Genomic DNA, 144179 nt, shown 5'->3' with positions numbered 1-144179 from the left:
CGTGCCCGTATGCCTTGAACGTCGTCGCGATTCGTTCTCGTCAGTCTCATTCGCTGGGCGGTCCATGCTGGGGTCAGAGGGTGAGGCTTGTGGGCATAATGCTGTGCCACCACCAGGGCCCGTGCCAAACAGGATTGATCTTCGTTCTTGATCCGTACGATGCACTTTTTGCGTGTTAAAAAAGCTTCGAGTCCAATCACGTTTTTCAGCCGGGGAGCACCACTGCCCGATCCGAGCCTGTCGGGATCTGCGACGTGTACTAAAGTCACATCCATGGTGTCATCGATGTTCAGGTCTTTGTTGGACTGTTGGACTTTTTCCACGGCCTGTAAAATATTTACCCTATGGAGATCTTCAAAACGTCGAAAGGGAATCTGTATGGGAGTGTTCAAAGCGGGATGATCGATACCTAGACCAATACGATCTCCCTTCTGACCTGACATCTGTTCATAAAAGTCATCGATCACCCTGTCAAATAAAGCTGGCAGTTCCATGGAAATGTCGATCGATGTAAGTGTCAAAGAGTCCCACTTGCTGGGTGCCGGGGTCATGCTGTGCAAAGGTGTCAAAATGCCAAACGTCGTAGATCTGAAGCACCCGGTAGTCATACTTCTTCACGGCTTCCTGGAGTTCTACGGTGGCGTACGTCCCCACCCATGACCTCTCTTCGTCCGTGTGCTCGCAGGGGGAGTCTGACCGGGTATCGGCACACGTACGGCACAAAGGACAGAGCAGTTTGCCACCCGATCTGTAAGGCAGTAGCGGATGGTAGAGTCGTTTCGGGGGTAGGACACGGCATTGGATCAGACCTTTCAGTTCAAACAACGTGTCCACAGGGGGTTGATGGAAAAAGGGTCGGGTGTCCCGTGGGAAACGCTCCGGTCTTACAAATGTAGGGATAAAGGGAACAAATATCGATGTACTTGATGGTTTCACCTTATTGGGCTTCGTAGCATAATCGCGTGGCATTGGTGCGTCCTCCATAGAAGGCGTCGCGAGGGTTGAGGGTTGTTCCTCTTCCCCCTCCTCCCCCTCCCCCTCCTCCTCCTCCTCCTCCTCCTCCTCGTTTTCTTCACGGAGAGGCGTCATGTAACAGCGATGGTCTGGAGTCATGGGTTCTCGGCACACCAAGCAGGGATGTTCTTCGTCGAAGCACTCGTGGTGAACCATGAGGGTCTCCAAGACGCGGACCAGCTGAAAACAGTTCGGGCACCTGTGAATCGATTGACAGGCGCTGGGTTTTCCCTCTGACGGTGACTGGAGATGTCGGGTGTAACATGTTGGATTGGGGAACCAACCTTGACATGTCAAGCAAGGGATCCCGTGCTCTTCCTGGGGTCCGCAATAACTAGAGTAGAAGCAGCGGTAACAGCGGTATTCCTTGGTGCAGGGATGTTTTTCGGGATGGTCGTAACGTTTGTCGCAGCGTTCGCAGTAATGGACAGAGCCATAAAAAGCGGACATGGAAGTGATGACATCGTAGTGCTGATCATGATGGTATAGATGCAGCACCCTGTAGAGTGAATGTAGACTTTCAGTTGATAATGCAGGAGGGTCAAGGCCCGTCCCACGCGTGCGAGGTCGTCCAGCCCCCGACAGGGACCTTCATGCAGGCCAAGGCGTCGAAACAAGGCCCGTGCCCGTATGCCTTGAACGTCGTCGCGATTCGTTCTCGTCAGTCTCATTCGCTGGGCGGTCCATGCTGGGGTCAGAGGGTGAGGCTTGTGGGCATAATGCTGTGCCACCACCAGGGCCCGTGCCAAACAGGATTGATCTTCGTTCTTGATCCGTACGATGCACTTTTTGCGTGTTAAAAAAGCTTCGAGTCCAATCACGTTTTTCAGCCGGGGAGCACCACTGCCCGATCCGAGCCTGTCGGGATCTGCGACGTGTACTAAAGTCACATCCATGGTGTCATCGATGTTCAGGTCTTTGTTGGACTGTTGGACTTTTTCCACGGCCTGTAAAATATTTACCCCATGGAGATCTTCAAAACGTCGAAAGGGAATCCGTATGGGAGTGTTCAAAGCGGGATGATCGATACCTAGACCAGTACGATCTCCCTTCTGACCTGACATCTGTTCATAAAAGTCATCGATCACCCTGTCAAATAAAGCTGGCAGTTCCATGGAAATGTCGATCGATGTAAGTGTCAAAGAGTCCCACTTGCTGGGTGCCGGGGTCATGCTGTGCAAAGGTGTCAAAATGCCAAACGTCGTAGATCTGAAGCACCCGGTAGTCATACTTCTTCACGGCTTCCTGGAGTTCTACGGTGGCGTACGTCCCCACCCATGACCTCTCGTCGTCCGTGTGCTCGCAGGGGGAGTCTGACCGGGTATCGGCACACGTACGGCACAAAGGACAGAGCAGTTTGCCACCCGATCTGTAAGGCAGTAGCGGATGGTAGAGTCGTTTCGGGGGTAGGACACGGCATTGGATCAGACCTTTCAGTTCAAACAACGTGTCCACAGGGGGTTGATGGAGAAGGGTCACCTTCTTGGGCTTCGTAGCATAATCGCGTGGCATTGGTGCGTCCTCCATAGAAGGCGTCGCGAGGGTTGAGTGGCCCAGGGACGTGACTACAGTGCAGGGTCCCTGCAAGAAAGCACGTAGAGCGGAGTCCTCCCGTTGCATTTTCGTAAACTCGTGCTCCCACAGGGTGACGATCCGTTTCACCTCAGGGTGTTGACTCAAGAGACTCAAGCGGTAGTGGGTGTCGGTGTAACGGGCTCCCAACGACGAGCCCAGGACGGGATGCGGTTCTCCACGTCGGGTCTTGTGACAGGTCTTGCACCCATGCCAGAAACAGCCCAGGAATTCGTAGATGGTGCCTGTCGCTGGATCGTACCCATCCATGCTGTACCGATGTTGGCCCTCTCCACAGATGAACTCTTTTTCACCGCCATTCCTGGCGTGCTGGAGATGCAGATGGGGGTCCCTTTCCATCAGATAGTGGAGCCAGTGCATACAGGCCTGGGAATAGTTTCTCTTGGGTTGATAGCCTTGAGGTGGAAGAATGGCGATGGTATTGGGTTTCAGGTCGTGTTTTCGGAAGGATTTCATGGTGAACGCAGCAGCTGTCATCGCTTCCACAAAGGGATCCATGCCCACCGAGTGGATGGCGTTCTGTCGGAAGTCGGCGCATCCCCGTCTCAAAATGTCCACATCGCTCTGGCAGTAAGATAAAAGTTCTTCTTGTAAGTCGAACAAGGCTCCTTCTTGCACTTTTTGGGTATGCCACTGGAGGAAGGCTGTGCGTTCCGCGGGAGACATGCCATCGGGATCGTACGTGACGGCTGGTGGATAGGGACCTCTGTAGGTCTGATTGACTCTCGTATTGAAAAAGTGTGGAAAGTACCCTTTCTTCATTTCTTTCAACCCAAAGCCCTTGGGAAAGGCTTTCAGGGGGTAAGGGATGAAATTTAAGCTGTCTTCGAAACACAACCGTCCCAGGGTCATCTGCAAAATTTGTTGGCCATGTCGAATCTTGGTGGGGAGTGTCACCAGGAGGGGGGACAGACCCTTCAGGATTAAGTGTAAATCATAGGATCGTGCATTGTGGGCCATCACATAAATGCGATCCTCCTTCGGGACTGTATGGCAGGAGGTGTTCTTGTTCTTTGGCTTCTTTGTTTTCTCCACTTCCATGACCTCTTCCACCTCCTCCACCTCTTCCAGGTGGGCCCTCGAAACACGATCTCACGTGTTTTGGAATGTGTTCCCCCGTGTCTTGCATGCATTCAAAATCGTAGAAGGCGTATTGGACGTCGTCTTGTACGTGATGTTGTTCCTCTTCCCCCTCCTCCCCCTCCCCCTCCTCCTCCCCCTCCTCCTCCTCCTCCTCCTCCTCCTCCTCGTTTTCTTCACGGAGAGGCGTCATGTAACAGCGATGGTCTGGAGTCATGGGTTCTCGGCACACCAAGCAGGGATGTTCTTCGTCGAAGCACTCGTGGTGAACCATGAGGGTCTCCAAGACGCGGACCAGCTGAAAACAGTTCGGGCACCTGTGAATCGATTGACAGGCGCTGGGTTTTCCCTCTGACGGTGACTGGAGATGTCGGGTGTAACATGTTGGATTGGGGAACCAACCTTGACATGTCAAGCAAGGGATCCCGTGCTCTTCCTGGGGTTCGCAATAACTAGAGTAGAAGCAGCGGTAACAGCGGTATTCCTTGGTGCAGGGATGTTTTTCGGGATGGTCGTAACGTTTGTCGCAGCGTTCGCAGTAATGGACAGAGCCATAAAAAGCGGACATGGAAGTGATGACATCGTAGTGCTGATCATGATGGTATAGATGCAGCACCCTGGCGTTGGGTGGAGCCTCATCACACTTGTACAACAGTCTCTGACCCACCTCTTGAATGTAGACTTTCAGTTGATAATGCAGGAGGGTCAAGGCCCGTCCCACGCGTGCGAGGTCGTCCAGCCCCCGACAGGGACCTTCATGCAGGCCAAGGCGTCGAAACAAGGCCCGTGCCCGTATGCCTTGAACGTCGTCGCGATTCGTTCTCGTCAGTCTCATTCGCTGGGCGGTCCATGCTGGGGTCAGAGGGTGAGGCTTGTGGGCATAATGCTGTGCCACCACCAGGGCCCGTGCCAAACAGGATTGATCTTCGTTCTTGATCCGTACGATGCACTTTTTGCGTGTTAAAAAAGCTTCGAGTCCAATCACGTTTTTCAGCCGGGGAGCACCACTGCCCGATCCGAGCCTGTCGGGATCTGCGACGTGTACTAAAGTCACATCCATGGTGTCATCGATGTTCAGGTCTTTGTTGGACTGTTGGACTTTTTCCACGGCCTGTAAAATATTTACCCCATGGAGATCTTCAAAACGTCGAAAGGGAATCCGTATGGGAGTGTTCAAAGCGGGATGATCGATACCTAGACCAATACGATCTCCCTTCTGACCTGACATCTGTTCATAAAAGTCATCGATCACCCTGTCAAATAAAGCTGGCAGTTCCATGGAAATGTCGATCGATGTAAGTGTCAAAGAGTCCCACTTGCTGGGTGCCGGGGTCATGCTGTGCAAAGGTGTCAAAATGCCAAACGTCGTAGATCTGAAGCACCCGGTAGTCATACTTCTTCACGGCTTCCTGGAGTTCTACGGTGGCGTACGTCCCCACCCATGACCTCTCTTCGTCCGTGTGCTCGCAGGGGGAGTCTGACCGGGTATCGGCACACGTACGGCACAAAGGACAGAGCAGTTTGCCACCCGATCTGTAAGGCAGTAGCGGATGGTAGAGTCGTTTCGGGGGTAGGACACGGCATTGGATCAGACCTTTCAGTTCAAACAACGTGTCCACAGGGGCTTGATGGAAAAAGGGTCGGGTGTCCCGTGGGAAACGCTCCGGTCTTACAAATGTAGGGATAAAGGGAACAAATATCGATGTACTTGATGGTTTCACCTTCTTGGGCTTCGTAGCATAATCGCGTGGCATTGGTGCGTCCTCCATAGAAGGCGTCGCGAGGGTTGAGCGGCCCAGGGACGTGACTACAGTGCAGGGTCCCTGCAAGAAAGCACGTAGAGCGGAGTCCTCCCGTTGCATTTTCGTAAACTCGTGCTCCCACAGGGTGACGATCCGTTTCACCTCAGGGTGTTGACTCAAGAGACTCAAGCGGTAGTGGGTGTCGGTGTAACGGGCTCCCAACGACGAGCCCAGGACGGGATGCGGTTCTCCACGTCGGGTCTTGTGACAGGTCTTGCACCCATGCCAGAAACAGCCCAGGAATTCGTAGATGGTGCCTGTCGCTGGATCGTACCCATCCATGCTGTACCGATGTTGGCCCTCTCCACAGGTGAACTCTTTTTCACCGCCATTCCTGGCGTGCTGGAGATGCAGATGGGGGTCCCTTTCCATCAGATAGTGGAGCCAGTGCATACAGGCCTGGGAATAGTTTCTCTTGGGTTGATAGCCTTGAGGTGGAAGAATGGCGATGGTATTGGGTTTCAGGTCGTGTTTTCGGAAGGATTTCATGGTGAACGCAGCAGCTGTCATCGCTTCCACAAAGGGATCCATGCCCACCGAGTGGATGGCGTTCTGTCGGAAGTCGGCGCATCCCCGTCTCAAAATGTCCACATCGCTCTGGCACTAAGCTAAAAGTTCTTCTTGTAAGTCGAACAAGGCTCCTTCTTGCACTTTTTGGGTATGCCACTGGAGGAAGGCTGTGCGTTCCGCGGGAGACATGCCATCGGGATCGTACGTGACGGCTGGTGGATAGGGACCTCTGTAGGTCTGATTGACTCTCGTATTGAAAAAGTGTGGAAAGTACCCTTTCTTCATTTCTTTCAACCCAAAGCCCTTGGGAAAGGCTTTCAGGGGGTAAGGGATGAAATTTAAGCTGTCTTCGAAACACAACCGTCCCAGGGTCATCTGCAAAATTTGTTGGCCATGTCGAATCTTGGTGGGGAGTGTCACCAGGAGGGGGGACAGACCCTTCAGGATTAAGTGTAAATCATAGGATCGTGCATTGTGGGCCATCACATAAATGCGATCCTCCTTCGGGACTGTATGGCAGGAGGTGTTCTTGTTCTTTGGCTTCTTTGTTTTCTCCACTTCCATGACCTCTTCCACCTCCTCCACCTCTTCCAGGTGGGCCCTCGAAACACGATCTCACGTGTTTTGGAATGTGTTCCCCCGTGTCTTGCATGCATTCAAAATCGTAGAAGGCGTATTGGACGTCGTCTTGTACATGATGTTGTTCCTCTTCCCCCTCCTCCCCCTCCTCCTCCTCCTCCTCCTCCTCCCCTCGTAACATGTTGGATTGGGGAACCAACCTTGACATGTCAAGCAAGGGATCCCGTGCTCTTCCTGGGGTCCGCAATAACTAGAGTAGAAGCAGCGGTAACAGCGGTATTCCTTGGTGCAGGGATGTTTTTCGGGATGGTCGTAACGTTTGTCGCAGCGTTCGCAGTAATGGACAGAGCCATAAAAAGCGGACATGGAAGTGATGACATCGTAGTGCTGATCATGATGGTATAGATGCAGCACCCTGGCGTTGGGTGGAGCCTCATCACACTTGTACAACAGTCTCTGACCCACCTCTTGAATGTAGACTTTCAGTTGATAATGCAGGAGGGTCAAGGCCCGTCCCACGCGTGCGAGGTCGTCCAGCCCCCGACAGGGACCTTCATGCAGGCCAAGGCGTCGAAACAAGGCCCGTGCCCGTATGCCTTGAACGTCGTCGCGATTCGTTCTCGTCAGTCTCATTCGCTGGGCGGTCCATGCTGGGGTCAGAGGGTGAGGCTTGTGGGCATAATGCTGTGCCACCACCAGGGCCCGTGCCAAACAGGATTGATCTTCGTTCTTGATCCGTACGATGCACTTTTTGCGTGTTAAAAAAGCTTCGAGTCCAATCACGTTTTTCAGCCGGGGAGCACCACTGCCCGATCCGAGCCTGTCGGGATCTGCGACGTGTACTAAAGTCACATCCATGGTGTCATCGATGTTCAGGTCTTTGTTGGACTGTTGGACTTTTTCCACGGCCTGTAAAATATTTACCCCATGGAGATCTTCAAAACGTCGAAAGGGAATCCGTATGGGAGTGTTCAAAGCGGGATGATCGATACCTAGACCAATACGATCTCCCTTCTGACCTGACATCTGTTCATAAAAGTCATCGATCACCCTGTCAAATAAAGCTGGCAGTTCCATGGAAATGTCGATCGATGTAAGTGTCAAAGAGTCCCACTTGCTGGGTGCCGGGGTCATGCTGTGCAAAGGTGTCAAAATGCCAAACGTCGTAGATCTGAAGCACCCGGTAGTCATACTTCTTCACGGCTTCCTGGAGTTCTACGGTGGCGTACGTCCCCACCCATGACCTCTCTTCGTCCGTGTGCTCGCAGGGGGAGTCTGACCGGGTATCGGCACACGTACGGCACAAAGGACAGAGCAGTTTGCCACCCGATCTGTAAGGCAGTAGCGGATGGTAGAGTCGTTTCGGGGGTAGGACACGGCATTGGATCAGACCTTTCAGTTCAAACAACGTGTCCACAGGGGGTTGATGGAGAAGGGTCGGGTGTCCCGTGGGAAACGCTCCGGTCTTACAAATGTAGGGATAAAGGGAACAAATATCGATGTACTTGATGGTTTCACCTTCTTGGGCTTCGTAGCATAATCGCGTGGCATTGGTGCGTCCTCCATAGAAGGCGTCGCGAGGGTTGAGCGGCCCAGGGACGTGACTACAGTGCAGGGTCCCTGCAAGAAAGCACGTAGAGCGGAGTCCTCCCGTTGCATTTTCGTAAACTCGTGCTCCCACAGGGTGACGATCCGTTTCACCTCAGGGTGTTGACTCAAGAGACTCAAGCGGTAGTGGGTGTCGGTGTAACGGGCTCCCAACGACGAGCCCAGGACGGGATGCGGTTCTCCACGTCGGGTCTTGTGACAGGTCTTGCACCCATGCCAGAAACAGCCCAGGAATTCGTAGATGGTGCCTGTCGCTGGATCGTACCCATCCATGCTGTACCGATGTTGGCCCTCTCCACAGGTGAACTCTTTTTCACCGCCATTCCTGGCGTGCTGGAGATGCAGATGGGGGTCCCTTTCCATCAGATAGTGGAGCCAGTGCATACAGGCCTGGGAATAGTTTCTCTTGGGTTGATAGCCTTGAGGTGGAAGAATGGCGATGGTATTGGGTTTCAGGTCGTGTTTTCGGAAGGATTTCATGGTGAACGCAGCAGCTGTCATCGCTTCCACAAAGGGATCCATGCCCACCGAGTGGATGGCGTTCTGTCGGAAGTCGGCGCATCCCCGTCTCAAAATGTCCACATCGCTCTGGCAGTAAGCTAAAAGTTCTTCTTGTAAGTCGAACAAGGCTCCTTCTTGCACTTTTTGGGTATGCCACTGGAGGAAGGCTGTGCGTTCCGCGGGAGACATGCCATCGGGATCGTACGTGACGGCTGGTGGATAGGGACCTCTGTAGGTCTGATTGACTCTCGTATTGAAAAAGTGTGGAAAGTACCCTTTCTTCATTTCTTTCAACCCAAAGCCCTTGGGAAAGGCTTTCAGGGGGTAAGGGATGAAATTTAAGCTGTCTTCGAAACACAACCGTCCCAGGGTCATCTGCAAAATTTGTTGGCCATGTCGAATCTTGGTGGGGAGTGTCACCAGGAGGGGGGACAGACCCTTCAGGATTAAGTGTAAATCATAGGATCGTGCATTGTGGGCCATCACATAAATGCGATCCTCCTTCGGGACTGTATGGCAGGAGGTGTTCTTGTTCTTTGGCTTCTTTGTTTTCTCCACTTCCATGACCTCTTCCACCTCCTCCACCTCTTCCAGGTGGGCCCTCGAAACACGATCTCACGTGTTTTGGAATGTGTTCCCCCGTGTCTTGCATGCATTCAAAATCGTAGAAGGCGTATTGGACGTCGTCTTGTACGTGATGTTGTTCCTCTTCCCCCTCCTCCCCCTCCCCCTCCTCCTCCTCCTCCTCCTCCTCCTCCTCGTTTTCTTCACGGAGAGGCGTCATGTAACAGCGATGGTCTGGAGTCATGGGTTCTCGGCACACCAAGCAGGGATGTTCTTCGTCGAAGCACTCGTGGTGAACCATGAGGGTCTCCAAGACGCGGACCAGCTGAAAACAGTTCGGGCACCTGTGAATCGATTGACAGGCGCTGGGTTTTCCCTCTGACGGTGACTGGAGATGTCGGGTGTAACATGTTGGATTGGGGAACCAACCTTGACATGTCAAGCAAGGGATCCCGTGCTCTTCCTGGGGTCCGCAATAACTAGAGTAGAAGCAGCGGTAACAGCGGTATTCCTTGGTGCAGGGATGTTTTTCGGGATGGTCGTAACGTTTGTCGCAGCGTTCGCAGTAATGGACAGAGCCATAAAAAGCGGACATGGAAGTGATGACATCGTAGTGCTGATCATGATGGTATAGATGCAGCACCCTGGCGTTGGGTGGAGCCTCATCACACTTGTACAACAGTCTCTGACCCACCTCTTGAATGTAGACTTTCAGTTGATAATGCAGGAGGGTCAAGGCCCGTCCCACGCATGCGAGGTCGTCCAGCCCCCGACAGGGACCTTCATGCAGGCCAAGGCGTCGAAACAAGGCCCGTGCCCGTATGCCTTGAACGTCGTCGCGATTCGTTCTCGTCAGTCTCATTCGCTGGGCGGTCCATGCTGGGGTCAGAGGGTGAGGCTTGTGGGCATAATGCTGTGCCACCACCAGGGCCCGTGCCAAACAGGATTGATCTTCGTTCTTGATCCGTACGATGCACTTTTTGCGTGTTAAAAAAGCTTCGAGTCCAATCACGTTTTTCAGCCGGGGAGCACCACTGCCCGATCCGAGCCTGTCGGGATCTGCGACGTGTACTAAAGTCACATCCATGGTGTCATCGATGTTCAGGTCTTTGTTGGACTGTTGGACTTTTTCCACGGCCTGTAAAATATTTACCCCATGGAGATCTTCAAAACGTCGAAAGGGAATCCGTATGGGAGTGTTCAAAGCGGGATGATCGATACCTAGACCAATACGATCTCCCTTCTGACCTGACATCTGTTCATAAAAGTCATCGATCACCCTGTCAAATAAAGCTGGCAGTTCCATGGAAATGTCGATCGATGTAAGTGTCAAAGAGTCCCACTTGCTGGGTGCCGGGGTCATGCTGTGCAAAGGTGTCAAAATGCCAAACGTCGTAGATCTGAAGCACCCGGTAGTCATACTTCTTCACGGCTTCCTGGAGTTCTACTGTGGCGTACGTCCCCACCCATGACCTCTCTTTGTCCGTGTGCTCGCAGGGGGAGTCTGACCGGGTATCGGCACACGTACGGCACAAAGGACAGAGCAGTTTGCCACCCGATCTGTAAGGCAGTAGCGGATGGTAGAGTCGTTTCGGGGGTAGGACACGGCATTGGATCAGACCTTTCAGTTCAAACAACGTGTCCACAGGGGGTTGATGGAGAAGGGTCGGGTGTCCCGTGGGAAACGCTCCGGTCTTACAAATGTAGGGATAAAGGGAACAAATATCGATGTACTTGATGGTTTCACCTTCTTGGGCTTCGTAGCATAATCGCGTGGCATTGGTGCGTCCTCCATAGAAGGCGTCGCGAGGGTTGAGCGGCCCAGGGACGTGACTACAGTGCAGGGTCCCTGCAAGAAAGCACGTAGAGCGGAGTCCTCCCGTTGCATTTTCGTAAACTCGTGCTCCCACAGGGTGACGATCCGTTTCACCTCAGGGTGTTGACTCAAGAGACTCAAGCGGTAGTGGGTGTCGGTGTAACGGGCTCCCAACGACGAGCCCAGGACGGGATGCGGGTCTCCACGTCGGGTCTTGTGACAGGTCTTGCACCCATGCCAGAAACAGCCCAGGAATTCGTAGATGGTGCCTGTCGCTGGATCGTACCCATCCATGCTGTACCGATGTTGGCCCTCTCCACAGGTGAACTCTTTTTCACCGCCATTCCTGGCGTGCTGGAGATGCAGATGGGGGTCCCTTTCCATCAGATAGTGGAGCCAGTGCATACAGGCCTGGGAATAGTTTCTCTTGGGTTGATAGCCTTGAGGTGGAAGAATGGCGATGGTATTGGGTTTCAGGTCGTGTTTTCGGAAGGATTTCATGGTGAACGCAGCAGCTGTCATCGCTTCCACAAAGGGATCCATGCCCACCGAGTGGATGGCGTTCTGTCGGAAGTCGGCGCATCCCCGTCTCAAAATGTCCACATCGCTCTGGCAGTAAGCTAAAAGTTCTTCTTGTAAGTCGAACAAGGCTCCTTCTTGCACTTTTTGGGTATGCCACTGGAGGAAGGCTGTGCGTTCCGCGGGAGACATGCCATCGGGATCGTACGTGACGGCTGGTGGATAGGGACCTCTGTAGGTCTGATTGACTCTCGTATTGAAAAAGTGTGGAAAGTACCCTTTCTTCATTTCTTTCAACCCAAAGCCCTTGGGAAAGGCTTTCAGGGGGTAAGGGATGAAATTTAAGCTGTCTTCGAAACACAACCGTCCCAGGGTCATCTGCAAAATTTGTTGGCCATGTCGAATCTTGGTGGGGAGTGTCACCAGGAGGGGGGACAGACCCTTCAGGATTAAGTGTAAATCATAGGATCGTGCATTGTGGGCCATCACATAAATGCGATCCTCCTTCGGGACTGTATGGCAGGAGGTGTTCTTGTTCTTTGGCTTCTTTGTTTTCTCCACTTCCATGACCTCTTCCACCTCCTCCACCTCTTCCAGGTGGGCCCTCGAAACACGATCTCACGTGTTTTGGAATGTGTTCCCCCGTGTCTTGCATGCATTCAAAATCGTAGAAGGCGTATTGGACGTCGTCTTGTACGTGATGTTGTTCCTCTTCCCCCTCCTCCCCCTCCCCCTCCTCCTCCTCCTCCTCCTCCTCCTCCTCGTTTTCTTCACGGAGAGGCGTCATGTAACAGCGATGGTCTGGAGTCATGGGTTCTCGGCACACCAAGCAGGGATGTTCTTCGTCGAAGCACTCGTGGTGAACCATGAGGGTCTCCAAGACGCGGACCAGCTGAAAACAGTTCGGGCACCTGTGAATCGATTGACAGGCGCTGGGTTTTCCCTCTGACGGTGACTGGAGATGTCGGGTGTAACATGTTGGATTGGGGAACCAACCTTGACATGTCAAGCAAGGGATCCCGTGCTCTTCCTGTCGTCCGCAATAACTAGAGTAGAAGCAGCGGTAACAGCGGTATTCCTTGGTGCAGGGATGTTTTTCGGGATGGTCGTAACGTTTGTCGCAGCGTTCGCAGTAATGGACAGAGCCATAAAAAGCGGACATGGAAGTGATGACATCGTAGTGCTGATCATGATGGTATAGATGCAGCACCCTGGCGTGGGGTGGAGCCTCATCACACTTGTACAACAGTCTCTGACCCACCTCTTGACTGTAGACTTTCAGTTGATAATGCAGGAGGGTCAAGGCCCGTCCCACGCGTGCGAGGTCGTCCAGCCCCCGACAGGGACCTTCATGCAGGCCAAGGCGTCGAAACAAGGCCCGTGCCCGTATGCCTTGAACGTCGTCGCGATTCGTTCTCGTCAGTCTCATTCGCTGGGCGGTCCATGCTGGGGTCAGAGGGTGAGGCTTGTGGGCATAATGCTGTGCCACCACCAGGGCCCGTGCCAAACAGGATTGATCTTCGTTCTTGATCCGTACGATGCACTTTTTGCGTGTTAAAAAAGCTTCGAGTCCAATCACGTTTTTCAGCCGGGGAGCACCACTGCCCGATCCGAGCCTGTCGGGATCTGCGACGTGTACTTAAGTCACATCCATGGTGTCATCGATGTTCAGGTCTTTGTTGGACTGTTGGACTTTTTCCACGGCCTGTAAAATATTTACCCCATGGAGATCTTCAAAACGTCGAAAGGGAATCCGTATGGGAGTGTTCAAAGCGGGATGATCGATACCTAGACCAATACGATCTCCCTTCTGACCTGACATCTGTTCATAAAAGTCATCGATCACCCTGTCAAATAAAGCTGGCAGTTCCATGGGGACGCGTTCCGGTGGTACGGTGTCCAAGTAGTCTGGGTTGAAAGTCAAACGATAGGTATGATTAGCAGTTCTTAACCGTCTGGAGCGGGTGGTATCTTTCCTCTCCAAACGATAAGGCGTACTTTGGTTGCTCGTCATGATAGCGATGTGTGTCTGATGAACGCCTGTACTCTAAGAGGGTCTGAACGTCTGATGGATGGACAACCCTTCCCCAAAACAGGATCGAAATCGGACCAATCCGAAGCCTGGATTGTCGACCAATCAGAAGACAGCATCGACCAATCAGAAGACAGCACCCGACCCGAGTTGTGCTTTCTCTCCCATGGTAAAATCCATTTCCTATGGAAAAGAAACACAAGGGTCGGGTCGTTTTGGAAAACCAACTGTTCTTCCCCCATAAAACAAGAGTGGATTCGAGTGGCCCAGTGTCACTTGTAAAATTGATGTGATAAAATCAAGAATGGCTGAAACAAAGAAGAGTGGTACGACGACGCGTGGCGAAGATGTGGGGATGGATAGTACAGATACTCGTGGATGTTGGAGTAAGAGTCATGCCGAGGAGGCGGTGTCACTGCTCAGTCAAACGCCATCGCACTATTATCTACGCTTTGAAAGAAGGCTCGCTTCGTTTGAGACGTGGCCCACGCAAATGTATCAGACTGCTGAAGAGATGGCTCATGCGGGCTTTGTCTACACTCAGGGTGCCGATGGTGTGTGCTGTTTCCAATGTGGTGTGCGGCTGAGACAATGGGCACCCCACGACAATCCTTGGGCGGCACATCACAAGTGGTCCCCAGACTGCGATTACCTCAAGCTAACCGGGCTGGTGAAACACCAGCACCAACTACAACTACACTATCTCTGCGAAGAGAAACAGAGGTACACGAATGACGTAGCATAGCCGGCTGCCTAGGAGGACGTTTCCCGTGTCCTGCGTTCCCGTTCAAGTTCCAGTTCAAGTTCCTGTTAATACGGCCCTTTTCAGGGCCACCCATCTCACCCAAAAGACAACTTTCCACCTTTGCTTTACCAACCCAAACAACAATCCAAAACAAAGAACCCACATGACATTCCGATTGACATTCCGATTGGCATGGGAGTGACACACACGTACATCACGTAGGCATTCCCACGTTCATGTCTACCTATGAATGTTCACCTTCCTTTAGCATTCAGACGACCGTCTACCTCAAAAAAATACCAAGGCTACCCAAGTAGAAAAAAACCCGGATCGAAATCGGACCAATCCGAAGCCTGGGTTATCGACCAATCAGAAGCCGCGCTCGGGCCATGGCGGGCTCTGATTGGCCGAACCGGGGTTGTGCTTTCTCTCCCATGGTAAAATCCATTTCCTATGGAAAAGAAACACAGGGGTCGGTCCGCTTTGGAAAACCGAGGTGCTGGCCAGGCACCGGAACGAACCAATCGGGGCTGCGGCCTGGGGAACCAACCAAGAAGCAGGGTGTCAGTACCTCTCCTATAAAACAAAAGTGGATTCGAATGGATCAGTGTCACTTGTAAAATTGATTCGAAAAATCAAGAATGTCTGAAAGCTGGGATCTGGAGCTAGCCTCAGTGGTGCAGCCTTTGCCACTGTGCAAAGGGTGTCGCTCGGAGTTGGAGAAGAAAGAAGCAGTACCGCCATTGCCATTGCCTCCACCATGGCAATGCGGTACATGCCAAGGGGGCCTGCCTGTGTACGCCCTTGGCACAAGGGCACGGGATGGAACATTTCAATGTGTGTACTGTAAGACCATCCTCAAGGACACCTACGTGCGGCGGTTAACGCACACCGGTAGGTGTCCTGTCAGGAGACAGATGAATGTCCACCCGTGCCTTTGCACCATGGCGTGTACATGCATGTAAACATCAAAACGGCCCTTTTCAGGGCCACCCATCTCTCCCGAAAGACAACTTTCCTCCTTTGCTTTGACGACCCTCCAAAACCACACCATGAACCCGTCTCCACCTTTCCTCCTTCCCTCCCTCCCTCCCTTCACCACCACCACCACCACCACCACCACCCTCCCTCCCTCCTTTCACCACCGCCACCCCGTCTATGTTTAGAACAACAACAACAACAAACGATGTTTGACGCGCTTCTTTCCATGTCGATCCCGTTCACCTTTTACGGGCGCTTCTCCGGGTTTCCCCCCTCCCCTCCTTCTCCCCGGAAACGGAGGCAACGCCCTCTTGGAGGCGTGCGCCACCGGACACGGAAGTGACGCCCTCTTGGAGGCGCACGCCACCGGAAACGGAAGCGCCGCCATCTTGGAGGCACGCGCAGGTACCCATCCTGCACTGCGCAGGTCACGTGACCGGAAAGGGATGTGCCGCCATCTTGGTTCTATAATCCTGAGGTGGTTCCAGAATCCTGAGGTGGTTCCAGAATCCTGAGGTGGTTCTGCACAGATGTACCTTACTACTATCGTTCAATTACACTGACTGAACTTCCTGGTGGGCAGTTATTCCTGAGAAATATGTCTCGGGTCACAGTGCTCCCCTAAGTCCCCTACTTCTGTCACTGATAAACTAAGTTATGGTTCTACATGTTTGTTCTCATTTTGCCGGCAGGCTAGAAGTGTGGGATTTAAAACTAATGGTCCGGTGAGGGATTATCTCCATCTGGTGATTCTATATGACTTATAAACCTTTGATGACGTCACTTCATTGTTCAGACAGTCTCTTCTTTGCGGAGGTAAACTCCGCTATCGTTCCCACAAGTCTTACCGGCAGAACGGTCTATAGGTCAGATCACAATCTCCTTCTCGGTTCGCCCTCCCTAATTTCCCGTCTCCCAGGGCTTACATTTCCCGTCAAGACCTCCAAGTCGGTTTTGATCCTCAACAACAAAACCTGCCTGCAAAGAGAGGACAACATGTCGTGCGTACCCTTTTGCACTCGGGGTGGTGGGGCAGCTTCTGGGGTTACAGGCCGGCAAAGCCACATTTCGAAAATAGATAGCCCAAATTGATGTGGCTCTCGCGGCAATGGTAATGGTTGCGTGATTGTATAATGTGGCTCTCGGGGCTATGCTGTCAAAACATGCTTTGTGATTCTAACAGGTTACCGTATATAACAAAACAAGTCTTGTTTTCTCATTTTTTATTCAACAAGGATAACATATTCATCAAAAGTTTACATTGATGAATATGAATAGCATATGAATATCATAATGGATTTAATGTCATTACTGCAGATGAAGGAGGTCGCCCACGTGGTCAGCATATTCCATCTCACTCAGGTGTTGGTTCAGGAGCTGGATCTTGAGGGACTCAATACGTGCAGCGTTTGTCTTGTACTTCTTCTTCGTGAAGGTTCGGACCACTGGTGTGCCACCCTTCCAGGGGATTGTTGGTACGGTGGCCTTGGTTTTCGAAATGGTTCCAAATCTCTGGCATGACGGCCCCTCCTTGAACCCAACTGGTTGTCACGTAGTCCATGAAGGCAGTCACTTTAGGGCCAGCAGGAGAGTCAGCAATGGCATCAAGCCACACATCATCCACATTGTCACGAGGTAATAGAGGGAGGGCAGCAGTTCTTCTTACCAGCTTCTTCACCTCCTCATCTTCCTTATAGTCCATCACCAGACCTTCTTTCTGCACCACGCTTTGTAATTTAAATGTGGGACACTCATTTAAAGGTATCTCTAAAGAACACCACGCTTAGTAATTTCAATGTGGGACACTCATATAAAGGTATCGGTAATCGGATTAATTAATTACCTGCTAGAATAAGTGAAATGCACTCAGCTGAAAATGTGGCTCTACCGGCAATTTCCATTTCTGAAATGTGTCTCTCCCGGCTAGACACCGTCTCGTTGGTTACATCGTTCGTTTGGACGTTTTCCAAGCTGATGTGATTTGGGCAGTTGCTGATATGGTCAGAGGTGGCTGATTTACTGTCTGATTTGATGGTTGAAGTCTTGTGGTCTTTGATTCTTGTGTTGACGGGACGGTATGTTTCACCTACATAGGATTTTCACAGTTACAGGGTCACTTGCATAAACTAGACCTTAAGGTTCTTGGAGTTTGGGTACGTTTCTGCCGTTGGCTCTAAGTAGGGTATTGAGTGAGATGTATCTGGTGAAGTAATAAAAGTAAACCATAGTTTGTTAGATTTCGCGCGCGCGCGCGCGTGTGTGTGTGTGTGTGTGTGTGTGTGTGTGTGTGTGTGTGTGTGTGTGTGTGTGTGTGTGTGTGTAAGTGTGTGTGTGTGTGTGTGTGTAAGTGTGTGTGTGTGTGTAAGTGTGACAGAGAGAGAGGATTAACGTTTCTATTGGTTTATGATTTGCACAGAATAATTATACACATAATTCAGAGTGCAAGACCCTGCGATATTTTTTTATGCTTTACTTTAAATTGTACAAAGGAAGGTCTATTCTTTATAATAATGATAACATGACAGATCTATTTATATTGTCACATTATTTGTATTACTGGACGCAGATGATGCAGTGCTGTTGGGCACAAAAACTTATGATCTAAAACATATGTTAGACTCATTTCATAATTATTGTATACACCGGAGGCTTAAAGGAAATACTACCAAAACTAACATATTAATATTTGGTGGATCAAAAACTGATTACAAACATAATTTCAAAATTGGTCATGATGTCTTGGATAAAGTTGATTTTTATAACTACCTTGTTTTCAAAAACAATTCAAAATTCACTTTAACAAAAAACAACAACTAATAGAACAAGCAACGAAAGCTATGTTGTATGTTTTATGCCAAGGACGGAAGTTAAATTTGTCACTTAAATGTCAACTGCGGCTTTTTGACACCATGGTTGTACCCGTTCTTCTCTACGGATGCGAAGTATGGGGATTTGAAAACATCTCAGCTCTAGAAAGAAGTCTCCATCTCCATCCATCAAATTTCGTCAAAATGAGAATGATAAATTTTGGGGCAAAATTACTTTCCGGGAAATCATCTAAATTATCCCTTCTTGTATACCATTTGTTATTTAATGACGACCCATTTGGAAAATGCAAACATAAATGGATTACATATATCAAACGAACTTTTGATGAACTTGACTTAGCTACATTTGGTTTTCACAAAGTTTCAAAACTCCCACATACCTAAAACATCTAGTCCATGAAAAAATAAAGTACATTAATTTACCAGTGCAAGGGATAAGTCTTCAAAAGGCACAATGTATAGTATCATAAAAAAATATATAGCCTAAATTTTGAATATTATTTAGACGTACTGCAGGAAAACTCTTGGCGAGTCTTACTGAAGTTTAGAACAAGCGCATTAATCTTCTTTTAAACATGTTTTCAATTACCAATCGCCTCTTCAATAATATTCGATCAGTGGAATACAAAACAAATAATACATGATAATGATCTATGTGGATTTTATTTACGTATGACACGTGACAGCAGATACAGCTTCAATCAATACATCCTTCAACTTGTAGGGAGATAACTAAGATTTATTTAATTTCTGGAAGTCCACGAATTTAATCTCATCGTCTATATCAAGACGAACAATGAATCTCCTCTTCCCATTGCCCGACTGAATGACGTAAGCAGATCCATCCATACCCAGGAACGTCACACGGGCATCTGTCCAGGTGTCAGGTGAATAATTGTCAATGTTCGTGATGCACGTTTGGATTTGTCGTCTTAATACTTGTTCAGCTTCGCTATTCTCCCATCCTTCATGTCCAACAACCCTTACTATCAGTTTTCCAAGGGACCTTTTGTTGATCTCTTCCACTGTGACCTGGAATGTAATTACACAACAACGCGTGCTTATTACATCGTACAATTATTCGTGTTAAGTTGTGCCAGCAAGGCCGAGTGAGTGAGTGAGTGAGTTGGGTTTAACGCCGCTTTTAACAGTATTCCAGTTATATTGCGGCGTGTCAGCTTAATGTGGGAGGAAAGCCCGAAGTGATTCAGGTACGAGACGTTTACCACTTTGGTGAAACCCACGAGCACGGGTATGGTGCTGACAAACCTAATTGGGGCGAACCTGGATTCGAACCCACAATCATTGGTTTCTGGCGTGACCAAGGGACGCAACACTGCACAGCGAATCGCGGCGCCTTAGACGACTGGGCCCCCTGTGCCCCCCAGCAAGGCCGAGAGGCACAAGGGGTGCATTATTGTAATTGAGCTCTGGCACGTCTATAATAAAATTACAGATGGTAAAACAGAATAGACCGTATTCGACGTAATAAGCGCTCTGCTCTAATAAGCGCCCACTGCAATATTTGCTAATATATTGGTTAGTGAACAATCCCAATCCGATGGATCTTGACACGGCGTTTACATTTACATTTACATTATGTTAGCATTTAACATGTCAAGAGTACTTACATACACTTCAGCAGAATCTTCAGTAAAACCCTTCCTGTCGCTTATCTGCATGAAAACAAACATGACTTTCAAACATATTGCGCCACTGAGTGAACCAACGTGCACACCAGAGACTTATATAAACAGGAAACTGTATACCTGCTGTATTTAAAAACATGACCAAGTTACTGTTACATGTTTCTATGTGAACTCAATCCATGAACTAGCGTTGAGCATTGTGATAATAGAAATAATTTTACTGATACACTGACAGCTGGCACATCGCTTGAGGATTGCGCACCCAAAACGAGACGAAGTTCTAGTTGAGTTCACACAAGCAGGTTCAATGGCTACCTTCAAATTAACTATCCAGGTTTCCTCTCTTCAATGTGAAATAGACCTGTGAAGATCCGGGGTAGGATAGATCTTCAGCCACCCATGCTTGCCGTAAAAGGTGACTATGCTTGTTGTAAGAGGCGACTAACGGGATCGGGTGGTCAGACTCGCTGACTTGGTTGATGCCTGTCATCGATCCAATTTGCTTGGATCGATGCACATGATGTCAATCACCGGATTGTCTGGTCCAGACTCGATTATTTACAGACCGCCGTCATATAGCTAGAATATTGCTGAGTGCGGCGTTAAACAAAAAAACTCCAAACAAATCAATGTGAAATAATATTACATTTCAAATGTCAGACTAACCTTGCCGAACTCACCCCATGGTAGCCAACTGGTTATGTATCCAATCTATGAAAATACAAGTAACACCTTACATAGGGCAGAGGCAGAGGTAATGTGGATTGTAGTGAGGTGAAACGAAACAGTTGCAGTTGACACTGCACTAAATCCAAGAAACATGCACACGTTTACCGATACCAAATGACAAAAATGTTAATCTGAATACACAGACAGCCCTCAACCATGTGACTATATCACAGAACACTGGTAATAAATTTACAGCCAACGGCACGGTTTGATAGAAAGACGAAATTCTTTAAATGAAACGTTGTTCAGACTCACTTGATTTCCCATGTTCGACGAGTCAGGCGTGTTTCAATCCTTGAGCCTTGTCTGAGCATTGACTAATATGCTTCCTTTATTTAACCAACCAACCAACCAACGTGGATATCTAGACGTTGAGTGACACATTATTCTTCCAATCGAAATACGGCTACTTTCTGTATGCCTGTTTAAACTGCTTTGCAGTAGATCCGCTCCCAAACAGCTGCAGCCATGGGTACAGTAAGTAATGTCTTTCATTGATGTGACAATTTACTACCTGTGCGTGGTTACTTTGCTTCAGTAGACGCTTAGGTTTATTATTAGTAAATTGATTTCATATTTTACAGTTTCCAGAAATAAAATAACAAAAAAAGACAACTCTTGCTGAATCAAATCGACCTTACACTTTGACTGTTATCTGTTCTGCAAAAAGACACAACCAATGGCTTACGTCGAGCCCATAATGTCGTCTCTTGTTTAAACATATTCTATTGACAAAAGACCGACGTTAAAAGACCATACTTCTTGTTATCCTGTGTGGCGCTCGGCATTAAGGAGATAAAACACGGTCTGGTCGGCTCGGAGTCAGTATACTATGTCTGAGAGGGCTATTCATGTTAAACTGCGGCATGGTATCTCAGTGTGCTAGCACTATAAAACTATAAATCGGCATCAGTCCGGACTAGTACAAGCAGCCACACACACACACACACACACACGCACACGCACGCACGCACGCACGCACGCACACGCACGCACGCACGCACGCACAGAGAGAGAGAGAGAGAGAGAGAGAGAGAGAGAGAGAGAGAGACAGAGAGAGGTGTAGGTGAAACATCCCGTCCCGTCAACACAAGTGCAGCTCACCTATTGACAAAACACAATAGGACTGGACAAAAGTGATCCACTTACGAGACCCTATCCTTATTGGAATATCAAGACATTGGCATCAGTGACATTGACACATCTGGCTTGGTGACATTAATATCAAAGAAGTGCAAATATGAACAATGTGTAGTGCAACTACTTGATACCTACAGCAGTGACAATTTACCTATCCCGTAAATGTAAAATGACTAAATAAATACATTATCTGCTGAAAAATGGTACAAAACACATTAGTAGAAACTGAAACAAGGTTGTTGTATGAAATGGGTATTGACAGTATAAATGTTTTTTGGAAGCGTTTTGTTGCTGTAAGACACTTTTAACTGACTTAGAAACCCGTCTCTGTTTATATTTCAGGGTTCATCAAAGAATTTCCATGGAGAGGTGAGAATAGTATTTCATGTCTTAACTTCCGTGGGATAAGGCATATAATCATACTAAATTCATACCACAGCTTTACAATTATTTTCATAACGGACCCTTTTGCAGAAAAATAATCAAACGTCATCTGTCGTTACATATTTGCACAGTGTTGCACTACTTTGTGAAAGCGTCATTGTCAGCGATAATTGTGCTTCATTGTGTCTATTTGTGCTTCAGGTGATTCATTGTGGAGAGTATGTTGGTCACTCGGATGTGGCTAACTTTATCAGGACGCACAAGATCCAAGACGGCGATAGAAAGTTACTTCAAAGATGCTACCGACTTTTTGAATCGAAGCCTGATTTCGTTTGGCAAAATTGCGCCATCGAAGTTATGTGCTCGTCATTTAGTGTCAAATTCGTGTCTGGAGATGAAACCAATCGATACATAATACGTTTAGAAGACGGGTGTCATCACCCGGCGACTATGCATGAAGGATTTTGCACCAAATTTTACAAAACGTATGACTGGTTACGTGACCATGCGAGGGGAATTGTAGATAGCATTGCAGGAGCTATCAAGGATAGCCCCGAAAAATTACTCTCACTTGGCTATAAGGTATTTGGAAAGTGAACGTGTTTTACGGTTGGGATGATACGCTCACCTTTCAGGCAGACCTGGTGTCATCATTATTTGATCTTGATTGTTAGATATATGATCATGATATAGTTTTAAAACAATGGGCTCAGCTTCCAGTAGAAATATATTATGATGATGGAATGGGTTTCTTCATGGGAGGTGGAAACTTAACAAAGGAAGCCAACCGATGATTGGTGCAGATAGTTGATTAGCAATAGACAATGGAAGCCAACACTTTACAGTAATTAGCGCTGATAGTTATGGACAACTGGAAGCCAGGACTAAACTATCACTGATTGTTTCTGTTATATATATCCGAAACGTTGTCTTGCTCATAATAAAGACGTTGGCATCCATCAATTCTCTTCCTTGTGTGTATCACTTCTAAATGCCTTTCAAAGACTTGTTCTCAATATCTTCAAAATATAATTTGTCTTGTCTACATTGTACATGTATATTTGTTTCGTATTGTATTGGCATAATAATTAAATTTTAGTACCCAATGTTATAATATAATTAGTATTTTAGAACAATATAACTCGGTACAAAACAAATGTTATTTAGTACCAAGAAAGTTATAGCTTATCATTTCGAAGGAATGTTTGCCATTGCCATTGCGGTTACGTTATTTAAGAATTGACCTTCACTTTGTGTGAGTTCATTGGAGTGTGCACCTTCATAGAGTGAGGGCCAAACTGTATGAACGTCGGAGCTTGACACAAAGGTAAATTCAGACGGTCAATGTCAGCCTAGACACGGGTCGACTCGATACTACGATAGTTTAGATGTGCATTTCTTCGTTTGTTCATTAGGATAGGCCGCAGCGAGGATATTCGTGAGCAATCATGCAGTCACGCTCTCTGACATTTCTCAATGTATACTGAAACGCTGAGAACGCTTATGTATGTTTTCGTGCTAGGGAATTCCCATGGGTTTTCCCAGGAATGTGGAAGTAGTCCCTCAGTGTTAACGTCATTTCAAGAACACGGTCTCGTGAAAAACGTATGAACGTCAAATTGTGTCATACACTTATGAATGTCAATTTTGCGGTCATGTGACCGACCTCTCCTCCAATGGAAAAGCCGTATATCGTGTAAACTTCAAATTAAAAAAATATATCTCAATAACTGTGTGGTAAGTAATGCGACTCTTCTGGCTCCAATGCACGTGATCAGTGTGTGGAATAACCTTTAAAACATTAGCATGTAGAAAGTTCATTTATCACTACGAAAGGGTTTACCGGTAGTTGATTATGAAAGATCAGCGACAGATGAAAGCTATGAATATATGTCAGGGATATGTCCTCGATGTGTGTGTTATTACTGATGCTCTGCTTGGTCTTTTTCATAGGAATATGTGTTAAATGTACTTTTAACAGCCATGATAAGATATATATTTATATAGTGTTTCCTGTTGATATTTATCATAATTCAAGTTACAAGTAAAACAATTGGACATGGCGTAATTATGTTGATAATTCATGAGAATCCTCGTTGGTCATATATAAAATTCATTTCTTTTTCATGTCAAGTTTATGTCCCGTGTATAGTACCCTTATTTCACAAAGGACACAGAATTGACATAAATTAAAGTATAATTATGAAACTAGAGAGAATGTCATTTTGGTTGAGCCGATTTTTTACACTCATGACTACTGATTATCTTCCTGGATAATTTATTTGCATTCCCGAAAAGCGTCTTCAAAACCCTGTTACTGCACTAAATGTCCCAGTTATTCCGACGATTCGAGTATATTAATCAAAAGACAATTACCCGGATTGTTAGTGTTTTGATATGGGAAATTTCAGTCTTTCCCTGATTAAAGAATTTAAATGACATGAATTTATGTCACAAATCGCGATCCATTAAATCCGTATCAAGTGGTATAACAATTGCCAATGTGACATAAACCATTTCACTCACAAATTCAGTCGTGTGCTTACATCAGGTAGAAAGCATTAATATTGTTATTTCCTGGGATAGAGAAACAGCAGTAGAAGGATGATGAGAACATAATGGGAGACATTCAGAAAAATACAGAGTACAGAGACATTTTGTCATAAGGACAAATGCACACTCATGACTTTTCCTGGAGAATCTATTTTACATTCCCGAGTAGCGTACAGAACAGTGCACCATCACGTGGGATTTTGTCATAAGGACAAATGCACACTCATGATTTTTCCTGGAGAATCTGTATTGCATTTCCGAGTAACGTCTATAATGTCACATGGGATAAATAGGACAGTCGTGTGCTTACATCAGTTAGAAAGTTGAGGAAAGATCATGAAAGCATATTGGGACACATTCCAAACAATACGCTGAGCACAGAGACATTTTGTTCTTTAGGCCAATACGCTCATGGCTTTTCCTGGAGAATCTATTTTACATTCCCGAGTAGCGTACAGAACATTACACCATCACGTGGGATTTTGTCATAAGGACAAATGCACACTCATGGATTTTCCTGGAAAATCTATATTGCATTTACGAGTAGCGTCGATAATGTCACGAGAAATAATAGAAACCCAACCTTATCACCGACTACACTACACTGTCAAAAGGTTCTATGTTACGTGCAAAACGTGATCAGAAGCATTATCACTCATGGAAAATACCAAACCTGCATAAATTGACAACTATCGATTACATCAACTGAACTGATTATTTGGACAACATGTTGAGGTGAGGTGAAATGGGGTTTAACGTCGCGTCCAAGATTATTGCACTTATATAGCAACGTGCATGTACGTGTGTGTGTTTGTGTGGCTGCTTGAACTAGTCCGGACTGATGCCGATTTATAGTGCTAGCTCACTGAGATACCATGCCGCAGTTTAACATGAATACCCAACTCAGACACAGTATACTGACTCCGAGCCGACCAGTCCTTGTTTTAGCCCTTTAATGCCGAGCGCCAGACAGGGTAACAACAAGTTCCATTTTTTAACGTCTTTTGGTATGACACGACCCGGGGATCGAACCCCGGACCTTCCGCTCTCCGGGCGGACGCTCTACCACTAGACCACGGAGGAGGTCGGACACCATGTTGATATGTAGAAACAGTTAAACAAATTATCAAGAAAAAGAGCCACTTACAATACTTCCTTATATGACATGAATTTGACAAAATAATATGTCATCTTATGGACATATGGAGAAATATATACACCTGTACAGCTACTTTGGTTGGGGATTTGCAGGGGTAGAGTTTTCAGAGCCGCATATAGCCGTTGAAAGAAATTAAGAGCATGGTTAAAACAAGGTAAAAAAACACATGTGATGAATCAAACTTTAGCAAATAATGAATGTCATTACATGTACAAAGTATTAGCCACAAAGATCATTTTCAATATGACTGCTGTAGTGGCCATATTGAAAATCAGATTGGAACCTCTTCAACAAGTTCATGGGGCATCACTGCTTGCAAAACTAAGGAAAAGTTTCTGAGGAGATGATGCTTCAGTACACGGGAACGCTTGTTCCGTGTGCAAAGGTCACATCAACGTCAAATGTGTAATCTTTGAAAACAAATATGGGTTGTGCCCAACTCCTAATTACACATATACCAAGTTTAATGTTTAAACAGAATTGCCGGCACTGTAGCTCATTTGGAAATGAACAGAGAAATGCTATTTGTTGCTTAAAAGTGGTATTACGCAAATGTGTTATTAAAATGCCGATGGATACGCACACCTGACGATGATGAAATATTGCGCCCATGGGCGAGAAAAAGGCGAAACAAAAACATGAGTTTTGTGTAAAGGATAATATTCTCGCCCATGGGCCAAGCCTTTTTCTCGCCCATGGGCGCAATATTTCAATATGGCTATAAAATCGTTGAAGTAAGTTAAAATGAGTTAAATTTTGTGTATGATACGTGAAGGAATGCATTAAAATATATTTGCGAAACAAACACATAAGTTTTGTGTAATGGAAAATATTCTCGCCCGTGGGCCAAACCTTTTTCTCGCCCATGGGCGAACTATTTCAATATCGCTATAAAATCGTTGAATTAAGTTAAAATGAGTTAAATTTTGTGTATGATACTTGATGGAATACAAGTTAAGTATTTGCGAAACAAAAACATGAGTTTTGAGTAAAGAAAAATATTCTCGCCCATGGGCCAAGCCTTTTTCTCGCCCATGGGCGAACTATTTCAATATCGCTATAAGGCCCATGGGCGAGATTGTGTAAATATTGAGTTTTTAAACTTTTTTTTTCATTTTATCTTCCTTAGTATGTTACCATGAAAACAGCATGCTTATTTTTGTAAATACATTTGACCGAGACTGGGAAAAGAGGGTAGAGTTTCTGGACTTTTGGGTTTCCAGAATTAAAATGGGACGTGTTTAAGGCTTTTTAACACTGATATCTCTTTACAAATGAAAAGTCTTTGAAATTTAATTATATTAGGCCTTTTAGAATATGTAGGTGGGATATACAAAATTCTTTCTTTAGTAAAATATGGACATTTAAAATATAGTGAAATTCATCTCCAATATCATCATTAAAACTTCTAACAGATATATAGAATCTCTGCACAGCAGACGTAATTTCAATTTAAAATGTCTTTTTAGTTTCATCAAAATCATGAAATGTTCTATGCTGGGGATGGATTTTCTTGCCCATCGCTTGATTGCCTAGTTTGTGTTATGTTTTGTTTGTTTGTTTGTTGTTTAACGCAGCACTCAGCATTTTTCCAGCTATGGCAGATACGATTTTTTTAATGAAATCACGCACTGAAGTCAGTATGGTGTGTTGTTCGAATCCAGTTGTCTTGTCGAATATTGGTTACGCGTGACCTGACACTCTGAGGATGGTCTCTGACTGCATTCGTCTGTTGCCCATGTTGCCATAAACACCAAATGGTGTTTCTGTGGACGTTAAATTGTCTTGCAACATCACGTTGACTCGATCCTGCTTCAAGCATACCAATGGCTCGCAGACGCTCATTTTCGGACAGGAGTGTCATATTATTGTTGAGTATATATAATGCATGAAGAAGTCAGCATTAATAAAGTATTGATAATGTTAGAAGCTGTCTTCGCACAGCCTTTTGGTGGTGATTATGGTCGCAAAATGCAGTCTTTACAATGTAATCGAAAATGTTTTGCTGATATGATAATTCAAGAGTGGGTATAAATGTTTAAAATTTGAAAAAACAACCTTTTCAAGGTTAACTTTTAGGAGTGAATAATTGTTCTTCAACATCACATTTAATGTATCCAAAATCTGTTTCTACTATAGTTATGAAAAACATGACCCAACCTGAAACAAAATAGGAGACAGGAGACTCTTCAAGTTATATGTCAATATGCTTACGAATCTCAGGTTATCGTGATCCGTTCATATAGTTTTAACACGTATTGATTACATTTTATCCTGGAAAATTTGTCAAAACCCGAGGAGCACGTGATATAAAAACCCTATCAGTGACTGCACGCAATTAGCGAACAGAACGTCACACCATCTCGTGAGATTTTGTCATTAGGACAAATGCACACTCATGGCCTATCCTGGAGAATCTATATTGCATACACGAGTAGCGTCTATAATGTCACGAGGGATAAAAGAAACCCAACCTTATCACCGACTGCACTTCATTGTCCAAAGATTCTTATGTTACCTGTAACACGTGATCACCAGCATTCTCACTCATGGAAAATACCAACCCTGCATAAACTGACAACTATCGATTACATCGACTGAACTGAATATTTGGACACCATGTTGACATGTAGAGACAGTTAAATAAAATATCAAGAAAAAGAGCCACTTACAATACTTCCTTATATCAAATGAATTGGACAAAATGATATGTCATCATATGGACATATGGAGAAATAGACATCAGTTAAGCTACCTTGGTTGGGGATTTGCAGGGGATGAGTTTACAGAGCCGCATATGCCTGTTGAAAACAATTAAGAGCATGATTAAAACAAGGTAAAAGAAAAACTTGTGATGATTCAAACTAAGCAAATAATAAATGTCATTACATATACAAGGTATTGGCCACAAAGATCATTTTCAATATAACTGCTGTAGTGGCCATATTGAAAATCAGATTGGAACCTCTTCAACAAGTTCATGGGTCATCATTGCTTGTAAAACTAAGGAAAAGATTCCGAGGAGATAATGCTTCAGTGCACGTGAACGCTTGTTCCGTGTGCAAAGGTAACATCAACGTCAAATGTATAATCTTTGAAAACAAATATGGGTTGCGCCCAACTACTAATTATACATATACCAAGTTTAATGTTTAAATAGAATTGCCGAGTAATGGTCTCGGCACTGTAGCTCATTTGGGAATGTCAACACTAAAAATGCCCATGAAGACAGGCACTTGACAAAAACAAATTTTGAGCTCAACTACCAATTCAAATACATCGAATTTCAATACATTATGAACAGAACATTATGCGTATGGTCATACATACGAATTTCAGTATGATCGGAACCTCTGGAACAAACTGGTGGGAAGAGGCTTGTGAAGTTTCAGCTTCATTGTTTGAGCGGTTTCTGGCGGGAAGATGTTGACAACGGACGACTCACGACGCTCGGCGGACAAATAGGTCTGGTTTTCTGTCAGGTGAGTTAAAACTCACGATCCCATGAGATCGCAGTGAAATGAAAAAGAGTAATTTCTTTACTCAGCAAACAAACATATCACATGAAATTAGTGGGTCCTTGTTTAGAAAATATTTTTGGGTGCAATTTGCAATCAGCTTATCAGCGGGATAACGAAAGAGCAAATTATGGACAAAAAATCATTTCAACAAAATGTATATGGCCAACAGATCCGTAAAGCGAATACAAAATATGTTGCCTTACTACTTATTTAGTGTTTGTGGATGTGTAAGTTTCCCCACAGAGCTCATTAATGAGAATTGTTGTAAAGAGTTTGGACATATAGTAAATTTTTAAGTACTTGCTCAGACTAATACTGCACAACATTTCGAATAAGTACCTTCATAAAACTATTCTACCTACGGGTCCATTACAGGTAATGATTTGGTTGGTTGGTTGGTTGGTTGGTTGGTTGGTTTGTTGTTTAACGCCGCACTCAGCAATATTCCAGCTATATGGCGGCGGTCTGTAAATAATCGACAATCCAGTGATTAATATCTTGAGCATCGATCCACGTAATTGGGATCGATGACATGCATCAACCAAGTCAGCGAACCCGACCACCCGGTCCCGTCAGTCGCCTTTTACGACAAGCAGGGTCGCCTTTTTACGACAAGCATGGGTTGCTGAAGACCTATTCAACCCCGGGATCTTCACTGGTCTACAGGTAATGAATAAAGACAGTTTAAGCATTATATTAACATCTTGAAGTGGTATTACTCAAATGTGTTATTAAAATGCCGATAAATACGCAGACGTGACGATGATGTAGAAATGATTTATGTCACCTAACACACAAGTAACATTTTCTCGGGAATGGTTGCTACCGTGTAAATATAGTGCACTTTGATTAGAGGATAAATATGGTAGGTCAGTGTGATCCTACTACACATCGTACCCCATCACCTGATGCCACGTTGTTCAGTCAGCATGATGTGACACAGTCCACCTTGTGGGGATGACACAGAGATTTATTACCCACTTGGTGAAGATACAGGTGATAAGATATTAAATGCGTACGCCACGCGTGTGTCGTACAAGGTTGACCTTGTTTTATTCCTTTGATTGGATAACCGTGACCTCTGTCACACCGGGACTACTTTTTCATTCAAAAAAAAATCGCGAGACGTCATTCATTTTGCAGCAAGGCGGAACTGAAGCAATCTCATGAGAGCGAGAGATATTTACAAACACTTTATTAAACCAAACAAGATAGTCACACGCATCAAATTCAGTTTGCATTCTATATAAGTTATGCATAAAGCTCTACAGACATTATATAATCGAGCTATATCCATTTACAAAGTACGCCTACCGATCAATAGATCGAGGGTCCCCATGAGCGTGTCGCACCCGACCACTTTAGCAACTTTCAATTTGATTTAACGTAAAAGGATAATTGTGATTTCAATTTCAAATATCCATGATAACTCCCTGGTAACTCCCAGTGCAGTTAATGGTAGCTGAACAGACTTAATACAAATCCTACTGGCAGGGATAATTCTCGTATTGGGCCCCTAAATTTGAGGCCCATATTTTCAAATACAGTGGAGCATTTTAACATTCTGCTGTGTGGGCGTTCCTCCGGAATACTTGAAATTTTCACATAAAGGATCCATGTAAAAGAATTCCTCGAGTGAGCCCTGCTACTGGGATCGTGTAAAGAATAATTCATTGTTTACACACCATTAACCCAAACTATAGTCAAGGTGTGAGTTTGAATAACTTTGCGAGTTGTATTTGAAGTAGAGTAGAAGATATTGACCTTTTAACAATATCAAGATAGATGTCAGAAACTAACTAAATTGATATGTTGATATAATTTATCTTATTGTAACCTATTGAGAATTTACAATCATAAGCAAATCAGAACGTTGTATCAGTTGTGTATTTGATGTAAATTGTAATGGTCTCAAATACATTCCAGTAAAATATTAGACCTCTTGATCTACTAGTACTGCTGTGATTGTGAACAGTAGTTATTTTAATTGTCAATGTTGACAGATTAGATTGCATGAAGTGTAATATTTGAATCATGTCATCAATGAACAAAAACCCAACAAATTAATGGCCAGTAAATGTTCAATCTACATGTGATATTATGTTATGTACAGAAACAGACAACCTTTAACAGTCTGTATTCAAATATTGCACATTCATAAATTGAGATTGAGATTACTAAAAAAACAGATTAATTTTTATGAATGTTGTGTAATTCCCATGGGTATTTCAATCATAACTCATTTATTCCCTTTGTTTAATTCTGAAATCCATCTGGTTTTATGTACACAAACATGTTTTGATAGTTTTAAAACAAAATTATTTCTTTTGTGCAAGCAAATGCCGTGTAATGTATTATTGATTATTAATCATATTTATTCATAGATTAGATGATTGTTGTGCCCACTGTGTCAGTGTGCAATAATTATATTGTTATAATGTGATATTTTGCTATTGTTAACTTTCTTTAGAACCTTAGTTTATTTGAATCAAGTCAAGAAGTGTGATAATTTTGATAATTTTGATAATTCAATCAAGACGAGAAATATTAAAAAGTATAAATACATAGAAGAAATGTGTTTGTCAAATAACGGTGATAGCATGAAGTTATCTCATCTTGTTATCTGACAAAGTTATTATTTTTGTTAGTGCCACAGCCACAAGTCACAATATCAACTTTAGAAAACCACAAGATGAGATAAACATTTCATTTGACAAAAGAAATACGAGACTTATTCATATAATGTTTTCTTTGTGATCTTCATGACCTTGCTCAGAAAACCATAGTGTCAATGCGGCAGACTGACTTAACGTGGTCACCCATCCAACTACTCTCCGAGTCCGACGTTGCTTAACTTCACAGGACCACGTACCACCACCAGTGTCTCGGCACAAACATTTCTTCTGTACATGTAATGGACTCTGCATAATTAATAAATCCTACTGACTCTATGACGAAACTCGGGGATTTCAGCCCACCAGCAGGGATATCAGCCCAGATCAAGTAAATAGAAAACATCAACGCCAGGGGAAAACGGTCTCGATTATCCGCCCAAACAGCTTCCATTGAGCGAAGAGGTGAAAACTATTTCTCATTTAACTTTGTTATATTGTCATGTGTTTGTGACGGGTACCACCGGTGGGGCGGGATACGCTCACCTTTTCGCAAACACCTGGTATCACACCTTGTATCGTACAATCGACTCTTTTGGCAGAGAGTTCTTATGAATATGGAAAGGATTTTGTCGCTTTTGTTCAAAGTATAATAAAGGTGCTGTTGGAGAAGGCACGTGTGCTGGTTCGCCCCGATTATGTTGCTAAGTTTGCCAGCAATCTACCTGGGCTTTCCTCTCACATAAAGCTGACATGCCGTGATATAACTAGAATACTGTTCAAAGCGGCGTCAGACAAAGATCCCTCATTCACTCTAGAAGACCCACACCCGACGGAAGACATAACACCGATTTCATTATCTACAGTGGATACTTGTAGGAATGAATGCTGTTTTACGCAACGGTTGGTATCATCGTTGTGACCTGCTGCTCATCAAACAACATATGTTTTCAGCATCACTTTATTTCCCATTATTCGATCACACAACAACACAATTCCAACATTTTCTTCGTGTCTAGGCCATTTGGGAATAAGAGCTCATCCTATTCAGTGATTATGATAATATGCTCCATCCTTACACTCTATGGGGTGGTCGGGTAGCCTAGTGGTTAAAGCGTTCGCTCGTCACGCCGAAGACCAGGGTTCGATTCCCGACATGGGTACAATGTGTGAAGCCCATTTCTGGTGTTCCCCGCCGTGATTTTGGTGGAATATTGCTAAAAGCGGCGAAAAACCATACTCACTCACTCTATGGGGCGGTGGGGTAGTCTAGTGGTTAAAGCGTTCACTCGTGATGCTGAAGACCCGGGTTCGATTCACTACATGGGTACAATGTGTGAAGTCCATTTTTCTGGTGTCCCCAGCCGTGACATTGCTAAAAGCGGCTAAAAATCATACTCACTCAACGCCAGGGAATACCACAGCCAGTCTCGATTATCGCCGAAACAGAAAGCAACCAGTTTAATAAGGTTCCGCGGATACACAAGATTTAAGCTTACACAAAATGCCCTGGTACCATACCTTATCGAAAGCTTTGCTTATGTCGTAAAATACAGGGGGCACGGGTGGCCCAGTAGTCTAAGGCGCCGCGATTCGCTGTGCAGAGTTGCGTCCCTTGGGCACGCCAGAAACCTATGATGGTGGGTTCGAATCCCGGTTCGCCCCGATTATGTTTCTAGGTTTGTCAGCACCATACCCGTGCTCGTGGGTTTCACCGAAGTGGTAAACGTCTGAGACCTGCATCACTTCGGGCTTTCCTCCCACATTAAGCTGACACGCCGCGATATAACTGGAATACTGTTAAAAGCGGCGTTAAACCAAACTCACTCACTCACTCACTCGTAAAATACAGCTCTAACTTCTTTACCATTTTCTATGTAATCTCAAAGATGCGTTAACTGAAAAGTAGTAAATCACCAGGCATAAATCCCGATTGCAAATTACTCAGAATATTGTACTTTTGTTAAGCAACTTGTAAGAGCAACTGGTCTGTAATATTTGACTTTTTTCTGAATAGGTATGACTCATTCCTTGTGAATGGAAAAACAGAGGTATTTAAGGGCAAATTGTAAAGTGGATCAGATATGGAAAGTGCTATGAAGTTATATAACAGATAGTCAATAGAGCTGTCAATAGTAACATAGTGTATGTGAAGAGGAGCATTTATGGATGTCAACTTCTTTATTATAAGGAACACAACGTTTCGGAGAATATACTTACTCCTTCATCAGGTGAATGAATGTTATGACTTACTTACTTATATTGGAGATTTAACGTGCGCTTTCCGACTGCAAGCGTATGTCGCACACGGGCCCGGCCAGGCCATTTAATGTGTTTCCAAAAAGGGGAAAAGTGAGTTTGTGCAACCCAGGAGGGGGCTTTAGGGGTTACTTATATAGTAATTTTGAAATTTTGAGATTTGGAAAGAATTCCAAGAGTGGGTGGGGGACGAACTAAGGGAGCTGTGTGTGTTGGGTGGTTATCTAATAAGGTAGTTTTGGTTTTAATATTTTATTTGGGGTTTAAATGCGAATAATTAGTCCTGTTTTTATTAGGTATATGCCTAAGGCTTTGAATTTTTCTAATTTATTTTGTGGATTTAGGATTGATTCTAGTGTAAGTCCGGTTTTAAGATTTAGGGTGGTCTGTAGTGTTGTTCGATGTGTTTGGTAGTGTGTGCAGTGAATGAGTACGTGTTCTGGTGTTTCTTGTTGTTTGCAATGTGGGCAGTTTCCTGTTGTGTGTAGATTAGCTATTTTACGGTGATTATTTAGTTTGGTGTGGCCTGTTTGTAGTTTGGTAATTATTCTGTCGATTTTTTTGGATGGGTGTAGTATTTTGGGTTTATTTAGGTTTTTTTTGAGTACTTTCCTGATTTGGCTATTTGAGTTTTGGTATATATTTTGCCATTTTTTGTTAATTTTTTGTTTAGTGACACTTTTGATTTCTGATTTTGAGCTGGGTAAGTTTAGGCTTATTTCTGGGAGTTTAAGGGATAATTTTGCTGCTTTATCTGCCTTTTCATTTCCAAAGATTCCTACATGGGCGGGGATCCAAATGAACTCTATTTGTTTACCTACCTTAGTTAAGTTGTTTGAGCTATTGAGTATTTGATTTATTAGTTTGGGGCGGTTTTTAGTGTTTTTATTTTTGAGGGCTTGTAGTCCACTGAGGGAGTCGGTTAGGATGAGGATTTTTTGGTGTTTTTTAGATTGCTGATTGTGTAGTGCTGAGGCCATGCCCATTAGTTCGGCCGTGAATATGGATTGGTTGTTTGGGAGACGGTAAGATTGTGTGTCTTTGGTTGGTTGTGCGATGTGGACTCCGAAACCTGTGTGTTTTGAGATCGGATCTGAGGATCCGTCTGTGTATATGTGACACCAATTTGGCCAATTTTCATTTATGTATGCTAGTATGGTGGTTTTAGCGATGTTAGGATCGGTCTGTTTATTTAGTGTATCGGCTAGTGTTGTGTCTATTTTTGGTATTTTAAGTTTTGGAGTGAAGATATTGGATGATTTATTGTTTTGTTTAAGATTATTTATTTTGTGTTCGTTTAGGTAATTGGTTATTCTTTGGGAAATTGGAGTAAGTAGTGGATGTTTCCGGGCTAGGGCTTGGTTTCTAGGGCTAATATTTTGTTTTATTAAGTTTTCGATTAGTGGGTTTGATTGGGACGCGGCCCAGAAGTTTAGGGTAAGTTGTTCCCTACGTAGTTTAAGTGGCATTTCTCCTGTTAAGGCCTGGAGTGAGGTGGAAGAGGTGCCATGTTGAGTTCGTGTGATTAGTTTTAGGGCCTGATACTGGATTGAGTCTAGTTTTTTAATGAGAGAGTTGTTTAAGGTGTCGTAAATGGCACTGCCATAGTCTAGTTTGGACCTAATTAGTGATATATAGAGTGAGAGGAGGGTGTTTTTAGAGGCCCCCCAGTTGGAGCCGGTTAGGCATCTTAACGTGTTTAGGTCTTTGCTGCATCTGGTTACAAGGTTTTTAATGTGAGCATCCCAGGTGAGATGTTCATCGAAGATTAATCCTAAGAATTTGGTTTGTTTTTGGAATTTGATTGGTTTGTTGTTTAGTTGGAGGTTTAGGGTGGCGGGTTGCATATTTTTGTGTTTAAATACTATTCCTGTGTTTTTTTCTGAGTTTAGGGAGAAGCCCTATTTGTCAGCCCATTTTTGTATTTTATTTAGAGAATGTTATGAGGCAGAGAGCATATATATGTACCTGTAAGAACAACAAACGTAATAAGATAACAATAGGTGGAAACTAACATCAGGTGAATGAATGTTATGAGGAAGAGAACATATATATGTGCCTGTAAGAACAACAAACGTAATAAGATAACAATAGGTGGAAACTAACATCAGGTGAATGAATGTTATGAGGAAGAGAACATATATATGTGCCTGTAAGAACAACAAACGTAATAAGATAACAATAGGTGGAAACTAACAGGGGAGGTCAACAGATACTTGCCGCTGATTAGCAAAAGACAGTAGAAGCCAACACTTGACAGTAATTAACGCTGATGGTTATGGACAACTGGAATAAATTATCATTGGTAATGGGAAATGGACAATGGGCAAACGGGAGGCCGGGGGTAATATAATCTTATTCTTGCAACCGTAATACTGTGTTGAAAACAGCAGAGGTGACGTGAAGTGAAATGGGGTTTAACATCGCGTCCAAGGTCATTGCACCTATATAGCGACGTGCATGCACGTGTATGTGTGTGTGTGGCTGCTTGTACTAGTCCGAAATGATGCCGATTTATAGTGCTAGCTCACTGAGATACCATGCCGCAGTTTAACATGGATACCCCACTCGGACACAGTATACTGACTCCGAGCCGACCAGTCCTTGTTTTAGTCCCTTAATGCTGAGCGCCAGACAGGGAAACAACAAGTACAATTTTTTAACGTCTTTTGGCATGACGCGGCCGGGGATCAAACCCCGGACCTTCCGCTCTCCGGGCGGACGCTCTACCTCTGGACCACGGAGGCGGTTTGAAAATAGCAGGAGATTGAAACTACAGATAGCACCTGTAAACAGGTACACACGCTAGAGGTGTGATGATTTTACACAAATGTGTATGAAAAGAGCAAACTGTGTCAAATAATAATATCCTCTCATTTCTAGTATTATGAAATCCAAATCCAAATATATTCTCGAAAAGAAGGACCAGGAGAAGTATTATCTCTATATATTTAATGTGGGTATACAATGTTGTATAGACACATCTTATTCTTCTCATGAGTATGATCGCTCGACACGCCGAAAACCCGGTTTCGATTCCCGACATGGGTACAATGTGTGAAGCCCATTTATAGTGTCCCCCGCCGTGATATTGCTGGAATATTGCTAAAAACGGCGTAAAACCAAACTCACTCACTCACTCACTCACTCATGAATATGACATAACCCTGAGTTTTATGAGTGAGTGAGTATGGTTGTACCCATGTCCGGAATCGAACCCGGGTATTCGGTCGGCGTGACGAGCGAACGCTTTAACCACTAGGCTACCCGACCGCCCCTGAGTTTTAAGACAGAAACCTAACTTTTAGAGAGATCTGACACTTGTTACAGTAAAATATCCTATATATATATAGTGTTCATTTCATGCACATCTACTGTATGTACAATATTAAATACGTGTCAGGCAGAGATAACACACTTACCGTATTCGACGTAATAAGCGCCCTGCTCTAATAAGCGCCCACGGCGATATTTGCTAATTTATTGGCTAGTGAACAATCTCAGTTAGCACCCCTTCCAACTGTACACAAGACTTATTTATTCGTGTATAATACGAACTCGCATGTTATATGCATCCTTAATTATGGGCAATTAAATCCTGGAAAAATATTTCTGTCGTATATAAACATTTCAGGTTGTCAGCATAAACCACGAAATTTACGATCTTTCAACGCAAAATAATATTCTAATAAGAGCCCCCTATTTCTAATTTTGAGAGCGCACTGGGCGCTTATTACGTCGAATGCGGTAAGCATCAATCTGGAGCACAGGAAGTTACTGCCTTCGGTTAATCTGCTATTCACGGACAGTTCATATTTTTAGCAGATATATATTTCAGTATTGACATAATAATTTCTTATGTATTCTGCAGTTGCTCTGATACACTCTAGGACTTACCTGTTACTTTGTTCATACCGCGCCTCAGGGTTTATTTGTTATCATATTCCCTAGACGGTTGTCTTGTCCTGGTCGAAGCACGTGACGGTAGACGTTTTATATATAAAAAAAATCGAATGGATCGCTAGCGCAACATGCTTGGTAAAGAGAAAACTCACCATCCTGTTCATGTGATTCTGCAGTTGCTCTGATACACTCTAGGACTTACCTGTTACTTTGTTCATACCGCGCCTCAGGGTTTATTTGTTATCATATTCCCTAGACTGTTGTCTTGTCCTGGTCGAAGCACGTGACGGTAGACGTTTTATATTAAAAAAAAATCGAATGGATCGCTAGCGCAACATGCTTGGTAAAGAGAAAACTCATCATCCTGTTCATTTGGAAGGTTGCTTTGAAACTATTGGTTGGTTTGTTGTTTAACGCCGCACTCTGCAATGTTCCAGCTTTATGACGGCGGTCTGTAAATAATCGAGTCGGGACAAGACAATCCAGATATTGACATCATGAGCATCGATCCACACAATTGGGATACAGCGACATGCAACAAGTCACCGAGCCTGACCACCCGATCCCGTTAGTCGCCTCTTACGACAAGCATGGGTTGATGAAGACCTATTCTACCCCGGATCTTCTCGGGTTTCGATCCACCGACCGTCGCTCTATCCGCTTGACCGAGAAGGCAGTCGTATGTACAGCGTGTTGTGCGATGTGATGAGCAGCAACAGTTAGAATCGCGGGACATCTTGAGCACAGAATATTGTGGCATGGGCGCGACTAGGTTGATTTTAAGTGTAAGCAAAACCACTAGGAGGGTGTTGGAGCATGCATACCCAAACATTTTAGAAAATTAGATGCTCTTAACCGCTATTTCCAGCATTTGGGGACCGTTCATGTTAGATTTTATTTGTAACAAATATTGGTAATGTTTTAACATATTTATTTATTATTAATAATGTATATATAAAAATCATTAACTACAAAAATTCTAAAGTGGGTAAAGATTCCTATTTTCAAGTTAGACAATAAATATCACATTGGGCAGTGTAGAGTTTGAATTTATAATTTACTGCATAGATGGTAATTGTTTTAGATGTAAGCAACTGCTTTTCTGCTACAATGGTAGTTTCGCCACTTGGTGGTGTGCAAAAACAACAAGAATCCTTTGAAATATTTATTTACAAACGTCTTGAATAGACATGTGTACATGCTGAGTGAGTTGAAGTACTTTCTCCAGGGCAGGCTATGATAAATGAAGACATGACTTTAAAGGGCCATGAAATCACAGCGTGTTTATGTACAATTGTAACAAACTTGATTCTTAGTATGATGGAGGCCCACACCAAGCTCAATTACAGTGAGAAAATAAGTCAAGCTTTTAGCAATATTCCAGCTATATGATGGTTGTCTGTATATAATCCAGTCTGAACCAGACAATACAGTGATTGATATCATGAGCATCGATCTATGTTATTGGGATACAATGACATGCATCAACCAAGTCAGCAACCCTGACTGTCTAAGCTCATGGGTTGGTGAAGACCAATTCTCGCCAAAATCTTCACGGGGCAACAAAAAAGTCTTTTCCAAAAGAAATTCATTTTCTAGTGAGCATTTATCAACATGAAGTTTCATAAAAACCCAGAGGCATCATAAAAGAGTCTTGATTGGCTTAAAATCTCTATCATAGATATGATAAAAGGCTTCTGACTGGTTGATCAGGTACTTCCATTGGGCAATCAGATGTTTGGCAAAGGTAGCTAGCATGGATGATAAGGATTTTCAAGGATTTATCCACCCCTTAAGCTTTTTAAAACAAATACATAATGCTTGCACATGCCATGATTAAGGTTATCAAATACAGAGGCATCACTTTGGATTTGTCCAATAAATATTGCAATGTAAAATAATGCACAAATACTTGAAACTATTTACACTAAATTGTAATCATTGCACAAAATATGACATTCATAATATACATATTCACCATGCATAAAATCATGTTTAACAACACAAAGTATTGGCCATTGTTTTGACAGTATCTATCACAAAAAAGAATATACACAAGACCACTAGATTAGACATCATCATCAAACTGAACATCCTTGCTTCATCAACAGATGCTCAACATCCTGAAACTCTGGACAATGGTTAACATTTCAGTGGAAGTTCGTGTTGGAGCATCAAGGTGAGCTACAGAACCTATGTTCCATTGCCCTTGCTCCCAGTGTCCACAGGGTAATGACAAGATGGTGAGCTCCCAGTGTCCACAGGGTAATGACAAGATGGTGAGCTCCCAGTGTCCACAGGGTAATGACAAGATGGTGAGCTCCCAGTGTCCACAGGGTAATGACGAGACGGTGAGCTCCCAGTGTCCACAGGGTAATGACAAGATGGTGAGCTCCCAGTGTCCACAGGGTAATGACAAGATGGTGAGCTCCCAGTGTCCACAGGGTAATACAAGATGGTGAGCTCCCAGTGTCCACAGGGTAAAGACAAGATGGTGAGCTCCCAGTGTCCAGTGTCCACAGGGTAATGACAAGATGGTGAGCTCCCAGTGTCCACAGGGTAATGACAAGATGGTGAGCTCCCAGTGTCCACAGGGTCATAACAAGGTGGTGACGAGGTGACAAAGTGATCGCAATTTGATGGTGACGTAATCCTCGTGTCTTGTATTGGCACAAAATAATAACAACCAAATGCCACCATGTTTAGTGTGCATGACAAGATGGACTCCATAAAATTCTACAAACTCAACCTGTTATACAATATAAATTAACAACACATCTTGAAGAGTTACTTCCCCTTGGATCAGGATCAGATTGTGTACTGGCAATCCTTCTCCTTGTTAGCATGTGATATATTTTGAAGAGCTACGAGAGATTGAGTAAGTTGGGTTTAACATATGCAGGTTTTCGATATTTACCAATTCAGCGAAAACAACAAGCACGGGTTTGGTGCTGACAAACCTGGAAACATCACCTGGGTGAATCTGGGATTCGAACCCTCGATCATAGATTTCTAACAAGCCCAAGGGATGCAACTCTGCACAGTGAAATGCAGCACCTTAGAGGACTGAGCCACCGGTGCCCCAAAAAGTCTCAAGGAAAGTTACATTTACATTGAGCTGTAACATGGGATGATGAAAGACTTACTGTGTGTACAGTAATCTTCAAATAAAGGCCTAAAAGGACTATCATCCCTCCAAGTCTCAATGGTGAGATCTGATTGGTCCATGTGAACTTGATAAAATACTATGTATCCCACCTTGGAGGGAAATAGGTTTCTAAGCAGGAGAATAAATCCCTTATACCCCACCAAGAACAAGTCAGGCTGCATGTGGATTTCCGTAAAGCAGAATAAATCCCTTATACCCTGCTTCGAAGCAAAAAGACGCACGCTTTTCCCGAATCCATGGAAGGCACGTGACAGCACAAGCTAACCTCAGCTATTTCAAACAGATGTATTCTATCAATTTTGAATTTGTGATAATTCTTTTACAATACCATACTAAAACATGTTGGCAAGATAAATTCGCTGTAGCAACATCACTCGAGGTACATGGGGTTTATTGTGTCCAGCATCAAAACCCCATGTACCCCGAGTGATCCCGCTACAACTAATATTGTCCTTGTGTCACAATGCAACACTCTATGCTGGCAAACATTATAAACACACCAAAATGTTTCAACATGCAACAGTTTTGTGGAAATGTCATAATGGGCCATTATTTTTCACTTTTAAGCATTTAATGTAGACTATGTGGAGATGAAAGGAAGTGGAGAGGATGTTTTCAAAGAAACACTATCAGATCACATCCTACATGTTTTGATTATTTCATTTGAAGAGAGCTCCAGCGCTTTGTCAATGATAATCTCAAATTGTTCGTGAGTGAGTGAGTATAGTTTTACACCACTTTTAGCAATATTCAAGCAATATCACGGCAGGGGATACCAGAAATGGGCTTTACAGATTTTACCAATGTCAGGAATCGAACCCGGGTCTTCGGTGTAACGAGCGAGCGCTTTAACCACTAGGCTACCCTACCACCCCCACAAATTGTCAGTAAATCTGCTGACTTGACATGATCACAATGTAGTGTTTTTCTGCCAATATCTGCGTGTTTCGAATACACATATTTAAAATACTTTATCCATGAGAATATGATGAAACTCTTCTGGATAATAAATTCTCTGCTTAATATTTGCCAAGGATACAGACAAAGTACCATTATGATCTTTTCATGAATTGGTTAACAAACCTGAATGACCTTAAATGAGAAAAAATTAACAATTGCCAAAAAATAAAGCTGAATCCATGTCACAATTATACATTGTCCCAGGAACATGAAGTCAATTTATTTATATCTGTTTGGAGGGCTTAAAAATATTCCCATACACACTGATAGGTCCTGAAACTGCCTTAGAGTGGACTTGAAACCCACATCCATATCCTGGAACGTATTCTTTTTAAAATCTCACTCCACACCTATGTGTGTGTATACACAAAAATAGTATCATCTGCTGACAATGGTGACTACTAGTGCTAAAAATGAAAAACTTGTTTTTCACTTTGTTAAATACTCAGCAAACACTGAGCAATATACAACACTACAAATCAGAAGTGCAAAAATGCCATCATGTCCAACTGTTCAGTGTGGATGCCATGGAAAAATGGTTGTCAACTGCAGATGATGCTTTGCCATAATAAATTAATCATCAGATTTTCATACCTACCCGCTTCACGACCAAACAACCCAATCCTCCTTACATCATTTATTGTCAGTATATAACAACAAACAGGCCTCCCAGCAACCTTTGCTAAAATATAATGAGTGAGTGAGTGAGTTGGGTTTAACGCCACTTTTAACAGTATTCCAGTTATATCGCGGCGTGTCAGCTTAATGTGGGAGGAAAGCCCGAAGTGATGCAGGTCTCAGACATTTACCACTTCGGTGAAACCCACGAGCACCGGTATGGTGCTGACAAACCTAGAAACATAATCGGGGCGAACCGGGATTCGAACCCACAATCATAGGTAATCAAGGGGCGCAACACTGTACAGCGAATCGTGGCGCCTTAGACGACTGGGCCACCTGGGCCCCCTGCTAAAATATAGAGACAAAAAAAGAAAAATATTGGGGAAACATAGGGATATTTTGAAAAATATAGGGGTCTTATAGAAATTTTCCCTGACTTACAATTAAAGGTTCAGCTGTATAATGGAAATCTGTACAGCCCAGATACAGGTTTGTTAATTGCGAATGTACGTACTCTATCTCTCTATATTTCAGTGCAGAGAAATGACAGGAATACATCATTAGCATTTGTTTTTATTCCTTCAAAATAGTGAGTGAGAGAGTGAGTTTGGTTTTAACGCCGCTTTTAACAGTATTCCAGTTATATCACGGCGTGTCAGCTTAATGTGGGAGGAAAGCCCGAAGTGATGCAGGTCTCAGACATTTACCACTTCGGTGAAACCCACGAGCACCGGTATGGTGCTGACAAACCTAGAAACATAATCGGGGCGAACCGGGATTCGAACCCACAATCATAGGTAATCAAGGGGCGCAACACTGTACAGCGAATCGTGGCGCCTTAGACGACTGGGCCACCTGCTAAAATATAGAGACAAAAAAAGAAAAATATTGGGGAAACATAGGGATATTTTGAAAAATATAGGGGTCTTATAGAAATTTTCCCTGACTTACAATTAAAGGTTCAGCTGTATAATGGAAATCTGTACAGCCCAGATACAGGTTTGTTAATTGCGAATGTACGTACTCTATCTCTCTATATTTCAGTGCAGAGAAATGACAGGAATACATCATTAGCATTTGTTTTTATTCCTTCAAAATAGTGAGTGAGAGAGTGAGTTTGGTTTTAACGCCGCTTTTAACAGTATTCCAGTTATATCACGGCGTGTCAGCTTAATGTGGGAGGAAAGCCCGAAGTGATGCAGGTCTCAGACGTTTACCACTTCGGTGAAACCCACGAGCACGGGTATGGTGCTGACAAACCTAGAAACATAATCGGGGCCAACCGGGATTCGAACCCACAATCATAGGGGCGGTGGGGTAGCCTAGCGGTTAAAGTGTTTGCTCGTCACGCCAAAGACCCGGGTTCGATGTGTACATGTGTGCAATGTGTGAAGCCCATTTCTGGTGTCCCCTGCCGTGATATTGCTGGAACATTGCTTAAAGCGGTGTAAAACCATTCTCACTCACTCCTTCAAAAATAAACTCTAAAGCATTGATTTCACAGAAGTCAGTAGTGGCATAAAAATGTAGGAATTATAGGGATAAAACACAATTCTAGGGAAATACAGGGGAAGTTTAAAAATATAGGAATTTATAAGGATAAAACGTAAGTTGTAAGGATGTAGGGGAAGTTTAAAAATATAGGAATTTATTGGAATTATAGGAATGCTGGGATGCCTGCTACAAATGAAGAAATGCAGTGTGTTCCCATCTGTTTACTTGTTTACTTGCTGTTTACTTGCTGTTTACTTGTTTACTTGCTGTTTACTTGTTTACTTGCCATGTTACCACTCATCCATTCTTCCAGTGAATCACACCCATTGACACTTAATATACACAAATGCCTTGAACAGCTGCTTACAAAATATATACAAAGGCAAAAATGCCTCCCGCCTCATATTTTTTATGAGAATCTAATATTTTATTTATTGCGTCCTTTGCAAAACATTACATTCTGTGTCTGATGGGATAAATGTCAAGATATAGACTGAAAATGGGCACCTGGTAATTGAGTGCATGGATCGTCACGCTGCATATATTCCAGCTATATGACGGCAGTCTGTAAATAATCTAGTCTGAACCAGACAATCCAGTGATTAATATCATGAGCATCGATCCACGAAATTGGGATTGATGACATACATCAACCAAGTCAGCGAGCCCTCATCTTGCATGCTAGCTCAGACACTAGATACACATATTGCTAGAATTAAGCAGACACATCCAGAAACACAATATAGCCAAATCTAAATAGATAAAACTTTGCTGAGTAACCATCAAGTTGTCCTTGGACTTATCAACAAAAGAGAAAATCGTGAACGCTGAGACAAGGGCGGATGAGTAGGTAAGTAAACAGCGGTCAGGTCATGGACCAGGAGATGGCGTGGTCACGTGATGAGTCTATTTGTCCTCTCCGAACGGATCTCCCAGGTTCTACAATGTTTCACTTGTAATGTTTAGTGGTGCACTTCATGACCAATCAGATTGGTTTCCACCTTCCGCCCAGTGATGTAGATCAAGTCTGACATCTGGTGGTGATGGCCACGGAGCTGCACGACATTCAGATGCCGCCAGCTGTACAGCTGGGGGCTGTATTTAAATGTTGTCAGCTGTACGGCTGAGGGCATTATTTAGAAGTAAGCTCTACAGCAGAGGCTGTATTTAAAAGTCAGCTGTACAGCTGAGGGCTATATTTAAATGTTGTCAGCTGTACAGCTGAGGGCTGTATTAAGAAGCTGTCAGATCTACAGCTGGGGGCTGTATCTAGAAGTCAGCAGCTCTACATCTGAGGGCTGTATTTAAATGTTGTCAGCTGTACGGCTGAGGGCTGTATTTAAATGTTGTCAGCTGTACGGCTGAGGGCTGTATTTAAATGCTGTCAGCTGTACGGCTGAGGGCTGTATTTAAATGCTGTCAGCTGTACGGCTGAGGGCTGTATTTAAATGTTGTCAACTGTATGGCTGAGGGCTGTATTTAAATGTTGTCAGCTGTGCGGCTGAGGGCTGTATTTAAGTGCTGTCAGTTGCACAGCTGAGGGCTGTATTTAGGACATGTCAGCTGTACGGCTGAGGGCTGTATTTAAGACATGTCACCTGTACGGCTGAGGGCTGTATTAAGACATGTCAGCTGTATGGCTGATGGCTGTATTTAAGACATGTCAGCTGTACAACTGGTGGGTTGTATTTAGAAGTCAGCTGTATGGCTGTTGGCTGTATTTAAGTGCTGTCAGCTCTACAGACTGGGGCTGTAGTTAGATGCTGTCATCTCTACAGCTTGGGGCTGTATTCAGATGCTGTCAGATCTACAGCTGAGGGCTGTATTTAGATGCTGTCAGCTCTACAGCTGAGGACTGTATTTAGGTGCTGTCAGCTCTACAGCTGAGGGCTGTATTTAGGTGCTGTCAGCTCTACAGCTGAGGACTGTATTTAGGTGCTGTCAGCTCTACAGCTGAGGACTGTATTTAGGTGCTGTCAGCTCTACAGCTGAGGGCTGTATTTAGGTGCTGTCAGCTCTACAGCTGAGGACTGTATTTAGGTGCTGTCAGCTCTACAGCGTAGGGCTGTATTTAGGTGCTGTCAGCTCTACAGCTGAGGGCTGTATTTAGGTGCTGTCAGCTCTACAGCTGAGGGCTGTATTTAGGTGCTGTCAGCTCAATGGACGTGTAGTACAATACAAAGGCAGCCGATGTCTGCAACGAAAATAAAATATGATTGACAAAGATATTCCAGCAAAATCACAGCACATCAAGAACACCTCTTACTCATGTCCGGGAATTAAACCTGGATCTTCAGGATGCTGTAAATGGATAACGTAACTAGATAATCTGTATACCGTGGTTGACTCAAATCATTTACCGCCATTTATTTCGGTACCACTATTACCACCATTACATCCACTGGAAGAACAATCCAGTATTGCACTGGCATGTGTGTTTGTTGTTTAACACCGTACTCAGCAATATTCCAGCTATATGACGGTGGTCAGCAAATACTCAAGTCTGGACCAAACAATCCAGTGATTGATATTGTGAGACACGATCCATGCTGTCTGGTACGATGACACACCATCAACCTGATATAAAGTCATCCTTAACATATGGATATCCTATGTCACAGTCACCTACAATACAACTAAATCAGAACAGCTAAGGCTAAAAAAAAATAATAGTCTTGGTTCTCAGGCACTGCCCACATCATCATAAAGTTCATTGCACGTTTTGTTTTTGTTTCCATTTTCCATTTTTTTTGTGCATTGTGTTCAAGTATTAGGATTTTTTATTTTTTTTAAAAATTGGAAATAAAAACAAAACGTGCGGCAGACTCTATGATGATCGGGTGGTGCCTGAGAACCAAGACTATTATTTTTTTTAGCCTTATACATAATCCAGTCTGGGCCTAGCGGACTAATAGTTCAACATCAAAATATTTTCTCCGATATGATCATGATGATATGTCTCTGAATGATTGCCCGAAGACACGTCCATAAAAGATTGTGTCAGGTGAACCCCGAATGAAATTCGAGCGCTTAATCTAAATGAACGACGCGAGGGTTCTTGAACTGTCAGATCTTAGATTTCTAAAATTATTCAGCTTGAGTCTTTATCTCCCTGAGTCGAAATTTCAATCTTAGCAAAAGAAAATCACCCTTATTAATATAAATATACCCTTGATAATACAACCTTTTGGGTGTTGATGCCCCGCCATCAGAAACAACAGCTGTCTGTTTTGCATTCGTCTTCATGATACAGAAATCTGATGTGCTTGTCTGAATGTTTTGCTCAAGTGTACCGAGAAATTAGAAGCTTTAGAAGATGCTGAGTGACTGTTCTTCATGGGTCTCAGTTTCAGTGAAAGACCTGATTTGAATGAGACCAATTGTTTGCATACAAGCAACAACTCACACACAGGTGACATACTCGTTAATCCGACATAATCATATGTAACCAACCATGTCAGATTAACGGACTGTAACTTATTTTAGCAAGTGTATTGTCTTGTATCGATACAGAAAAAAAACGTATCGTGTATCATATCATCACATATAAACTCACGATCATTTCACAAATGTCAGTGTGAAAATGAAAATCTAATCTTCACCATACTCGCTACATTTTTACTAGTAAACTAGCCGAGTTTGAAATTAAGAGTGAATGTTAAGGGGTGGTTGTCATAAACCTTTAATGTTAAAAGTCCAAACTAGTGGGTCCCTTGATTCAAAGACCTCAGGACCCCTCTAAATTTAAAAACACTGCATCGCTAAAATGTTACCTTGACATTGGAACTTGACATTTCGTACACCTCGTGGTCATCGTATTTGTACCATTTCTTGGTGCAGGGGTTCCGACAGTACGCTGTGTCTGGAAAGGGAATAAGTGAGTGAGTGAGTTGTGTTTTATGCCTTCACAATATCGATCACTAGATTGTCTGGTCCACTCAATTAATACAGGCCCCCATCATAAAACACATGCAGCTGGGATAAGGTTAAACAACATCTCATGTTGGCCAGTCTCCTGTCATCATCAAAGGTGAGGTGAGGTGAAATGGGGTTTAACGTCGCGTCCAAGATTATTGCACTTATATAGCGACGTGCATGTACGTGATTTATAGTGCTAGCTCACTGAGATACCATGCCGCAGTTTAACATGGATACCCCACTCAGACACAGTATACTGACTCCGAGCCGACCAGTCCTTGTTTTAGCCCCTTAATGCTGAGCGCCAGACAGGGTAACAACAAGTACCATCTTTTAACATCTTTTGGTATGACGCGGCCGGGGATCGAACCCCGGACCTTCCGCTCTCCGGACGGACGCGGCATCACCAAAGGATGAATAGGTAGTCATACAATTAAATAATAGATGAAATATCTTCAGGTGTTTTTTTTGTTATTGAATGGTCTACAGATCAATCAACTGTTAAAAAACAGGAAAGTTGAAAAAATACTATTTCTCAACTAATTGAGCTCTTATTTTTATTGCAAACTGAAAACCCTATTTAGCAATAAAATACTGTAAATCTTGAAATTAATTCTTCTCCAAATTAATACGACTGCTGACCCCTAACCAAAAATGCGACTCCCCAAACCCATCCCCAGTGGAATGATACATATCCTTACCTCAATCAAATCAAACAACAAATACACTTATTAGTGCTGAGCATGCTGAGTAGAGCACTTCCATAAAGACAATAAACAGTTTTTTAACAAAAAGAACACACAGTTTACATGTTTACTCTGTTGACTGGCAATTTGATTAATTGGTTACAGGAGGTGAGATAGCTAATCTGTACCCAACTCACAACTAACCCTTGAGATCGTGAAGGTGTTTGATCAGAAAGGGATCCAAGGGGTAAAGTTGTGTGTTAACTACACTAACCCTACCACAGCTAACCCTTGGGATCGTGAAGGCGTTTGATCAGAAAGGGATCCAAGGGGTAAAGTTGTGTGTTAACTACACTAACCCTACCACAGCTAACCCTTGGGATCGTGAAGGCGTTTGATCAGAAAGGGATCCAAGGGGTAAAGTTGTGTGTTAACTACACTAACCCTACCACAGCTAACCCTTGGGATCGTGAAGGCGTTTGATCAGAAAGGGATCCAAGGGGTAAAGTTGTGTGTTAACTACACTAACCCTACCACAGCTAACCCTTGGGATCGTGAAGGTGTTTGATCAGAAAGGGATCCAAGGGGTAAAGTTGTGTGTTAACTACACTAACCCTACCACAGCTAACCCTTGGGATCGTGAAGGTGTTTGATCAGAAAGGGATCCAAGGGGTAAAGTTGTGTGTTAACTACACAAACCCTACCACAGCTAACCCAAAGGATCAAACAGGCACACAAAATCAGTCAAGCAGCCAAAGCCAATTGTCACTAAAAGCTACACTCGTTAAACTGCACTTTTGCCAGCAATATAACTGAGAGTTCCATATAGAATTGTGGCACATGAGAACACCAGGACAACAGTGCTCCCTCACAAAAACACTTTGTGAAGCATACAGAAATATGGATCACAATGTCTGGAAATATTTATTCATTTTTCCTAGTCCTTCAAACAACTTACAGTGGCCTCCTTCCATGGTTCCATAGTGATTCTGAAACACGAAAATAACACAGGTACAGAAGCTCACTTCAGTGAACACAGAAAATTAATGCAAACATGAAATTACTGAGGAAAATGCGATTTCCTTGCCCGCTTTAATAAAGTCACATATTTTTATCTGCACATAATGGAGTTTATTGTCACGTCAAGTTCATTGCACATGCTGAAAGCAATGCCAAACATAAGAAAGCTAAAAAATATAATCCAAGGAACGGAATAGGCATAGAAAACTCTGTTCCATTGTCAGTACATGTTTGAAGACCTGTGGAAGTATGACCATTGTGGGTAAGTCTTGGCCTAGGATGAGCTAGAACTGGCCTAGGTTGGAGCCAAGAGAGGGGAAGAACTGGCCTAGGTTGGGGCCAAGAGAGGGGAAGAACTGGCCTTGGTTGGGGCCAAGAGAGGGGAAGAACTGGCCTAGGTTGGAACCAAGAGATGGGAAGAACTGGCCTAGGTTGGGGCCAAGAGAGGGGAAGAACTGGCCTAGGTTGGAGCCAAGAGAGGGGAAAAACTGGCCTAGGTTAAAGCCAAGAGAGGGGAAGAACTGGCCTAGGTTGGAGCCAAGAGAGGGGAAGAACTGGCCTAGGCTGGAGCCAAGAGAGGGGAAGAACTGGCCTAGGCTGGAGCCAAGACAGGATAAGAACTGGCCTAGGCTGGAGCCAAGAGAGGGGAAGAACTGGCCTAGGTTGGAGCCAAGAGAGGGGAAAAACTGGCCTTGGTTGGGGCTAAGAGAGGGGAAGAACTGGCCTAGGTTGGAACCAAGGGAGGGGAAGAACTGGCCTAGGCTGGAGCCAAGAGAGGGGAAGAACTGGCCTAGGTTGGAGCCAAGAGAGGGGAAGAACTGGCCTAGGCTGGAGCCAAGAGAGGGGAAGAACTGGCCTAGGTTGGAGCCAAGACAGGATAAGAACTGGCCTAGGTTGGAGCCAAGAGAGGGGAAGAACTGGCCTAGGTTGGAGCCAAGAGAGGGGAAAAACTGGCCTTGGTTGGGGCTAAGAGAGGGGAAGAACTGGCCTAGGTTGGAACCAAGGGAGGGGAAGAACTGGCCTAGGCTGGAGCCAAGAGAGGGGAAGAACTGGCCTAGGTTGGAGCCAAGACAGGATAAGAACTGGCCTAGGCTGGAGCCAAGAGAGGGGAAGAACTGGCCTAGGTTGGAGCCAAGACAGGATAAGAACTGGCCTAGGCTGGAGCCAAGAGAGGGGAAGAACTGGCCTAGGTTGGAGCCAAGGGAGGGGAAGAACTGGCCTAGGTTGGGGCAAAGAGAGGGGAAGAACTGGCCTAGGTTGGAGCCAAGAGAGGGGAAGAACTGGCCTAGGTTGGGGCCAAGAGAGGGGAAGAACTGGCCTAGGTTGGAGCCAAGAGAGGAGAAGAACTGGCCTAGGTTGGGGCCAAGAGAGGGGAAGAACTGGCCTAGGTTGGAGCCAAGAGAGGGGAAGAACTGGCCTAGGTTGGGGCCAAGAGAGGGGAAGAACTGGCCTAGGTTGGGGCCAAGAGAGGGGAAGAACTGGCCTAGGTTGGGGCCAAGAGAGGGGAAGAACTGGCCTAGGTTGAGGCCAAGAGAGGGGAAGAACTGGCCTAGGTTGGAGCCAAGAGAGGGGAAGAACTGGTCTAGGTTGGGGCCAAGAGAGGGGAAGAACTGGCCTAGGTTGGAGCCAAGAGAGGGGAAGAACTGGCCTAGGTTGGGGCCAAGAGAGGGGAAGAACTGGCCTAGGTTTGGGCCAAGAGAGGGGAAGAACTGGCCTAGGTTGGAGCCAAGAGAGGGGAAGAACTGGCCTAGGTTGGAGCCAAGAGAGGGGAAGAACTGGCCTAGGTTGGAGCCAAGAGAGGGGAAGAACTGGCCAAGGTTGGAGCCAAGAGAGGGGAAGAACTGGCCTAGGTTGGGGCCAAGAGAGGGGAAGAACTGGCCTAGGTTGGGGCCAAGAGAGGGGAAGAACTGGCCTAGGTTGGAGCCAAGAGAGGGGAAGAACTGGCCAAGGTTGGGGCCAAGAGAGGGGAAGAACTGGCCTAGATCGGAGCCAAGAGAGGGGAAGAACTGGCCTAGATCGGAGCCAAGAGAGGGGAAGAACTGGCCAAGAGAGGGGAAGAACTGGCCAAGAGAGGGGAAGAACTGGCCTAGGTTAGACCAAGACAGGATAAGAACTGGCCTAGGTTGGGGCCAAGAGAGGGGAAGAACTGGCCAAGGTTGGAGCCAAGAGAGGGGAAGAACTGGCCAAGGTTGGAGCCAAGAGTGGGGAAGAACTGGCCTAGGTTGGAGCCAAGAGAGGGGAAGAACTGGCCTAGGTTTGGGCCAAGAGAGGGGAAGAACTGGCCTAGGAGAGATAGAAATGGCCTAGGTTGAAGCCAAGAGAGGGGAAGAACTGGCCTAGGGGAGTTAGAACTCAATTCACAGGGGAAAACATCTGGAAAGTGTTGGGACCGAACCATCCAAGTCTGAACCTCACTGGGGATGAACTGGCCTAGACCGAACCTTCCTCTGGGAAGAGTGAGTTGGGTTTTATGCCGCTTTTAACATTATTCCAGTTACATCACGGCGTGTCAGCTTAATGTGGGAGGAAAACCCGAAGTGATGCAGGTCTCAGACGTTTACCACTTCGGTGAAACCCACGAGCATGGGTATGGTGCTGACAAACCTAGAAACATAATTGGGGCGAACCGGGATTCGAACCCACAATCATAGGTTTCTGGCGTGCCCAAGGGACGCAACTCTGCACAGTGAATCGCGGCGCCTTAGACGACTGGGCCACCCGTGCCCCCTCCTCGGGGAAGAACTGACCAGGGGATGTTTCCGCCTGTTACACCAGCACCCCATTGTACATAGGTAACCGCATTGATTGTTTTCATTTTGTTTACATTCGGTTCGGCAAATCTCATTTGGCCTAACAAGAAGATGAAATGACCCAATTGAGACACAAGAAAGTTGGGTACACTATTACCAGAGACCTGTCAGTCATCTTTGTTTGATGCTCATAACAAAGTGACACGCGACAGTATGGAAAAATAGAGGTTCAAAACTCACAATAAGCCCCAAAATGACTATCGAAACATAAAATGATTAAAATGGAAGTTCCATAATCATGATAATGGCGTGCAGCAACCTCATCAGTGTGATCGGGGCCAGATTTCGACAGACGTGTTGTAATTTTCATTAACTTTGGAAACTGAAAGTGACATTTACTATTTACTAAGTTTATTATTACAAGGACTTGTGTGAGAGACAAGCCCTCTAACGCCCTGAAAATTTCACAGCTGAAAATGGTGGCTGAACAACTTCGAAACCGTTACGAAGGAAGGAGCTTGTGCACGTCTTACCAACATGGCGGATTTTGTATACTACAGGTGGGACTCACCGAGATGCCGTACAGGCTGTACTTGGTGGTGGACCTGGGGTCACTGACGTATTCTCGCATGTCCAGGTCTCCGACAGGGAAGTCCACGTAGCTCGTCGATTTCTGGGTCCACATCCCGTCACTCACAAATCTGAAGTACAACACAATGTTTTGTTTGTTGTTTTACGCCGCACTCAGCAATATTCCAGCTTTATGATGGTGGTCTGTAAATAATCGAGTCTGGACCAGACAATCCAGTGATGACGTCATGAGCATCGATCCACGCAGTTGAGATATGATGTCACGCATCAACCAAGTCAGCGAGCCTGACTACCAATCCCATTAAACACCTCTTACAACAAGCATTGTCGCCTTTTACGGCAAACATGAGTTGCTGAAGACCTATTCTACCCCGGATCTTCACAGGTCTACAACACCATGAGTGCCTAGTCATGGTTCAGGGCTTTTAAGCTTTTTTATTGATCATAAGGCATTTTCATGATAGAATTAAATTAAAGTTTTTTTCAAGGCCACTCTCAACTTTTTATGTTTGTTTGTTGTTTTACGGTGCATTCAGCAATATTCCAGCTAAATGACGGGGGTCTGTAAATAATCGAGTCTGGACCAGATAATCCAGTGATTGACATCATGAGCATCGATCCACGCAGTTGGGACCGATGACATGCATCAACCAAGTCAGCGAGCCTGACCACCCGATCCCGTTAGTCGCCTTTTACGACGAGCATAGTCGCCTCTTACGGCAAGTTTGGGTTGCTGAAGACCTCTTCTACCCCGGATCTTCACGGGCCTCAACGCTTTTCAAGCATACAAGCAACTGTCTATTTATAAGATAGTGATAAGTGCTGAGAACAAGTAACTAACACAATGATGGTAGTCCTCATTGACTAGTAACATTTGAGGGCCATAATTCTGAACCAGTTCTCCAAACTTTAATTTTGAAACAAACTGGAACTGAATAAAACTGTAAACATAGTAAACATTTTTTGCCTCTTTTAATCAGGAGGACCTACAAGCTCTGAGGACCAGTGAAACATAGTTTACATCAGTCCTCTGGACCAGTAAAAACAACCCAATTTAGCCTTCAAACTCTAGCCTTTGACTTCCTTAGCCCAAACAATTGTCAGACTCAGGTAACTCCCTGCCACAAGTTCAAGTGATTCTCTGAAGTCATTTCAAAGTAAGTGCCCTTGGCAGGAAAATTGGGGGAAAATCCTGATATGGTTCAAAATTGGAATGTTTTACTGTTCTTATTTTTGTAAACTCGGACTAATTGGTAAATTTTTAATTGAAATTGGTAATTGTTACTTTTTGCTGAAGATTTAGGTCTGAATTGGCCTCTGAGAAGGTCAAGATAAATCCCTGTTTGATGAAACAACGCACATGATGTGAAAATCCACTGACCTGTTGAGACCGATGAGCAGAATGGGTGGAAGTTTCCAGATGTCGATTTTCTTGACAGCATCTCTCTCGACGCGACACTTGGGGCACTTCCACTTACAGCTGCCTGTCATCATCTCCGGGCTGATGAACTTCTGGATACACTCCTGCAGGAAACAGTGATTAATTAACTTGGTCCTTGTAAGAATAAGAAGATACAGGGTAGAATAGGACTTCAGCAACCCATGCTTGTCTCCCCCGTGAAGGTCCGGGGTAGAATAGGGCTTCAGCAACCCATGCTTGTCTCCCCCGTGAAGATCCGGGATAGAATAGGACTTCAGCAACCCATGCTTGTCTCCCCCGTGAAGGTCCGGGGTAGAATAGGGCTTCAGCAACCCATGCTTGTCTCCCCTGTGAAGATCTGGGGTAGAATAGGTCTTCAGCAACCCATGCTTGTCTCCCCCGTGAAGGTCCGGGGTAGAATAGGGCTTCAGCAACCCATGCTTGTCTCCGCCGTGAAGATCCGGGATAGAATAGGTCTTCAGCAACCCATGCTTGTCTCCCCGTGAAGATCCGGGATAGAATAGGACTTCAGCAACCCATGCTTGTCTCCCCCGTGAAGGTCCGGGGTAGAATAGGTCTTCAGCAACCCATGCTTGTCTCCCCTGTGAAGATCCGGGATAGAATAGGTCTTCAGCAACCCATGCTTGTCTCCCCGTGAAGATCCGGGATAGAATAGGACTTCAGCAACCCATGCTTGTCTCCCCCGTGAAGGTCCGGGGTAGAATAGGGCTTCAGCAACCCATGCTTGTCTCCCCTGTGAAGATCTGGGGTAGAATAGGTCTTCAGCAACCCATGCTTGTCTCCCCCATGAAGATCCGGGGTAGAATAGGTCATCAGTAACCCATGCTTGTCTCCCCGTGAAGATCCGGGGTAGAATAGGTCTTCAGCAACCCATGCTTGTCTCCCCCATGAAAATCCGGGGTAGAATAGGTCTTCAGCAACCCATGCTTGTCTCCCCCGTGAAGATCCGGGGTAGAATAGGTCTTCAGCAACCCGTGCTTGCCATAAAAGGCGATTATGCTTGTTCAGAGGCGACTAGAGGGATTGGGTGGTCAGGCTTGCTGACTTGGTTGATACATGTCATCGTAATCCAATTGCGTGGGTCGATGCTCATGATGTCAATCACTGGATTGTCTGGTGCAGACTCGTTTATTTACAGACCGCCGTCATACAGCTGGAATATTGCTAAGGGCGGCGTTTAACAACAAGCAAACAAACAAAAGGTCATAAGGATAAAAAAAAAAAAAAAAAAAAAAAAACAATGAGAAGAGCAAAGTTCAGAACTGAAGGAGAACCAACAGACAAAGACCAATGGCATGAGTAAGTGAGTGAGTATTGTTTTCAGCTGCTTTTAGCAATATTCCAGCAATACCACGGCGGGGGACACCAGAAATGGGCTTCACACATTGTACCCATGTCTGGAATTGAACTCGGGTCTTCGGCACGACGAGCAAATGCTTTAACCACTAGGCTACCAGACCGCCCCATGGCATGAGATGAGGTCAGGTGAACTGGGGTTTAACGTCTCATTCACGATTTTTTTCACTTATATAACAATTGCCTTGCATATGGGTGTGGCTGGTTGTACTAGTCTGGATTTATGGCGAGTTTACAGTGTTAACTTACTGAGATACTATAACATGGAAGTTTAACATGGGAGTGAGAGAGTATGGTTTTACGCTGCTTTTAGCAATATTCCAGCAATATCACGGCGGGGCTTCCCACATTGTACCCTTGTCGGGAATCGAACCCGGGTCTTCAGCGTGACGAGGGAATGCTTTAACCACTAGGCTACCCGACCGCCCCTAAGTTGGATACCCCTCAGACACAGCATACTGACTTTAAGCCAGTCCTTGTTTTATCCCTTTAATGCTGAGCGCCAGGCAGGGAAACAACAAGTTTTCGACAGCCTGACTCCTGAGCATTTCTAGGGCTTCGGTCTTGCCCCACATTGAAGCATGTTACATGTGGTGTTGCAAGAGACTTTGTTCGAAATATTCCTCTATTAAGCAGTAATTGGGTGCCCAGTACTGTGTTAAGGGGGGCGGTCGGGTAGCCTGGTGGTAAAGCGTTCGCTTGTCACACTGAAGACCAGGGTTCGATGACGCGGTAAGACACAGTTGGGGATCAAACCACAGAGCTTCATGTTGAGCTGAAGATGGAGCCATTCACAAGGCAGGGAAACAACAAGTTTTAACGTCTTTGGTATGACGCGGTAAGACACAGCTGGGGATTGAGTCACAGAGCTTCTGCTTCCCGGCAGATTGAACTCCATGTTGAGCTGAAGATGGAGCCATTCACAAGGCAGGGAAACAACAAGTTTTAACGTCTTTGGTATGACTCGTTAAGACACAGCTGGGGTTTGAACCACAGAGCTTCTGCTTCCTGGCAGATTGAACTCCATGTTGAGCTGAAGATGAAGCCATTCACAAGGCTCTATAAGTATAGGATATAACCCGCCTCCGCGGTAGGCCCAAGGGCTTTTCCTGCGCTTGAGTGCATTATTTTCACGGATAGCCATAGGAGAAGGTTTATATCTGTCTTATAAACCGACAGATATGAAGATGCTTTTTTGTTTACATGACATAACTTGAATTCTGAAGTTTCAATTGAAGCCCTCGAAAGTTCTCAGTCAAAAGCGCACAGCTCGAGATTCCCGTGGGCAGGGATTTTCGGAGAAAAGAACAACCTGTTGTAACAATGGTAATGCATCACTGGAGGTTTATAAGTATAGGATATAAACCGCCTCCGTGGGCAGAGGGATCTGTAGAAAATCCCGTGGGCACCTGTTGTAACAATGGTAATGCATCACTGGAGGTTTATAAGTATAGGATATAAACCGCCTCCGTGGGCAGAGGGATCTGTAGGAAATCCCGTGGGCACCTGTTGTAACAATGGTAATACATCACTGGAGGTTTATAAGTATAGGATATAAACCGCCTCCGTGGGCAGAGGGATCTGTAGAAAATCCTGTGGGCACCTGTTGTAACAATGGTAATGCATCACTGGAGGTTTATAAGTATAGGATATAAACTGCCTCCGTGGGCAGAGGGATCTGTAGAAAATCCCACGGGCACCTGTTGTAACAATGGTGTTGTAACAATGGTAATACGTCACTGGAGGTTTATAAGTATAGGATATAAACCGCCTCCGTGGGCAGAGGGATCTGTAGAAAATACCGTGGGCACCTGTTGTAACAATGGTAATGCATCACTACAGGTCTATAACTCCCCTAAATTTCTGTCTGAGAGTTTGAGAGTCTGTTGCTCGTACTCACCCGTAGAGAACACTTGGACTGTGGTGGGAGAGGCAGAGAGAGAAACATGAACGCCTGGAACGTCACTGACTTCTTGCCACAGTGTTTACACTGCAGCGTGGACTTCAACTGGCCCTGTGGGTAGAAGCAATCTCACAATGATATAGTATTGAAATTAGTGAGTGAGTGAGTTTGGTTTTACGCCGCTTTTAGCAATATTCCAGCAATATCACGGCGGGGGACACCAGAAATGGGCTTCACACATTGTACCCATGTCGGGATTCGAACCCGGGTCTTCAGCGTGACGAGCGAAAGCTTTAACCACTAGGCTACCCGACCGCCCCGTATTGAAATTAGAGCTGGGACGATACACCAACTGTGCGATGCGATATGTATCACAATACCTTGTTCACGATTCAATACATATCTTACTTACTTTGGAGATTTAACGTGCGTTTTCCGACTGATGCGTATTTCGCACACGGAATACATATCACGATAACATCTGCTCTTATATGTGGTGTGTGAGCCATCTTTTTCATAGACATGATAGTCAAATACTTAGCACACTGACAAAGTATGGCGCAATGGATGAAAAAGGAAACATTTAAATCAATATTTTTTACTTAATGTGTGACTGCGATCAATACTTGTATCGGGAAGTAAAATATCGCGATCCACTGATGCATCGGTGTATCGTCCCACCATTAATTGAAATACAGGGCACATCTGCAATGACATAACATTAGCTTTTAGATATTAACATGAAATTCTTAATTCAATAAACGAGAACTAAGGTCTGAGGACATCGCTAATTTGAAATTAGTGCCGTAAAGCACGAGAAAGCGGCCTTCTGATTGGCTAATGTGGACTTCTTGTCAGTCATTTCATTGGTCGGTCAAAGTTCGCGCAAGGTCGGTCTGACATGACCCGTAACGGGATGTCCTCAGATCTTTGTTTAGAGGTAGCGAGAACTAAGATCTGATTTTAATGAGATTGTTCTTAATTCTGTTGTGGGGATTTTTAATGACATTTGTTGCAGCTTGGGCCAAATATGGGTTTCTGAGCAGGTCTAGATGAATCCCTGTACATATTTCCAAACATAATGAAACATCACAAGAACTGTACTAACTGCCATCTAAAAGAAAGATCTTTTTTATTCACAATGAAACCCATGGAGATTCGGGATATTACTGGTCTTTAGCAACCCATGCTAGTCGTAAAAGGTGACTATGGTTGTCTTAAAAGGCGACTAACAGGATCTGGTGGTCAAGCTTGCTGACTTAGTTGATGCATGTCATTGTATCCCAACTGTGAAGATCCTTGCTCATGATGTCCATCACTGGATTGTCTGATCCAGATTCATTTTATTTACAGACCACAACTTTATATGGCTAGAATATTGCTGAGTGCAAAAAACAAACAAATATTCACAATGAAATATGCTGTCTCTTTTCTAAGTCATGGCTATAGAATTAGCCTGCACAACTTGGATCAGAAGATCCCTGGATTGAATCCCATCAGGGCATTTGAGATGAGGTGAAATGGGGTTTAACGTCGCGTCCAAGATTATTGCACTTATATAGCGACGTGCATGCACGTGTATGTGTGTGTGTGTGTGTGTGTGTGGCTGCTTGTACTAGTCCGGACTGATGCCGATTTATAGTGCTAGCTCACTGAGATACCATGCCGCAGTTTAACATGAATACCCCACTCAGACACAGTATACTGACTCCGAGCCGACCAGTCCTTGTTTTAGCCCCTTAATGCCGAGCGCCAGACAGGGTAACAACAAGTACAATCTTTTAACGTCTTTTTGTATGACGCGGCCCGGGATCGAACCCTGGACCTTCCGCTCTCCGGGCGGACGCTCTACCACAAGACCACGGAGGCGGTCTCAGGGCATTTGAAAATGTGATGGCTGCTACATATCCATGTGGGGAATCACACCTAGGTCTTCGACGTAATGAGTCGATATTTAAACCACAAGGCTACCCCACCGCTCCTATCAGACACAGGACACATTACCTGGAAGAGTTCAACAATGATGGACTTGTGCAGACGTTTGTGGTCTTGCCAGGCCAGCTCTGCTGCCCGGTTGTCTGGCAGATGGTCGTTCTCCTGCTCTCGTATCTTGGGTCGAACTTTCACCTAGGACAAACAATCATCTGTCTACACAACAAAGTGGCCAATATGTTAGTTCTGTCAGAGTCATTTATTTTATTGGTAACTATTAATTTTACTACATTTCTCATTCAGAGCCTGACTACTCATCTTGTTCAGTCCCTGTTAACAGTCCCTCTCCCTCATCCAGAAATTCGAACAATATACAACCCTACATCCAGTCCTTAAATATTGCTGAGATGCTAAACCCCTATGTTCTGCCCACTACTCATCTCGTAAAACCCCTACATTCAACCCCGCGACATCCCCTGTTAAACCCCTACGTTCAGCCCCGCGACATCCCCTGTTAAACCCCTTCGTTCAACACCGCGACATCACCTGTTAAACCCCTACATTCAACCCCACTACTTCCCCTGTTAAACCCCTACGTTCAACCCCGCTACTTCCCCTGTTAAACCCCTGCGTTCAGCCCCGCGACTTCCCCTGTTAAACCCCTGCGTTCAGCCCTGTTACTTCCCCTGTTAAACCCCTATTTTCAGCCCCCGCTACTTCCCCTGTTAAACCCCTACGTTCAGCCCCGCGACTTCCCCTATTAAACCCCTACATTCAGCCCCGCGACATCCCCTGTTAGGCCCCTACATTCAGCCCCGCGACTTCCCCTATTAAACCCCTACATTCAGCCCCGCGACTTCCCCTATTAAACCCCTACATTCAGCCCCGCGACATCCCCTGTTAGGCCCCTATGTTCAGCCCCACTACTTCCCCTGTTAAACCCCTATGTTCAGCCCCACTACTTCCCCTGTTAAACCCCTATGTTCAGCCCCACTACTTCCCCTGTTAAACCCCTATGTTCAGCCCCACTACTTCCCCTATTAAACCCCTACATTCAGCCCCGCGACTTCCCCTATTAAACCCCTACATTCAGCCCCGCGACATCCCCTGTTAGGCCCCTATGTTCAGCCCCACTACTTCCCCTGTTAAACCCCTACGCTCAGCCCCACTACTTCCCCTGTTAAACCCCTATGTTCAGCCCCACTACTTCCCCTGTTAAACCCCTACGTTCAGCCCCGCTACTTCCCCTGTTAAACCCCTATGTTCAGCCCCACTACTTCCCCTGTTAAACCCCTATGTTCAGCCCCACTACATCCCCTGTTAAACCCCTATGTTCAGCCCTGCTACTTCCCCTGTTAAACCCCTATTTTCAGCCCCGCGACTTCCCCTGTTTAACCCCTATGTTCAGCCTCGCGACATCCCCTGTTAAACCCCTATGTTCAGCCCTGCTACTTCCCCTGTTAAACCCCTATTTTCAGCCCCACTACTTCCCCTGTTAAACCCCTGCGTTCAGCCCCGCTACTTCCTCTGTTAAACCCCTATGTTCAGCCCCGCTACTTCCCCTGTTTAACCCCTATGTTCAGCCTCGCGACATCCCCTGTTAAACCCCTATGTTCAGCCCCACTACTTCCCCTGTTAAACCCCTACATTCAACCCTAGGTTCAGCCTCGCGACATCCCCTGATAAACCCCTATGTTCAGCCCCACTACTTCCCCTGTTAAACCCCTACATTCAACCCTAGGTTCAGCCTCGCGACATCCCCTGATAAACCCCTATGTTCAGCCCCACTACTTCCCCTGTTAAACCCCTACATTCAACCCTAGGTTCAGCCTCGCGACATCCCCTGATAAACCCCTACGTTCAGCCCCACTACTTCCCCTGTTAAACCCCTACGTTCAGCCCTACATTCAGCCCCGCTACTCTCCTCGTTCAGTCGCACGTTTAGCCCCACTACTCACCTCGTTAAGCCCTACGTTCACCCCGCTACTCACCTCGTTCAGACCCACGTTCAGCCCTACGTTCGGCCCTACGTTCACCCCGCTACTCACCTCGTTCAGACCCACGTTCAGCCCTACGTTCACCTGCTATTCACCTCGTTCAGACCCACGTTCAGCCCTACGTTCACCCCGCTACTCACCTCGTTCAGCCCTACGTTCACCCCACTACTCACCTCGTTCAGCCCCTCGTGGAGTCCGTCCAGGAGGAAGGTGAGGAACTCCTGCGAGTCCTGCTGCTGGTACCCGGCAAACATGGGGTTGTACTTCCCTACTGTGTTCTATAACAGAGGATGACAAGACAGAGCACAAATAGTTCCCTCTTCACTCTACAGAAATTCTGCAACAACGTACACCTGATGATTAAATACTTGATTCGAATAGGTCTGAATGACAAAACCATTCCCCTGACCAAAACAGTTAACTTGACAGCCACATCACCATGCTAGCATTAATAGCACTTTGTCTACGTTCAGTGTCCTACCTTCAGATCTCTGGGCGTGATGCATCTGTACTGGCCATTCCACAAGGCCTTCAGGACAATAGCATAGTCGTCCACCATCTCGCCATGCATGCCTTCAGAGCTCTCCCTGACAACACCAAGCAGGGCATTAGCCCCTTAATGCCGAGTGCCAGACAGGGTAACAACAAGTACCATCTTTTAACAGCTTTTGGTATGACGCGGTCGGGAATCGAACCCCGGACCTTCCACTCTCCGGGCGGACGCTCTACCACTAGACCACAGAGGCGGTCTTCCTCTGTTCAGACATAAATTGGTACCCAGTACTGTGTTAAGGGGGCAGTCGGGTAGCCTAGTGGTAAAGCGTTCGCTCGTCATGCTGAAGACCTGGGTTTGATTCCCGAAATGGGTACAATGTGTGAAGCCCATTTCTGGTGTTTTCAGCCGTGATATTGCTGGAATATTGCTAAAAGCAGCGTAAAACCATACTCACTCACTCACTGTGTAAAGGTAATGTGACTGGCAGCTTGGGTTGTATACACCCCAGGGAGTTGAGAATAGAATTCAAGTGCACACTGATACACTGACTGGAAGCATGTTTAGGGTTTGCATTTAGCACATCATAAATATACATTTTCTCATTATAATCATTATAATGGTATCAGTGGCATGTGAAATAATTAGATATGTGTCCCCAACCATGGTAACCTGTTTTACCTGTTGATGTCGTTCAGGTACATGTCGTTAAGGAAGTAGGCTACGAGTGGAGTACAGTTATTGAGGCACTGGATGGTGGAGTTCATGTAACACGTGTTGCCAAGGTTACGCAGACCGGTCAACGCGGGACCCTGTCAATCACAAGAACAATACATATGGTTAAAAAAAAATAATAGTCTTGGTTCTCAGGCACCACCCGATCATCATAAAATCTGCCGCACGTTTTGTTTATATTTCCATTTTCAAAAAATATAAAAATCCTAATACTAACACAATGCACAAAAAAATTGAAATAGAAACAAAAACGAAACGTGCAATGAACTTTATGATGATGTTGGCAGTGCCTGAGAACCAAGACTATTATTTTTTTTAGCCTATATTAGCATAATTAGGAGATAAAATTAATATTAATATGTTTTCTCAAACAAAGGATTTCAAACTATGTGCCCTTGGTAGACAAAATTGGAGAATGTGATAAATTGGGATTCCTTTAAAGTTCTTAATTTCTTCAGCGTTCCCGTTTACCGGTAATTACCAGTTTTTCACGGGTAAAACTAGGCTTGGACTGGTGATTCATGTGACTGCCAGTCCCTGTGGACCGGCAAATAAAGTACCTTGTCTGTTACCATCAGGTTTTCCCCTTCTCGCTTTTTAGTGCAAGGAAATGGCATTTTGGTTTGCTACATTAAATATTTGTTTGTGGAGACTTTGTCTCAAAATATTAAAAAAAAAGAAGAAAATTGTGACTGTACATCAAAACAAAGTTACTTCAGAGATGACGTCATTGCATTGAACATGTTGAAAGAATTAAAACCAGGTCATTTTCTTATGTTTATTTATTTGTTGAAAGTTGGGACTGACAAAAACTAGGGGGGACTGGTAATTTTTAGAGTTGCCAGTCCACAAGGACTGTCAGTTTCAAAAGCCAGCGAGAACACTCTTCCTAAATTGAAAGTTACTTCAATATCAAGCTTTGTATATAAATCATCCATGAATATCCAGTTATCATGTCTCCATTACAATGATAAGTACCCTGGACTCACTGTCACCAAAGTTTCATTTCAAATCATGTCACTATTCTTATACCTATTATCGGCAAAGTGAGTGAGTGAGTGAGTGAGTGAGTGAGTTGAGCCGCTTTTAACAGTATTCCAGTTATATCACGGCTTGTCAGCTTAATGTGGGAGGAAAGCTTGAAGTGATGCAGGTCTCAGACGTTAACCACTTCGGTGAAATCCACGAGCACGGGTATGGTGCTGACAAACCTAGAAACATAATTGGGGCGAACCGGGATTCGAACCCACAATCATAGGTTTCTGGCGTGCCCAAGGGACGCAACTCTGCACAGCTCATCACGCCAAAGACTGGATTCAATTCCAAAAGGGGTACAATGGGTGAAGCCCATTTCTGGTGTCCCCCGGTGATATTGCTGGTATACTGCTCAAAGTGGCGTAAAACCCACAGCGGTAGAAACTAACATTTTCAGTCCACTAGACTTTATAATGATAACCTATAACAAAACCCTTTAGAATGGCAAATCGCAACTAGTCCTTATGACACCTTAACTATTGGGTAGTTTGCCAAGGACTACAGGACTGGTGCCAATTTCTAACGCTGACCCAACTAACTCACTCACTTACAACATATCGGCAATCAAGGACAGAATATCTTTCATTCGTGAAATCTATAGCTTCTTGCCAAGGACTTAAGAAGGGCAAATTGCCATTAGTCCTTCTGACACCTAAACTATTGGGAAATTTGCCAAAGACTACAGGACTAGTGCAAATTTCGGCAAAACTTATCGGCAAGGAAGGACAGAATTTCTTTCGCCCGTGAAATCTACCGCTTCTTGTAACGTCATGTCTCAAAATGAAGCTATGGGAAAGAATTGGTCAAGATCATTTACACATTATGGGATGGAGACATACTACATCGACTAATGGATGATGTCTGTCATCTGTGTGATTCTTAAACACAGTGTAACTTACCACACTACCGTAGACGGGGTTGAGGTCTCGCCTCTTCACCACATACTGCCTCTGGACCGGCTTACTGACTGGAGGCTCAAATCTAAACATCGAAACATTGACTGAGTGGAGTTAAAAGAACATTGGAGCATGGACATAGAGGTTGGTTGCTTGGTTGTTTTAAGCCGCACTCAGCAATATTCCAGCTATGTGATGGCGGTCTGTAAATAATCGAGTCTGGACCAGACAATCCAGTGATTGATATGACCATCGATCCACGCAATTGGGATCGATGACATGCATCAACCAAGTCAGCGAGCCAGACCGTCCAATCCAGTTAGTCGCCTATTCTACCCCGGAATCTTCACGGGTCCATGGATATAAAGGAAACTATTTCAGTTAGTCTCACTGTTTCAAGCATTTTATTTTTTTTGTGAAGAGCCCATAGCATTGTCACAAATAATGGGATTCAAATCATAGCTTCCTGGTACGCCTAAGGGATGCTACTCTGCACAGCAATGTACCTTTGACTACCATCTGGGCCCCCAGCATCAGACACATGTCTGTCTGAAGCACCCTTTCTCATGTGTCAACATTTCTTTAATTACTTAAGTTTGATGTCGTCCTCCAGCTTTACCAAGGCTTAATAAAATAAAAGAATTGGTTCTCAGGCAATGGCTTTTGAAATACAGTGCAGGCCGACAGTGTTTTTTTCTTCTTTTTTGTTCTTAAAGCAAGTTTGTAACCAAATTTGGTTTACAATAATTTTGACGAAATCATGTTGTTCTTAAGTATTGTAGCATTTCAGTGCCAGGGTCGTGTGTTGGAGAAGCATAATATTTAAAAAAAAAAAAAAAAAAATTTTTTTGGGGGGGGGGGGGGGGCGGTGTGTGTGAATGGAAATATAAACAAAACTTGAGGTCAACTTTATGATGATGTGGGGGATCCCTGAGAACCAAGATAATTATTTATTTTCAGCGCTAAGTTTTACCTCTGTAGGGGTTTGCTGGCACGGTCAATATTGGGCATATGGAACGGCTTGTCTCCTTCTTCAACTAGCTGTTTCATGATGTCAGGAGATGAGAAGGATCGACTCAGGCCTCTGGACGACTGGGCAGGCTCCTCTTTCAGCTTGGTGGTGAACGTACCTGCAAAATGGAGGCCTTTACTGGAGGTGGAATGATACGTGGGGGCGCGATAAGGTACATCCGATACCATGGGTGTGATACAATTGGTAGTCTGGACCAGACAATCTAGTGATTGACATCATGAGCATCGATCCACGCAATTGGGATACAATGACATGCATCAACCAAGTCAGCAAGCGTGACCACCTGATCACGTTAGTCGCCTCTAATTGACAAGCATGGTCGCCTTTTACACCAAGCATGGGTTGCTGAAGACCTAATCTACCCCGAATCTTCACAGTCCTCAGGTTGGGATGCAATACTACATCATTGTACCATTACTCCCATAGTGCTTAATTGAAGTTGGTTGGTTTGTTGTTTTACGCCGCACTCAGCAATATTCCAGCTATATGACGGCGGTCTGTGTAAATAATGGAGTCTGGACCAGACAATCCAGTGATTAATATCATGAGCATCGGTCCATGCAAATGGGATTGATGACATGCATCAACCAAGTCGGCCAGCCTGACCACACGATCCTGTTAGGCGCTTCTTATGACACAGCTTAGAGCTTAATTTGGGAGGAAAGCCCTAGGTGACGCAGGACCTAGTCGTTTACCACTTTGGTGAAAACCATGAGCATGGGTCTGGTGCTCATGATAAAGGCGAGACTGGGAATGGAACCTAGAAAACAGGATCCCCGCTTGCCTAAGGGAAGCAACTCTACATTGGGAAGTGTGGCATTATAAGAGTGAGTGAGTGAGTTGGGTTTAACGCCACTTTTAACAGTATTCCAGTTATATCACGGCGTGTCAGCTTCATGTGGGAGGAAAGCCCGAAATGATGCAGGTCTTAGACGTTTACCACTTCGGTGAAACCCACGAGCACGGGTATGGTGCTGACAAACCTAGAAACATAATCGGGATTCGAACCCACAATCATAGGTTTCTGGCGTGCCCAAGGGGCGCAACTCTGCCCAGCGAATCGCGGCGCCTTAGACGACTGTTCCACCCGTGCCCCCGGCACTATAAGAGCACAAGCCTCTTGGACCACTTGGGCCACTTGGGCCACTTGTAATGTGACTGACCACGTACCTGCTGTAGCAGCTGGCTGAGCGTTGACGGGTGGCTCCCACTGCGTTGTGCCGATGTTGTGGTTGATGTAGAAGTATCTGTTGGTGCTTTTGTCCAGCCTTTTCTCCCACCCCACGGGCAGGTTGTTGGACGGAACCTGCTTCCACTGGGGCTTCGGCTCTACAACAGTCACAACACGACAACAGTCACAACATTGTATACTCCCTAGGGAGTATCAGCCAGCCTCTGCGCAGATCTAGATAAATCCCTATATTTTTACTGACATTTACTGCGGACTTCGGGCCGAATCACAGCCTCTGAGGAGATCTAGATAAATCCCTGTGTTTTTACTGACATTTGCTGCGGACTTGGGGCCGAATCACAGCCTCTGAGCAGAACTAGATAAATCCCTGTGTTTTTACAGACATTTTCTGCGGACTTGGGGCCGAATCACAGCCTCTGAGCAGAACTAGATAAATCCCTGTATTTTTACAGACATTTGCTGCGGACTTGGGGCCGAATCACAGCCTCTGAGCAGAACTAGATAAATCCCTGTGTTTTTACTGACATTTGCTGCGGACTTGGGGCCGAATCACAGCCTCTGAGGAGATCTAGATAAATCCCTGTGTTTTTACAGACATTTGCTGCGGACTTGGGGCCGAATCACAGCCTCTGAGCAGAACTAGATAAATCCCTGTGTTTTTACAGACATTTGCTGCGGACTTGGGGCCGAATCACAGCCTCTGAGCAGAACTTAATAAATCCCTGTGTTTATACTGACATTTGCTGCGGACTTGGGGCCGAATCACAGTGTCTGAGGTCTAGATAAATCCCTGTATTTTTACTGACATTTACCGGGGACATGGGGCCGAGTATCAGCTTCTGAGCAGGTCTAGATAAAACCATGTTTAAGCTGCTCTCAGCAATATTCCAGCTGTATGACGGTGGCCTGTAAATAATTGAATCTGGACCAGACAAACCAGTGATTGATGTTATGTACAAGCTGTTCGGGTAAGATGACATGCAACCAAGTCACTGAGTCTGACCACCCGATCCATCGAGTACCCTCCTACTACAAGTATGGGTTGCTGGGAATTAATAGTGAGTGAGTGAGTATGGTTTTACGCCGCTTTTAGCAATATTCCAGCAATATCACGGCGGGGGACACCAGAAATGGGCTTCACACATTGTACCCATGTCGGGAATCGAACCCGGGTCTTCAACGTGACGAGCGAATGCTTTAACCACTAGGCTACCGGACCGCCCCCTTGGAATTAATAAAACCCATTATCTCCCAGGATACATAATAAAGTCTATAATATCTAATGTTTGTTCAGTACTTAATGAAAAATAGTACCCAAAAAGTTTTGACCCACATTCAACCACACATTTTTACCATTGACTTTCTTCATTTTCTCCTCTGCTATCCTTCGAGCTTCTTCAGCCCGAGCCTTCTCCGCGGCAGCCATTTTCTGATCCTTTTCAGCCTTGGCTCTCTCTGCCTCCTCGTGTTTCAGCCGCTCTGCCAATTCCTCGTCGGCTTTCATCTTCTCCTCACGCTCTCGCTGCTCCTTCAGCTTCTGAGGACACACAGACAGATATATTCACAACCAAAACTCCATCTCCCAAACGTTTTGCTTCCATAGAGTGAGTGAGTTGAAAGTTTACATTGCATCAACAATAATGCATCTATATCGCGTTGAAAACGAGTTTATTATTATTAAATACCAGTCAACAAAGGACAGCAACACAGGATGGTAAATGTCTAGTTTAAGTATAAACCAAACCAGACCAAAATTAAAACAAATAATTATTCAGTAATGATGGTAAGTTTGGTAGAGTAAGGTAAGGTGAAATTGGGTTTAACATCGCGTCCAAGATTATTGCACTTATATAGCGACGTGCATGCACGTGTGTGTGTGTGGCTGCTTGTACTAGTCCGGACTGATGCCGATTTATAGTGCTAGCTCACTGAGATACCATGCCGCAGTTTAACATGAATACTCCACTCAGACAAAGTATACTGACTCCGAGCCGACCAGTCCTTGTTTTAGCCCCTTGTTTTAATGTCGAGCGCCAGACTGGGTAACAACAAGTACCATCTTTTAACGTCTTTTGGGATGATGCGGCCGGGGATCGAACCCCGGACCTTCCGCTCTCCGGGCGGACGCTCTACCACAAGACCACGGAAGCGGCTTGGTAGAGTAAAATAAAGCCAGGCTATAGACTAAGTTGTTTGAGGGGTGACAAAGTACACACAGTTTATGGACAACAGCTTCTTTATTTTGGTATACCCTTATTACTTTGTCAAGCCTTTACAAGTTGTTATCCATAAATTTAGGCTTTAGACTGACAGACCACCAGCACCCAAAGCTAGACCACCTAGCAGGGGGCTTACAGTGCTTTTGCTTCCTGCAGGATTCCCCAGCAGGACTTATGGTTGGTTTGTTGTTTAACGCCGCACTCAGCAATATTCCAGCTATATGACGGCGGTCTGTAAATAATCAAGTCTGGACTAGACAATCCAGCGATTGATATAACGAACATCGATCCTCGCAATTGGGATACGATGACATGCTTCAAACCAAGTCAGCGAGCCTGACCACCCTATCCCGTTAGTCGCCTCTTTCAACAAGATTCGCCTTTTAAAGCAAGCATTGGTTGCTGGAGACCTTTTCTACCCCGGATCTTCACAGGTCAGCAGGATTTATGCCATCACTTTGTAGTGGTGCCAACACTTTGTAGTTGTATGATACCCGTGAAAATTCCAGGGTAGAATAGGTCTTCAGCAACCCATGCTTGCCGTAAAAGGTGACTATGCTTGTTGTAAAAGGCGACTAACAGGATCGAGTGGTGAGGCTCGCTGACTTGGTTGATGCATGTCATCGATCCCAATTGCGTGTATTGATGCTCATGATGTAAATCACTGGATTGTCTGGTCCAGACTCGATTATTTACAGACCGCCGTCACATAGCTGGAATATTGCTGAGTGCGGCGTAAACAACCAACCAACCATGTAGTTGTATGAATGCTAGCCAATTGTAAAAATCAAAAGGCAGTCACAACATTGAAACAATCTGACATTAAATATTTCCATTTGGAGGGGCATTCCTATTTGTGAGGGAAAAGCACCGAAATGACCTCTGCCATGTCCTCTCACCTGCTCTTGTTCTTGTTTCTCCCTCTTCAGCTGTTGTATTTTCATCTCTTCTCTCTTCTTCTTCTCCTCTTCTTTCTTCTCTCTCTCTGCCTCTTGTCTCTCCTCCTCAGCTCTCTTGGCAGCGGCGGCGGCAGCGTCCTGTCTGCGCTGCTCCTCCTCTTGTCTGGCAGCTTCCGCAGCCTCGCGCAGGATGTTGTCCTTCACCTTCACAAACAAGTGAGTGAGCGAGTGAGTGAGTGGGTGGATGGGTGTGTGAGTGAGTGAGTGAGGGTGTGTGAGTGAGTGAGTAAGTGAGTGGATGAGTGAGTTGGGAGGGAGGGGGGAGTGTGAGTGAGTGAGCGAGTGAGTGAGTGAGTGGGTGGTTGGGTGGATGAGTGAGTGAGTTGGGAGGGAGGGGGGAGAGTGAGTGAGTGAGTGAGTGAGTGATTGAGTGAGTGAGTGTGTGAGTGGGTGGGTGGATGAGTGAGTGAGTGAGTGAGTGAGTGAGTGAGTGAGGGTGTGTGGGTGTGTGAGTGAGGGTGTGTGGGTGTGTGAGTGAGTGAGTAAGTGAGTGGATGAGTGAGTGAGTTGGGAGGGAGGGGGGAGTGTGAGTGAGTGAGTGAGTGAGTGGGTGGATGAGTGAGTGAGTTGGGAGGGGGAGGGGGAGTGAGTGAGTGAGTGAGGGTGTGTGGGTGTGTGAGTGAGTGAGTGAGTGAGTGAGGGTGTGTGGGTGTGTGAGTGAGTGAGTAAGTGAGTGGATGAGTGAGTTGGGAGGGAGGGGGGAGTGTGAGTGAGTGAGTGAGTGAGTGAGTGGGTGGATGAGTGTGTGGGTGGATGAGTGAGTGACAGTGAGTGAGTGAGTGAGTGAGTGACAGTGAGTGAGTGAGTGAGTGAGTGAGTTGGGAGGGAGGGGGGAGAGTGAGTGAGTGAGTTGGGAGGGAGGGGGGGGAGAGTGAGTGAGTGAGTTGGGGAGAGTGAGTGAGTTGGGAAGGAGGGGGGGAGAGTGAGTGAGCGAGTTGGGAGGGAGGGGGGGAGAGTGAGTGAGAGATGGTTGGTTGGTTGGTTGTTTTTTGCCGCACTCAGCAATATTCTAGCTATATGACTGCGGTCTGTTAATTATCGAGCCTGGACCAGACAATACAGTGATTGATATCTGGAGCATTGTGGAGAGTTTGAGGGAGGGGGGAAGGGAGTACTAATTGGGGACACCATGAATGAATAAGCTTGGAATTGTAACATACTCAATCAAATAATGTAAAACAAAGCATTAAAGATTATTTCTCTATAATGGTCCAGTTATCAGTGAAATACAAGTTACCTTAAAAAGCCATAACATACGTTACAACTATATTACGTCAAACAAGTATGGGAACACCCAATATTTCCATCATATCTCAAATACAACCAGACCACACTAGGGAATATCAGATACTGTGGCATGTAATGGACCAGACACCAGTCAAGGAATCAAATAATACCAGTATGTTGAATAGAAAGAACCATTTATTGCGCATGGACGGTTTTGTTTGGATGGACCTGTGAAGATTCCGGGGTAGAATAGGTCTTCAGCAACCCATGCTTGCCGTAAAAGGCGTCTATGCTTGTCGTAAGAGGCAACTAACGGGATTGGGTGGTCAGGCTCGCTGACTTGATTGATGCAATTGCGTGGATCGATGCTCATGAGGTCAATCACTGGATAGTCTGGTCCAGCCTCGATTATTTATACAGACCACCGTCATATAGCTGGAATACTGCTGAGTGCGGCGTTAAACAACACACCAACCTACCAGTTTTGTTTGGATGGGCGACAACATTGTGTGACAATGTACACGTTTCAATTTCGGGACCATTTCCACATGTTTTCTGTCAATTTGACTGTCGCCAAAATGCAACTAATTTGGGCTCCCACAGGGTTCCAACTGCATATCTGCCAACCTTACCTCAGGGTAGGATTTCATTCTGTTTTACCACCTGCACCAGGTGCAACCAAGTGAATTAATCAGGCTGCATCACCAAAATATTAGATGCACCATTTTATCATAAATTGAAACACTGTATTTTCAGTTATTTTGAATATTTAATAAATTCAAAGAGAAAATAAACTTGAGGATGTGCTCCAGTATTTTATTTTGAGGGAATCTGTTTGGCTCTTCACATGTTGATATCCAGCAGGGATGTGAGCAGGTCCCGCAAAAATCCCTGACGGTTGTCCGGTTTTCGATCATATTTTGCGGAGTGTTTTTAAAATCTTTGATTATATTTTTACGCGGAAGAAAAGTTTTTCCCGAGGACTACTGTTTTAAAAAACGAGATTTTCCGCGGAGATTTCACATCATGATATCCAGTAAACAACCTCAAACAGAAGTTTCAAAGTGTCTGTTTGTTGTGATTGTAACCTCATGAGTGTTCTAACCATGTCGTTGTGAATTTAACTGTGCCAATGACACTCTAATACAAGGAATTTTGAAGCTTCAGCTTTTGCTCACATCAAATATCCAATAGATATAGAGAATCTCACCCGAGTGTCTTTTGATATGAAATATATCAACACAAGTTGATAAAAGTGGAAAAATTCCGAGGTTTGCCGAGGATTTTTGCCACTTTTATCAACGAGTGTTAATATATTTGATATCAAAAGACACTCGGGTGAGATTTTATTTATCATCCAACATCATTCTTTCAACTTTTTCAATTTGTAGACAGTAATTAGCAGTGTCTTCAGTGTAGAATGTACTGCAAACAGCTTCAGCAGCAGAGCCATTAGTGATGTCATTTGATTGTGACGTCATGGTAACGAGTGATATCACAATGGTCTGCAAAGCATTGTGATGTAATTTCATTGCAGCGATATCTACAGTGTAGATATCGCTTGATCTCATTCAAGCGATATCTCCTGTGGGAGCCAGTTTTGGATGATAAATTCCCTCAAGCTACCCAGACAACATGTAAACACCATACAATCACGAAACTGAGCAAAGGGAGACAACTGCAGAATGTATGGCAGCTCATGTGATGTGATAAGCATAAGGGGAAGGCAGTCCACCAATGACCCCTGTTTTACATAAATGTCTGTATACAAATGAAACTGTTACCATGGTAACACCTACCTCCTGATCTTTGGCTCGTTTGTCGTCTTCCTTCTTGCGTCGTTCTCGTCGGAGTCTCTCCACATCGTCCTGGCGACGTTTCTTGTCTTCTTCCAGTTTCCGCACCTGCTCCAGCTCTGCCAATCTACAAAACAACATCTGAGGATAAAGAATCTGAGACTCCTCACATCTTCTTTTTTCATCTACCACATCTACTTTGTCTACTGAACACAACTTTACATCCCAAGCATTTGAAGCGTCCGCCCGGAGAGCGGAAGGTCCGGGGTTCGATCCCCGGCCGCGTCATACAAAAGGACCTTAAAAGATTGTACTTATTGTTACCCTGTCTGGCGCTCAGCATTAAGGGGCTAAAACAAGGACTGGTCAGCTCGGAGTCAGTATACTGTGTAAGAGTGGGGTATTCATGTTAAACTGCGGCATGGTATCTCAGTGAGCTAGGACTATAAATCGGCATCAGTCCGGACTAGTACAAGCAGCCACACAAACACACACACGTACATGCACGTCGCTATATAAGTGCAATAATCTTGGACGCGACGTTAAACCCAATTTCACCTCACCTCACCAAACATTTGAAAAGACGTCTGGCATAATGACCTTGATGGCAAGGTGAAATTGGTCTTATAACTGTACCATATTTCGCCACCCCCCTCGCCTGGGTATAGCAAAATCGATACCTGTTACCTCTGCAACGTTCCACATTCACCACGAGACATCTGCATTTCCATGCCCCCCATCATCATAAAGTCTGCCTCACGTTTCATTTTTACGTCCATTTTAAAAAAAAATAAAAAAATCCTGATATCCGAAAACAAAGCCTAATATACACTGATAAATGACCAGTCCCAACATAATGTTAAAAAAATGGTTATAAAAGTCCAGTTTCCATTCTTGCCGAACTAGGCTGGAATTATGGAGTTATATTTTAGCTGGGCTAATGAGTCTATGCATAGTCCAATCAAAATCACGTAACGAAATCAACATCTGGTTCGTAAACTGTGTGCAGACTTCATCCGATTGCAGAATTTGCAAAGCATGTGTACCGACAACTTAGCATCCACTGATATTTTCCAAATCTTTTCATGTTTTTAATCAAGGTGCTCACATGATTTGAGGTACTTGGCGAAGTAAGACCCGTTTTATTACAAAATTGATCTTGATTATTGATCAGATCGTCTACACTGGGCGACACCATTTTATTTGAAGCAAATGTAAGTGATATGGAAGGTGGAATCTGATTGGTCAATAGGAGGGACATAGAAGGGACACAACTCATAATAGTGAGTGAGTGACTTAAATTTTACATCGCATCAGCAATATTTCAGCCATATAGCGATACAACTCATAATAGCCACTAGTGGTTCTACGATCGATCTGCAAATACCAGTTGAGTTCGGCAAGGGTGGAAACGACTTTTACAGACAGTTAACTCACTTGCCTTAGGAAGATGCTCAGAACCATGATTACAAAAGTTGATGTGATTAAAATCTAGCCTACCTCTTCCTCTCCTCTTCCTCCTTCAATTTATTCTCTCCATCCTGCTTGATCTGCTCCTTCTTCATCTCCTCCTGCAGGTTCCTCTTCAGCCGCATCAGCTCCACCACGTCCTTCTCCTCCTTTCTCCGCAACGTCTCCAGCTGCCGCAACTTCTCCTCCTCTTCCTCCAACTTCGCCGTCCGCGCCTTGTGCTCTGCCACCATCCGCTTCCGCTCCGATTTGAAGTCGTGCAGTTCCTCCTCCTTCTTCCTCTTGATGGCTGTCACCTCCACAAGCTCCGTGTCGACATCGCTGTTCTCGATCTTGGCTTTCACGTCCACTGACGCAACACTTGCATCGGTTCTTGAGCTACTTCTTGCAATGTTTTTAGCAACCATTTGCCCAACATTGGGATAAAGTGAATTTGAAATGATCTTAAAACCATCAAGTTTATCCCCCTGTGGGTCAGTGTTTGTGTTTTTGAGATTGTTCGTAATTTTGGATTCCGAGGTCTTGTTATTTAGGGGCGTGTCGTTGACAGATCTTGTGACCGGTTTGGGTTTAAGTGAGCGATCTACAGAAGGCAGTCCAGGCTGTGACGTCGCATTGGCTGCTTGAGGTGGGATAGAGGCTCCTGATTGGTTGTTCAGTGGTTGTTTTTCATTGGAGGGTTCATCAAAGTCAGGGTAATCAAAATCCACTGAAAAATAAAACTATCTTAAATGATTGACATTGATGATATAGAGATTAATAGCTATAAAGTGTTGCTGTATTGTAAAGATCACATGCATTATTATGCAATGATTTGTTTTATTTTCTGTCAGTATTATTCAGTCCAATTTGTAACAAACTTGAGCTTTGAGAACTGGTTCAGAATCATGGCCCTTAAATATTACTCGTCAGTGAGGACAACCATTCTTGGATTTACTTGTCCTCAATTTAGTCACAGGCTAGGAGGTGAGGTGAGGTGAAATTGGGTTTAACGTCGCCTCCAAGATTATTGCACTTATATAGCAACGTGCATGTATGTGTGTGTGTTTGTGTGGCTACTTGTACTAGTCCGGACTGAGTGAGTGTTATGGTTTTACGCCGCTTTTAGCAATATTCCAGCAACTTCACGGCAGGGGACACCAGAAATAGGCTTCACACATTGTACCCATGTCAGGAATCGAACCCGGGTCTTCGGCGTGACGAGCGAATGCTTTAACCACTATGGCTACCCAACCGCCCTAGTCCGGACTGATGACGATTTATAGTGCTAGCTCACTGAGATATCATGCCGCAGTTTAACATGAATACCCCACTCAGACACTGTATACTGACTACGAGCCGACCAGTCCTTGTTTTAGCCCCCTTATGCTGAGCGTCAGACAGGGTAACAACAAGTACCATCTTTTAACATCTTTTGGTATGACGCGGCCGGGGATCGAACCTCGGACCTTCCGCTCTCCGGGCGGACGCTCAACCTTTAGACCTCGGAGGCGGTCCACAGGCTAGGAGAATGGTGTGAGTGAGTGAGTTTGTTTTTACGCCGCTTTTAGCAATATTCCAGCAATATCACGGCGGGGGACACTAGAAATGGGCTTCACACATTGTGCCCATGTCAGGAATTGAACCCGGGTCTTCGGCGTGACAAGCGAACACTTTAACCACTAGGCTACAAACCAGTAGTAATACTTACACTTCTTAGCCTGACATTGATGAAGAATCATTACAAAACTCAACCTTGGCAAATGAAACACTGATTTATGACCAGGAAGGTAACCATGGTAACTGGCATCTCGGGCTCGCAGAATAGCGTGGCTAACATTGATAAAGAGTTATCACAAAAGGTTTGTCATGTTGGTTAATGAAACACTGACTTAAGACCAGGAGGGTAACCATGGTAACTGGCATCTCGGGCTCGCAGAATAGTGTGACTATTATAGATAAGGAGTCATCATAAAAGTGGGTCACGTTGGCTAAGGAAACACTAATTTATGGCCAGGAAGGTAACCATGGCAACTAGCGGACTAGCGTGTCTGTCGGAGGTTGTTGTGTAAAACAAAAGAGCAGGAACCCTCCAGCTTGTGCAGCTGACACGTACACGCTGATGATGTGATGAAGTCCTCGGGGCGGGCGGGGCACAGGATGTGGGGGTTGGTGGTGACGGTGGGGTAGTACAGCAGCCACTGCTCATAGCCTCCCTCCAGCACCAGGGGCTCGCTCTTCAGGATCACTGTGGCGTCGTACTGTAGACAGAACACCTATATTTATTACCTGCCTGTGTAGAGATCACCATTTACTAAACTTACAGCTGTGTGAGACTTTGTCCGTGAAGAGTGATTGATTGTTTGTTTGTTGTTTAACGCCAAACTCAGCAATAATTCAACTATAAGACTGCAGTCTGTAAATAATCGAGTCTGGACCAGACACTCCAGTGATTGATATCATGAGCATCGATCCACAAATCAACCAAGTCAGCGAGCCTGACAACCCGATCTCGTTAGTCCCCTCTTACAACAAGCACAGTCACCTTTTACGGCATGCATGGGTTGCTGATGACGTATTCTACTCTGGATCTTCACATGCCTGAGATCACCATTTAATTTACATACAGCCGTGTTACACAATGTGTAATACCAAAGCGTGTGCTTATGTACTGTGGGAATAAGGTTCACGAACAAATATCGTAAGCTCTCAACATCCCTTGGCTCATTAAAAGACATTGCAAGTGGAGATGATAGATGACTGAGAGGAACTTATGCACACTCGATGACCTTGATGACCCCAGCAACCCTGTTGCAAGGCTGACGTCACATTGCATTGTTTTGCCGGTGGATCTTGCAACAAAATTACAGCAAAATATTTACCATGTACCTATTTCGCTGGAATATCAATGAGTGGATCTGATGGTCTCCTAGTTGAGGACTGTCTAGCTACTCCAACCTACCTTGAATAAGGCATCCTTCAGTGTCCTCAGAGTGGATCCAATAGTGACCTGTTGTGAGGTAGATCGCCAGTCTAGCAGAATAACATGATCGACTTGACCGCGCTGTTTCCATAGCGACCTGGAAGCTTCTGGCAATGCGTTACTGATGTAGTTGACAGTTGTTCTGTTGAAAGATGAGTGAGGTTAGTTCAGGACTCATTCCCATTTAGCGACAGATGTCTGTATTACTAGTAAGCTGGAATACCATGATTTGAAAAAGGAATGAATACACATATGAAATTTGAATGCACACTGACTCTTTCATGAAATACCCAGAGGGAACCATTGAATGACGGCATACGCCGACATCATCCACTGAAAAAGCAATCTAGATGATTGGTTGGTTGGTTGTTTTATGCCGAACTGAGCAATATTCCAGCTATATGATGGCGGTTTGTAAATAATAGAGTCTGGACCAGACAATCCAGTAAATGATATTGTTTCCTAAGAAAGTAAGATCGAAAAGCGGTGTTGGATCGCCAAGGTGTGTCAGTTTCCTAAGAAAGTAAGATCGAAAAGCGGTGTTTGATCGCCAAGGTGTGTCAGTTTCCTAAGAAAGTAGGATCGAAAAGCGGTGTTGGATCACCAAGGCGTGTCAGTTTCCTAAGAAAGTAAGATCGAAAAGCGGTGTTTGATCGCCAAGGTGTGTCAGTTTCCTAAGAAAGTAAGATCGAAAAGCGGTGTTTGATCGCCAAGGCGTGTCAGTTTCCTAAGAAAGTAAGATCGAAAAGCGGTGTTTGATCGCCAAGGTGCGTCAGTTTCCTAAGAAAGTAAGATCGAAAAGCGGTGTTTGATCGCCAAGGTGCGTCAGTTTCCTAAGAAAGTAAGATCGAAAAGCGGTGTTTGATCGCCAAGGTGCGTCAGTTTCCTAAGAAAGTAGGATCGAAAAGCGGTGTTGGATTGCCAAGGTGAGTCAGTTTCCTAAGAAAGTAGGATCGAAAAGCGGTGTTGGATCGCCAAGGTGCGTCAGTTCCGAAATGGGGGCGAGTACATTTGAGGGTGAGCCACAGTAATGGTATAGTGAGACAGCGGTAGCGCTATAGTGGGGTAACTAAACTGTTGGTAGTGGGTGAAGCTGCGCCCGATAAAATACCGGATCCCCAAGGTGTGTCAGTTCTGAAACGGGGGCGAGTACATTTGAGGGTGCGCCACACTAATGGTATAGTGAGACAGCGGTAGCGCTATAGCGTGGTAACTGAACTGTTGGTAGTGGGTGAAGCTGCGCCCGATAAAATACCGGATCCCCAAGGTGTGTCAGTTCTGAAACGGGGGCGAGTACATTTGAGGGTGGGCCACAGTAATGGTATAGTGAGACAGCGGTAGCGCTATAGCGGGGTAACTGAACTGTTGGTAGAGGGTGAAGCTGCACTTGGTAAACTACATTGTTGCCCTATCTCGGGACTAACGGACTCGTGTGAATTTCAAAGACTGCAGTAAATAGCTACGATCTGACAGCTACCATACTGATTACCTACCCTGGTTCTAGTATCCGGGCAGGAACACTGACACAGGCCTTGTGGCTGATGTGTGAGTCGGCGTAGTCCTCCTCGGAGCGGACGTCCATCAGAATGAGCTGTGTTTCCCGGTCGTTGAGCAGTGTGAACAGCTCCATCGGGGAGATGCTGCCTGGAGCTGTCACTGGTTGAACTGAAGCCACAAACAAAACATCATCACCATAAACCACTCCAGCCAAAATATTACTCCAGAGTACCCGCCCAAGGGTCAAGGGTGGAACCTGGACTTCCACAGTCTTTGTTGTTTAATGCCGCACTCAGCAATATTCCAGCTATATGACAGCGGTCTATAAAATTCGAATCTGGACCAGACAATCCAATGATTGGTATCATGACCACTGATCCATGATATGATGACATGCAACTAAGTCAGTGAGCCTGACCACCTGATCCTGTTTGCCACCTCTTACCACAAGCAAAGTCACCTTTTATGACAAGCATGGGTTGCTGAAGACCTATTCTACCCCGGATCTGCACGGGTCAAAAATAATAGTATAACAACATTCTGCATCATAACCCAATGTAGCCTCTTCATCTTGCATAAATGTACATCTTTACAGCCCACGTGAAGATTCCGGGTTAGAATTGGTCTTCAGCAAACCATGCTTATCGTAAGAGGCGACTAACGGGATTGGGTGGTCAGGCTTGCTGACTAGCTTGTTTGCATGTCATTGTATAACAATTGCATAGAATGATGCTCATGATGTAAACCACTGGATTATTTGGTCCAGATTCAATTATTTACCAACCGGTGTCATGTAGCTGGAATATTGCTGACTGGAGCATTAACAAAAAAATAAAGAAACAAACAAACAAAACACAGGTTGCCGTGGACCTTTTCTAATAAGGGATCTCAACTGGTTTTGGTGTTGGTGGTTAGTGAACTTTAAGCCACGTACCTGCTAGCTCCTTCCCAGCGCGTGACACCTTCGTTACACTCTCGGTAACATCGCTGCCACCAGTGTGGGCGCGGCCATTACAAGAATCTTGAAATTTGCCCTCCAACCCCATATGTAGTAACGTTTATACTTTTGTTTATGTCTTTGGGAATGCCATCATTTCAATTTGAAAAGGTTTACGACTGACCATGTTTTCCAGATGAATTTACTTTGTTGTTTTGATAATCAGATTGGTTCGAGATTGCAGACTGACGGAAAATCAACGAACTTCTCCCTTACATTCTTTCTACATCAATAATTCGATAGTTTTAATGAAACAGAAATTCAAATTGACAAACGAAGAAAGTAATTTAGCAGCGATAAGTGTCTTCAGCGTCACGTCAGTCATTCGGTTGAGAGTTCAACTCCAAGCATGGTTGTGGCCACCTATTCACAGTGGGGAGTTTTGACTGGTGGCAGCGATAGTATAGAGAGCTCCGGGAACGTACTATCGCTGTGAGGAGCTTGCACGTACCTGTTGGTGAGCCATTTTCCTTGTCATCCCCTTTCTCTTCATCTGCACCCTTCTCTGCATCTTTCTTCTCCTCTCTCTTCTTCTCATCCAGAGCTTCCAGCTTCTTCGCCACCGCCTCGGCCTCAATGAGGTCATATCTGGAAGAAGCCATGTTGGTCAACAGTATGATTATCATCTCAGATCTCCAGATAAGCTTTTGGTGTTGTGCGTATTTTACCCATGCATTTTAAAATCATTGGGTATCAGTAATTCTATCTGGGTATTCAAATTTCTGTAACCCACTATTTTTTACTCATGTGGGTATTTAAGTTAAACATTTAAAAACACTATTCATCTAGTCCCTGCAAACTGGTGTCATGTGGGTTAGAGAGCTTTACAGGACTCAAAAATACCACGATACTTCCACAAGAAAGTGTCATGGCAAATGATCATGATGTAACTGTCATTGTGGAGTTTGGCAAGGATGACGGAATGCCCGTTTATAATTTCAAAATAAGTTGCTGATTTGCTAACCGAAAACGCAGGGTTACTGCACAATATTTTGATGATACGCACAAGTTTTATTTTTGTAGCGTATCTGTAATATTTGTTGCACATTTAATACGCTTGGATTTTATTTTACTGCGTATTTCTGCATTTCTGATGCGTATTTTATGCAGATACACAGCTTATCTGGAGCTCTGTCATCTTTATGTTTGTTCTTAAACTCAACAACAGCTGCGACAGATTTAACAACAAATTGTACGTAGCCAGCCTATCCTTTGCTTTTGCTGCATGCAAAGGTGTTTGCGACTCTGCAAAATGGAAAGTAGTCTCTCCTCCCTTGAAATATAATCAATGATTCTCAACTGCATTATATCTATGTTTGACTGACTTACAACGTCCCCGACAGTCTCACAATACATGTGACAGTTCGAGTTGTGCAGTGAATACAATCTCATACCAGCGTTCATATTTTAGGTTACCTTTCTTTCAGGCTCTTGGCCAGCATCTCTGCTCTCTCTATGGCATGAAGCTGGTTCTTCTTCCCAATAAGGTTGTCAAAGTACTCCTGAAACAACACCGGCACGAATTAGGTTGATGAAGTGAGGTGAAATGCGGTTTAACGTCGCGTCCAAGATTATTGCACTTACATAGCGACGTGCATGCATGTGTGTGTGTGTGTCTGCTTGTACTAATCCGGAGTGATGCCGATTTATAGTGCTAGCCCACTGAAATACCATGCCACAGTTTAACATGAATATCCACTCAGACACAGTATACTGACTCCGAGAGGACCAGTCCTTGTTTTAACTACTTAATGCCGAGCGCTGGGCAGGTTAACACCAAGTACAATCTTTTAACGTGTGTTGGAATGACAGCCAGGACTGAACCCCGGACTTCCGGTCTCCTGGCCGATGCTCTTCGTCTAGACCATAGGAGCAGTTTCTAAACACATGATCCTGGACCAGATTTCCAGTGGTTGAGTGAGTGAGTGAGTGAGTATGATTTTACGCCGTTTTTAGCAATATTCCAGCAATATCACGGCGGGGGACACCACAAATGGGCTTCACATATTGTACCCATGTCAGGAATCGAACCGGGTCTTCGGCGTGACGAGCGAACGCTCTAACCAGTAGGCTACCCGACCAGTGGTTCAAGGTACAGGGATTGAAATGTATTTTCATGGGTACCACAAGGCACTTGCAAACAAAATGAAATGGAAATGAAGGAAGAATACTATTGATCCATCTTCCTACCTGGTGAATGGCCTTTCTCAAGTAGCTAGATAACAAGTGGTTGTTATCTCCTGCCTTTTCATTGACAACATCCTATTAAATTTTTTTATCCCAGGTTTATTTAAGGAATGATACTACAAAACTAATTACTCTTGACGTTGAGGTGATCTGACAAGACAGAGGATTAACCAATGGAATTGCAAACATCAACATAGAGTCTGCTGCACCTTTCGTTTTTATTTCCATTATAAAAAAAAATAATCCTCATACTTAAAAACAGTGTGATCCAATATAGCATGCAGTTACCTCCCTTTACATGTGCAGAAGTTTTGTGATGTGACAGGTATCTTTAAGACTGGATGTACCTATTTAAGAACTATTCAAGGCCTCTTATAACCTGACTTGCATTTCCTACTTTGCAAGAGATGGACAAGATACCTGTTAACACTGTACTCCTGCCAGTGTCCAACACTATTCCTGAATCGAGAACGGAACGCGCCTCGTTCAAGACAGTGACTTAATTCTGGATATTTGTGAGTGCACATATGTTTACTTATTGCTGCTGCCACTAGCTTGACCCAATTGTATTTCCTACAGTTAATTCGACACTCGTTAATCCGACAATCGGCTTTATCTAACACAAACGAAGGGAACCGATTTAATCAGTGCTATTTAGACCTGTTAATCCGACAGTCTCGCACTCCGACTCCAACACACCTAATTTGCAACGAAATGCTGAAATCCCTCATTAATCAGTCTTGTTAATCCGACATTTCCTTTAATAATGTAAACCTAAAACTGTGTGTTTCAATAGTACTTGTTTATTCATTGATCTTGAGTGGTTATTTACTGATTTCAAAATTTAGTTCTGTATGAGGGGCGGTCGGGTAGCCTGGTGGTCAAAGCGTTCGCTCGTCATGCCGAAGACCCGGGTTCGATTCCCGACATGGGTACAATGTGTGAAGCCCATTTTTGGTTTCCCCCGCCGTGATATTGCTGGAATATTGCTAAAAGCGGCGTAAAACCAAACTCACTCACAGCTAAACATGGACTGTACCCTTACACAACACTCATGTCGAGCAATGTTCCAGCAGCTCCAGCCTTTGGTGTTTACATTTTACAACTTTGGATAAACAATTGCGAATGCTCTTTCATCCAAGATTTTAAAGAGCGTCATATGACTCTTGCTCAGAAGTTGACATTTGACCCATTAGTGACAAAAATGATGCCCGATGCAATTCCCTATTTCCACTTGTACCATATGTTCCCGTTTATTTTTTAGGTGAGCATACTCACTCACTAGTTCTGTATGAACCACTTTCTGGGTTAACCTCTGCGTTTCATTATGAAATCACCTGGTAACACCTGTTGCTGTTTACCTTTTGCTTGATGTACTCAGCCTTCTTCTTGGCAATCTGTATGACATTGAAGTACCGCATGTACAGGACGAAAGCTCGCTCTTCGTCCGAGAGTTCATCTTGGTGCACAGCTTCGCGAAATGTCTTGTCTGCAGACTTAATGATGCTGAAAATAAAGATCACAGCTTCAGTTTGATGAATACTTATAAGTCATGGGTTACCCCGTCATCTAAGGTGATGCAGTTAGCTGTGCAGAGTTGTCTCCCTTGGGAACGCCAGAAACCTATGATTGAGGGTTCGAATCCCATTTTGCCTTGAATATGTTTTACATACTCCCGGCGTACCATCAACTCATCAAAGACCCAAATCAGCCATAAACCCGTTGTTTATATTACTGGCTTCATCCTTTGTTTATGTCACTGACTTCACCGATGATTGTCATCACTACCCTTGTGTATACATAACAGGCTTCTCTACTCCAGTATAACAATATCTACTCTACTGTATAAACACTGCCTCCTACTTGTATATATACTTGCCAATCACACTCTGTATATCACTTGCTTGATAACGATGTTAGAACCTGCACCGAAATGTCGCTCTCAATTGTAATAAAAATGTTGTTTGTCCATTACTTCTAATCCTTACTGTTGAAAACTGATGAAAATAATGGACGATGTTTCAGCAATACACAGCAAGGGGACTAATACCACTTACAAATGGAAGGGAACATCAGGAATTGACCTGAGTCCATCATATTTTCTGACTCCCGTGACTCTACCCGACTCCATCATATTTTCTGACTCCCGCGACTCTACCTGAGTCCATCATATTTTCTGACTCCCGCGACTCTACCCGAGTCCATCATACTTTCTGACTACAAGCGACTCTACCTGAGTCCATCATATTTTCTGACTACCAGCGACTCTACCTGAGTCCATCATATTTTCTGACTACCAGCCACTCTACCCGAGTCCATCATATTTTCTGACTACCAGTGACTCTACCCGAGTCCATCATATTTTCTGACTACAGGCGATTCTACCCGAGTCCATCATATTTTCTGACTACAAGCGGCTCTACCCGAGTCCATCATACTTTCTGACTACCATTGACTCTACCCGAGTCCATCATATTTTCTGACTACCAGCAACTCTACCCGAGTCCATCATATTTTCTGATTACAAGCGATTCTACCCGAGTCCATCATATTTTCTGACAACCGGCCACTCTACCCGAGTCCATCATATTTACTGACTACCAGCGACTCTACCCGAGTCCATCATATTTACTGACTACCGGCGACTCTACCCGAGTCCATATTTTCTGACTACCGGCGACTCTACCCGAGTCCATCATATTTTCTGACTACCAGCGACTCTACCCGAGTCCATATTTTCTGACTACTGGCGACTCTACCTGAGTCAATCATAGTTTCTGACTACCAGCGACTCTACCCGAGTCCATCATATTTTCTGACTACCAGTGACTCTCAGGTCTTCCTTCACAACTTACATTGTTACGTTGTTCCCCAGGTCTTTACACTCGCCCAGCTTGTTCAGGTCGGCCATGTTCTTACCCAGGTACAGGTCCTTCTTCCTGGGACTTTTCCCTGGCATGGTGGCAGCGTTGTGAGATCGTCAACGTCTTTAACATGAAATCTGAAACACCCCACAAAGTTTGCTATGGTGGCAGCGTTGTGAGATCGTCAACGTCTTTAACATGAAATCTGAAACACACCACAAAGTTTGCTATGGTGGCAGCGTTGTGAGATCGTCAACGTCTTTAACATGAAATCTGAAACACACCACAAAGTTTGCTATGGTGGCAGCGTTGTGAGATTGTCAACGTCTTTAACATGTAATCTGAAACACACCACAAAGTTTGCTATGGTGGCAGCGTTGTGAGATCGTCAACGTCTTTAACATGTAATCTGAAACACACCACAAAGTTTGCTATGGTGGCAGCGTTGTGAGATCGTCAACGTCTTTAACATGTATTCTGAAACACACCACAAAGTTTGCTATGGTGGCAGCGTTGTGAGATCGTCAACGTCTTTAACATGAAATCTGAAACACACCACAAAGTTTGCTATGGTGGCAGCGTTGTGAGATCGTCAACGTCTTTAACATGAAATCTGAAACACACCACAAAGTTTGCTATGGTGGCAGCGTTGTGAGATCGTCAACGTCTTTAACCATGTTAACATGAAATCTGAAACACACCACAAAGTTTGCTATGGTGGCAGCGTTGTGAGATCGTCAACGTCTTTAACATGAAATCTGAAACACACCACAAAGTTTGCTATGGTGGCAGCGTTGTGAGATCGTCAACGTCTTTAACATGTAATCTGAAACACACCACAAAGTTTGCTATGGTGGCAGCATTGTGAGATCGTCAACGTCTTTAACATGAAATCTGAAACACACCACAAAGTTTGCTATGGTGGCAGCGTTGTGAGATCGTCAACGTCTTTAACATGAAATCTGAAACACACCACAAAGTTTGCTATGGTGGCAGCGTTGTGAGATCGTCAACATCTTTAACATGAAATCTGAAACACACCACAAAGTTTGCTATGGTGGCAGCGTTGTGAGATCGTCAACGTCTTTAACATGAAATCTGAAACACACCACAAAGTTTGCTATGGTGGCAGCGTTGTGAGATCGTCAACGTCTTTAACATGAAATCTGAAACACACCACAAAGTTTGCTATGGTGGCAGCATTGTGAGATCGTCAACGTCTTTAACATGTAATCTGAAACACACCACAAAGTTTGCTATGGTGGCAGCGTTGTGAGATCGTCAACGTCTTTAACATGAAATCTGAAACACACCACAAAGTTTGCTATGGTGGCAGCGTAGTGAGATCGTCAACGTCTTTAACATGAAATCTGAAACACCCCACAAAGTTTGCTATGGTGGCAGCGTTGTGAGATCGTCAACGTCTTTAACATGAAATCTGAAACACACCACAAAGTTTGCTATGGTGGCAGCGTTGTGAGATCGTCAACGTCTTTAACATGAAATCTGAAACACACCACAAAGTTTGCTATGGTGGCAGCGTTGTGAGATCGTCAACGTCTTTAACATGATATCTGAAACACACCACAAAGTTTGCTTTGGTGGCAGCGTTGTGAGATCGTCAACGTCTTTAACATGAAATCTGAAACACACCACAAAGTTTGCTATGGTGGCAGCGTTGTGAGATCGTCAACGTCTTTAACATGAAATCTGAAACACACCACAAAGTTTGCTATGGTGGCAGCGTTGTGAGATCGTCAACGTCTTTAACATGAAATCTGAAACACACCACAAAGTTTGCTATGGTGGCAGCGTTGTGAGATCGTCAACGTCTTTAACATGAAATCTGAAACACACCACAAAGTTTGCTATGGTGGCAGCGTTGTGAGATCGTCAACGTCTTTAACATGAAATCTGAAACACACCACAAAGTTTGCTATGGTGGCAGCGTTGTGAGATCGTCAACGTCTTTAACATGTAATCTGAAACACACCACAAAGTTTGCTATGGTGGCAGCGTTGTGAGATCGTCAACGTCTTTAACATGTAATCTGAAACACACCACAAAGTTTGCTATGGTGGCAGCGTTGTGAGATCGTCAACGTCTTTAACATGTAATCTGAAACACACCACAAAGTTCGCCATTTAGGCAGGTTTCACTGGGCCAACTCTCTTAATGCAGGTTTGTGTGTCTGTTGCTTGTTTTATGCCAGTCAGCAATATTTAAGCAACATCTCAGGGCATGTACATGGTCCCTACAAAACTTGCGTGATCAACTTTAAGGCCTTTGTCAGGCAATTATCACACTTTAAAGACTCAAAGAAATACCAAGGAGTAATTTCAAACAGATTTATTAGTCTGGACTGATGCCGATTTATAGTGCTAGCTCACCGAGATACCATGCAGCTCACTGAGATACCATGCCGCATTTAACATGAATACCCCACTCAGACACAGTATACTGACTCCAAGCCGACCAGTCCTTGTTTTAGTCCCTTAATGCCGAGCGCCAGACAGGGTAACAACAAGTACCATCTTTTAACGTCTTTTGGTATGACGCGGCTGGGGATTGAACCCCGGACCTTCCGCTCTCCGGGCGGACGCTCTACCATTAGACCACGGAGGCGGTCATAAAATTTCAATTTGCTTCCCTTGTCGATGTTTATATATATATATATGTTTATATGGCAATGAATAGTGTGCAACGTTATGGAGTAAGCTCCATCCCAATACACTTGACCTTCATTACCATGATTACACTCTTCTAAATATTTGTATTTTTGTTTTTTAACATTGCACTCAGCAATATTCCAACGATATGACACGTAAATTATCGAGTCTGTGCCAACCAGACAATCCAGTGATTGACATCATGAGCATCAATCTACGCAATTGCATCAACAAGTCAGCAACCTGACCACCCGATCCTGTTCTTCGCCTCTTACAACAAGCATGGGACCAATTCTAACCCAGATCTACACGGGGTTCAGGTTATAGCACAGGGAATGAAGCATCACTATTTGGAGACAATAAAGGAATTTTAATGCTTAATTTGGATACTTGGGACTCCCAAAAAAGTTTGAAACAACTGGGAATTTGACACATCCAAGTTCGACACCATGTGGTTATATGTAAAATATATATGAAAAATTCATATAGTTAATCATTTTGCATAAAATGTCTTTAGTATGTTTTTCATCTAGAACATGTAGAATGCACTTTCTGAAAATTATCCTTATCTGATGTGTAGATATAAGTGTAAAAGCATTCTTGTTAAATTTATTTTCTTCAAAATTTCATCTGTCTCCTCATCAGTTGAACTAATCATGCTAATACAGTTAACTAAACAAGTCCCTGTTAGAAACCGTTGTTATTGTATATTTGAAAGGTAATTGAGGTTAAGAGGATAAAAAAAAGAATATAGGATTTTTATCAAGACCATTTGTATTAGTCTAAGATGTATGAGGAAATCAGGGATATATGTATCGTAACTGCATACATGAAACATGATTTTGCAAACACATACTATCCAACATGGAGGAAAGTTCATTTCAGCAATCGCGTTTGCACATTTCGAAAAGCCTTGCCAAGAATTCTTGGGATTCTGGTGACGTTGCAGAATGATCGTTGGTGATTTGATAAATCACTCGTACCTGTGCTCACTGATGTCCTATTTTTTGTAACTGAATTCTCCCAACTAAATAACAGATAACATATTCACCATCTCCAAATGTTTAACTGCAATCCCCAAAAGTGCAGTAGCCTTACCGACTATTCAGAACTCATATAAAATTATTAAAAAGACAAAAGTTGTCACACATTTAAATTAATTAGTGTATTAGGCCTAATAAGCACTGCAAAACCAATCAGTTTGTTCTCAAGGCTCCAGTAAATTATTTTACAATATTGGTAGATACCACAGCAACGGTGACAGAATTGTCAGACTCATAGACATATGACCTGAGTTACCGATGTCGGTGACTGTCAAAACATCCCTTTCCAGGATGTTACCTGCTGAACGTAAACTTGAGTTAAGCTCGTTGACAGTAAACCTACTTATCACTACTGCATTTCATCTAAACAACGACCTAGTATAATGCTGAAAAAAGCCCCAATATGTCAACATAATACGATATTTCAGAATCAAAACATCGACTTACATCTCTTGCTTCCGCCATGGATGATACTAATTTTAGAAATTATTGAAAATCAAGCAGAAACATAAGAACGAAAAGGGTATGCGTTCTTTCGACCATGTAATCATACTTAGACAAAGGATCCAGGAACTAACAATAATTAAGAATAACGTTGAATTAGTATGATATTCTCATCAAATTATATTTAAATATAAAATAAAGTATGCAAAACAATATATTTTTATTCCGTTTTAGAAACTTATTTCCACATTTTAACTAACTTCCTGTTCGGGAAGTCTCAAAATCCAATCGCATTTCAACACGAAACGATAACGAAAATAAAGTTGATTTGAACAAGTAAATTACATGCTGTAGATAGTCATGATGAAAGCGTGGCGTGTGTATCTGCTCCTGTCTCTGCTTCTCGCTGTTGCTTTCGCGGCGAAGAAGACTAAGGACGAAGAGGATGATGAAGACGACGACGAGGAAGATGGTAAAGTGGAGGATGAGGAAGAGGAGGAGCGAAAAGAAAAAGCGAAGTTTAAGAAGAAAAATATCCGAGACTACGATGAAGCAGATTTAGAAAGACTCTATGATCAATGGGAGGTAAGACCTTTGAGATTTGTTAACTGAATGTGCAACATTTAAGAAAAGAGTACCCGGAAAACCATATTTATTTTGCAAGATAGATAGATCTGGACATTTAAAAGACAATGAAAAGGGGAGGGGCGTTGGAAGCGCGGGTCGCAGCTATGGATTTAGGCCTAATCGCGAACAATTATCTTCAGGAAATGATCGTTTATATTTCGTGTGACATTTATTCACTCACAAAGCATAGTGTCATGTGTTTTTCAACATCTAACAAAGAATTCTTCAATCAGTCATTAACCCATATTGGAGGGTTTGGGAATTGGAGGGGTGGGGGGACGGTGCAAGGGTGCATTAATTTTGGCACCCCAAATTTTATTTATTAAAAAAGCTGTGAAATCATCCAGATCAGCATACCGTAACTCAACTGAGATTAAGCATCTAAATGATGGTGCCACAACGTTTATTTATTTATATATATTTACATATATATACACATATCTCATTGTGCAGAGTTACATCCCTTAGATAGGCCTATACCAGGATCTGCTGGTTGTGTATTTGAATCCCAGTTTTGCTAATGACCCGGGTCTAACAGCTCTCTACCATGATCAACCATTTAATTTGGTGTATCATTTGAAATTTGAATTTTTTCACTGTTTGAAATTAACCATGGCAGGAAAAAAGTCCTTGCTTTTGTCTTTTACAAATACTAAAGAATTAAGAGATCCCTAGATTGATATGCTGCAGGAGTAAACCTTAAGAACCCCATGACCCCACATTTTTAAAACGCTCTCTTTAACACTGTTAAAACTGATGATAAGCAGTTGACATGTAGAACTAGAAGCTTTCTGTGTATCCAGCAATACTGGCTTTACTGCACCTCTGAATAATGATTTGTAAGTTGGACAGCACTGTACATGGTGTATAGTCTTGGATAGATTACAAATTGACGTTTAAATAAGGAATTACAAATATTAATGCGTACACCTATACTTATTGACTCAATAATATATTTACAATATGCTATATTTGAAATGGGATAAATTAGATGAAGGTTCACAAACAACTATCAATGACCCTGATATGGCTGATCGGTGATGAGACACTAAATGCTAAATGAGAATTCGTGTTGGTCTAGGATTGGCTGAAACTATGGTCCACTGAATTTTTAATGTCAGTTGATGTTATTGTCTCAGATTACCCCTAAAGGTGTAAGTCGATATCTGTGCTCAACATACTGATGGAGAAACACACTACGTGTACTGATTCTCAGATGAGAGTAGAGGGGCCCTGTTAGGGATTTATATGGGATTCACAACTATGTATCCTTTCGGAGGCCATTTGGGGGAAAATTGTTTAACAATAAAGTTCTTAGTTGCTTTGATTTACATTGTATTTTTAATGTCGTATTCAGTGAAATAATGTAAAACTTAGCATTAAAACGTCTACCTCTTTATTTGTTATCAATAAAATACAAGTCATCTCCCCAAGGCAATCTCATTAAAATCAGATCTTAGTTCTCGTTACCGCTAAACAAAGATCTGAGGACATCCAATTAGGGTGACGTCAGAACGACCTCTCGCAAACTTTGACCGATCAATGAAATGACTGACAAAAAATCGACATTAGCCAATCAGAAGGCAGCTTTCTCGAGCTTTAGTTTCAAACTGGCGGCTACGCTTAGAAACATATTTTGACGTATTTCTCGGTTAAAAAATTTAAGACTGATAAAAAGAACATTCTGGAATGGCTTACAGATGGCCTAGATTGTATGGATATAATCATAAAACCCGTAACTGTCGTTCGGAATACCCTCTGTTTAATATTTTGAGGTTGCATGATCAGAAAACACATTCCGTCTGTCACTTTTATGATCTGGTAAGAGACGCTGTGATTTGTTGGATGAAAGGTCGTTCTGACGTGACCCGTAATGGGATGTCCTCAGATCTTTGTTTGGCGATAGCGAGAACTAAGATCTAAATTTTATGAGATTGCTGCACAAGGTGGGGCTGATACGAGTCCAAATTTACTACCCGGGTATCCAGCCCACTATTACCCGACCCTACCCGAGTACCCGCTGTAGGTCTCAAGAGATAGGTACACAATATCTGATTGAGAATAGCTTGACTGTAGCCATGGCAAAATGTATGTAGATACATGTTTAAAACGATCTGGATATGCATAGTCTGAAGTTGACTGAAGCTTTATCTTTATTCAAACATATGAAAGTCAGAAGGAATGGGTGCATAGTCAGAAAGAAAGGTGAATACATGTATATGTGACTTGTAGTGTAACCATAGAGTTCTAGATAAGTTTGGTCATTTAAGGAAATGAACAACAGTCAGCTTGGTAGTGTTCACCAAGGTGAGGTCACTTGCTACTGTCAATGTTAAACAATATGTCATGTGAGTGAGTTTGGTTTTACGCCACTTTTAGCAATATTCTACCAATACCTCGGTGGGGGACACCCGACCCAACCTGACCCGACCTGACCTGACCTGACCTGACCCCACCCGACCCGACCTGACCTGTCTCAGCCCTACTACATGTGTACCAAGTTATGACTATAATATTATTTACATAATAAACTTGGACATTTTTCAATTTCTAGATCTAGACTACCATTTGTGGGTCTTTTAAATTTTATGGAAGCCTCCGTCACCTACCGTAATCGCTGTAATAAGCACCCAGGATGCTCTTAAAATTAGAAATAGGGGGCTCTTATTAGAGTACTATTTTGATGAATGAAAAAAGAGAGTTGAAAGATCAGAAGTTTTGTGGTTTATGCTGACAGTGTGAAATGTTTATATACAACAGATATATTTTTCCACAATTTAATTGCCCGTAATTAAGGGTGCATATAACACAAGAGTGCGTATTATACGCAAATAAATAAGTCTTGTGTACATTGATCAATCGGAATGGGTGCTAACTGGGATTGTTCACTAGCCAATACATTAGCAAATATCGCCGTGGGCGCTTATTAGAGCGGGGTGCTTATTACGTCGAATACGGTACTTTGTGTGCTGGTTGTTAACTCCTCGCTCTGAGTGTGTGGCTTCGAATCCCAGATGGGACTATACTAAAATAAGAACAGGAATTTTTAAGAAAGTGTGATCCCAAATATAACATATGTTCCCTCTATGAAGCTAAGTCTGTAGAACAAGGCCTTGACTCAGTAAGAAACAAGAAAGTGATTCAGGTGTCACTTTGGTGACATACCTACAAATATAATCAGAACAAATCTGGTATTCAAACTAACGATCGACCCATGAAGATCTAGGTTAGAATAGGTCTTTACCAACCCAAGCTTGCCATAATAGGTGACAATGCCTGTCGTAAGAGGCGACTAACAGGATCGGGTGGTCAGACTTGCTGACTTGGTTGATGCATGTCATCGTATCCCAAGTGCATGGATTGATGCTGATGATGTCAATCATTGGATTGTCTGGTCCAGACTCGATTATTTACAGACCGCCGTCATATAGCTGGAATATTGCTGAGTGCGGCGTTAAACAACATGTTTTAAAGCAGGCATGGGTTGCTGAAGACCTATTCTACCCCGGATCTTCACGGGTCTGATCAAGTCAGACTCGCGCATGTTTGGTGCATGTATTCGAAAGGTTTGATCTGGTGTAAATGGCATATTAAATGAACAAAGCTATATATTGCTCTGCAGCATGGGGCTTTGTTGCTGCCAGTCAGAAATCAATTCAAGAATATAAATATTTTATGACGAGAAAAATCTAGCGGGAGAAATGGAAATGTCAAGCGTTAAACCGTTTCAGTCAACTCGTGACCTATCAGACAGGTTTACCCATCAATGCAGTTCTCATGTTCCTATTCTCACGATACTAAAGAATCAAGCTATCATCATAATAAATAATTACCATGGCTACCAAACTGGGAAATCTTGTTTCTTTATTTAAGATCATTTGCCTGAATTTTTACAACTGGTTGTTAATGGCAGCACATCCAACAGCATGTTATTGACAACTTGATTGCATCTATGGGTCGTCGGTGTCAAGCGGTGATTGATGCACGTGAAGGGCACAATCGATACTGACATGTTCTGTACCCCTGTGACATTAACTGTATCGTGTACGTGTGTCTGTCTAGGTGACACGATTAATATTTTGAATATTGTGTCCATTGATTTTCAAACAGTGTTTCAATTATGGTTTCTGTGTCCTATTTTGAAACAATCGCATTATATTACATTTTGAAAGTCAGTGTCAAGTTTCTTTTTTTGAAGAGTATATAATGTATTTCAGTATTTTTCCCTTGGCAAACAAACCCGTGAAGATACGGGGTAGAATAGGTGTTCAGCAACCCATGCTTGCCATAAAAGGCGACTATGCTTGACTACGCAATACTTTCCTGAAAACACATATATCGCCAGATTCAGCCGATTTCAGAGCCCCAGATCACGTGCAAACTAAATCATTGTAACCCAGTTTGCTTGCATACAAAAGAAATGAAGAAATATGATCAACCAATAGTAGTATGACAACACTGTTGCCATTACCCTTTGTGTTTTTTCAGCTGTGGTACACATATGTCTTTACGTGAACGCTACTGCAATGAATAATGCACAGGTGTGCGACATCTGGCTTTCGTTTGTAACTCGACATATCACTGTTATGAGGTTAAGCAGCATGTGTTTTGCTTCAGGCAGCACACGAACATATACACCTGAGACAGATTTGAAGAACAATTATTTGTAAAATGTCAACAAATTCATTACAAAACCCAACTGACAGGACCCAGGAGAGTAGAAATAAACTGATTCCCCCAAGAAAACTATCAGTACCTAAAGTGAGTGATGTCATGTGTCCGAAATAATTGCCTGCCCCCCTGCCCGTGGCTGGTAACTTTTCTGTCGGGCTGTCTAAACTTTTCCTTCAACTGCCCACGAACATTTGAGTCTTGTACTGTAACTGTGGTGTTTTAGTATTATTTTCATTTAGAATACCGGTATATCTTCTGACGAACCACGTGCCAGGGTAGTCCTCTGGTTACCCAATCCTACTCAGATTCTTTTGGTTTGGTTTGTTGTTTTACGCCGCACTCAGCAATATTCCAGCTATATGACGGCGGTCTGTAAATAATCGAGTCTGGACCAGACAATCCAGTGATTGATATCATGAGCATTGATCCACACAATTGGGATTGGTGACATGCGAGTCAGCGAGCCTGACCACCCGATCCAGATAATCACCTTTTACGACAAGCATAGTCACCTTTTACAGCAAGCATGGGTTGCTGAAGTCCTATTCTACCCTGGAATCTTCACGGGTCAAATCCTACTCAGGACCCTGCAGACCTGCTCTCTGCATCCAAGCATTCATTCACCTGATGAAGGAGTAAGCATATACTCCGAAACATGTTCCTCACATTAAACAAGGACCGCAGTCTTCTGTGCCAAATAGAGCGCCTCCGTGTTCTTGTGGTAGAGCATCCGCCCGGAGAGCGGAAGGTCCGGGGTTGGATCACCGACCGCGTTATACCAAAAGACATTAAAAGATGGTACTTGTTGTTACCCTGCCTGGCGCTCAGCGTTAAGGGGCTAAAACAAGGACTGGTCGGCTCGGAGTCATTATACTGTGTCTGAGTGGGGTATTCATGTTAAACTGCGGCTTGGTTTCTCAGTGGGCTAGCACTATAAATCGGCATCAGTCCTGACTAGTACAAGCAGCCACACACACACGTGCATGCACGTCGCTATAGAAGTGCAATAATTTTGGGCGCGACGTTAAACCCAATTTCGCCTCACCTCACCTCACAATAAACAAGAAGATAAGTTAACATCCTAAAATTCTTCCTTGTCTAAATGCCATGCAAATGCTTCATCCAGAATCTTTGTGTTGTGTGTGAGGCCACACATGTTTTATTTTTCGTTTCATGTGCCCTCCGCACGTACTGAAAAGAGGCTGGAAAAGAAATAAATTAAACATAACAAGATTTATTGTTATTATGTCTCCCGAAAGTAATATAGACCCTCTTTGGTCTTATACATTATAAAATGTTATATATAAACTCCATGTCTACATCACTATCAGTGATTAAAGAAGCCAGCTGCAGTTTTTACTCCAGAAAAGAATGACTTTATAATAATTAACAGAGCTCCAGATAAGCTTTTGGTGTCGTGGGTATTTTACCCATGCATTTTAAAATCATTGAGTATCAGTAATTCTATCTGGGTATTCAAATTTCTGTTACCCACTAGTTTTTACACATGTGGGTATTTAAGTAAAATATTTAAAAACACTATTCATCTAGTCCCTGCAAACTGGTGTCATGTGGGTTCGAGAGCTTTTTAGGACTAAAAAAACTGCGATACTTCCACAAGAAAGTGTTATGGCAAATGATCATGATGTAACTGTCATCGTGGAGTTTGGCAAGATTGATGGAATGTCCGTATATAATTTCAAAATAAGTTGCTGATTTGCTAATCGAATATGCAGGGTTACTTCACTATATTTTGATGATACGCACAAGTTTTATTTTTGTAGCGTATCTGTAATGTTCGTTGCGTATTTGATACGCTTGAATTTTATTTCACTGCGTATGTCTGCATTTCTGATGCATATTTTACGCAGATACGCAGCTTATCTGGAGCTCTGATTAAAGAAATCATTGCCACAGCTATTTGTTTTTATTCCCCACCATGAAGTGGTAGAGGAATATAGGAATGAGTTCTGTCCATCCCTCCTGCCCTCCGTCCGTCCATCTACCATCTTTCATTTCCAGAGCAGAACTAAAAAATCATGAGAGATATTTAAACCAAACTTGGCACATAGATAGGTCTAGTGGTGAACTGGTGCCTTTTGAAAGTGGGAGCAGAATTTGAAAACCATACAATATTTCTTGCCTTGCACACAACCAGACATGTCATATTGGTGGGGGATATGAGTATTTCAAGCTTTTTATTTTTGTTTCGACTGACCTTGTGTGGAAAAGCTGGAATAAATCCGTGAAACATAAAATTACAATTTTCGTTGTTGACCAGGAAGACGAGGAGCCTCTGCCGGAGGACGAGCTGCCGGAGTGGAAGCGGAAACAGAAGGGCATCGACATGTCGCAGCTCGACATGAGCAACCCCGAGAAGATGATGCAGCAGACCAAGAAGGGGAAGTCGCTGATGATGTTCGCTACCGTCGCAGGTCGGTTGTTTGGGAAATGACACAATTACAATATACTGCAAGTGGCATCTATCGTATCCTCCAGCCACTTTTCATGCATCACTCAGGTGATGCCAGTCCTCATTTCAATATTAAGCAATTTCTGTGTTCCTTCTTGTGTTGTTACTGAAGTTGTGTGGATGTTGTTGTCCACAGGCAACCCGACGGAGAAGGAGACAGAGAAGATCACGGGCCTGTGGCACAGCAGCATGTTCAACGCCAACATGGAGATGCAGAGGTAGGTCGACGTCAACTCCTGTGTCACATGTCTTGTGTCCATGTATAACCATGTCTTGATGCAGAGGTAGGTCGATCTCGTCTCCTGTGTCACATGTCTTGTGTCCATGTATAACCATGTCTTGATGCAGAGGTAGGTCGATCTGGTCTCCTGTGTCACATGTCTTGTGTCCATGTATAACCATGTCTTGATGCAGAGGTAGGTCAATCTCGTCTCCTGTGTCACATGCCTTGTGTCCATGTATAACCATGTCTTGATGCAGAGGTAGGTCCATCTCGTCTGCTGTGTCACATGTCTTGTGTCCATGTATAACCCATGCCTTGATGCAGAGGTAGGTCCATCTTGTCTCCCTTGTCACTTGCCTTGTGTCAGTAAATAACCCATGCCTTGATGCAGAGGTAGGTCCATCTCGTCTGCTGTGTCACATGCCTTGTGTCAGTATATAACCCATGCCTTGATGCAGAGGTAGGTCCATCTCGTCTGCTGTGTCACATGCCTTGTGTCAGTAAATAACCCATGCCTTGTGTCCATATATAACCATGTCTTGATGCAGAGGTAGGTCCATCTCGTCTCCTGTGTCACATGCCTTGTGTCAGTATATAACCATGTCTTGATGCAGAGGTAGGTCCATCTTGTCTCCTGTGTCACATGCCTTGTGTCAGTAAATAACCCATGCCTTGATGCAGAGGTAGGTCCATCTCGTCTGCTGTGTCACATGCCTTGTGTCAGTATATAACCCATGCCTTGATGCAGAGGTAGGTCGATCTCGTCTCCTGTGTCACATGTCTTGTGTCCATATATAACCATGTCTTGATGCAGAGGTAGGTCCATCTCGTCTCCTGTGTCACATGCCTTGTGTCAGTATATAACCCATGCCTTGATGCAGAGGTAGGTCCATCTCGTCTCCTGTGTCACATGTCTTGTGTCAGTATATAACCCATGCCTTGATGCAGAGGTAGGTCCATCTCGTCTCCTGTGTCACATGCCTTGTGTCAGTATATAACCCATGCCTTGATGCAGAGGTAGGTCCATCTCGTCTGCTGTGTCACATGTCTTGTGTCAGTATATAACCCATGCCTTGATGCAGAGGTAGGTCGATCTCGTCTGCTGTGTCACATGCCTTGTGTCAGTATATAACCCATGCCTTGATGCAGAGGTAGGTCGATCTCGTCTCCTGTGTCACATGTCTTGTGTCCATATATAACCATGTCTTGATGCAGAGGTAGGTCCATCTCGTCTCCTGTGTCACATGCCTTGTGTCAGTATATAACCCATGCCTTGATGCAGAGGTAGGTCCATCTCGTCTCCTGTGTCACATGTCTTGTGTCAGTATATAACCCATGCCTTGATGCAGAGGTAGGTCCATCTCGTCTCCTGTGTCACATGCCTTGTGTCAGTATATAACCCATGCCTTGATGCAGAGGTAGGTCCATCTCGTCTCCTGTGTCACATGCCTTGTGTCCATGTATAACCCATGCCTTGATGCAGAGGTAGGTCCATCTCGTCTCCTGTGTCACATGCCTTGTGTCACTATATAACCCATGCCTTGATGCAGAGGTAGGTCCATCTCGTCTGCTGTGTCACATGCCTTGTGTCAGTATATAACCCATGCCTTGTGTCCATATATAACCCATGCATTGTGTCCCATGTATGTAACACATGCCTTGTGTCCCATATATAGCCCATGCCTTGTGTCCCATATATAACCCATGCCTTGTGTCCATATATAACCAATGCCTTGTGTCCCATATATAACCCATGCCTTGTGTCCCATATATAACCCATGCCTTGTGTCCATATATAACCGATGCCTAGTGTCCCATATATAACCCATGCCTTGTGTCCATATATAACCGATGCCTTGTGTCCCATATATAACCCATGCCTTGTGTCCATATATAACCCATGCCTTGTGTCCCATATATAGCCCATGCCTAGTGTCCCATATATAACCCATGCCTTGTGTCCATATATCACCCATGCCTTGTGTCCCATATATAACCCATGCCTTGTGTCCCATATAAAACCCATGCCTTGTGTCCATATATAACCTGTTCTGCAAATAAACGATCATGACTTATTTATATAAAGCACCATTGGGTACCAATGTTATGTAACTAAGTTTAACTTTGGCACTAGATGAATTCCTTATTGTTGTTGATGATGATGATGAATTCCTTATTGTTTGTGATGATGATGACGACAACAACTACGACGACGATGGTGATGGTGATGATGATGGTGATGATGATGATGATGGTGTTTGCCCCCTGTTCCAGGTACGTGGTGGGCAGCAACCGTGTGTTGTTCATGGTGTCGGACGGGGCGAAGGCGTGGGACGTGAAGGACTTCCTGGTTCAGCAGGACAACTGTGAAGAGGTGACCATCGACGGACAGAACTACCCCGGGAAGGGGGCGCAGAAGAAGGTGAGCAGGCTGAGGGGTGCCATTCTAATCTCTGGTGGGTAGCCATTCTAATCACTGTTAAGGGGTGCCATTCTAATCCAGGGGTCCAGAAAATTTAAAATCCCAATCGGACATTTGCATTTAGGCCACGCCCCCTTCAAATAGCGTATTTTGGTACGACTTTTCACACACATTACAAGTTGTTACGTATTCATAATATGATGAATTATGAATTGTTTCAATTTAAATTGTTTAATTCACCGGGCACTCTGTGTGGGGTGCCATTCTAATCACAGAGTTATATCCTTTCTATGTCCCTCCTACTGACCAATCAGATAGCACCTCTCATATCACTTGCATTTGCTTAAAGCAAAATGATGGCGTCCAGTCACGACACAAGATAAAACAGATCTTTATTGCAATAAAACAGGTATTACCTCATGACGTGCATCAAATCACTTGAGCACATTAATTATAAACATGAAAAGAATTGGAAAATATCTGTTGACGCCCAGTTGATGGTACTCGTGCTCAGCGTATCTTGCAATCGAATGAATTCGGCACGACGGTTGCCATGGTATTTATGAATTGCAATTATGACCTTCTCAGCGCTTTGATCACTTTGTGGAATTGCTTCATGGATATCCTGTTTCATGATGTACTTTGTCCATCAGGAGAGTAACGATGTATCAAACTATGGATGTATTGCAACTGTTAGCCTTACAATTACTATAGAAAGGAATTTAAAATGACAATAGTATTGTTGATAGTATACATAACAATTGATAGTTTCAATAGTTGCAATTTGTCATAAATAAGACATAAATAATGCAAATTTCAAACCTGCCTGTGTTTTGGTTAGAAAGGATTATGACTTGAGATTAGAGTTACTTCCCTTTGGTTTGAGTAGCGAAATAGAGGAAAATGGCTGACTTTGAGTTTGCCTGCAATATTTTTATTCATTCCTGTTACATTGATTAATAACAATATCAAGCCTTAAAGTTTGTTAAATACTGTCACAATAATACAGCGATTTATCTAGACCTGCTCAGAGGTCAATATTCAGCCCCAAGTCTGCAGCTAATGACAGTATAATTCCAACTTTGAATTAAAGATTTCTTATTTCCTTAGAATTTAGAAAATATGAACAGTGAAAAGTCAGATTTTGAACAAAATCACTTGATTTTTTTCTCCAGTTTTCCTCCAAGGGCACTTAGTTTGGAATCTGAAATAATCGTTGTACTATTGCCATTGTGTGAAGTATTATTGCAATACAATGCAAGAGTGAAAATAGCCCCATTAATCGCCCTATGGTATACTGCGTCTGAGTGGGGTATTCATGTTAAATTGAGGCATGGTATCTCAGTGAGCTAGCACTATAAATCAGCATCAGTCTGGACTAGTACAAGCATCCACACACACACACACATGCATGCACATTGCTATTTAAGTGCAAAAATCTTGGACGCGACATTAAACCCCATTTCACCTCACCTCACCTCACCTCACCTCACCTTGCCTCGCCACCCCGCCCTGCTGAGTGGGGTATTCATGTTAAACTGGGGCATGGTATCTCAGTGGGCTAGCACTATAAATCGGCATCAGTCTGGACTAGTACAAGCAGCCACACACACACATGCATGCACGTCGCTATATAAATCCAAAATTTTGGACGCGACGTTAAACCCCATCTCACCTCAACTCACCTCACCTCACCTCACCTCATTTCACCTCGCCTCGCCTCGCCTCGCCTCACCTCACCTCTACTCATTTGGCCTCATTTCACCTCACCTCACCTCATACAAAGAGAGGCTGAACTTATAACCTTGCTTCTGTGTTTGTAGGCTGACGATGGAAAGAAAGGGGACAAAAAGAAGAAAAAGAAGAAGGATGAACTGTGAGGAAGATGATCATCACCTTGGCAACGGTGGTGCTGGTTTCAGAGGAATATGTGTTGATGAATGTAGTTTGTCCTATCAGAATCAGCATTAGGAGATGGAGGTATAAATGTGTTTGTGAATGTGTCGTCTGATTGATTACCTGGTGAGGTTAAGTGTGACTTTTCATGTAACAACGATGCAAATATTTCATGACTGGAGTTCCTGTATATAATAATGTTGTGTGCTGTGATTATGTTGGGTATACATTTTAGACCATTTGTTCATGGCCAGACTGTTTTTTGAGAGTTAACATACCTTTGGCCCCAAAATTCAGGTCAGTAAGTCAAATAAATACAAAATCTAAAAATTTCAATTATTTATTTTTTTATTTCCTCAAAAGGTTCATTAGGTAGTGAAGCAAAAATCAGGTGTGGACAGGAGGAATGGGGAGAGAAAGCTCCCTTCAGTTTAAGACAATGATCTGTCGTGATTCATCATGACTAGTTGTGTTATGAAGTTTTTAAGGTAAATTGTCAACAGGTTTAAATTGGAGTAATTTAAATTTTGTGTATATTGATCATGTTGACAGCAACAGTAAGCAAGTTTTTGTAAAATGATACTTTTTTCTGGTCGGCGGAATAATAGTTATAATAATAAAAAACACTGCTTTTCATTTTTTAAACATTTTTTCATTTCAGTTTTTTAAATAACTGACTCGTAATCAAAGCTTTAAAAAAAAGTCTGACCTTAACGCTCAAATTTCAGTGGAATTTTCTAATCAAATGTTAACAGTTTTGCAAATATTTGTATTAATGCTTCCAACAATTATTCACACTGAAAATCTTAGCTTCAAACCATACCAAAAAATTATTTGACTCAGAAATCATTCTCAAGCTTATGTATATTGTCAATATATTTATACTAGTATCTCACATGTTCACAACTGGCAACTATTGTATTGCTGAGGCTATCTGGTGCAATATGAACTATATACATGCAAATACAAGCGTGATTCACTGATTGGACTGATAAATGAGCATGTACAATGTTTTATCAGTGTCTGAGAGTTGTCTCCCTTCAATATGGATTTTTTGTCTCTCTTCATTCTGCAGGTGGCGTTTCATTCAGCAGTTATCTCCCTTCAACTGCAGTTGTCTGCCTCAGCTCAAATATTCCAAAGGGGGTTCAAATTTTGTATTTTGTTTTCCTATAACAAGCTTAGGTATCAAGCCTACTAGCTACAAGGGCAGTCGGGTAGCCTAATGGTTAAAGCGTTTGCCCATCACACCCAAGACCCGAGTTCGATTCCCAACATGGGTACAATGTGTACCCCCGCCGTGATATTGCTAATATTGCTAAAAGTGGCATAAAACCATACTCACTTACTCCAAGCTACAAGGAATTATTGATTATTATATCAAAAGTGTATGTAGTTTTCAAGAGTTTTCATGATATTTAATAATAGATTAATAATCCATTGTTCGAGTTGGATATTCTCAATAAAAAAATCTGAAAAAAAAATTAAATCTGGGTTGGAAAGTGGAGTCATCACCTCAGTCAATCTATTGTTGGAATGACGTCACATAAATGTTCTATGACATCATGAACAGTGGATGACATTATATTCAATTATTTGATATCATGTTGGGCACGGGTGGCCCAGTCGTCTAAGGCGCCGTGATTCGCTGTGCAGAGATGCATCCCTTGTGCACGCCAGAAACCTATGATTGTGAAATCGAATCCCGGTTCGCCCCAATTATGTTTCTAGGTTTGTCAGCACCATACCCTTGCTCGTGGGTTTCACTGAAGTTGTAAACATCTTAGACCTGCATCATTTTGGGCTTTCCTCCGACATTAAGCTGACACGCTGTGATATAACTGGAATAATGTTAAAAGCGGCGTTAAACCCTACTCACTCACTCACTCACTCTTTGCAAACAATGAAAACAATTAACCAATCAGCATGAAGCAGTGACAATTACTGAAAATAATTAATCTGTTTCTGTGCTCTCATGGGTAATATTGATGTATTATATTTTGCACCTTTCAGTTGTAAGATCTGTGCTACTTTCTTCTTAGTGACTATCACAAATGCTTGTAATTCATTCTGCAGTTGTCTCCCTTATATTTGCAGTTGTCTCCCTTCGCTCAGTTTTGATGTTGAATGGTGTTTTTCAAATTGTCCAAGTGCCTTCTTTTAAATATGTTGGATATTTGATGTATGCCGTTTCAATCTTTATGTACAATGATCACCACACATCAGGCCACATTAGGAAATATTTGAGGTAATCAGAGAAGTAAGTGTTTAAAATAATCAAGTTTTCTTCCATCTTGATATTTTGCCAAAAACACGCGTTTTTGTTTGATGCAAATGCAAGTGATATGAGAGATAGATTCTGATTGGTCAAAAGGAGGGACATAGAAGTGACAGAAGGATCGAATCTAGTTTGGCAAGGATGGAAACTGGACTATTGTAGTCAGTTAATGCCCTTGCCTCAGGAAGATGGGGTTGACTGTAGGACTAAAGGCAATATCAAACTCCAGTGACCCTTTCAGTATCATTAGCCTGGGGAAATTGTATATTTTGTGACGCTTTTGTCATGTCTATTAAATAGATTTTTATTTACTTAAACATGAGGTGTTTTGAAATATTTTTGAAATTGTGCTACTGTTGACCACAACAGTACTATTTAGATCTTGTTTGCAGGTTTAAAGTCATTGTGCCATATGGAACTGATACTAGAATACAGAATGGGGGCATGGGTGACCTAATTCATTGTGGGGAGTTGTGGGTTTGAATCCAGGTTCATCATGATTGTAGGTTTGTCAGCACCTTACCCATGCTCGTGGGTTTCACCAAAGCGGTAATTGTCTAAGACCTGCATCACTTTGAGTTTTCCTCTCACACCATGGCGCTCGGCATTAAGGGGCTAAAACAAGGACTGGTCGGCTCGGAGTCAGTATACTGTGTCTGAGTGGGGTATTCATGTTAAACTGCGGCATGGTATCTCAGTGGGCTAGCACTATAAATCGGCATCAGTCCGGACTAGTACAAGTAGCCACACACACACACACACACAGGTACATGCACGTCGCTATATAAGTGGAATAATCTTGGACGCGACGTTAAACCCCATTTCACCTCACCTCACCTCACCTCTCACACGTCATGGGGCGGAAATACTGTTCAAAACAATGTTAAACCTCACTCACTCACTAGAATAACAAATTTATAGCTCTGTATGCAGAATTTGAAATTCATACTTGTCATAATCTGCGATAAACGGGATCGGGTGGTCAGGCTCCCCGACTTGGTTGATGCATGTCATGGTATCCCAATTTTTCATAGATCAATGCACATTATGTCAATCACTGGATGGTCTGGTCCAGCAGACTCAATTATGTACAAACTGCTGTCGTATAGCTGAAATATTGCTGAGTGCAGTGTTAAACAACAAAAAATATATAAGACGTGTGAATAAAAATCAAAGCTGGAAAAAAATAGCATGAAATCAAAGCTATTTTGCTGGGTCTGAGGGTTACCTGAAACACAGGCTGTTTGATTATCATATTTTGATTTGTTTTAATCTAGGAGAAGAATTCTGATGACCTTGATGTATGACTTTCATTACAAATTAGGGCTGTGTTGAGATATAGTCAGTGGCGTGCTTCACTTTTCAGCTTCATGTCTCTTGTCAAGGTCCTGAAAACTGTGTTATCGCGCTGCTGTTTGGTGGTGCTGAATAAATATTTCTAATATATGTACATTGTTTGTTCTGTTTCCCAAAATAGTACCCTGGGAGGCCAGAGGGGTTTACGCGTTATTGAAAGTACAGTAAACTACAGTTATAACGAACTCAAAGGGACCACTAATTTCGTTAGTTATAAGCATATATACAGTATATTAACATCAAATGGCCGTGACTAAAAACTAAGTTCGTTATATCCGTCAATTCGTTATAAGCGTGTTCGTTATAAACGTAGTTTACTGTACGACCATTTTTCAATAATATGTGGGTGGACAAGCATAAACATCTGCTGCTGGGAAGGTGTAAGAGTGAGTGAGTATGGTTTTACGTCGCTTATAGCAATATTCCAGCGGCGGGGGACATCAGAAATGGGCTTCACACATTGTACCCATGTCGGGAATCGAACCCTGGTTAAGGCGTGTGAGCGAACGCCTTAACCACTAGGCTACCGGACCGCACGGAAGGTGTAAGAAGCCTACGTATATTTGCAGTATTTCAAATACCAGTCCGAGTATCCCAATTGCATGTATCGATGCTCATGATGTCAATCACTGGATTGTCTGGTCCAGATTCGACTATTTACAGACCGCCGTCATATAGCTGGAATATTGCTGAGTGCGTTAAACAACAAACGAACTTGCTGAAGACCAATTCTAACTCGGATCTATTAATTTGGAATGGTATTTTCTTTAATGATCACCGACTCTGTTTTTGAGAAAACAATCCCCAAACTATGTCATACAAAATAAAAGGCCTGACGTGTTCATTTATCCGGACTTCACCATACTCTGTTCAATCGTCCGGATGAATGACTCATGGTTATTTATGTCCCTTCGCTTTATGTTGACGTTCCATCGAGTGATTGTCGGGAAGGCGGATAAACGAGTTTTTTACGTTACACATTAAATCATTTCCCATACTGATTGTACATTTTAAACATATCGCACCAGGAGCATGACAGCGCTCAAATACACCCAACACCCATGTTTGATAAGAAACTAGACCCCAATACCCATAAATCTGCCAATGCCGACCTTGATGTCAAACAGTATGAACTGTACCAGGCCAACATGTGAGAAATTGAGAATGAACAATTAACTCTTTGAATTTGGAAGTGATACACGTAAGAGAGAGTATTTGTGAGGGTCAACTTCTTTGTTATGAGGAACACAACGTTTCGGAGTATATGTTTCTTTTTTTTGTTGCTTTTTTTATTTTTTTATTTTTTAATTTTTAAAAAAAAAATTTTTAATTTTAATTCAGTAGACATATATGTAACATTGGTACATGAGGTATTTAAGTGTAGCAATTCACAGAATCTTAAAACATGATCAGATATGGGTATATACATATATTTTATTGACTGGTAAATTATATTAAGTAGGCTGATAATTCCTTCCTTTTTCTGTCGAATTTATTAATAATACTATTTTTCAATGCGATAAAAAAATTTCTATTTTGGTACATGTATATGCTTACTCCTTCATCAGGTGAATGAATGTATGCCAGGATGCAGAAAGCATATCCTGTAAAAAAACAACTGAAGTGATCAGATAGCCAAGGTGAAAACTTAACAAGGGAAGCCAACAGTTACTAGTGCTGATTGGTGATTAGCAAACAGTTACTTGCGCTGATTGGTGATTAGCAAACAGCTACTAGCGCTAATTGGTGATTAGCCAACAGTTACTAGCGCTGATTGGTGATTAGCAAACAGTTACTTGCGCTGATTGGTGATTAGCAAACAGCTACTAGCGCTAATTGGTGATTAGCCAACAGTTACTAGCGCTGATTGGTGATTAACAAACAGTTACTAGCGCTGATTGGTGATTAGTAAACAGTTACTAGCGCTGATTGGTGATTAGTAAACAGCTACTAGCGCTGATTGGTGATTAGCAAACAGTTACTTGCGCTGATTGGTGATTAGCAAACAGTTACTAGCGCTGATTGGTGATTAGTAAACAGTTACTAGCGCTGATTGGTGATTAGCAAACAGCTACTAGCGCTGATTGGTGATTAGTAAAAAGTTACTAGCGCTGATTGGTGATTAGCAAACAGTTACTTGCGCTGATTGGTGATTAGCCAACAGTTACTAGTGCTGATTGGTGATTAGCAAACGGTTACTAGTGCTGATTGGTGATTAGCAAAGGACAAATAGAAACCAGGTGTTCATGACTCTTGATTAATAATTAGCCAAAATGCGTTTGAGCTGCCCCCTTTAATGGTTTGTCACTCAAAGGGAGATAACTGGTGGACGACGGTTTTCCTTTGATCACTAATCATTGATCTGTCATCTGTCAAATGTGGCAGGATATATATCTGTATTTATGGTGATCGGTCACGGATTTCGTTCATACAATTATCAATTACAACACTTAGGCCTCGTGCTTGCATATGTCAAACAGCTATTTCTGGAATTTAACGGAAAATCGCCAAAACTGATTCTGATGAGAAATGAGAGAAGCTTTCGGCAAAATGATTATTATTTTTTCAAATTTTGCAATTATTTCAAAGAGATGACTGACTAATTAGCTATGTGTTAATCACGCTGTTTATACCCCGTCAAAACCAGTGAGTATGGGGTTTCAGTTTCATACTCGTTTACCCCTGTGGAGATTCCGGGTTTTAGAAGTGGTCCACTTTGTTTGTTTGTTTGTTTATTTGTTGTTTAACGCCGCACTCAGCAATATTCCAGCTGTATGTCGACCGTCTGTAAATAATCGAGTCTGGACCCGAAAATCCAGTGATTGACATCATGAGCTTCGATCTACGCAAATGGGATACGATGACATGCATCAACCAAGTCAGCGAGCCTGACCACCCGATCCCGTCTGTCTCACTTACGACAAGCATAGTCACCTTTTATGGCAAGCATGGGTTACTGAAAACATATTCTACCCCGGATCTTCACGGGTCGGTCGTTAGTTTGAATACCAGATTTGCCTTGGTTATATTTCTATGTATGTCACCAAAGTGGTGAACATCTAACCGCTGCCGTATAGCTGGAATATTGCTGAGTGCGGCGTTAAACAACAAGTTTTACGGCAAGCATGGGTTGCTGAAGACCTATTCTACCCCGGATCTTCACGGGTCGATCATTAGTTTGAATACCCGATTTGCCTTGAATATATGTCTAGGCATGTCACCAAAGTGGTGAACGCTGCCATATAACTGGAATATTGCTGAGTGCGTCGTTAAACAACAAGTTTTACGGCAAGCATAGGTTACTGAAGACCTTTTCTACCCCTACCCCTATTCTATTCTTCAGGGGTTTAGAGTTGGTCCTCAACAACGTACATGCTTGTCGTACAAGGCGACTTAACGGACAGGGACATGGGCAGACTCGGTTGTTTTGTTATATTCGTGTCATTTTGTTACGCACTCAGCAATATACCAGCTATATGACGACAGCCTGTAAATAATCGAGTCTGGACCAGGCAAACCAGGGGTTGATGTGAAGAACAGCTTACAACGCAGTCGGTCGCTTCCGTGGTCTAGTGGATAGAGCGTCTGCCCGGGGAGCGGAAGGTCGGGGTTCGGTCCCCTGCGCGTCATACCAAAAAAAAATTAAAATATGGTTTACTTGTTACCGTGTCTGGCGCTCGGCATCAAGGGGAATGAATAAGGACTGGTCAGTTGGGAGTCAGTCTCCTGTCTGAGTGGAGCATCCATGTTAAAACTCCGACATGGTACCTCGGTGGGCTAGCGCTATAAAACCGACGCAAGTCAGAACTTGCGCAAGCAGTCACACATACACACATGTCGCTATATAAAAATAGGAGAGAAATAATCTTGAAAGCCGACGTTTTAAAAGCCGCCTCACCTCATCTCATCTCACCTAACCTCACCTCACCTCGCCTCACCTCACCTCGCCTCGCCTCGCCTCGCCTCGCCTCACCTCACCTCACCTCACCTCACCCCACCTCACCTCACCTCACCTCACCTGTAATATTGCTTAAAGAGGCAAAACAAGACCCTCACACTCACGAACATCAGCAATCAAACAACTGTGGTTGGTTGGTTTGTTGTTTAACGCCGCACTCAGCAATATTCCAGCTATATGACGGCGGTCTGTAAATAATCGAGTCTGGACCAGACAATCCAGTAATTGACATAATGAGCATCGATCCACGCAATTGGGATCGATGACCTGCATCAACCAAGTCAGCGAGCCTGACCACCCGATCCCGTTAGTCGCCTCTTACAACAAGCATAGTCGCCTCTTACGGCAAGCATCGATTGCTGAAGACAGATTTTAACCGGGATCTTCACGGGTCCAAACAACTGTGACGAATACATGTTAGTGAACATGCTTGGTTCTCAGTCGACACACTGCGTAGCACGTTTAATCCTTTAATCTATAGACGTCCATGATAGTTCGACGTATATATATGCTAATCCGATGATCGATTATTACCGAAAATTGATCGATTGCCTTGTACTGTTGGCACTGATCGATTGAGTATTTGGAGAAAAAATGTATTAATAACAAAATTAGAATTAAATGACATACACAATTATTGATAAACATTGGCAACTATTTTTATTAGTATTCATAAAGGTGCACGCACGCGCAGACACACACAACACACAAACACACACACAAACACACACACACACACACATATATAGATATATTGGTTTGTTTTACGTCGCACTCAGCAATATTCCAGCTATATGACGGCATATATATATTGTGATAGATGGATGGATAGTTTCCAAAGAGGATCTTAGTGCCTGCCTACGTGCCTGCGTGCCTGCGTGCCTGCGTGCGTGCGTGCATGCGTGCGTGCGTGCATGCGTGCGTGCGTGTGTGTATTGAAGCATGTTATTGCATACAGAATCAAATAGTGTTGAAAAACTATCTTTGAACCATATAGAAGGGCGTAATTTTCCGGTCAATTTTCCAAATTAGGGTATGCCGGTTCCGTGGGGATCCCTGGTTAGATCATGTCTCCAGCAACCTATACTACCATGGCCTTATAGAGTCCACTTAATGGATTGGGTGGTCATGCTTGGTTATTTGGCTAATTACGTGTCATGTTTTCCATCATTTGATTTACGGATTTTTTTTTCAAAACAGTTGTGTCGATGGCCGATATGAAATAGACTTTTAATATTAATATTTTTTGTAAAAAGTATTGTCGTTCTGGTGAAACTGAAATAAAGATGACAAAGTATATTTTAGAATGACAAAAATGGTCAAATGTAACTTCGCTTCCTGTGTTAACGTTCCTTAAAGTTTTTCAATAGGTAGACTTAAATAAAACATTTCTCAAAATTTTAGATCCACATTTGTAAAACTGATCCGCTAACAAGTAGTAAAAAGCCCCCAACAACGGGAAATCATAAGCTCAAAGCTTAAGGCTATGCCGCTCGCACAGAAAGTGACGTCCAAACGCTCAAATGCTAATCGGGTTTTACAAAACACATTTGCAAAATCAAAGGCGTGGAATACCTTCACGCGTTGGGACTCAGTCGCCTATATGTCAATACACCATGACGTACATAGGAGCCGGTATATGTAGATGTCTGGACGCCAGCAACGAGTATTACCTTGATACAGGTTGGTTGGTTGGTTGTTTAACGCCGCACTCAGCAACATTCCAGCTATATGACGGCGGTCTGGAAATAATCGAGTCTGGACCAGACAATCCAGTGATTGATATCATGAGTCGCCTTTTACGACAAGCATAGTCACCTTTTACGACAAGCATAGTCGCCTTTTACGACAAGCATAGTCACCTTTTACGGCAAGCATAGTCGCCTTTTACGGCAAGCATAGTCACCTTTTACGGCAAGCATAGTCGCCTTTTACGGCAAGCATGGGTTGCTTGATACAGGTGAAGGTTTATATACGCTTATGTGTTCGAGGCGGAGATTTGGTTTTAAAAGTTAGTGAGGTGAAATGGGGTTTAACGTCGCAGTCAAGGTTATTGCACTTATAAAATAATTAAAGCCACAAAACCATTTCCATATAGCCAATAGAAATCAGCATGGCTTGTACGATTCTGACTTTATCATGAGCAAGTGTTTGAGAATATTATCAAATCGTAATGATAGCTTGTGTTCGCGAAAAGGTGAGCGTATCCTGCCCACGGGTGGCACCCGTCACAAACACATGCAAAGGAAAGTAAATTGTACACCTAAAAATACACGGGAACATATGGTACAAGTCGAAATAGGGAATTGCATCGGGCATCATTTTTGTTACTGATGGGTCAAATGTCAACTTCTGAGCAAGAGTCGTATGACGCTCTTTAAAATCTTGGATGAAAGAGCATTCTCGATTGTTCATGTGTTCAAGTTGTGAAGTGTAAACGCCAAAGGCTGGAGCTGCTGGAATATTGCTCGACATGAGTGAGTGAGGGAATATGGTTTTACGCCGCTTTTAGCAATATTCCAGCAATATCACGGCAGGGAACACCAGAAATGGGCTTCACACATTGTACCCATGTCGGAATCGAACACGGGTTTAAGGCGTGCAAGCGAACGCTTTAACCACTAGGCTACCCGACCGCCCCTGTTCGACATGAAGGTTGGTTGGTTTGCTGTTTTACGCCGCACTCAGCAATATTCCAGCTATATGACGGCCGTCTGTAAATAATCGAGTCTGGACCAGACAATCCAGTGATTGACATCATAAACATCGATCCACGCAATTGGGAAACGATAACATGCATCAACCAAGTGAGCGAGCCTGACCACCCGATTCCGTTAGTCGCCCCTTACGACAAGCATGCTGCACAACGGACGATGGAAGACAAGGCCATACACAAACCTGAATTGGCATGTTTTGCATACAAGTCATATTCACCAGAGGGCTCATGTAAACAACTGCGGCTATTTTGAATGCCTTGAACAAACGCCGGTTAAATTGTACTGAACTTAAACCCCTCATTTCCCCTGAAGCCGGCCAGTGCCGATTGTAAAATGCGTGTGGTATAATCATTCTAAATATATGTTCGTAAATTACGAGATAGCCATAATATTTTACCGATATAATAATTGTACTGTCTTCCCCAAACGTGATTTAGCTTCTAGCAGTCATCAGTTTACCGATCCAACACTGAGGCACAGTCTCGTAAAATATTGCACAAAATTGAGATCCAAGATTTATAAGTTTATTATTTATAAGTTTATAAGTTCGACTTGATACAGCATGCAATGCTAAAAACCAATGTGGGGATTACTGGGGAACCCACGGGACCAATGTCGTGGTTGCGACCGACGAACGTTCTAAAACTAGCACTTCCGGTCCTAAGCGAAGCGCATGATTGAGAACCCCTTAATACAAAAATCACTGTTACTTGTAACGGGACAACAATATACGACATTAGAATTTCATTTACGAGAGTCACGTGCTTGTTTCTGTTTCCGTGTGGTCTCAATGTGGCTGAAATACTGCATATGTAACTTGAAACTATAAAAGTTAACTCACTAACCCTGTATGGTACGATTCGCCAAGTGGGCAACGTTGCCACACGTGTTATTTGATAACTACCAGGATTCGCTGATTGTAAGTTCGAATCCAAGACACCCAGTGATTAGTGAGTGAGTTGGGTTGTACGCCGCTTTAAGAAATATAACAGCACAATATCACGGCGGGGAGACCAGAAAGGGGTTTCACACATGTACCCGTTTGGGGAATCGAACCCGTGTCTTCGGCGTGACGAGCGAACGCCGTAACCAAAAGGCTACGCCACCTCCCCAACTCAGTGATTATCAGCAGTATATTCTGCGCTGTTATACAATAAAGAGGCAATATTATTGGCGATTCCCCCCCCCCCCCCCCCACACACACACACACACACACACACACACACACTCTTTTGCTGACCCCTAACGCACCCCCTCCCTTCCCTAACGCATCCTTTGACCCGTGAAGATTCCGGGGTAGAATAGGTCTTCAGCTTGCCGTAAAAGGTGACTATGCTCGTCGTAAAAGGTGACTAACGGGATCAAGTGGTCAGGCTCGCTGACTTGGTTGATGTATGTCATCAATCCCATGTTATCAATTACTGGATTGTAGGGTTCAGACTCGATTATTTACAGACCGCCGTCATATAGCTGGAATATTGCTGAGTGCGGCGTTAAACAACAAACCAACCAACCAACCCCCTCCTTTCCCCACTCTTAGAAAATATTAACAACCTAGAATATAATGAAAAAAAAATCAATAACAAAATCTCCCACCAACACCCCCACATAACATACCTTTAACATATGACCACTCCCTTTGTGTTGTTATCACATTAATATCGAACACATGTGTCAGACGGGAACTGTTTCGAATGATTCATCCTGGCAATGCGACTTTTTTTTACAGATACCAAGTACAATACACACAAACACGCGCAGTAACAATAGATTGTAAACGGGACTTGAGATTGATGATTTACGTGAATACGACAGCGGAAAATCGATACCTGGCATAATAAACAAGATATACGCTTTTAAATGTTGTATGATTCAAGATAAGCGTTTACAATTTATCCACGGAAGATCAATAAGTTAAATATTTACAAAATATGTGTTTTAAACCAAACCTAACTTAAATTTGTGTAATTCTTGATATTAAATGCCATTACACTGAACAATAAAAGAAATCGATTTTTAGCAAAATACATTTCACCTGTTATTTACATAGTCTACATCAACTAAGATAAAAATTGCATGATATATTTATTGTCAACTGGAATATATAACGATTTCAATCATTACTTAGTATTTAATTTTTCGAATTCCGAGCACCTGTGATTTTATTGACAGAATATATTGTGAGACGACCCCTTCAGGTAATGACACCTGTCTATATTTAGTCGACCCCTGAGTATATAGAGACAGGAGTCACGCGAAGGGCTCTGGACAATTACGAATTGGCCACTATGGCGAATTTGTTGGTACCATTTGTGATACTGATATTTATATGTCACGGAAATACTCAAGATGTCGACAACACCGCCCTGAATATTTTCGACGCTCTGTCGTCCACTTTGAATTGCGGCCAGGTAAGTCGTCAGTTGATGGGAAGTAACAAAACTCGACACGGCAGCCATTTTGTCACATTTCCGTAAACAATGTCTCATGGTGAAACAGTTTTACCATTCATTTGAATAAGTGTAGTCTCCATGAAAGATTGTTCTGGGTCATGTTTAATTATTGAATTAAATGTGCTAATTGTCATTTTACCTGGACGATCAAAGTGTGCCAGAAACTGAAATGAAACGTGACTCACTGGATGGATTCAAACATTTTAGTCAGTTATGACAATATGATTATGAGTTTATCTGAAAAGACTAAAGAAATTCTTGTAAGGTGTCGCCAAATTTACAATTTGATAAGATTATTTGGGCTGTTTGACTGTTAATGTGTTCGGAAATACACAGAATATCAAGTGAAGTGAGGTGAAATTGGATTTAAAGGGGCACTGATCTAAAGCAATTCCCCAGGAATTTGTTATTGTTTTTCCCCCATGAGTACCCGGATGTATAGCAGAAATCTAGACTAGTTCGCAACCTCTGCTGCGCCATTCGTAAGCGCGCATTCGTCACTTTTATGGGTGGTAATAAGTGGGTATGGTCACATTGATAAACAAAATGAAATACAGTTTTCGAGATAATAAGGAAATGTAGGTATCTTTGTGGGTAGCATCGGTAATGCTGACGAAGTTTTGATAAGTCACTTGCTTGGTAATTTTGCGATTTTGCGTTTACACTATTTTGACTTGCAACACAAAGTAAATATTTCACCTGAGCATTGCTTTTTTATTGTGTGTATATTTTTTTACTCTCAAGATGTGTAACATTTTCAAATTTATTAAACGCCTAAATATTCAGTTATTTTACAAAGTGACGGAAAAACATTTCCATCTGTATTATTATGATAACGAATTCCAAACATGTTGATGTTTAAAGGGGCACTCATCTAACGCCATTCCCCGTACTGGTTGTTGAACTGAAGACTGAAAATGTTACGTTGAAAAGTACATTTCTATGTTGTTTGGCTTCTAATCCTACATAATAATCTGTTGTATTGTTTTTAGGCCCATTTGCTTGTCTTAATCAATTTTAGTCAATCTGGACAGATTTTTCAGTCAAAATGACTGAAATATTTACACTTTTTATAAATTGCCTGAGAGAATCACATTTTACAAATTGACGGAAATATATACACGCTTACAAAGGAAAAGACTTGTGAAAACAACGTCTATCGCGCATTGAAGAATTTCCCAACCAAGACGTAGAGGAACAAGAACATATCGGTTCAATGACACAGCAAATGAAGGAAAACCCTGGAGCCATGACATCTATATGCCTTGAAACACTTAACAGCCGTTGTTTATAAGATGCTAATCCTAATTGTTAATCCCCATTGTATTGTACATCGACTGTCTACCATCCTGAACGAGATGTGCAAGTATGTCACTGATGAATTACTGTTGTTTATATTTACGACTTAATAAATGTCAGGTGACCTGGGCTAGAGAAGCCTTGGTCCAGAGATGAAAATCAGAGAGAGGGGGCGCGTTGCAAGCCACCAATCGCTTAGAGAAAGCAACTTACTCACTCACCCCGGGGTCTGCAACAGTTCGAAGTGCTTGCGCACTCTTCCAAAATGGCGGCGCAACCACCGCTTGGTTGCCTTGATGTAATGAAGAACGTAATAGAAGAGGCTCGATGACGAGCTGATCAAATTTATGACTACTTTGAAGATGTGGATCCGACCGAGGATGAAGGGGTGTCAGCTGCCTTTGCTGATTTCCTCGTTGATCCAGTTAAGAGTTTCTTCTTCCGCTGTCAAAGTCAGCCGCCATTTTGGTTTGACAACGAAGCGACCTCAGCCAGCAATTGTTTCGCTTGCAAGCGGCGTAAAGTTAGCGCACTGTTGTAAGGCGAATCGCTGTACATCGCTTGCAAGCGATTGGCGCTTTGCAACGCACCCAGGGAGAGAAAGGTCTTACCCTTAGCCTAGCTAGGGTTAGGCTGGGTGCTCCGGGGCACCTAGACAACAACCACTACCACCATGTGCTGACCTGGCACAAAGTGTTGTTTTTATAAACAATCCTAGCTAGGCTAAGCAATTAAGTGATTCTAGACATACATATGTCATGGCTACGGGGTAATTAGCATTTGGAATTAAACGTTCATTCAGACAAATGTTCTCCGAAATCGGTAGCCATGACAATATACTGGATAGTGGAGGATGAACTTAAAAATACTTTCATATTACACTTGAACTTTTTAATATTATCAATAAAAAATGAAATTTGTTGATGACATGATGTAAGCATCATTTTGAAAAATTAGTAAGAAAATTTAAAACTGACCGTGATAGTTTGTTTTTCAACCATAATGATAATAATACAGAGCTCCAGATAAGCTTTTGGTCTTATGGGTATTTTACCCATGCATTTTAAAATCATTGGGTATCAGTAATTCTATCTGGGTATTCACATTTCTGTTACCCACTAGTTTTTACACATGTGGGTATTTAAGTTAAATATTTAAAAACACTTAGTCTCGTCCCTGCAAACTGTTGTCGTGTGGGTTCGAGAGCTTTATAGGACTCAAAAATACCGCGATACTTCCACAAGAAAGGAAAGCAAATGATCATGATGTAACGTTCATTGTGGAGTTTGTCAAGAATGTCCAAAATAATATATAATTTCATTTGGTAATCTAATACGCAGGTTTACTTCACAATATTTTGATGATACGCTCTAGTTTTATTTTTGTAGCGTATCTGTAATGTTCGTTGCGTATTTGATACACTTGAATTTTATTTCACTGCATATTTCTGCATTTCTGATGTGTTTTTTACGCAGATACGCATCTTATCTGGAGCTCTGATAATATGCCCACAAATTATACTGATACCGTATTCGACGTAATAAGCGTCCCGCTCTAATAAGCGCTCACTGCGATATTTGCTAACATATTGGCTGGTGAACAATCCCCAGTAGCACCCCTTCCAATTGATCAATGTGCACAAGACTTATTTATCCGCGTATAATACGCACTCGTGTGTTATATGTACCCTTAATTATGGGCAATTAAATTCATGAAAAATATAACTGTCGTTTATAAACATTTCATATAAACCACGAAATTTATACTTTATTTCTGTTTGTTTCACCAAAATAATATTCTAATAAGTGCCCCCTATTTCTAATTTTGAGAGCGCCCTTGCCGCTTATTACGTCAAATACGATATTCAGTTTCCAGGATAATATTCCCAGTGTGAAATACACATTCTGTTAATGATACTGTTTGGTATGTTGCTACGTTGTTGAAATGTAATATATCAAGTGAGCAGTGAGTATCACCTGGTGAATAATTAATTACCTATGTAAACATGACTATGTTATGAACTTTGTAATGAGCACCTGTCAATCACTATGATGGACTGTTAGTCATGGTGATGACATCATCAATTAGGGAGGATAAATTCATCAATTAGGATAAATCTCTGAAAAATCTGACATTCCTCTTTCAAGAAAACTATTTTGTTTATTCTTGGAATGAGGCATCTGGTTATTGATCAAAGCTGTCAAAATGCCTTATTGATGGAATTTGATGTGATACCAGTTATTCAGGAAGTTTTTAATAATATTTTTGCCCTTTGAATAGGGTTGTTAGGATTCACTCGCGTATTCGGTGAAACGAACTGTATCCATTCATGAATTGAATTCATTATTCGTGCCCAATAGAATCGAATATTCATGAATATGCAGTCATGTTCATTTACATACCCTGTATCTTAAAATATCCATAAGAACATATTATATGCATAGATTTCTTGAAAGACAACAAACACTCTTATAACATTTAATTTGACAGTATTATGGTCACTGGTCATTGTCGCATTTGAGCAGACGATAGTACCTGGATAAGTGCAGTATATAAATGTATAATATGTTAATAATTCACAAACTGTGTCAAATAATTTGTGTTGCTTTTGTTTCACTGAATATAACAAACTGCATCAACTGCTGACTTAATTAATATTAATATTCGTATTCGTTACTCTATATTCGTGATACGAATCGCATTTGCCTCATAGTGTATTTGAGGGAGCACTGTTGGCCCAGTTGTCTAAGGCGCCGCGATTCGCTGTGCAGAATTGCATCCCTTGGGCACGCCAGAAACCTATGATTGTGGGTTCGAATCCCCGTTCGCCCTGATTATGTTTCTAGGTCTGTCAGCACCATACCCGTGCTCGTGGGTTTCACCGAAGTGGTAAACGTCTGAGACCTGCATCACTTCGGGCTTCCTCCCACATTAAGCTGACACGCCATGATATAACTGGAATTCTGTTAAAAGTGGCGCTAAACCCAACTCACTCACTCACTCACTCATAGTGTATTCGTTGCAGCCCTATCTTTGAACATGTTAAAATATAAAAATGCGCACAAAATTGCCACGAATTATGTTTGGCGATTATGTATCGTATGGGGGGATGGCCATAGAGTGACACCCTAACTATAATTTGCTTCCAGTCAACCCGGGTGCTGATGGTGTATTTTTTGTCCTCAGTTCAAGAATCTTGTGATTGCAAGCGGGATGCAGGTACAAGACTTCTTCAAGATGAGTCAGTCGCTGACCCTGTTTGCCCCGAATGACACTGCGTTCGAACAGATGCTTCCAGACAAGCGACAGAAGCTGTTTAGCATGACAGCCTCCGAGAAGGCCGACTACGTGAAGTCGTTCACATGTAAGTTGAGTGTACAGTGCAGAGTTGTGTACCTTCTCCTCCCACATTCAGCTGACATGCCGCGATATAACTGGAATACTGTTAAAAGCGGCGTTAAACCCAACTCACTCACTCACTCGCTAAAATGGCACACTCAATTTGCTTCCTTTATAATCGAACCAAGCATTTGCTTACCATGCTCAGGGAACTTCCTGCACTAAAATAAAGGTGTGATTAAAATCCTGATAGACATAGTTTGACCTTGACCCTTGGCCTTGGTGTTTGAACTTGACCCTTGACCTTGATGTTTGACCTTGACCTTTCAGTAACCAAGGTATTGCAGACCTCGAGCATGAACGAGAACCTGATAGAGAAAAGCCAGGGCGCATTGGGAAATACCAATATATTCTTCTACAAGAGAGAAAGGAGGCGGGATGTAAGTGTTTTTCAGGACAATCTCATTAGTGTTGCGTCTATTACTCAGATACTCTGATACGATAGCTCTGTGATCAAATGAAACTTCCTTAGAACCCAGAGCGAACTTTAAACGACGAAGGATGCGTGGGTTCTTGAGCCAATCATGTTTCAAAATTGATTTGGCTTCATTTTTGTACAAACTGGATACAGAGCATTCAATCTTAGCTGAAAAAACCCGAGAAGGATCAGAGATATACCTAAATAGTACACCCTTGTAGTTGGCATGGCACTCAGAAATAAGATGTTACAATAGGACAGCTTTATTTTTTGGCACTCAGAACTGCCTGACTATCTTCGTTTTCAAGATGGGGCGTTCGAGTAGCCTAGGGGTTAAAGCGTTCGCTGGTCACGAGGAAGACCTCGGTTTGATTCCCGACATTGGTACAATGTGTGAAGCCCATTTCTGGTGTCCCCCGCCATGATATTGCTGGAATATTGCTAAAAGCGGCGTAAAACCATACTCACTCACTCGTTTTCAAGATACACATAAAGAACACTACTTCCTATGGAACGGGGCCCCGTACTGGCTGTCACAGACCAATAAGAGATGGAACATTATTATCCCCCGCCCCAACGAAGTTGGCGGGGGATATAGAAATGGGTTCCCTCCGTGTGTGTATGTGTGTGCGTGTGTGTGTGGTGTGTGTGAGTGTGTGCGTCCCAAAATCGTTTCTTGAGCATAACTCAGAAACCGTTAAATATTTCTCTACAAAACTTTGCATGCCTATCAGACTCATGCTGAGCTGGTTCCTTTTGCTATTTAGGAATTTTATAAATTTTTATTTTTTACGTTTCCATGGCAACAAGTTTGACTTAGGTTCTATAAGGGTGGTGTTCGTTTCCGGAGCGTAACTCAAAAACCATTAAATACTTTCTTACAAAACTTTGCATGTCTACTAGGCACATACTGAACTGGTGCCTTTAGCTATTTAGGAATTTTTTAAATTTTTATTTTTTACGTTTCCATTGCAACAAGTTGGACTTAGGTTCTATAGGGTAGAGTTTGTTTCCGGAGCATAACTCAAAACCAATTCAATACTTTCCAATGAAAAAATTTGTTAAATACTTTCTTACAAAACTTTGCATGTCTACCAGGCACATACTGAACTGGTGCCTTTTGATATATAGCACTTTTAGAATTTTTTATTGTTTATGTTTCCATGACAACAAGTTGGATTTAAGTTTTAATATAGGATTGGTTTACTTTAGTAGTATAAAAAATAAACTGTTAAATATTTGCTTGCCAAACATTGCATGTCTATATATAAAGCGCATACTGAACTAGTGCCATTCGATATTAAGGAGTTTTAGAAATGTTTATTTTAGAATTTTCATTGCAGCTATTTTGACATGGGCTAAGAGAAATGTTGGGTCTGTTATCTGTTTTGGGACCATAACGTGTTAAAATGGGCGGGGGATATAGATGACTTTGTCAACTATACGCTTGTTTAAGATGCTTTTCGCACAGTTTTAGGTGTTAAATAAACTTGATATTTGTTATATGTTCCAATTAAACATTTCAGCGTGTAAAATGTAGGCGATTGGTGAGAAACTATATAAAATAGCAGAGAAATAGCGTATGGATTGGTATATCAGAGCCTGTGATTGCTGATTTGTGTACTCGTACCCTGCTCCGGTATAATGTGACCTCCCTCCAAGCTGACTTGTGGAAAATAGCATGTTATTGGGACCAGGGCTGGTGATGATGTTCATTGTTGGTGACTGATGTTGTTATCCCCTATCACGAAGTGGAAGGGGGATATACGGATGGGTGCTGTCCGTCCTTCCGTCCGCCCTTATGTCTGGCACGTTTCATTTCTGGAGCAGAACTAAAAAAATATCAGAGATATCTTAACCAATTTTGGAACATAGGTAGGTCTAGTGGTGAACTGGTACCTTTTTTTTAGTTTGGGATTTAAAAAAATTATTTTTAGAGTTTCCATGGCAACAACTGGAAATGGTGGTGGTGCCCCATGCAACACATCACTTATTGTCCAAATATATGCCTGACTTGATAAAATTAAGATGATATTGTGATATTGAGGGCCAATATAAGGTCAATATCACAATTGTGGATTAAATTCAGTTCCTAGTTTCCTGAAGGAGCACTTTGAAACCATGTTTTTACAAAACAAATGTTAGATTCTTTACAATATGAAACTTGTAATATACATGATATATGTACGTTTTAAACTACATATGGACATTATTGACCATTTGAACACACTGAATGTTTGTTGTTTAACGCCACACTGAGCAGTATTCCAGCTATATGCCGGTGGCCTGTAAATAATCGAGTATGGACCAGACAGTCCAGTGATTGACATCATAAGCATCGATCCACGCCATTCGGATCTATGACATGTATCAACCAAGTCTGTGAGCCTGACCACCCAATCCCGTTAGTCGCCTTTTACAGCGAGCATGGGTTTTTCAAGACCTATTTATACCCCGGATCTTCATGGTTTGGATGTTAAACATGTGATCAATGTCAGTTACAAACTTTCTAAGCTGAAACTAATCAAATAAAAAAATTCAGGACCACACAATTCTTCCATATTACTATATTTAATCTGTCATGGAATCTTAAGGACCACCTGATTATTTTGTATTGCTATTATTAATCCTTCATGCCGACAGATTAACGATAGTAATATGAAAGAATCGGGGCGTCCTTAACATCTTTTAAGTTGTATAGTTTGAAGATGAATCAAATGTACATTTTGGCATATTTGATTCCAATGATTCCAAAAGGGCGTATGGAAACACATTTGTGAGCTTGCTCGCTCACTCACTCACTCACTCACTCACTCACTCAAACGAGACTGCCTCCGTGGTCTAGTGGTAGAGCTTCCGCACGTCGCTATATAAGTGCAATTATCTTGGACGCGACATTAAACCCCATTTCACCTCGCCTCACTCACTCAAACTCACTCACCCAAACTCACGCAGATTAGCTTGTAGACGTATGGATTTTTGCAAGAAATTGATTGACACATAGCTAGATAATATTACTAGATGCTAGTAAACGTTACAAAAGGCTTGAAATCTCTATTTAATTACTGCTTTAATCATGTAATGTCTCTAATACTCCATGCATGGGTAGATGTTCCTATACCAATATACTTGCATGTGGTGAATAGTGGAATGCAGAGTTGAATAATACCATCAATAGCATGAAAGTTTCAAACCGGACTCTCATTCATTTGAAAATGAGGCAGGGTGTGTCAGTTGGTTGATGGTGTTCACCTCTTGGTCATGTGGACAAGGTGTCTGAACCCAGATCAGATGAGGGGGCATGGGTGGCCCAGTCGTCTAAGGCGCCGCGAATCTTTGGCATGATGAGCGAACGCTTTTACCACTAGGCTATCCCACCACCCCTTTGCCTATAAGGGCCCAGTCATCTTAGGCGCAGCAATTCACTGTGAAAAGTTACTTCACTTGGGCATGCCAGAAACCTATGATTGTAGGTTTGAATCCCGGTTCGCCCCGATTATGTTTCTAGGTTTTTCAGCACCATACTGTACTCGTGGGTTTCACCGAAGTGGTAAACGTCTGAGACCTGCGTCACTTTCGGCCTTTCCTCCCACATTAAGCTGACACGCTGTGATATGACTGGAAAACTGTTAAAAGCAGCGTTAAACCCAATTCACTCACTCACTCAGATCAGATGGTCCTTGGTTTGAATGTCATGGACCATGTTCTTATCCCATTTAAGCAGAACAGTTCAGTTCCCTACACAGCCCTTGACATGCTTCTGTTGACAATGGAGTATGTTGCAGGTGTGCGTCTTCCCAAGACAAGGGAGCTAGCTGACTATAAAAGTCCAGTTTCCACCCTTGCCGAACTAAAGTACTCATGGAAATGAAAAAAACCCTGTTTTTCTCAATTTAAAAATCGACACAAAGTGTTATGCAGCTGTAAATACGAAATAACAAAACAACTCGAAAAGTACTAGTCTGGATTTGCTGGTTTGATCTCAGTGAACAATACAAAATGTACTTTACAGGAGGTAATTTGTCGGCACTTTCAACATTCAAAAATAAAACTGACTATAAGCATGATAAGTCCAAACTGACATAGCAGAAAGAGACTATAGGCATTATGCACCTGTTCTCACCTGTTGTCAAGGTGTTCCTAGGTCACCTTGATCTACTTACACCTGGTTATGCCCTGTTTCACAATAGTCTGTTTTATTCACATTTATACACACTTTTACGTTCAAAAAGGCATAAAAACATTTGATATGCTGTATTTGTGCCACGGCCTATTTAGTACTAATTTAGTTGTTTGAATATTTACATATTTTGTATATTAACTGCATTTATTTAAGATCTGAGGTCGAAAAAACAGTTTTTTTTCATTTCTGTGAGTACTTTAGGCTGGAATTCAGGAGTTACGTTTGGCAGGACTTACGAATCCATGCATAGTCCAATCAATATCGCGTTACGAACTAGACATCTGGTTCTTAAACAACATCTTCACGCCTGTGAAGATCCAGGGTAGAATAGGGCTTCAGAAACCCATGCTTGTCGTAAAAGGTGACTAAAGGGATCGAGTGGCTGATACATGACTTGGTTGACATGGTTGATGCATGTCATCTTTTCCCAATTGCGTGGATCGATGATCATGATATCAATTACTGGATTGTCTGGTCCGGTTTCGCTTATTTACAGACGTCTGTCATATAGCTGGAATATTGCTGAGTGCGGTGTTAAACAAACGACAAACAATGTGGACTTGATGCCCCTCTGCATGAAGATCTGACGACACCACCCTAGAAGGTTGCGTCATTCTGAACCCACAGCGAACTATGATCACCCAATCAAATTCAGAGATGAATTCTTGAGCCAGTCAGATGTCAGCTTTAAAAAATAATTTTACTTAATTTCTTTACTGCCTTGATTCGGGAAAAACTGCACAGAACTCAAATATTCCCTCCATGGAACACCCGTTTGGGTGTAAATGCCATGGGGTTCAGAAATATGTACAATAATATAACAGCAGCTTTATTGTTTTGGATTCTGATCTGCTTGATCATTTTTTATTCACATTATAACTCCACGATCTTGTATCAAGAATTTAGCAGCCTTGACTCTGGCTGATTCAAAAATTCTGCCACACTCTCTTCTGAAGGTGTTGAGAGATCTTTATGTAGAGAGGGCTTGTATCAGAGTACTAGGTCTGAGTTCTATGTAATTTAAGCTGTCCATTATATTTTATAGAATATAGTCAGCGGTCTAGCTGGTCGGACAGAATACTACGCTAATGGAGCTCTGATCTACAAGCCTGATGTCCGCACGCAGAATGGAATTGTCCACATCATCGACCGTGTCCTTGACCCTATTGTGCCGTATGCAGTGTATGGCTACATTCAGCGGCCAGACATTCTGCAGCCCGCTTTAAAGTAAGTTTGGAGCATAAAGATAAATGATGCTTTTAATCACCAGCACTTAATCATTTATTTCCGCTTGGGGGGCGGTCGGTCGGATAGCCAAATGGTTAAAGCGTTTGCTCCTCACACCGAAGACCCGGCTTTGAATCCCTACATGGGTACAGTGTGTAAAGCCCATTTCTGGTGATATTGCTGGAATATTGCTAAAAGCGGCGAAAAACCATACTCACTCACTCACTCGTGTGTTATATGCACCCTTAATTATGGGCAATTAAATTCTGGAAAAATATATCTCTCGTATATAAACATTTAGGCTGTCAGCTTAAACCACGGAATTTATCTTTGAACTCAACAAAATAATATTCTAATAAGAGCACCCTATTTCTAATTTTGAGAGTGCACTAGGCGCTTATTACGTCAAATACGGTATGTCATTACTGATTTCTCCAGTAATGTCTGTTTTTGTTCCTCTCCAGAATGAAGTTTTTCACGGAAGTTACCGAGTACGTTCGTGGAGAGTACTACGCCCAGGCCATCAGCCCACTAACCAACAGCCTCCGCTTCACCATGTTTATCCCTACCGATGAGGCCATCAACAAAATACCGAAGGAAAAGCTGGATGAACTCCGCTCAAAACAACCCGAGCTGGCCAGAGTATGTACTCAAACAGTGTGAAACATCATTCCGACAATATACTCTTTCAGTTTAAGGGTAGCCTTGTTGTCTAGGGAACCGCAGGACAGCCTCTGTGGTCTAGTGGTAGAGCGTCCACCTGGAGAGCGGAAGGTTCGGTGTTTCGATGCCCAGCCGCATCATACCAAAAGATGGTACTTGTTGTTATCCTGTCTGGTGCTCTGCATTAAGGGGCTAAAGCAAGGACTGGTCGGCTCAGAGTGAGTTACTCTGTCTGAGTGGGGTATTCATGTTAAACTGTGGCATTGATCTAGTGAGCTAGCACTATAAATCGGCATCAGTCCAGACTTGTTCAAGCAGCCACACACACACGTACATGCACGTTGCTACATAAGTGCAATAATCTTGGACGCAACGTTAAACCCCATTTCACCTCACCTCTAAGGAACTGCAAGTCACTGTGTAGAGTTGCATCCCTTGGGCATGCCAGAAAGTCAAAATCATGGGTTTAAATCCCGGTTCGCCCCAACATTCTGACCCACTCACTCACGCACGCACACTGCACCCTTCCTGTTCACAACAGATATGGACCCGTGAAGATCCAGGTTAGGAAAGGTCTTCAGCAACTCATGCTTGCCGTAGGAGGCGACCAATGGGATCAGGTGGTCAGGCTCGCTGACTTGGTTGATACATGTCATCATATCCCCATTTCGTGGATCAATGCTCATGATGTCAATCACTGGATTGTTTGGTCCAGACTTGATTATTTACAGACCGCCGTCATATAGCTGGAATATTGGTGAGTTTGGCATCTAACAACAAACAAACACACAAACAAACAAACAATAGATATGAATAAACATACAGTTATATATTTGGGAGTATTTGGAATTACCAACTCTCAACGTGGAATCACTGATTATTACCAAGGCTGAAGATTGACTCTATGTTTGCCAATGATGTGCCCCCTCCATTTTGGAGTTCAGTGTTTGGATAATTATATTTGTCATATGCAGTGAGGTGTTGAAAATTGGTTCATTCAGAACAGATAATCAGGAATCCCTCGAAGACGGTAAATGATTACGGTGTATTTTTGTGTCCAGGTTATCAAGCAGCATGCAATTCCCAACAAGGCCGTGTACACATCGTTTGTGAACCACAACGAGGGCTTTCAATGCTTGGATGGGAGGGCAGTTTTCAAAAAAAATATCCAAGAATCTGGTAAGCACATCAATCAGATTTGAAAAGACTTCACTCTCTGTTGGTTTTCTCATTCCAATCATTGAATCAATCATGAGATATGTTATTAATAGGGGCGGTCGGGTAGCCTAGTGGTTAAAGCGTTCGCTCGTCACGCCGAAGACCCGGGTTCGATTCCCGACATGGGTACAATGTGTGAAGCCCATTTCTGGTGTCCCCCGCCGTGATATTGCTGGAATATTGCTAAAAGCGGCATAAAACCATACTGACTCACTCACTGTTATTAATATTTGTACCAATTAGTTAAGGTCATTTTAATGAATTTGGGGGTCTAAGAAAACTGAGTCTGACATTTAAAAAATTCAGAACCATAAGTACTGATAGAAGACAAGACTTCAAAAGCCCTGTATGGGCAATATTTGAATTGTTTGTTTCAGTCAGTGAATAAATGTGATTCACTTAGGAAATTCATAAAATGCCTAAATATTGATCAAGGGTTTGTGCAGTGGATTTCTGTGGCTCCTGATATTTAATTGAGAGGATAAGGACGTTGTCAAACTGAATTTGATGGGTGGAGAACATTTGCTGGTTGTCTGAGAGGGCTGATTTGCTGTCTGTTTTGGCTGTTGAAGTTTTATGTTCTTTGATCCCAGTAACTACTAAGTGTGAGGTTTCATGTAAATCCTTGAAATACTACGTTCCTGTCACTCTCCTACCCAGAGTTCCATGCGGCGGGCAGCCAGCCATCATAGTACCTCTGCCACATGTGCTTTTCGTCCGTTTCATGTTCGACAAGTCTACACATTTTCATGAACAAAGGTCAAAGAATGGTTACGGTTCATTAAGAAAGTATCCTAATACGTGAACATCTACTTGTTTTTGCATGGTTATCCTTTGTTTACATTGGTTGTACGGCTCCACGTGCTGTCATCGAAGCCCGACAGAGAGCTAGCGATACGGTCACTTTGATGTATAAATATATATTGTCATGCAACTCACTGTCGCAGTTGTGGTAGCATATCTATATAATTATGCAATACAATATGTAAAGCGTCCCCAACTACTTGCATTAGTCCGTTCTATACTGATTTCTGAAAAAGCGTGTTTGTTTACAAATGAGAAAAGTCTGGTCACGTGATATGCAAATTAGCCTGTGGAAGTGGTGTTATGCTGAGTCATCACTGTGCCGGAGTTTCTCAGGAGCACTGAGTAGGTGCGGTGTTGTCACTATTTCTAACCAGAGAACAAGCCATGGGCATCTTCCCGAGGCAAGAGAGTTACCGGTAACTGACTTTAAAAATCCAGTTTCCACCCTTGCTGAACTAGGCTGGAATTCCTGGGCTTGATCGTAGCACCATGTTTGATACATGTTTTTTAAATAGTTTTTGCCAGGGCTGCAGTAAAACAATTCCCAATCAGACATTTTGTTCCCAGCTCTTGAGACCTTCCGTGGGTACCCGGGTCGGGTCGGGTAATAGGGGGTCGGGTACCTGGGTATTAAATTTGGACTTGTCCCAGCCTTACCTTCCATACCAAACTTCAGATTTCATGTATTGAGTAGGATGTATTTTTTAATTCAAATATTTCAATACCTAATTCCTAAGAAAATTGACAATCCCTGACCAACAAATGATCATCACCTGTATGTGGAAATGTATAGACCCGTGAAGATCCGGGGTAGAGTAGGTCTTCAGCATCCCATGCCTGCCTTAAAAGGCGACTATGCTTGTCATAAAAGGCGACTAACGGGATCGGGTGGTCAGGCTCGCTGACTTGGTTGATGCATGTCATCAATCCCAATTGCGTGGATCAATGCTCATGATATCAATCACTGGATTGTCTGGTTCAGACTCGATTATTTACAGACCGCCGTCAAATAGCTGGAATATTGCTGAGTGCGGCGTAAAACAACAAACAAACAAACAAATGTATGACACAGTATTGTTTTTGTTCAGTATATGTGAGCGCAGGAGGCGTCAATGCACTCATCTCCAGGGGCAACCTAACCCTGTCCAATGGCGTGATCCACTTTGTGGACAGTCTGCTGGGCTTCGTCTACAACACAGCAAGGGAACAGATCCAGCTCGACAGTGTTCTCAGGTAGTGACCTTCACCTTTCTGTGCCCATGGAGATGGGAGTAACCTCCCTTGATGTTCATCTTCTTACATTTTGTTATGGATTGTTTGAGTTGGGCAGGGGAGATAACTCTTGTCAGTTAACTAAGTGATTCAGATCCTGAAATTTGTTTATCTGATGATTCGTTGAAAAAGCAAGTTTTTTCGATATGGGGATTCCACTGTACAAAATACAGTCTGGTCAAGCTGACCAAGTAACCAATATTTGAGGACAAATTTGCTTAGGACTACCGATTCAGCATTCCTCACTGTCCTTAAAGTTGACTGACGTCTTCAGTTTTTCACTGGGGCACAAAAGGTTACAACATGCTCATGAAGATCTGTAACTAACACAGCAGACCCATGAAGATTCCGGGGTAGAATAGGTCTTCAGCAACCCAAGCTTGCCATAAAAGGCGACTATGCTTGTCGTAAAAGGCGACTAACGGGATCGGGTGGTCAGACTCGCTGACTTGGTTGATGCATGTCATCGATCGATGCTCATGATATTAATCAGTGGATTGTCTGGTCCAGACTGGATTATTTACAGCCCGCCGTCATATAGCTGGAATATTGCTGAGTGCGGTGTTAAACAACAAACCAACCAACCAACTAACACAGCAAATGATGTTAGTACAAGTTCAATGAACATGTGAAGATCCGGGTAGAAAAAAGGTCTTCAGCAACCTATTCTTGTCGTAAGAGGAGACTAATGCGATTGGATGGTCAAGCTCGCTGACTTGGTTGATGCATGTCATCGTTCCAAATTTCGTGGATCGATGCTCATGATGTCAATCACTGGATTGTCTGGTCCAGACTTGATTATTTACAGACCACCGTCATATAGCTGGAATATTGCTGAGTGCGGCGTTAAACAACAAACAAACAAACAAGTTTAATGAACATGTGAAGATCTGGGTAGAAAATAGGTCTTCAGAAACCCATGCCGTAAGAGGCGACTAATGGGATTGGATGGTCAGGCTTGCATATTGGTTGATGCATGTCATCGTATCCCAATCACTGGATCCAGATTCAATTATCATTTACAGACCGCTGTCATATAGTTGGAATATTGCTGAGTTCGGCGTTAAACAACAAACAAGTTTAATAATGTACAAACACTTCAAATCGGGGGGGTGGGGGGCGGCGGTTAGGTAGCCTAGTGGTTAAAGCTTTCGCTCATCACGCTGAAGACCTGGGTTCGATTCCCGATATGGGTACAATGTGTGAAGCCTATTTCTTGTGTCCCCCGCCTTGATATTGCTGGAATATTGCTAAAAAGTGGCGTAAAACCATACTCACTCACTCACTCACTCACTCACTCACTCACTCATAAAATTCCTTGAATATGATGATGTGAAAACAAACTCAGGAATTCTAAGGACGTTAAATAGTAATTTCATCGGTTTTCTTTGCAGCCAATTCCGTCAAGTGCTTGATCGAAGTCGGAAGGACCTACAGGATTTCTTAGTCGTGTCTAGTGGCGTTACATTGTTTGTGCCAATGAACGATGCTTTCACCAAAATCCAAAATCTGCCTGGTGTTGACTTCTTCAACAACCAGACTCTGATCAATTATGTGAGTTACGGAAATGTGTTCTGGGATTTATCTAGACCTGCTTGGAGACGGATACTCCGCCCTCTGTTAGCAGCAAATGTCAGTAAATACTGTAAATCGTGAAATTAATGTGTCTCCAAGATAATGCGACCACTGGACCCTAGCCAAAAATGCGACTCAATATGAATACGACACCCCCCTCCTCTCAAGCATCAGAGGATTTCTATCTAAAGATGTCCTCAGTCAGGTTTAGAATCTTCACCTTAATCCAACCTTACATTAATCCAATCACACACCAAATAGCACCACTTATTAGCTCTGAGTAAAGTACTTCCGCAAAAAACCTATGATTGTTGGTTCGAATCCCGGTTTGCCACGATTATGTTTCTAGGTTTGTCAGCACTATACCCGTGCTCGTGGGTTTTCACCAAAGTTGTAAAGGTCTGAGACCTGCATCACTTCGGGCTTTCCTCCCACATTAAGCTGACAAGCCGTGATATAACTGGAATACTGTTAAAAGCGGTGTTAAACCCAACTCACTCACTCACACACTTAGTCTTATTGTTTTGTTTGTGATGCAACAACCTTCTCTGTGCAGGTGACGGAGCTGCACATGCTGGAGCCTGGCCTAGAGTTCGCCATCACCAACGTCAACGGAGACTACCAGTCCAGGATTGAGACACCGTCCCAGTACCGCGGCTGGAACATCAAGATCTACAGTCAGGGCAACGGTAGGTTGGTCAACTGTTACAGCTCCTAGTGCTGCATTGTGGACATCAGTGTTAGACTGATAGCCAGAGGCAGTGGTCAGTGAGTTACAGTTCCTAGTGCTGCATTGTGGACATCAGTGTTAGACTGATAGCCAGAGGCAGTGGTCAGTGAGTTACAGTTCCTAGTGCTGCATTGTGGACATCAGTGTTAGACTGATAGCCAGAGGCAGTGGTCAGTGAGTTACAGTTCCTAGTGCTGCATTGTGGACATCAGTGTTAGACTGATAGCCAGAGGCAGTGGTCAGTGAGTTACAGTTCCTAGTGCTGCATTGTGGACATCAGTGTTAGACTGATAGCCAGAGGCAGTGGTCAGTGAGTTACAGTTCCTAGTGCTGCATTGTGGACATCAGTGTTAGACTGATAGCCAGAGGCAGTGGTCAGTGAGTTACAGTTCCTAGTGCTGCATTGTGGACATCAGTGTTAGACTGATAGCCAGAGGCAGTGGTCAGTGAGTTACAGTTCCTAGTGCTGCATTGTGGACATCAGTGTTAGACTGATAGCCAGAGCTAGTGGCCACAGAGGTACAACAGCTGATTAACCAACATCAATACGAAATTCTCAATGCAGGAAAAGTCAATACCCGGTAATTTGGACAAGTTGACCTTTTCTCCAGACAGGTGAGGGGCGGTCGGGTAGCCTAGTGGTTAAAGCGTTCGCTCCTCAAGCCGAAGACCCGGGTTTGATTTTCCGACATGGGTACAATGTGTGAAGCCCATTTCTGGTGTCCACCGCCGTGATATTGCTAGAATATTGCTAAAAGCGGTATAAAACCCTACTCACTCACTCACTCCAGACAGGTGAAGTTTCAGTTGGGATTCCTGGTAAGAATACAGGTTCCATGGTTGTCTCACTGTTGAGATTCCGAGTAAGAGTGGCTTGCTGACTTGGATGATGCATGTCATCGTATCCCAATTGTGTGGATTGATGCTCATGACGTCAATCACTGGATTGCATGTCATCGTTCCAAATTTCGTGGATCGATGCTCATGATGTCAATCACTGGATTGTCTGGTCCAGACTTGATTATTTACAGACTGCCGTCATATAGCTTGAATATTGCTGAGTGCGGCATTAAACAACAAACGAAAACAAACAAATAGTAATACAATGTTTCTCCTTCTCAGACACATGGGCTGAAGGTGGGTATGTGAAGACCCGCGTGATCCGCCCTGATGTGGGGGTGACTAACGGCTTCATACATTACGTCGATGGGATCTTCGGCGTCCCATACCGAGACGTACCTGGCATCATCTACTGTGAAGACTGGCTGATGTGAGTGAAGCTTTATATTGTTGGGAAGTGAGGTGAAATGGGGTTTAACGTCACGTCCAAGATTATTGCTCTTATATAGCGACATGCATGCACGTGTGTGTGTTTGGCTGCTTGTACTAGTCCGGACCGATGATGATTTATAGTGCTAGCTTACTGACATACCATGCCGCAGTTTAACATGAATACCCCACTCAGACACAGTATACTGACTCCGAGCCGACCAATCCTTGTTTTAGCCCCTTAATGCCGAGCGCCAGACAGGGTAACAACAAGTACCATCTTTTAACGTCTTTTGGTATGATGCGGCCGGTGATTGAACCCCGGACGTTCCACTCTCTGGGCGGACGCTCTACCACAAGACCACGGAGGCTGTTCTATTGTGGGGATATAACTGCAAAGATCATGCATAAATGCATAGACTTTTTTGTGGGTACAGTGTTCCATCACTACAATGCTACCTTTGGGGTCCAAATAATTATAGACGTTATAGACAATCAGTAAGTTAACATAGGTGGAGTCTACATGGTCTAGGTGGTAGATGACTAACAATAAATAATAAAATAATTGCAAACATAAGTGCAGATAAACAATAAACACCTTTTTATAACCAGATAGTGTAATAATGGGACTTCAGTTTGGATTTGTTGACTTGTACTTCTGGTGTAACGTGCTCGCTGTGATCAGCTGATAATGTTTTTGGAGATGGGGGAAAACATCGTGTCATTGGAGTTTATAAAAAATGTAAGTAAATTTTGGAAGCCATGCATTACCAAGCGCTATAACCGAGTTAGCACTATATTGAAAGGCACAATAGCAAGGGAAAACTGTATCTCATCTACTGTCTGTCCTAAATCACCACTCTGTTCAAAAATCAAAGAAAATGTCTTAATATCCACTCATTTGCGACAAAATAAAACTAGCAAATTCCCCTCTCAAAGAGAAATATTATTGTCAACATATTTGGAGACTGGAAATGGCCAGATTTATCTTGAGTTCAAAACTAAGAGCCTTTGGCAAGCAAATTTGGGAAAACGTTTTCTTTGTTTTGTTCATTTTTTTTAAAGTTCTTATTTTCTTGAATTCAGAGGTCTTTTAAAGTTGTCTACTAACGTCACATTCAGTGAATCACAGTGATGTGATACAAAGCATTGGAAATTCCCCTTTCGGTTGGTTCTGAGAACAGTGAAGTACAAGTCAACCTGACCAAGCCATCACAATACATCTATGTCAACATGAATTGGGAATGTGTTAATTCCAATTTGGGAGTTTTTACGATTGTTTGCTGCAGGCCATCTTCCCGAGGCAAGAGAGTTAACTGACGTTAAATGTCCAGTTTCCACCCTTGCCGAACTAGGCTGGAATTCCTGGGCTCTATCGTAGCGCCACCAGTGGTTATTACCGGTTATGTCCCTTCTAAGCCTCTCCTATGGACCAGTCCAATTCCATCACTTGCATTTGTTTCAAACAAAATGGCAGCGCCCAGTCAAGACGATCTGATCGATCATTAAGATCTGTATCGTGATAAAACAGATCTTACATCGCGAAGTACATCAAATCACGCAAGCACCTTGAATAAAAACATGAAAAGGTTTGGAAAATATCTGTTGATAACTAGTTGTCGGTGCAATTGCTTTGCAAATCATGCACTCAACCGAAATCTGCACGACAGTTTACGAACCGGATTTCGATTTCGTTGCGAGATTTTGATTGGACTACTCATAGACTTGATAGTCCAGCCAAAATATAACTCCATAATACCAGCCTAGTTCGGCAAGTGTGGAAGCTGGACTTTTATAGTCAGTTAACTCTCTTATCTCGGGAAGATGGCTGCAGGCATGGGGCCAAATATGCACCTCTGGGCAGCCCCGATAACTCCCTTAGTGGCTGCCTTTTGCTTTGTTTCTTTCTTTCATCTGTTATAAAACTCTCACCAAAAATAGAGAAACTATTGCACTTCAATTATAGCACAATAGCAATCAAACTGAACATTTGTAGCATGCACCTCAACCAAAAGCAGACTTTTTACTTTATTAGTTTTCTTCTGTGAGCTAGCCTTTCAGAGTGCAACAGCTTCCCAAGGGAGGCTACTCTTATATCCCTGTAACCAACATCAGGTGAAAATTCAATGGCTGTCAGTCCCGATGTCTGCCAGAAATAAGGTACACAATAGCAATCAAACTGAACATTTGTTGCTCGCATCTAAAAAAACAGACAACTTGTCCGTTGAATTCTCAAACAAAAGCAGACTTTTTACTTTATTTTATCTTCTGTGAGTGCAACAACTTTCCAAGGGAGGCTACTCTTACATCCCTGTAACCCACATCAGGGGTCTTACCCTGCATTGAACAGTAAAATGTGCCTTGGGCTGAAAATTCAATGGCTGTCAGTCCCTATGTCTGCCAGAAATAAGGTTTACCTTTTCATTTGTGCCCTTTGGCAGATCCCTTGTCACTCCCCACTGTATTCAATGGCCAAAAAAAATTAAAAATTCTTAGGTCAATTTTTGTAAATTCTGCAACCATATTTTGATGATTTTTCAAAATTTTGCTCACTTTTAAGCTTAGTTTTCGTGAATGTCATAGGTTTGCATCTCTTTGAGTTGTGGCAGGTATTTTTATGATAAACGTATCCACGGCTAGAATAGCTTATTGAAGCAGTAATACAAAGTCACCTTCTCTTCAAAAAGAAATAAACAGCTGTTTAACATTTAACTCCCATTTTAAAATTCTGCAGTGTATTTGATGAATTCTGCGGCAGATAAATGCAAACTTCCGCTAGAGTTTGCACATTCACTTTCTAACTTGAATCAGCATCCATCCTTAACCTCACATAGATCACCAGGCAGGCAGGTTTTGTTTCCTATTTGTCGTGTATGTTGTGTAGTTGGAACGTCATTGACCCACCCACTCACTCACACTACTCTGTACTCACTCACTCACTCACGCACGCACGCAAGCACTCACTCACTTACTCACTCACTCACTCAATCACTCACACTACTCTGTACTCACTCACACTACTCTGTACTCACTCACTCACTCACGCACTCACTCACTCACTCACTCACTCACACTACTCTGTACTCACTCACACTACTCTGTACTCACTCACTCACTCTATCAACCCCAACCTCCCTTCCAACCACCCTCCCTTCCAACCACTCACCCACACTTCCAGTTACCACTCACTCACTCACTCACTCACTCACTAACACACACAATCCAACCATCCATCCCCCCATTCACCCCTTTACCCACTCATCCCTTTACTCACTCACTCACTCACTCACTCACCCCCCCTCCCACCCACCTAACACACCCAATCCTACCACCCATCCCCCCCATTCACCCCTTTACCCACTCACTCACTCACTCACTCACTCACTCACCCTCCCACTCACCTAACACACCCAATCCAACCACCCACCCCCCCATTCACCCCTTTACCCACTCATCCCTTTACCCACTCACTCACTCACTCACTCACCCCCCCTCCCACCCACCTAACACACCCAATCCTACCACCCTTCCCCCCAATTCACCCCTTTTCCCAGTCATCTCTTTACCCACTCACTCACTCACTCACTCCTTGCAGAAAGGCGTCCTACATATTGAGCATCACCGGCCTGAACGACATCTCACTCACTCACTCACTCACTCACCCTCCCACTCACCTAACACACCCAATCCAACCACCCACCCCCCCATTCACCCCTTTACCCAGTCATCTCTTTCCCCACTCACTCACTCACTCACTCTCCCACTCACCTAACACACACAATCCAACCCCCCATCCCCCCCATTCACCCCTTTACCCACTCAATCTTGCAGAAAGGCGTCCTACATATTGAGCATCACTGGCCTGAACGACATCTCACTCACTCACTCACTCACTCACTCACTCCCACCTTGTAGAAAGGCGTCCTACATATTGAGCATCACCGGCCTGAACGACATCTCACTCACTCACTCACTCACTCACTCACTCACTCACTCACTCACTCCTACCTTGCAGAAAGGGGTCCTACATATTGAGCATCACCGGCCTGAACGACATCTCACTCACTCACTCACTCACTCACTCACTCACTCACTCACTCCTACCTTGCAGAAAGGGATCCTACATATTGAGCATCACCGGCCTGAACGACATCTCACTCACTCACTCACTCACTCACTCACTCACTCCCACCTTGCAGAAAGGCGTCCTACATATTGAGCATCACCGGCCTGAACGACATCTCACTCACTCACTCACTCACTCACTCCCACCTTGCAGAAAGGCGTCCTACATATTGAGCATCACCGGCCTGAACGATATCTCACTCACTCACTCACTCACTCACTCCCACCTTGCAGAAAGGCGTCCTACATATTGAGCATCACCGGCCTGAATGATATCTCACTCACTCACTCACTCACTCACTCACTCACTCACTCCTACCTTGCAGAAAGGGGTCCTACATATTGAGCATCACCGGCCTGAACGACATCTCACTCACTCACTCACTCACTCACTCACTCACTCACTCACTCACTCCCACCTTGTAGAAAGGCGTCCTACATATTGAGCATCACCGGCCTGAACGACATCTCACTCACTCACTCACTCACTCACTCACTCACTCACTCCTACCTTGCAGAAAGGGGTCCTACATATTGAGCATCACCGGCCTGAACGACATCTCACTCACTCACTCACTCACTCACTCACTCACTCACTCACTCACTCACTCCTACCTTGCAGAAAGGGATCCTACATATTGAGCATCACCGGCCTGAACGACATCTCACTCACTCACTCACTCACTCACTCACTCACTCACTCACTCACTCCTACCTTGCAGAAAGGGATCCTACATATTGAGCATCACCGGCCTGAACGACATCTCACTCACTCACTCACTCACTCACTCCTACCTTGCAGAAAGGCGTCCTACATATTGAGCATCACTGGCCTGAACGACTACCTGAAGGACATCCGGATGAGCACCATGCCTGCTTGCAGCTACAACACCAAGAGGCGGGACTACAACTACGCCGACCCCAACCTCTTCAACAACAACCAAAATGTCTACGGCACCAACACCAACAGCAACTCCCAACCGTCACAGTCGCCGCCGATCGAACGCGGAGGGTGCGGGGAAAGCAACACGCTCTGTCAGTTCACGGTCTTCGTCCCCAATGGAACCACTATCGACAACTTCGGAAACAGCTACTATGGGAGACAATTATTCCAGGACAACAACCGACTCCGATATGTAAGCCACTTTTAGTCACTTTTTGAAAGTTTTAGTCGTGTTTTGGAGTTAGATAAAAGAAAAAAAGTGTGACAAAAACATCTGTCTATTTACAATCTTTTAGTTCCATACCAGTGGGTCTGTCAGAACTAACAATTGTTGCCAGTGAAATGTGTTTGAAAACTGCTTAACTGATTTTAACTCCAACACAGATGTAATTAACCATCTTGCTTTTTCAGAGCATACTCGCCCCTGTATTTGTTATGTTTCTAAATAAGGCAAAACTTGTTTTAATCAGACCCTAAGGAAAGTCATTGTGAAAAAACCCAAATCATTACTAGTACCGTATTCAACGTAATAAGCGCCCCACTCTAATAAGCACCCACAGCAATATTTGCTAATATATTGGCTAGTAAACAATCCTAATTAGCATCCCTTCTGATTAAGCAATGTGCACAAGACTTATTTATTCATGTATAATACGCAGTCGTGTGTTATATGCACCTTTAATTATTGGCAATTAAATTTTGGAAAAATATATCTGTCGTACATAAACATTTCAGACTGTCCGCATAAATCACGAGAAAATTTACGATCTTTCACCTCTGTTTTTTCACCAAAATAATATTCTAATCAGAGCCCCCTGTTTCTAATTTTGAGATCGCCCTGGTCAAATACGGAATCAGCCGTATGTATGCAAGATTGATGGAGGAACGCAGTGTATACAAACCCCAGAAGTATTGAGGATGGATGGGTTGTTGAATAAACTGAATGGCATCATGACACAAATTTCATGTAATTATGAGATGTCCTGGAAAGTCTTTTCAATTAAAGATTATTTCCTTGTACTCGTTTACAGTTGTTACACTTATTGGAGAATTCTTAATTTGTGGGGGCGGTCGGGTAGCCTAGTGGTTAAAGACTTCTTCATCACGCCGAAGACCCGGGTTCGATTCCAGACATTGGAACAATGTGTAAAGCTTATTTCAGGTGTCCCCAGCAGTGATATTGCTGGAATATTGCTAAAAGCGGCGTAAAACCAAACCCGCTCGCTCTTAATTTGTGTTTTAAAAATGGCAGCAGTGTGAAATTCCTTTGTGTCAGTTACGGTATAAAATAGAGATTGTATTTGTGTTTCATTTGTCCAACTACAGAGCTTGCACCTACTAAAATGTTTATTTGTTATTTCTGTCATTAGATAGGACCTGGATGAGAATGTTTTAATTATAATTACCTGAGTAAAATACATCAAATACGGTATGTTTTGTCCTACTGATTGCATACTCCCATGTTCATCACAAAATTATTCAGAGATTATTGTACGTGCATGTGTGTCATACTGATTCTACAAAACCAGTGTCAAAATACCTGTATTCTCCAAGCAAGAGCAAGAATACTTCCACGAGTTTCTGACACAAATGCATGTATAAGAATCTCTATGTATGCTGGATAGTTTTGTGGTGAACATGGAAGTGTAATAATTTCTGAAATACCCATTATTTTGTAATCCTTTTGAGCTCCCCTTGAGAACAATCTGGATTGTGATCGGCATCTCAGAAAGCAAGAATTGTCGAATGATGTTAACATTCTTTAGCAATGACATTATTTCCAGCAAATCTAGTTTGTCGTCCTTCTGATTCGGATGGCGTCAATGATTTTTTTTAACTCGGTTATTCCTAACCCTATGGGAAATAAGACAGCGGGTTGGTTACCACAGACTTAACATATCTAGTAAAAATGTTAAAAAAGTATGTACCGGGGGTAACATCCTTTTACTTTTGAAATTTTACCCATACACTGATATTGACCAATAAAATGTCTGTACATCTTCAAAGTTACCTGCCCGCATTCAGGCATTATAAATATTGAAAAATCACAAAAACTAAGAAACAAATCGCATCTTGATCTGTTGATTCAATTGAAATAATGCAAACGATTACTTGAGAATTTACAAGGAGTCATAATAAAACTGAATACGTAAGTAGTCTTAAAATTATTTGAAAGACAGTTGGGCAGGTGGAGGAAAATTTCATGCAGCCTGTCAGAAAATTACTAGCCACGGGCAGATGGGCAGGCAGTTATTTCAGAAGTAAGACAAGTTCTATGGATGAACAGCTTCTTTATTACAATAAGTGCGACGTTTCGGTGTAGATCCTAACACCTTTAGCAAGCGACTTTTCAAAAGTAAAAGGACGTCACTTGCTTGATAAAGGTGTTAGGATCTACACCGAAACGTCGCACTTATTGTAATAAAGAAGCTGTTCATCCATAGAACTTGTCTTACTTCATCACACCAACTTCTAAATGCCACTTAAAGTAGTTATTTCAGAAACTGATCTGGAGCAAGGAAAAAAACACATTTTTGTTGATTCCTGAGAAGTAAAAAAAAAAACAAGGACAAAACTCATGCTATATTCTGAAATTGGCTTTGTGTTCATTTGAAGGTATTACGGCGTCATATTGCCCTGAATCGTAAGATCTATGTGGACCAGCTGAGTCTAGGAACACACGTGTACACAGCAGACTCAGGGGATGAGGTGCGCTTCAACAAGATAAATGACAAGAGTAAGTAGCATCCTCGTCATCCAGGCCTTATTCCTCCCTTCTACACCACTCACCTACTGATAGGAGATCGCCTCCGTGGTCTAGTGGTAGAGCGTCCGCCCGGAGAGCTGAAGGTGAAACCCACGGGCACGGGTATGGTGCTGACAAACCTAGAAACATAATCGGGGTGAACCAGGATTCGAACCCAAAATCATAGGTTTCTGGCGTGTCCGGGGGACGCAACTCTGCACAGCGAATTGTGGCGCCTTGGACGACTGGGCCATCCATGTCCCCCTCTGCTGAAGAAGAGGCAGCACCACTGGACGTAAAAACAATGTAACGTTATGCATTGAGATTGGCGTCGGATACAACCCGACTCGTCTTCATTTGGCCGCAGATCCATGACGCTTCAACTACCAAATGGACTGCCTCCGTGGTCTAATGGTAGAGCGTCCACCCAGAGAGGGGAAGGTCTGGGGTTTGATCCCCAGCCCCCAGCCGCGTCATACCAAAGGAAGTTAAAAGATGGTACTTGTTGTTACCCTGCCTGGTGCTCGGCATTAGGGGGCTAAAACAAGGACTGGTCGGCTCGGAGTCAGCATACTGTGTCTGAGTGGGGTATTCATGTTAAACTGCGGCATGGTATCTCAGTGTGCTAGCACTATAAATCGGCATCAGTCCGGACTAGTACAAGCAGCCACACAAACACACACACGTACATCCACGTCGCTATATAAGTGCATTAATCTTGGACGTGACGTTAAACGCAATTTCAGACATGTCATTGCCCTGTGAACATCCGGGGTAGAAAAGGTCTTCAGCAAACCATGCTTGCAGTAAAAGGCTATTTTGCTTATCGTAAGAGGCGACTAATGGGATCGGGTGGTCAGGCTCTCTGACTTGGTTGATGCATGTCATTGTATCCGAACTCTGTGGATTGCTGCTCATGATGTCAATCACTGGACTGTCTGGTCCAGACTCGATTATTTACAGACTGCCGTCATATAGCTTGAATGTTGCTGAGTGCGGCGTTAACCAATATAAATAAACAAAAGATATGTCATTTTATTTCAATATACTCTTCACATATCATCAGAATCAGTTGAGTGTATCATGGAAAGTTAAAAAGATTGATATTTGGCAGCAATTACCCAGCAAAGTCAGTAAGATTTCCCAAACTGGAATTTAAAGAATCTCTGTTCTTGTTAATATAGTTACTATAGTTACTATGGCTTTGTAGAGTGTTGACAACATTCTAATTCAAAGAATTTATAAAAATGTGTTGTATATGTGTTCTTCATGGTAATTGGGGGCACAGGTGGCCCAGTCGCCTAAGGCGCTGTGATTCAATGTGCAGAGTTGCGTCCCTTTGGCACGCCAGAAACCTATGATTGTGGGTTCGAATCCTGGTTCGCCTTTATTATGTTTCTAGGTTTGTCAGCACCATACCCCTGCTCGTGGGTTTCACCGAAGTGGTAAATGTCTGCATCACTTGGGCTTTCCTGCCACATTAAGCTGAAACGCCGTGATATAACTGGAATACCGTTAAAAGCGGAACTAAACCCAGCTCACTCACTCACTCACTCATGGTAATACAGAAGGAGTTCCAATAACATTTGTTTCAGGAATGTACCATTTGACAGATATTGATTTATATTCTTTGTCTTTTGCAGATACAGAAGTATATTTCCAGAATACCCGGGCTCGAATCATTCACTCCGACCTGGGCGCAACTAACGGTGTCATTCACATCGTTGATGACTTCCTGTTTGTTAATGAAGACATGACCAGAGACATTTCAGGTAGTCCCAAGATGGCTGCCACAAAAACAACTACTTTTATCAGTTTAATGGTCTTGTTTTATTCTTTATTTTCTTGTGCAACGTGAATCTGAATTTTTTAAAATTATTCTGTTGGTGCCATGTGTTTAAGTATAAATTGAAAGATGCTAGGTATTCAATGATCTCATGATGTTTCTCAGAGAGCTTTTGATTTCTTTCATAATTTCATTGATCACTTTGTATTTTAATTGTACCAATATCAACATGTTTTTTACCACCTTTGTACAAATGATGTATATGCAGTGTTGTAACCGTTGTGTGTTTATATTGTTAATACTGTTTAATCATGTAAATATGATCTTTTTTCTACTTTCATATGTACATTTCTTCATATTCATCCGATCTTTCATTAATTCCTTCCTTCCTTCCTTCTGCTGCTGTTGTGATGATTTCCTCATGTGTATAACATGTACATATTTTTCTGTTACAAATTCTGTGTTTCTTGTGTTAATGTTTGCATAAACCCTCAATAATGAGGTATTGTCCACTCGCAGACTACTGTTTCCTGATTGGCTGATAATAAAAGGGGCGTAGCTTGTGTCGCATGGCTCTGAACGATGTCAGTTATTTCACAGGGATAATTCTAGGGTGGGACATTGTGATTTAGCCCCTAAATTTGAAAAAAAGGCCCACATTTTCAAAATATAATGGGGCAAGTAACATTGTATTGTATGGGCTTACCTCTGGAGTACTTAAAATTTTCACAAAGATAGGGTTGTAAGATTGCAACATGTATATCAGTATAATTAGTGAGATCCAACCATTGTCATCATACCGTATATCATGTGTATAAGGCAAGTTTTTCGTACCTAGAATTAGGGGGCTTTAAAGGGTGGTTGACTTTTTACACAGGGTTGAAGAGTTTTGATGTTTTTTCCCCCAACATAAAGACATTACCATGAGCACATAACATTGGAAATACCATATCAACAAATGCGTACTGGAGTATGCAAAGTAATCATGTAATTACACTCCCTGGTTATAAAAAGAGTTTATTATATATCTGGAACTCATTTTTGTAATTTATTTTTCTAATTTTATTCAAAATTTCATTCAATATTGGTTACTTTCATTTCGGTGAATGATCGGAAGTCATACAACTCACAATTATTTACAGCAACCGTGGTCAGATAACCAGTATTGACGCCTTGAAACAAATTTTTGTGGATAGAGAATGGCTATATATATAATAAATGCCATACACTGACTTGCTGAAAGTCATATTTGTTGTAGTTTGACTATTATACGTCAACATGTAATTTTCGCTATCATGAGCGTGGGAGTCATCTGATCAAACAATTACCGTATTCCACGTAATAAGCGACCAGGGTGCTCTCAAAATTAGAAATAAGGGGCTCTTATTAGAATATTATTTTGGTGAAAAAAAAACAGTTGAAAGATAAATTTCGTGGTTTATGGTGACAGCCTGAAATGTTTATATACGACAGATATATTTTTCTGGAATTTAATTGCCCATGATTAAGGGTGCATATAACACACGAGTGTGCATAAAAGACGAATAAATAAGTCTTGTGTACATTGATCAATCAGAAGGGGTGCTAATTAGGATTGTTTACTAGCCAATATATCAGCAAATATCGCCGTGGGCGCTTATTAGAGCGGGGCACTTATTACGTCGAATACGGTACTTCTCAACTCTTGTACGCCATTCTAAACCTTCTCTATATTTCTAGGACCGCCACCGTGGTCTAGTGGTAGAGTGTCTGACGGAGAGCGGAAGGTCTGATATTCAATCCCCGGCTGCGTCATACCAAAAGAC

The 144179-nt window shown here is 43.2% G+C and overlaps 6 protein-coding genes across 6 annotated transcripts; 2 read left to right on the top strand and 4 right to left on the bottom strand.

The window, feature by feature from the left end:
* Positions 1 to 2106: 2106 nt before the first annotated feature.
* On the bottom strand, positions 2107 to 3459 carry LOC139460347 (uncharacterized). Its single transcript, XM_071241837.1, has one exon. The coding sequence runs from the start codon at positions 3457 to 3459 to the stop codon at positions 2107 to 2109; it is 1353 nt and encodes a 450-aa protein (XP_071097938.1).
* A 7075-nt stretch (positions 3460 to 10534) lies between these two features.
* LOC139460346 (uncharacterized) lies at positions 10535 to 11964 on the bottom strand. The gene is made up of 2 exons (XM_071241836.1): positions 10986 to 11964; positions 10535 to 10755 (listed from the first exon to the last, which is right to left on the bottom strand). Exons 1-2 carry the CDS (start codon positions 11962 to 11964, stop codon positions 10535 to 10537), a joined length of 1200 nt encoding a protein of 399 aa, XP_071097937.1.
* Positions 11965 to 18904: 6940 nt separating this feature from the next.
* On the bottom strand, positions 18905 to 20817 carry LOC139460700 (uncharacterized). Its single transcript, XM_071242179.1, has 4 exons — positions 20806 to 20817; positions 20488 to 20532; positions 19804 to 19848; positions 18905 to 19204 (listed from the first exon to the last, which is right to left on the bottom strand). Exons 1-4 carry the CDS (start codon positions 20815 to 20817, stop codon positions 18905 to 18907), a joined length of 402 nt encoding a protein of 133 aa, XP_071098280.1.
* A 23761-nt stretch (positions 20818 to 44578) lies between these two features.
* Positions 44579 to 89670, bottom strand: LOC139461171 (ubiquitin carboxyl-terminal hydrolase 8-like). The gene is made up of 25 exons (XM_071242750.1): positions 89641 to 89670; positions 85473 to 85618; positions 83979 to 84123; positions 81847 to 81932; positions 80882 to 81018; positions 79430 to 79601; positions 77916 to 78078; positions 77070 to 77214; positions 75005 to 75683; positions 73508 to 73631; positions 70422 to 70625; positions 68657 to 68840; positions 67282 to 67440; positions 66052 to 66208; positions 65082 to 65163; positions 63094 to 63224; positions 62401 to 62506; positions 62093 to 62197; positions 59995 to 60117; positions 57988 to 58101; positions 54672 to 54814; positions 53271 to 53400; positions 49888 to 49918; positions 48099 to 48187; positions 44579 to 46519 (listed from the first exon to the last, which is right to left on the bottom strand). The coding sequence occupies exons 2-25, from the start codon at positions 85574 to 85576 to the stop codon at positions 46448 to 46450; spliced, it is 3585 nt and encodes a 1194-aa protein (XP_071098851.1). The 5' UTR covers positions 85577 to 85618; positions 89641 to 89670; the 3' UTR covers positions 44579 to 46447.
* A 266-nt stretch (positions 89671 to 89936) lies between these two features.
* On the top strand, positions 89937 to 102630 carry LOC139461170 (LDLR chaperone boca-like). The gene is made up of 5 exons (XM_071242749.1): positions 89937 to 90222; positions 97220 to 97373; positions 97548 to 97629; positions 99909 to 100056; positions 101880 to 102630. The coding sequence occupies exons 1-5, from the start codon at positions 89998 to 90000 to the stop codon at positions 101934 to 101936; spliced, it is 666 nt and encodes a 221-aa protein (XP_071098850.1). The 5' UTR covers positions 89937 to 89997; the 3' UTR covers positions 101937 to 102630.
* An 11873-nt stretch (positions 102631 to 114503) lies between these two features.
* On the top strand, positions 114504 to 143904 carry LOC139461169 (fasciclin-1-like). Its single transcript, XM_071242748.1, has 13 exons — positions 114504 to 114672; positions 119200 to 119377; positions 119683 to 119792; positions 125059 to 125240; positions 125705 to 125882; positions 126965 to 127082; positions 129017 to 129161; positions 130595 to 130754; positions 131332 to 131464; positions 132628 to 132775; positions 137702 to 138035; positions 140459 to 140579; positions 142232 to 143904. The coding sequence occupies exons 1-13, from the start codon at positions 114550 to 114552 to the stop codon at positions 142444 to 142446; spliced, it is 2145 nt and encodes a 714-aa protein (XP_071098849.1). The 5' UTR covers positions 114504 to 114549; the 3' UTR covers positions 142447 to 143904.
* The last annotated feature ends 275 nt before the right edge of the window (positions 143905 to 144179 follow it).

The sequence above is a fragment of the Haliotis cracherodii genome, unplaced genomic scaffold, assembly GCF_022045235.1.
Source record: "Haliotis cracherodii isolate W230 unplaced genomic scaffold, xgHalCrac1.p SCAF_14, whole genome shotgun sequence".
NCBI lineage: Eukaryota > Metazoa > Mollusca > Gastropoda > Lepetellida > Haliotidae > Haliotis > Haliotis cracherodii.
Note: the sequence above shows the minus strand (reverse complement) of the source record. Positions and strands in the feature narration are given on the sequence as shown.

Excerpts from the sequence above, each read along its gene's own strand:
- LOC139461170 (XM_071242749.1), top strand. The coding sequence starts at position 89,998 with ATGATGAAAGCGTGGCGTGTGTATCTGCTCCTGTCTCTGCTTCTCGCT. Across the intron at positions 97,374-97,547 it reads GATGTTCGCTACCGTCGCAG|GCAACCCGACGGAGAAGGAG; the intron begins GTCGGTTGTTTG and ends TGTTGTCCACAG. Across the intron at positions 100,057-101,879 it reads GGAAGGGGGCGCAGAAGAAG|GCTGACGATGGAAAGAAAGG; the intron begins GTGAGCAGGCTG and ends CTGTGTTTGTAG.
- LOC139460700 (XM_071242179.1), bottom strand. Across the intron at positions 19,849-20,487 it reads CATGGGGTGAGTTCGGCAAG|ATAAGCGACAGGAAGGGTTT; the intron begins GTTAGTCTGACA and ends GTTTTCATGCAG. Across the intron at positions 19,205-19,803 it reads AAGATTCTGCTGAAGTGTAT|GTCACAGTGGAAGAGATCAA; the intron begins GTAAGTACTCTT and ends ATTACATTCCAG.
- LOC139461171 (XM_071242750.1), bottom strand. The coding sequence starts at position 85,576 with ATGCCAGGGAAAAGTCCCAGGAAGAAGGACCTGTACCTGGGTAAGAAC. Across the intron at positions 78,079-79,429 it reads GCCCGGATACTAGAACCAGG|AACAACTGTCAACTACATCA; the intron begins GTAGGTAATCAG and ends ATCTTTCAACAG. Across the intron at positions 48,188-49,887 it reads AACCATGGAAGGAGGCCACT|ACACAGCGTACTGTCGGAAC; the intron begins GTAAGTTGTTTG and ends TTCCCTTTCCAG.
- LOC139460347 (XM_071241837.1), bottom strand. The coding sequence starts at position 3,459 with ATGACCCTGGGACGGTTGTGTTTCGAAGACAGCTTAAATTTCATCCCT.
- LOC139461169 (XM_071242748.1), top strand. The coding sequence starts at position 114,550 with ATGGCGAATTTGTTGGTACCATTTGTGATACTGATATTTATATGTCAC. Across the intron at positions 114,673-119,199 it reads CCACTTTGAATTGCGGCCAG|TTCAAGAATCTTGTGATTGC; the intron begins GTAAGTCGTCAG and ends TTTTGTCCTCAG. Across the intron at positions 125,241-125,704 it reads ATTCTGCAGCCCGCTTTAAA|AATGAAGTTTTTCACGGAAG; the intron begins GTAAGTTTGGAG and ends GTTCCTCTCCAG.
- LOC139460346 (XM_071241836.1), bottom strand. The coding sequence starts at position 11,964 with ATGACCCTGGGACGGTTGTGTTTCGAAGACAGCTTAAATTTCATCCCT. Across the intron at positions 10,756-10,985 it reads CAAGAAGGTGAAACCATCAA|ACTCCCCCTGCGAGCACACG; the intron begins GTACATCGATAT and ends ATACCCGGTCAG.